Source organism: Vanellus vanellus, assembly GCF_965231255.1.
Source record: "Vanellus vanellus genome assembly, chromosome: 2".
NCBI lineage: Eukaryota > Metazoa > Chordata > Aves > Charadriiformes > Charadriidae > Vanellus > Vanellus vanellus.
Window position 1 is genome coordinate 78,957,662 of NC_138906.1, and position 144,179 is coordinate 79,101,840.

General features: G+C 44.9%; 3 protein-coding genes across 3 annotated transcripts in view; all 3 read left to right on the forward strand.

Annotated features, from left to right (window-relative positions):
- Nucleotides 1-581, forward strand: part of KDSR (3-ketodihydrosphingosine reductase) — a gene marked incomplete at its 5' end in the record, with an annotated part of 22,161 nt that extends 21,580 nt beyond the window's left edge. The window contains one exon of the mRNA XM_082499370.1: nt 1-581. This exon is cut by the window's left edge and continues 838 nt beyond it.
- Nucleotides 582-11,249: 10,668 nt separating this feature from the next.
- On the forward strand, nt 11,250-111,400 carry BCL2 (BCL2 apoptosis regulator). The gene is made up of 2 exons (XM_082499572.1): nt 11,250-11,939; nt 111,215-111,400. The coding sequence occupies exons 1-2, from the start codon at nt 11,337-11,339 to the stop codon at nt 111,347-111,349; spliced, it is 738 nt and encodes a 245-aa protein (XP_082355698.1). The 5' UTR covers nt 11,250-11,336; the 3' UTR covers nt 111,350-111,400.
- A 28,103-nt stretch (nt 111,401-139,503) lies between these two features.
- LOC309668864 (MARVEL domain-containing protein 3-like) overlaps nt 139,504-144,179 on the forward strand; it is a 19,726-nt gene continuing 15,050 nt past the window's right edge. Inside the window, 2 exon segments of the mRNA XM_082479393.1 lie at nt 139,504-139,628; nt 140,892-141,047. Coding sequence (XP_082335519.1) covers nt 140,932-141,047 — 116 coding nt within the window. The 5' untranslated portion in view covers nt 139,504-139,628; nt 140,892-140,931.

Sequence of the window (144,179 nt, forward strand, 5' to 3'; positions counted from 1 at the left end):
ACTTTCAGCATTTTAAGCCATTGAAATAATGTACAATTTCTACAGATACCTACTTTTCCTACTTATCTGCCAGTTTTTGCTCTGGAGAGGAAAGTAGTTTAATGCTACTATTATGCACATTATTTTTCAAAGCTGCAAATGATGAGCCAAACCAGTAGTTGATGAGAGAATCAATTGTAATTAAAATGCCAGGCTCTTCCAGTAGCAGGAATGTAGCTTTTTGGGGCAGGAGGGGTGGCAGGGAGAGGAGCGTGTGTCAGAATGGCATTCCACCCTGAATTTTGTCACTACACAGAAAAACTTTCACATCACAAGAAATGATTTAAAATACCCTCCTTCTGTGTGCTCCACTTCTAGTTTGTTTCATTTACATTGTATGAAACAAGGCTGCTCAATAACTGCTTCAGAATAAACAGAACCCAGTGGTTGTTTCTAATGAATCTTAAGTTTAACACTGAAAAACCTTGATGACGTAACAATGATGTTTTAAGGGTGCACTATATATACTGTTTATTTGATGGACCACTATAGCAAGTGCCTTGTGAGCTGCTTTTCTTTCCAAAAGCTGCATATTTTGTATTTGTTAGCATTGTTGTGTTTTCAATGTCATATTTTCCATTTTCAGTCAGTACTCTGAATCTAAAATTACCCATAAAACTGGGCACTTTCACTTCCTTTGAAGTAGTATTTAACAACAAAATAGGCAAAATTGATTGCTTTTGTTAAGATACTCTCTACATCTATTTAAGAAGAGGTATTCAGTTAAAACTGAGAGGAAAAGTAATAGGTGGTTAACTGGAAAACCTTTAAAATATAATTTATTCTTTGTTTTCCCTCTCTGAATTTGGTTATCACTCTTCAGATTTTCTTCATGTAGACTAAACTTGCTTTAATACCTGGTTTACAAACATATTTTGGGGGGAGGGTCACACTGGCCCTCTCATTTTAAGTGGTTAGACTTTCATTAGATTGCAAATGTTAAGGCATTGTTGAATTCTTCACAAAGCCTATGTTTTAGGTCCTGCCTCCTAATTTTGTTTAGATACATGAAGTTGTGCATGCCTATAATATAATACTAATTTTGAGAATAGTGTATTCCTGCATTTTTAAACAGCTGGGCTTCAGTGCAAAGAAATCTAGTGTGCATATGTTTCCTGTGCTGCTTAATGTGAATGACATAACGGAGCATTTATCGTACCTCCATTGTCAACGTTGCTATGTTTCTTGAAGCAACATAACAATGCTATTTGGATCCTATTATCTATGTTAATTCTTATTTTGATGCAAATCAAATACTTCTTTGACCACCTGCAAAAGATACCAAAATGGGTGGATCAGTTGTGCTGTAGTTTGAAATAAATGCTTATGTAAATGACTTGACATCAATACAAGCTTGAAGATCAGGACTTAAAAACCAGTAAGACTTTAGATACTTGAATTTTTGGGTCTTCAGCTTGGAATGGTGAAGGGCTTGCATTTAAGAAACATAATCCAGAAGGTCAGAGCACACACAAGACATTACGGCAGCTGGGCCTTTTTAAAGTATTTCAGGTTGAACATCTTAGTTCACTAATCACTCTTTCTTGACTGAGGAGTCCTCCAAATAATGACTGATGGAATTCAGTGCAAGCGTCTGAAGGAGAAATAAGAATACTGGGTCAAAGTTATGGCCCTAATTTTGCATAGTGTAAGTGGTTGTATTGACAGTAACGCTGTAGGTTGAATCCCTCAGCAATTGTGGAAATGGGAGCAAAGCAAGTCTTTTGACAGAACAAGTAAAGAATAATCTTTTAAAATGTTCTTGTTTCTGCTGGTGCAAGTTAATGCAGTTAATTTTAACTGATAAACTTTTCAACTGTTTTATTGTCAAAACATAGTAAATTGTCAACTACAGCAACCTTTGGTGTAAATTTTGTTTTCCTATGCACATTCTCTATCAACCAATGTACTCGTTTTAAGGTCCAATATTAAGTGAAGGAGATGCCTTGTAATCTTGTGGAAAAATGTTTAGCAGCCAAAAAACTATTTTGCCAGTTTAAATGTTATGAAACCTCTACGTTGAAATGTTTTAGCAGTGTATTAGATCTGTGAAGAACTTCAAATAGGCTTTATTACTTTTTGTCAAATTGTCAATAATTTAATCACTTGTGCCATATCAGTTGGTGTTTTGTCTCTTGTTTTCTTGGTCAATCTTTAAGATATAGTTTAGGCTTTGATAGTCTTTTCCATTCCATGTAGTTTCTAATGATTGTCTACTTTAAGTACAGATTTATTGTAACTTTACATATAGTTTACTTCACCAAGGTGTTTATGTGCAATTTAAATAGATTTAATATTTTACTAAGAAAAAAGATATAGGTAAATAAACTTTATTTGCTGTGAAAAACTCTAGGCACTTTTAAATGGTAAAAATATATAGCATTATTTGTAAAAAGAAAGTTTGTGCTTATCGCTTCATCATTTTTGTGCCAGAACTGTAAACCTGTAAACTAGTTTTCATATTTTATATTTCTCAAAATAAATTGAGAATCAACAAAGCCTGTAACTTCTAAGTTCTTTGAGGAGATGAAGAGCAATGGATAAATTCATTTGCAGGGCTTGGTGTTTTTCTTTTTTTTTTTTTTTTTTTTTTTAAATCTGGGATTAGTTTAGCATGATCCTCTTAATTTTGTAGGACAGCAGAGAGGGCAAGATATCCCTCCGTTTTAGCAGCTTAGGGCTGAGGTGTACAGCAGATGAAGGATGTAAGGAATTTGACTGAATACTGTCAGCAGACCCAGTGTCAGCAAACCATAATGAAAGTGGGATTAAATTGACAAAATCTGCCTTTATTGCAGGAGGTGCTGCCAGTGTATAACTAGTGCTTGTGAATCCTGATGAGCTCATTCTTCCTAGTGGAAAACAATTGAAATAATATTTACATGTTAGCTGTCTTTCCGTACCACCACTGAGCATGCAGCTGTATAGAAAATGACTGTATTATGGTTCAGCTCTGTGGTAGGATGGCTTGATTGGATAGCTAGCTCCAAGGTAATAGCAGGGGAGAAGTAGCCCGAAGATAGTTATTCTCAAACTAAATACAAAATTGCAAAAGTTCAATCTTTTAGAAAGCCATTCTTACTAAATTAGCAGAGAACCAAAATCAAAGATGGACTGAGGAAAGTATATGCTATCTAAAATGTGTTTTTAAAGCTGAGGGGCTGATGTTAATCTTAGAGTGTTGGGAGAATTTAAAGTTTTTAAATGGAGAATTAAAAATTTTTAAATGCCACATTGCAACTGGAGCTGCTGATTTTTCCTTTTCAGTAAAAGTAGCAGGCCAAAGGAAATTGTTCTTCATTCCTTTTCATAATCAATTTCAGCTACGAGGCTAAATTATCTGGTAGCTCCATTTTTATTTTATTTTTTTTGGCCCAGTCAGTACCAAGCACACTGAAGAATAGGTGCATGTTTGATTGTCTGTCAAAGCTGGTAGTAAACTCATGAAGTCATTTCCTTACCTCTGTCACTGGGGGGAGACTCAAGAAAGCCGGAGACCTTTAAATGAGGTGTCTGTCTTGCCACATCTCTCATCCTCTTTTTCTTATTTCCTTTCTTTCAACCTAGATGCACTAAACTGGTGAAAAAGACGACCGTGCTAGTCGTCTGTTGGTGGTGGTCTGTGATGGTTGGGAAATAATACCGTTAAGCTTTTGGACAGAAACTTACAGAAACTTGCACTGAAGGAAGTGGAAAGTGCAATTTTTTTTTTTTTTTTTTTTTTTTTTTTTAACCCTGAAGATGCATGTCTAATTTGATGGAGGGGGTGGAGGTGAAGCATTTAATGAAGCTGATTGGGAAGGTGTGCTGTTTGGGGAAACCTTTATGAAGGGGTATAATACCAAACCTCTGTGGTAGAGCAGCACCGAGCCAGTCTGAAATTTTCTTTTTCCTAAATTGAAAACAAGTTTGTTTTCAGCTTGGAGGGGAATCCCCATGTTAATTTTAAACCTTTCGAGTTCTAACTATGAAGTTCATTCTGTAGTAGTGCTGCTAGAGCAATGTAAATAAACACAAGGGGTAAAAGCAAAACATATGCGACTAACACCAAATCATGCTACTGAGCTCTGAGAATCAACTCCCTTGGCCAAAATAAGATGTTAAATCTGTAAAGATACCAGCTGTAAATTATGTATATAAAAACTAAGTGTAAAACCAAATTTTAAATGTTCTAGGTAACTTGCGACTGAGGGGAATATGCTTTACAAAGCTAACAGGTGCTTCAAAGAATGTAGTTAAAATGAGGTGTCTTGGTGTTCATTTCAAAGCATCTACTCAAAAAATGCCTTCCCCCTTTTTACTTTGAGAAATTTTAGCAGATGTAATAAAAGTTTATGGCTCAGAGATGGATGTTCCTATTTGTCCAGCAGATTCTTCCAATTTCCTGTTCCCCCATGCTGAAGCCGTCTCCTTCACTCTTCTGCTCTTTCAACTGGGAAGTTGGTCTCCGGTTCCTTTTTCCATAGAGAGAAGAAAGAAGGGACCTAGGTGGCATTGCCCAAATCACGAGAATAGGTTGGTAGCTTGCGAAAGGCAGTGAGAGAGCTCAGGCACCATAAAGACAAGACCCTATTGCCACATAGCAGAGATGTCAAAGAGAAGGATGTCCAGAGCCTGGATGCAGTCGTTTTGCCTCCTTCCGATCCAAACCATGAGGCCTCTACCTTGACAAGAAGTAAAGGTAGTTGAGGGATGAGTACAGTAAAAGGGGTCTGAAAGTCAGGAGCCGTTTGCTGTGTTGGACCCTAAGGATATTATCTGAGAATCTCATCCAGCTGCCTTTCCTGAAAAGCACCATTAAGCCCCATGAAAGAAACCATAATTGCAGGTTGAGAATGCTTTAAACCTTTTACAGTAGCATTATTGGATCTGCAAGTGCTTCCAGCCAGAAAGGATCCACTCCATACCTGTAGCATTCGCAACACCGGCAGGATGAAAGGCAATCTCCCACTTGAGGAAGGTGCTCTGAAGAAGCACTCGTTTGTTCAGGTTAACCTGCCACCATCCTGGTTAAAAATGAGGCTTCATGGGTGCTACTTTTCCCTATACTTTCTACGTGCAAAAAAAGGTTTCTTAAAGCATTTTATACAGTAGACCCTAGCTGCTGCCTAGATAGCAGTGTTGGGCAACATGTTGAGCCAAACAGATCATAGAATCATAGAATGGTTTAGGTTGGAAGGGACCTTGAAGATCATCGAGTTCCAACCCCCCTGCCATGGGCAGGGACACCTCCCACTAGACCAGGTTGCTCAAAGCCCCATCCAGCCTGGCCTTCAACACTTCCAGGGATGGGGCCTCAATGTCAGATGAGACAGTCATGCAATAAACTGGTGTGTAGTTGATAGTGGAGAATTATAAGCAGGCATGCAAGTCTCGAGAAGAGCACCATTTTCAAGGCATTTCATGCAGCTTGGCAGAGATACCGTAGGTCCGTGGGTAGCGTGGTCTCGTGGACAGAAACCAACATGAAAGATCATGCGGTCAGTGGTTAGTTTTAGGCAGGGCAAGTTAGAAAGCTCTTGCAGGCACAAAGGCATGCAGAGCAAATACGTGCTGGCGTGGATAGGAGAAGCATTGAATGCCTTGAACAGAGGAACCCAGATGAACCACAGCTGTGGGTGGCATAGACAAATGCCTCACTGGACATCACAGCAACAAGCATTTACAGTGCCGCTGGCTGCTAATTTTTATGTGCAAATTCCCCACCTGTGGGCACAATCTTGGCAGACTCTCAATAAACCCAGTATTTAAACTGTGCTAGAATCATGGTAAGGCAAAGGACTTCTTTGGTAGTCATAACTGTATTTACCTATACCACTCTGAATACTACTTTTGGGTTACTCAAATTTAGTTTGGGGGGTGTGTGTGTTTTATTTTGATTTGTTCTAGAACAGAAAACATCTGCAGATTTACAGCAAAAAACGTGGCAACGTCCTCAGTCACTTGGAGCGCTGTGCCACACGGTGCTGTACACCCGGCTGGTTTCACGCCTGCTTGGGCAGGGCTTTAAACAATCGCCTGCTTCTCTCCACCTTGCCTGCTTGCAAGCCAAGGAAATAAAGAGGGTGGGCAGGTCACCAGGAGCCAAGGTTGCTGTTGAAATCCCGTTGATGTTAATACAAAGGTGCCGGGGAAAGGTGTCCACTTGCAGATTGTAAGGAAGTTCGACGTTGCCAGGCGTAAAGAACTTTTCTGGAGCATTTACTCATAATGCATCCACTGTATGTCAGGAATCTGGGAAGCTATCACAGAAAGAGCAGGCTTTGCAGGATCCTGCCTGTGTGGTCAGTTGCTTGAGCACAGATAAGAAAGCCATCCCACAAAAATAATCTGTCCTTTATGCTACCAGACCTGATCGATACCTGGTGTCACTGCTGCTGCCTCTAATTGTCAAGGGAGCTCTTTTCACGTGAGCTGCTGTTTGCATTCCTGATTGAGTTCCAATCCTTGATACAGCTGATTCTTCTCATTAGCTTGATTAACTTCGGTGGGCTCACGTGAAGATAAACGTGTGTGCGGAAGGATTTGCAGGATCAGATCGTCAGTAGTCAGCATGTTATTCTGCTACCTAAAAGCACCGTGATGATTTCTTACACGCTCATTCCATGTTCCTTGATAAATCCTGAGCCTCTCTTGCCGGTTTATTCCATCTACCCCCAAAAACATATTGCCTTTATTTGGGATGTCTTTTTAACTGTTGTTTTGTCCCGCTGAGCTCAAACAAACAAGCAAGGTAAAAAGCAGTACTGTGATGCAAACTTGTGACACTTTAATAGGTGCTCATCACCCACTCAGGTAGTATTACAATTGGTTTTAAGATGCCGCGCCCTTCAATTACAGCCATAAATGCAGGTCAGATGCAATGCATTTAACACATTAATTTAAGAACAAGACAGACTGTTTAAATGCCCATCATTTTGTTTTGCGTTTTTACGGACTCCAAATTTATCATTCTTCAAGGCACAGTTTTTGTTTCCCGTGACTCACCCCTAATACCCTTGCTTTAAGCAAACAGATCCTAGGATTTTCTCGTGTGTTTTTAATTTTTTCTGGTACAGCCTCAGCTGTGTTTGGTATTAGCAAGCTTTCTAGTGAACCATGACCGCTATTTTCCTATTAAACTTTTCAAAAGGCTGGGATCTATCATTCCTATAGCAAAGTGCTGAATGTAGAGCTGGTGGGGGAAAAGCGTCATTACTAAATCTATCCCAAACAGAGTACCTCAACTTTTGCAGTACCTGTTTCTACCAGAAATCAACTGAATTCTAAAACTATTAGATATACTGGTTATATGCTTTCAGTACACGCTGTTCGTTTAGTTGGTCTTACTTCCATTTCTGCATGCAAAATACATTTAAATAGCCTAACCAAATCCAGTGATATTTTCAATTTCTCCTTACAAAAGCCCATCGATTTTATCTGCATCTTTGTTTTCTGCCTCAGTCCCACGCTGATTTGTCTTGTGGGCTTTAAAACCAATCCTGCTATGACATTGTAGTGCAGCTTACCCAGACAGTTTTTCTGTGTTACTTAACATCTGTGTCCGATGTATTTTCAGTTGCGGGACCAACTGTATTAGATTCAGTCACTAGCAAAGTGACAGACTGAATCAGCAGCCCGGTTGGTTACGGCTGTTCTGATTTTCTGTATCCCTTGTTCCATTTAAACCATAGCATGTTACATGGAAATGTGAGGTTACTCTGTGTATTCAGAGGATATATATTTTTTTTTTCTGTCTCTTTTGGTGGAAGAATATAAAGGCGGTGATTTTACTTGGTTGACAGATCCCTTGGCTACGTTTCTGCCCTCAGAAGCAATCCCTCAGCTCATCGCAAATGCCTTGCTTTCGGAAGGCTTTTATACGGACAGAGACGAGGTGCCTTCGCGCTCCAGCATTTAACCGTGCCGTGAGTTGCCCGCATGCACTGGTGGGCTACAGCCCTTCGCCCGCGGTCTGCGTGGAGCACCGTCTGTCTCCTTTTGACAAACATCATTTCTCCGGCTGTCCTGCAACCTCTGTCCCTCTTAACCCCTGAGGACACAACCGACCGCAACCCGCCCCGTTTTAAAAACCATCGGGCGGGGGGGGTGTATCAAGGACGGGACCGGGGCGAGCAGCGGCCGCTGGGTGGCAACAGCCGCCCGCCGGGGAGGCGATGCCGGCGGGAAGCGGCGCTGGCGACCCCCCAATCCCCGCGCAGGGCATCATCCCCGTTGGGATGTGGGATGCCACCACCTCCCCTTCTTCTGGACGGAGCAAGAGCCGGTGGCCCTCCCCACGCCGGTGCGCTATCCTCAAAGCAGGGGAGCTGGCAGCCGGCGAGCCACGCGTGACGGGGTCGGTGCGTGATGGAAACGCGACCCTGCAAATGGAGACTCGGGGGGCGGCACTCGTTCCCTGCGTCCCTTGGCAAAACTAACTCACGTTCACAGCTTAATTCACGCCTTGTCTTCCTTTTAGGTTCGGGGCAGTTTATAGATGGGATTACCATCCCAGTCACCATCATATCGACAAAAATTGGTAGAATTTATCAAACTTCTCCCCCCCCCCTATATTAAGCAGAGAAGGGTGCAGAGTATCTCCCGCTCCCGCCTCACCGGGCTTCACCCCGGGGGTGTCTCCCCACCTCAGCCAGGGCGGTCCCAGCATCACCCACCCGTGTCCCGCCGGCGGTCGGCGGGGCAGCCGCGGGGCTCAGCCGGCCCTGTGGGTTTAACCTACTTTGAAGGTTAAACTCGGCTTCTTTGGTCGAACTCCAGATTAATTTAATCTCCAAACGGTTCAGTTCTAACAGTTTGAGATCCCAAACAGATCTAAAAAAAACCCCCATCAGGGCGGGTGGAGGGACAAATCTGAGTCCGGTTTCTGCAAAACGTCCCCAAATCCAGCACACACAGACACACCCCCAGCCTCTCCCACGGGCACTCCTGACAGCCCACTGGGCGGCGTGTGCGGGGCAGGTGTGCGGGACGCGGAACCGCCGGTGGGGCCACCCCGCAGCGTGCGGCCGGCGAGGCCCCCCCGTCTCCTGTGCCCTGTCCCTGTCCCTGTCCCTGTCCCTGTCCCCGGCCCCGCAGCCGCGCAAGGGCTGCAGCCGCCCGGACCCACCTCGCCTGCAGCCTCTGCCCGCCTACATCGGGCCACTTTTTCTTTTTAAAAAGGCGATTTTTATTTTTTTTTTCTCATTTCTCTCCCCCCTCCCCCCCCTTTTATTTTCTTTTTCTTCTTTTTTTTTTTTTTCCTTAATTTTTTTTTTTTAATAAATCCGCGCCGCGGCAGCAGCCTCATCCATCCCTCCCTCCCTCCCGCACAGCGCGGAGCGGAGCGCGCTCCCCCGCCGGGGGCCACCCGCCGCCCTGCCTGCGCTGCCCGCTTCCTCCGGGCGGGCGGAGGCGGTGGTGGCGGCGGCGGAGGCGGCGGCGGCGGCCCGGCCCGGCAGCACCACCCGAGTGCCGCCCCTCCGCGCCCCGCCGCTCCGCTCCGCTCCGCCCCGCCGCCGCCGCCGCCGCCCCACCGCCGGCCCCAGGCCCGCGCCGCGATGGAGGGCGGGCCCGGGCTGCGCGGGGGCTGCTCACCCTCCCCCCCACCCCGCCTTCTGTTTTTTTTTTTAATTTTCTTTTTTAATTTTTTTTTTTTAACACATTCCCCCTTCTCCCCCCGCACTCCCCCCTTTTCTTGAATGAAGCGTGAGGCGGAGCTCTAAGGAACCACCGCGCCCGGCTGCGCCGCGCCGGGCCGGGGCCGGAGCCTCCCCCTCGGGCTCCGCTCCTCCCCGCCTCTCCCCGCCCCCGCCGCGCCGCTCCGCTCCGCTCCGCTCCCCCCCGCCGCCGCCGGGAGAGCTCCCCGCCCGCGCCCGCTGCCGCCGCCGCCGCCGCTCGGAGCCGCCGCCCGGAGCCGCCGCCGCCGCCGCCACCGCCGGCAGCAGCAGCAGCGCCCGGAGGAGCCGCCCGGGAGCCGGCGGGGTGCGCGGGGCTGCGCGGGCGGGAGGGAGGGCGGGCGGGGGGGAGGGGGGGGCGGTGCGGTGCGGTGCGGTGGAGACAGCGGCGCCGCGGCGGCCGCGGTCCCCCGTGGGCACCGGTCACAGCTCACACACGCCCCGTCCGCGCCCCTCCGGGGGCTCTTCCTCCCCCGATATACAAAGCTGCTCGGGAAATGGCATTTCTCCCCGGAGCCAGAGTCAAAAGCAATTTTCCTTCTTTATTTTTTTTAATTTTTTTTTATTGTTTCCTTGTGAAAAAGAATTAATTATCCAAATACATTTTTTTATTATTATTTTTTTAATTTTTTTTTTTTTTGGTGTGTGCGTGCGTGTGTGTGGAAGCACCGGGCTCCCTGCGATCGGTGTCTGAATGAAACTACGTAAATGCATATGTCTGTACGTTGCACTGGAGGGAAAAACGGAGCACTTCTGCGAGAGCTTGGATTCAAATGTGGTTCATCTGGTCTCCAGGATTTTCCGTCTCTTTGGGGTTGTTCGCCTTCCCGGGCTGCGAGGCGGGATTTTCTGAGCTTTGACACATCTTTGGAGATGCCTGTTAAACAGGAGTCTGGGAAAAAACATTTGCAATCGTAGAGAGATTTTTTTTTTTGTCCCTTTCCCGTCCCCTTGGTGACTTGAAGCATCGAAGCGGCCAGAACTTAACATTTCTGAAGACTTGTGATGTTTGGGTTTTGTTGTTGCTATTTTTTTTTTAGAGGAAACTTGACAGAGGAACATATTTATAGTCCAAGTAAGTACTTTACAGAGGAAATTTAGTTTGTGTAACTTAACAAAAAAAAAAAAAAAGCAGTGTTGAGGTTTCTAGCTTAAAGTGCGTTGGATTAACGTTCATCCAAGGCTGTTTAGCAAATCGTGTTGCATTGCAGTTTTTACGGTGTGTGTTCGTCCGCTGCTTCATGTCCGTGGTAGTTCAGCACCTAGGGGAAAATGCACCTGATTTTGAATCGGTAGAATATTTTTTTTAAGATGTGTTTCAACACCGAGGAGGAAATGGTCCTAAAGTAAATTTATAATGAGTAATAAATGTGCTCCTGGAAGTAAAGTATTTACAGCATTTTAATCCCTATTTATACCGTGCATCTCAAACCGAGGAGGAAACACTGAGAAGACAAAAGTACCTCCGAGACCCTGAGAACTCCCCCACACCACCATGAATGAAACCGTGCCCGATACAGTAACTGGATTATAATTTTTGGTGTTATTAATTTTATTATCATTGGCTGCTTTACTTTTTTGGGTTCATCCTGCTCCTCTTCTTCCTCTCTCCCTTCCTCTTGCTGCTTCCTCTTGGGAATTATGGCTCACCCGGGGAGAAGAGGCTACGATAACCGGGAGATAGTGCTGAAGTACATCCACTATAAACTCTCGCAGAGGGGATACGACTGGGCTGCCGCCGAGGACGGGGCACCCCTGCCTCCGGCTCTCTCTCCTCCTGCTGCTGGTGCTGCTGCTGCTGCGGTCGCCACTGCCGCTGCTGCTGGGACTTCCTCTGATCACACTGGGCTGGTGTCTCCGCACCCCGAGCCCCCCGGCTCGGCTGCTGCTAGCCACGCGCCCCCGGCCGAGGGGCTGCGCCCCGCGCCCCAGGTCGTCCACCTCACCCTGCGCCAGGCGGGGGACGAGTTCTCCCGCCGCTACCAGAGGGACTTTGCCCAAATGTCCGGCCAGCTGCACCTGACCCCCTTCACGGCCAGGGGCCGCTTCGTGGCGGTGGTGGAGGAGCTCTTCCGAGATGGGGTTAACTGGGGCAGGATTGTGGCCTTCTTCGAGTTCGGTGGTGTGATGTGCGTGGAGAGCGTCAACCGGGAGATGTCTCCCCTCGTGGACAGCATCGCCGCCTGGATGACCGAATACCTGAACCGGCACTTGCACAACTGGATCCAGGACAACGGAGGCTGGGTACGTCCCCCGATTGCTCGTTCCCTCTCCCGGCTCTGGCCGGCGGACGGTGGGGCTCCAGGGTGGGCAGCGCCCGGGGGGGGGGGTTGCACTCGCGCTGGGGGGGAGCAGAAGGTTTGCCTGGGGGGCTTCTGCACTGGTGTGTGCTGGGACAGCGTGGGCCTCTTGCCGGCTGGTGGGTTTCACCTCGTTGCGGCGTTACAGGGAAGCGGTTTGGGATGGGGGCAGCGGCTACAACTTGGGAACGAAAAAAGGATGAGCGAGGCACCTTCTTCATCGGGGGTCTCTGCTTTCCTACTCCCATCCACTCTCTCCGGCTGGTGGCACCAGCCCTGACCAAGGCAGGGTCCTGCAGCGGGGTGGGACGGGGCAGCAGAGGCGCCCATCCAGCTGCCGGGAACAGGCAGGTGGTGGCAGGTCCCAGGCGCAGCGGGGAGGACAGCAGGGACTGCGAGTGTCTGCGTGCGTGCAGGCGTCCCTGCCCGTTAGGGGTGACGTGCCGGGCAGGCGCGCGACGAAGACGGCATCCCGGTGCTGCGGGCGGGCAGGTGGCCCTTGGTGTCGGCGTCTACAGCTGCGGTGGCAACGGGGTGTTTACGGTGTAGGATAACGTCTCGTGTGGAAAATCTGTCTTTGTCTCGAGATGAAACAAAGGTGCCGGGAGCCGCGTCGGTGGGATTGTTCTGGAAAACGAGTATTGGTTGTGATCCGATGGGGGACTGTGTTTCTGGGGTAGAGATCACCTCCGGCCGGGGCTGGCTTCAGCATCATCCCGAAAGGGACGATTTCCACTTGTGGAAAATGGACAGCTTTGCCACTGGTAGTCAGTCAAAAGCCTTTCCCTTTTCTCCCTCTCTCTTTCCAAAGGAAATAACCGCATTGAAATTGGAAAGGTATTTCTTTCCTTTTTTCCCGTATGAATTGATAGACTGTAACAAAATGTGTTCCCAGCCGCTGTCCCGCACACCAAACCTGTTATATGTGTAACGCTTATGATATTAACGCGTTGGAGGAAGAAACGGCAAAAGTTATACCCAAGAATAAACTTTACATATGGGCTGAGGGCTGGCGTAAGTCGCCTAGGGATGGAGGTCTGCGAGGTAGGAGACTGGCAATTTCAGGTCCAGCCCCCCCGTGAAATGCCATCAGAGAGCTGACTCAGTTACCCAGCATACCTTTAAGAGGCGTGTGTAAAGCAAATGTATATGTTTCCCATTTAATACGGTTTGTGAAGCATTACCGTGTTAAATTCTCAGCATTGGGTCTCTTGCTAAGTCACTGTTGGGGTCAGTAATGTGCTACCCGCATTAACCATCTCTGTTAAAAACCCGAAGATGCTGCCTTCCCGCTGCCGAACCCGCCTGACTAAAGTGTATACATGTCCAGGGATGCAGAGGACATCTACACGCTGCTGTCACGGAGGGAGTAAGGCTTTGGGACCCTTTTCTCAGCCGGAATCATGTTGCGCACCTCCCAGAGGAGCGCTTCGGGTCCCTGGCGACAAGTCATGTTGGAGGCAGGATCCTTCTCCTGCTCTCTCCCCTGCCTCCACCAAGAAGAAAAAGAATTCAAGATTCATGGGGCCAGAAGGGGGAGCAAAAAATGCGTGTGCGTGTGTGTGTGTGTGTGTGTCTGTGTATTTATATACACATATATACAAATGTATATACAAATATGCATACATATACAGACACACACATACATATATATACACACACACACAAAATGACTCCGGCGCTTAGTGGTTGGGACCACACTTGGGAGAGATAGACTTTTTCCCTCATTCTCTATTTCATGGATCACTACAGAGGGTTTGTTGGTGGGTTTTTTTTTCCCCACGAAACAGATAACCGGGGGAAAAAAACAAAAATCTGCAAACAGTTCAGGCTTTTGGAGACCTTGGGTGGTTAAAAGACGAGCAGCTAAAGGGTTAGGGATTTTGCGACTGCACTTCTGGGCTGGGATGCCTAACTTCTGCGTAAGTCCCTCCTCAGGCTGGAAGCCCGTTTGCGGAGCTGGGGCCCTCGGTGCGCTCCAGAGCCAGTGAAGTCATTCTGTTGACTCCAGTGAGCTTTGGATCAAATCCGTCAGCATGCTGGAGATGTATTGTCCTGCGGGTGTATTGTGTAAAGAGAAACGTAAATAATGAATAAAACCCAGAATGTGAAAAGACAGGTGTTACCGGGCGTGATTGGCCAGATGGGGCGAGCGCTGGAGCTGCTTCTCAACAGCTAGAAATACAAGAAACTCGGACTAGAAACACTGACTGCCTTTAAAAGGAAAAGATGCTTCTCATCGATAGCCGTTTAGTTCTTCATTGAGGTTTCCTATAAACAAAAGCTCCGGAGTTTGGATGCATGCGATGCCGTTTACTACCGCTTGTTATTTGTAACATACGCATGGATGAAGATGTGCAGAATATTACCCCAGGGTGGCTTTGGGCTGTCTGTCTGGTGAATGGCTGATACCTTTGAGCCATGGGATCATTAAGCACAGGCAAAACCTTCTAGCCAGTTACAAAGAGCAAAAGACTACCATGAAGTTGCAGACACAGCTTTTAGGATCCTCTCCTCAGACAGAAGAAATCAAGGATGGGAGGGGGCAGTGGATTTTTATCTTCCCCCCCCCCCCCCCCCCCCCTTTCCCTCTCCCCCCTTTTCTAGCTTTTGGGATCTGTCAGTGGAAAAGCATACATTAATATACGCACTCGGTCTTCAGCTTGGCACTTGCACCGTACCCCATGTACGAACCTTATTAAAGTGGCATAAATGGCTCTTCCGAAGTAGTGGGTCACCTCGTAGGTGGTGTGGCTTTGCAGGACCTCAGCAGGGCAGCGTGCAAGATCTCCCCTGTCACGCAGGTTCCTGCAACAAGTGGGAGCGCCGGCTGTTGCAGCCGTCTCCTCCTTTACGTGGTGGCTCCCCGGTGTGCTGCGGAGTGGTGAGTTTATTAGGGGCTGCGCAGTAGTAGAGAAGAGGGCATCGGAGTTAGTCACAGGCATACATTACGCGGTGCGTGAGTTGGACAGCGGGTGCTTTGAATCTATTGTATGGGCCCATGTCTTACGCTCCGGTCTGAAGTTTGGTTGCAACATCTGTCTTATTTATCTCTTTCTTTTGAATCGGTTCCGTCAGTTGACCATGTATTTTCAGGACGAGGATTCTTTATATTGCAAGGAAAACGAGGAAGGAAAGCAGCGTATCGAAGGGCGGGCTGGAAGGGGGTATAGCTGGTGGACTATAAATTTTAAGCACTAGACATCGCTGTTAATGGTGTCTGGGGATTGTTAATAACCTTACAATACACAGCGTCATGGGTTTGTTCGAAACTTAGAAAAAGCGACAGATGGGGACTGCCTGCACGGAGGCTGTGTTATTAGCTTGTGGTTCTGGTGGCAAATAAATGCAGCTTTCAAAGATTTTCACGTAGGCCAGGATACCACAATATTGTACTTTTGGCCTGATAACATCTTAATTGTGTTAGAAAAGAAATAAGAGGAGAACCAGCTCATCTCTGCAGTTTCGTGGTACTTGGTATAATGTATGCTTTCTGATGGACAGCTTAATGGCTTCATTTCGTTTTCTAGAGCCCAGTGTTTGAGCTGCAGAAGGGCCGGCTCGGAGTGGGCTGTCACACTTGGTGACTTTTGACTTTGACGTAGGGAACATTGAAGTGATGCAGCTGGTGCGGGGGGAGTAACTGTGTTTGTCTGGCAGCGATGGGTTCCCTCTTTGGGCACACCACCTAATGTAGGCGGGAGCCGTGCTCATCTCTGGGCGCTTCTAGTATCCCACATACGGCTTCTTCCCCGAGCTGTTCAAGAAAAAAGCAAGAGCGTGAGAACTATAGAAGGGAAACACAAGCACGATCATATATGTATAGGCAAGTATGTATTTGATGTAAAGAAGCCCAGGTGAGAGAAGCAGCATCATGTTGAAAATTTAGCCAAGAAAACATCATTTTAAATGACAATATTTCCATTTGAACCAGGAATGTGATGGTCGTGTGTTTGCCTCCGATTCTGTTCTTTTATTGCAGTTCTTTATTTTGTTTGAGAGTTAAGGCCAGGTATGGGGGCGGATTTAGATGTCTGAAGTGGACCTGATGTGGAACATAAATGCTTGCATCCCCTGAGAGCCTGCCTGGCCAGAAGGGTGGCAAAAGTCCCCGGCTTCTCGCTGTTCCTCACCCAAGCCAGCCAGGAGCTGCTTCTGCCTTGAGAGAAGGGAGCTGCTCTGCATGCTGTGGGAGACACCATTCCCAAAACTTGTGTGTCCTGAAGCTGGCAGGCTGCTGTCACTCATGTGCCATCCTCACGTGCAAACTGAGCCCAGGAGAAGTCCCCACTTTTCCTGGCGGATCCTTGGTTAAGGCCTCTCCCAAGGTAATGGGAGGTTTGCCTGGGAGACCTTCTCCAGCATAGCAGGGGGGTAGACACCTGTCTCTCTGACATCTCAGGAGATGCCAGACGGCTGCTGGTTTTGCCAAGGTGTCCTCCCCTTTGGCAGCAGGGCTCGTCCTCATTCTGCAGGGGTGAGATTTCATTTGGTGGAGGAGGAAGACCCGGGGTGTCTAATTCCTGCTGTCTGATGTGTTTTCTCAGGTGGGTGTCTGCAGCCAAATGCTCAGATGCTTCTTGGACCAGCAACTAGACACCAGGTTTCCCTTTTCCTGGGTTGACTGCCCTAATCACTGAGCTTCCTCTTTTTTTTTTTCTTTTCTTTTTGCATAGTAAATAATTCATTTTCTTTGCTTGGTGGCACGCCTTGGAAAGGAAGTGTGGAGAGTCACTGTGCCCTGCGGCGGTCCGTAGCCCCCTCGTGAAGGTGAGGGGTGGCAGATGCATCAGCCCGTGGGCTGGTGCTGGAGGGCGTGCATATCGGTGTGATGCAGGGGCCTTCCCATGCTCGTGTGTGGGGCACCGAACGAAATCTCATCCCTTTCGGGCTCCAGAGCTGCTCTGCCAACAGCTGGGCCGGGCACCCGCCTCCGCAGCACGCTGCTTCTCCTGCGAGTCCCTGAGCAACATCCTCTTGCTCGTCCGGCACAGGACAGTGCCTTGCTCGGAGCCGGATGCCCCACGCTGGAGCAGAGGCGCGTCGAGTTTTGGGTTGGGATTTTTTTTTTTTTTTTTTTTTTGCCAGCGACATGCGGCCTTGTAACGACTCAATCCCCAGCGGGGCTAACCCCAAGTCACTGTTTGACTGGTAAAAGGAAACTATCTGAAATCCACTCAGTTAAATAAATGAATTGGCAGTTTCAAGTGTTACACCTTCTAGGTCCTTTGCCAGTTTTTGTGGCTTTGTGGGTTTATAATCGAATTCTCAAAATATTATCAAAATATTTTTCTTTTTGCTGTTGCTGAAGAGCGAGAAATTCATTCTGTGGAGGACCTGTGCTGAAGCAAGGCGTGTAAGAGCTAAGGCAGAAAGAGAAAATGGTTGTGGTTCTCTAGTCCCTTTCATTTATAATAGCTTTCTCCGTAACGTGCAACAATGTCAGGTTGCATATTTTCTCAGAAGTCTCGTCTTGTCTTTTTTTTTTTTTTTTTTTTTTAAATTAAAAATACATATATTGACTGTGACCTTTAAAATTTCAGAACCAGGGGTCTCGGTGATGGAGATGATGTCATTTGCCTTGATCTTGCAAAGAACCATAAAGTTCAAACAGCAATCCTATTAAAAAGTTTTACTTTACTTTCAATATTGAGAAAGAAGTTAGTTGTGTGCCTGCATTAACACAGGCCTCTCTCGAGCTGCAGCGTTAGCTCTGCTGGGCAGTAAGTAGCTTAGTTTTTTGAGTATGTAGCTTGAAATTCAGGGTCGGTAATCCATGGAGAAAATCCAGTTGAATTTTTCTGCCGAGGCACAAGCATTTCTCTGATGGCGAAGCATGGCTCTAGCGGGAGAATCACAAGACCCATGCAATGATGTGTGAAATTGCATGTGGAGCAGAAGCATTTTCTCAGCGGCCGGATCCCAGGCCCCGGGCTTCCTAAGGCAGCACGGGAACTTTGTACCGCATCGCCAGCAAACATTAAGCCCTTGTGCCCGATGCAGGCATCCTTGACGGGACGGTCATCTTTGGGTGGGTTGGACCTGGGCGAGTGGATGGGAGGGAGGTGGATGTAGAAACGGGAGCAGAGCTGGGCTGCTGCTCCGAAACCTCTGCTGTGAGTTTGGTCTCGCCTGAGCATCTTTCTTATGAGGAAGGGCTTAGGCACTTGGGTCTTTTTGGTCTAGAGAAAAGAAGTCTGAGGGGGGATCTTATCAATACTTATAAATACTTAAAGGGTTAGTGCCAGGTAGATGGGAACAGTCTTTTTTCAATGGTGCCCAGTGATAGGACAAGAGGTAATGGACACAAACTTGAACGTAGGAAGTTCCATCTTAACATGAGGAGGGACTTTTTTGCTTGGAGGGTGGCAGAGCACTGGAACAGGCTGCCCAGAGAGGTGGTGGAGTCTCCCACTCTGGAGACATTCAAAACCCACCTGGACGCTGTCCTGTGCAACCTGCCCCCATGGCAGGGGGGTTGGACTAGATGATCTCCGGAGGTCCCTTCCAACCCTGACCGTTCTGTTGATTTTGTTTGTGCCTGGCGTGCCAATAGCAAGCTGGCCTTGAGCTCTGCCATCACCACCAAGGGATGCTGGGCTTACGGCTTGATTGGGGCAGGACTGGTTGAAGTGGCGGCTCTCCCTACGCCGCTCGGCTTGTTAACGCTAGCCGCCAGCCATCCTGCTGCATCCTTGTGTTCTCTCTCACTCCGCAGCCACCTCGCCAGGCTAACCCCCACTGCTGTAGCACCGCCGTCCTAGCCCGGGGCTCGCTGCCGGCCGGGGGTCTGGGCAGCCGCAAACTGGGTCAGCAGCCTTGGCAATCGAGCCGCCGAGGCTAGAAAACAAGGGCGATAGGTCTCATTAAATAACAACTCTCCTGTGGCAAACTGAATTTTTATTTTTGGGGGCTATTGCATTTCCATCCCTTTCAGGGATGGGGGTTACGGTGGAGCGTGCAGCCGGGCACCCTGCAGCGTGCTGGCCCGGCACGCTCCCAGCTCCCACGGTGCACACCCTTTGCCTTGGGTTCGGTGGGTGTCTGTTCGTGGAGGACTGGCAGTCCTCGACTTTCTGCAGGCCTTTCTGACCGTCCCTCTCCGTCACTGCTGCTGGTGCCGGGCATTGGGCATCAGATACCGTCCCGAGTGCTGCTGCCCAGCCGATGGCTGCGTCCGGCCCTTCCCGTCTCCCTCTCTGCCCTCTTTTATTTTCCTTCACGCCCTTGGGAGGGTGGAGCCCAGCCCTGTTTGGTTTGTTGGTTTTTGTAATTTTTTAAAAATAATTTATTTATGAGCACCTCGTGGCTGCTCCCGTACCTACTGACCTAGTAATAATAACAACAACACTTGTTACTCAGTGGCAGCAAAATACTGATTATTTCTGAGGGCAGTACCGGCCTGTTTTATTTTCCATTTCATATATAATAATAGGATGGATGAAGGTGTGCGGTGCCATAAATCTTCTCTTCCCCAGCAGGATAACGTCCAGGCCTTCTTGGCAAACATCTGCCGATGACAGATTTGAGGGATTTTTATTTTACTCTGGCTTTCGGTCTCATTAACAATCTGATAGCTTTTTTTTTTTTTTTTTGCCTTTTTTTTTTTTTGGCTCCTGAAAGAGTAGGAAACCGGATAACTTTTCCAAATGCATCTAAAAGTCTGGAATTTATTTTCTGTTATTTTATCCTAATGTTAGTTTGCTGTCATATCTATTGTATATCGATGCACTTTGCTAAATATCCCTCGCTGGAAACTTTCTTGTGGGTTTCTGGATCTACAGTTAATGAGTAAGAAAACAAATCTGATTTTAGAAAGTGTTGCCATTGACTTCAGTAGGAACAGGAAGAGGCACTTAATTGGACAATTGTAGTTATGTTTACTTTGTATATGTGGCAAGAAAAATAAGATCAAATGGAAAGCCACAGGTTTTCAACTAATAGAGAAAAACAGCCTTTTCTGCAACGCATGATTAACCTTTGGGAGCTGTTTTCATGGCAGAGCTGTGAGTGGAAGTACTAAGTTGCATTCAGGAAAGGTTTAGGTATTTATAAGGGTAAAGAAAACGTCTGTACTTATGTTCAAATGAAATTGCTTGGAAGGGCATTCAGTCACACACCTTGATGAAGCAGGGGGTAAATTTAACGTCAGCTGCTGAAATGAGATCACCAGGTGCTGAGGGTAGACCTTTCTCTGGGGAATGCTATTTCAAAATTGTCTATTACATTGCTTCTCCCCCAGAGCACCTGGTGCTGGTCGGTGACTGGGGATACTGGGATAGGTGCACTGCTGGTCCCCTGCACAGCCAGGGAAAACTTCTTACTTCTGCATGTGTTTTGTAAAAGTAAATATAATTGTAAATGTGCTTATTGTGTTGCTAAGAGCACCCACTCACTGAATTTACTCCTGTGCTGACTGAAGATCTGTTACGAATTGCCACACTTAGAGTTAGTTAAAAGAAATAGCATCCTTCAAGGTATGTATAATTTTGTTGCTATTTTATTTTATTGGACCATGAAAAGGATGATGCCATTTTGTTGATTGAAAAGTGGGTTTTGGGGTACTTTCATGAGTAATTTATGTACATGGGCCAGGTACAATCAAAAAGAAAAGGCCCCATTTTTCTCACATAGTGATTGAAAGAGGCTGTTGCGCAGTTGTTTGAGAAAGCAACTGAGAGTCAAAACTTAACTTCCTCTTCTTGGCTCTAGTACTCAGTACACGATAGGATATGGGGCAAATCATTAATCTCTCTCTTTTTTGGTTAACCCAGCTGTGAAATGGGTATTTCTGCTAGCTCTACAGCACACCAGGTCTGGGAAATGTATTGTTGCCCACCACGCTATCATGAGTTGGGCTGATGTTTTTTTAATTAGAAAAAAAGTCCTACAAGGTACAATATTGAACAAGATGTCTGTCGGGGTAATTTGGAGCTTACGGTAAAATTCAAATCTGTAGCATTACATCTTGTCATTGCTGGAGCTCATTAGTCTGGGAAAGAGCAAAGTGAGTCAGATTGTGAAACTACCTGGGGGTGAGATTTGAGTGGAGAGGGGAGGTAGAAGAAAGAAAGAAAGAAAAGTTAAATGGAAATTCAGCTTAAACTTTTTCAGCTCTAGTGTTTGGATGCGTTTAGCAATGCTTGTGATGGAAACAGATTAAAAAGATCACTTTCAGGTGTCGATTTCTAGTTTTTATTTAGGAAAAGGGTGAGCAGTGTGAGAAATGGCAACTGACAATGTTAGTGTTTTCCTTTATGTATCAGCACAGTTCAGCAGGTGTTTCATGAAGGAATTGTCCTTCTATTTCCATTCCCACCATATGTGAAAGCTGTCTGTGGCACTTCAGGGGAAGGAGCAATAAGCTGTATTACATGGACCTGTAAGAAGTCTCTTCGTGCACACAAATTGTTTTGCTTCCATCCACAAGCTTCATTAGGTGTTCAGGTACAGGCAGAAAAAGCAATTTTAAAACATTTTTTTTTTTAAAAAGTGAGTAGTAATCAAGCTTTTGGGCTTGACCACGAGGTTGAAGTTAGTGCTAACTATCTTGTTGAACTGAGGCTTAGGAGTCAAAATTCCTGTTGCATGCTTTGGAGAGACTTGCATGAGTCACTGGAAAGTCAGGATGGGTCCTTGGATGGGAAGCCAGTGAAATGCCTCTCTGCGGTATGGGACAGTCCTGCAGCATGTCTTTGTGATGGAGTAGCTATTGCCAGCTTTGTGTCTAAAGGAAAGAACTCCTTGCTTAAGAAAACTCATCACATGCTCAGGCTATGTATTATAAAATGTAGTGGAGGACCCTATTTCTAATCTTTCTTCTGAAGAAAAAAAGAATTAAAAATATTTCAAAGACAAATTCAAATACAGTAGTAAATGAATTGGCATTTCCATTAGCAGAATAAGATGGTCAGTGTAGATTAGTAAAATCTGTTGAACTTCTTAAGAATGTACGCACAGCTCAAGGAAAAAATGACATTAAAAAAACTGAAGTAAAGACTCTCTTGTTCATAATAGAAGCAAACCCTGCATCGTGCTCCAAGTGTCTGCACATTTTAGTTCAAGTTAGACATATCCAAAGCCCCTCTCCTGAAGTCGTCTGGCAAATCACAGTAAATCACGCTGTCTAAATCCCCAGTCTGCTGCTGGATGCGAAAGGTCCCGAATATAACCAAGGAGGAGGCCTAATGCCCCTATTCTTTTCAGGTTCCAGCTTGACCTGTTCCTTTCTCTGTTGTCCAGATCAGTGCTGCCGTTCAGCCTGGGCGAGGGAAAGGCCGTCCTCCTCGTGGGGCTGGAGTGTGATGGTGGGGTGCACCTGGGCTGCTCAAAAATCTTTACCCTCATACTGAAAGAAGTCCAGCATTGAGGGTTTAAAATGATTTCTTTAATTTTGTTGGAGGTGATTAACTTGGAGCGAAACACTGAGCAGTAGAGAGGCAAGGGAGGAAATAAAACCAGTGGCTTGAAATGTCAGGTGGCAATCAAGGCTGCAAGTAAATGAGCCGGCCTGGAGTCTGTTCAGGCTTCTGCAGTAGCTCACGGCTGTCTGCAAAAAATTCCTGCAGTAGAAAATTCGCATATTTGGCTCTGGACTGAATGTGTGAAATCCTTGCCCGGTTGGAGTCAATAGCTATTTTTTTCCAATACGGATGCTAAAACCAGCAGTGTCCAGCCTCATACAGCAGTGAGCATGGGGCCGCCCCAAAAAGGATCTATAAAGCGTTGTAAAAAGCCTTGGTTGTAGTGGATGGTTGGGCATGTCTGTGCAGCAGTGGAAAACTGGAGCAAGGCTGCCTCGGGTTTTGCCTGGAGAGTGCTCCTCAGCTTCCCTAGGCGTCCTCGCTGAGAGGGGAACCTGGCCCAGGATGCTGCAGATGTCCCTCTGACAGTGCCTGGGTGGGCCAGGTGTGGTGGAGTCCCACCAGGACCACAGCGGCTTTCTGGAAATGGGTTCTGCTCAGCTTCGGCCAGTGAAGCCATGTCTCAGCCCCAGGGGCGAGCGGATGAGCCTCCCCGGTGCTTTCGGACCGCAAGAGGGGGAGCTCCCCTGTCTGCTCTCCAGCCTGGGCGGCACAAGTGGTGGGGAAACCTGTCAAGGCATCTCTTCGTACCTCTTTTTTTTGTATCTGTTGAAGCTGATTGTTTCACAAGGGAACAGCGTATTTATTTTGCAAGCAATTGGCTTTTTTTGCCTTTGTTTTTTTATTATTTCATTATATTTTTCCCCAACCCATCAAGAAGGACATGTAGGGGCATGGTAGCCTGCCCTGCAGGCTGGGACTTCTGTGGCAGTTTAATGGGCTGAAGGAAAAGGCAGCAGTGGCACACCATTAGGCTATGTAAACGGGTTTGTTTTAGAAAATTTTCTCTTTTTTTTCCTCTCCTCTCTGTTCCCTTCTCTCACCCCTACAGACATAAATATATCATTCTCACGAACAAAACTGTTTAATTTTAATAACTGGCCTAGAGCTAAAACTGACAGTGGGAGAGGAGCTGTTTGGTTTGCAGTCGCTGACAGCTGGAATAAACTACCTGTTCCCTTGGAAAGGATGGACAGCCAGCTTGTTTGGTTCTGAGGACACTTTGATCCCTGAAGAAAACGCCTTTCTCCAAAAAAAGAAAAGAAAAAAAAAGACTGGAACTGCGGCAGCTTGGTGTTACTGACCGCTCTTTATTCGTAAGGCTCTAAGTATGGTGGAGAAACACTGTGTGCGGACGTCCCTCATCTCTGTAGTTCAGATCCTTCTGTTGAGAGCAATTCCTCATCGTGAAAGGTCACTGTCACCAGCACCTTGGGAGGAACTCGGGATCCCGCTAAAATAAGCTTCCTGTGATCAAGGTCCCTACCAGGCTGGTTTGACAAGAGCTATTCGGCATAGCTAAATGGCTGGGGTTCTTAAAACCCTGCCTTGAAGCGACGAAGGCTGGGAGATTAGTTAGATATTAAATAATTTTGCAATGCCTAGTTTTACCTCTTGCTCTGTAAGAAAGTCAGCCTTCTTACGTTCCCAGTTCTCAGAAGAAAATGGCAGCACTCCCATTTCCTCTTCTCCCTCAGGGCCTGCCACCCTTTTTATTTTCATTTTTTTCCTCCCAGGGCCATTAGACAACATGCAAATTACTGTTAATAGGGCCAGAACAATACGGCATTCCCAGTGGGATCGTTAGGGTCAAAGCCATCGTGTGCCAGCCCACAGTGCAATACTAATTTTGGCTGTGCCTGCCCCAAGGTTTGGAGGTCAGGCGGAAGGGGGCCATGAAGCATGGACCCAAGCAGGACCTGTCCCTGCAGCCCCCCACAGTGGGCTCTGGCCGGGCTGTGCCTGGGGTCTCTCCTGACCCTCCTAGCAAGGCTGGTGTGCTGCAAGGCCCTGGCTCCTTGCCCTACCTCTCCTGCAACCTCATCAGATGTACCTCAGAGGAGACAAGTCCTCCCCTGGGCAGAGACCCTGCATACCACTTCCCTCCCTCCCTTGCCCTGCTGCTCCAGAGAGGCATCTTTGCGCTTTGAGAAAGAAGAAAGCACCACGTGGCTCATTTTGACATGAGCTCCCACTTGAAATACAGGGATGCCAGGTAGCAAAAGGGTGGTGGTGGGTCTGGGCTTGCCAAAGGGCAGCTGATAGCCCTCATCCACCCTGAGCTTTGGTGTGGCGTCTCCAGAGGGGCAGGGACAGGTTGGGGGAGCTGTGGAGAGGATGGTCTACCCCCACATCTCCCTTCTCTGCCCCAGACCCTTCCTTCTGGAAACCCTGAGAGGCCTCCCACGGAGAGACATGAGGGCAATCAATATTTTAGCATTAGCTCTGTAAACTACATGGACTGTCTGACACAGCTCAAGGAAGGAGGGGGCTTGCCTTCAGACCTTGGCCTTGGCCTAGTTTCTGTCTCTGCCTTTGCTTCAAAATCATGGGATTTTGTTGATGGGGTTGTTTTCAAGGCTCCTTTTGTAACACCTTTGACAGGGAGGTGGCTGTAACTATATTTAAAAGTGGATATAGGTGAGGAAAGAGAAATGTACCTCTGACATCCCTGACTGAGGTAAAAGTAGAGTACATCGGCTGACTCTGCCAAGACTGGCATTGTGAGTTCCCTGTTTTTCCTACAAAACTGGCTGAGGGGCAGTTACCCCCGCCACAGGGCAGGGGCTGAAATCCCTGCCTTGGTTGCACTTTTAGCAATGGCAAGTCCCTGCCGTCATATCTTCACCCCAGGTTTTGGTGGATGAACAAAAGGAATGCTTTGGATTTTATAAAGTGTTTCAAGTAGTGGTTCAGGTCTTTTTCTTTTTCCTTTTCTTTCCCCCCTCCTCTTTTTGACCTTGCCAGGGATTCTGCTAGCTCCCTGGTGCTGCAAGCCCGGATGTGCTTACCCTTAAGAGGTAGCGGTAGCCTCGCCGAAGTCCCTGACTTCCAGGGAAGCAGGATGAGAGGACTGAAGCAGAAAGTGAAACTCTAAAACCAAAAATGCAACAGAGCAGCCTTCTTTCATTTTCCCAACTGAGCATAATGCAAAAAGTAAACAGTTGGCACAAATGACTAATGCAGGTTTGCCAGGAGGTTGATCAAAAACATGCCGAATTCAGCAGTATGTTTTGCACAAAGTTCAATGGGGTTTTGCATCAGACTCGTAGCAAGGTAGGCAAGAATTTTTTTTTTGAAAGAAAAATGTCATTTAAAAAAATGTGGAAAATTCTCCTGTTCTACCTCCTACATGTTTCTATTGTCAAACAGTCACTGATCTTATTTTAGACTTGACCTTCGTGTTCTTTCCACAGCACGCAGGCTGAATGACATGTTATTCAAGTTCTCAGACAATATTATGATATATCTGCTTTTATATTTAGCTGTAACTTTTATTCTCCTTATAAACAAACCCACCTAATGCAACCACCACCTATCCAGGGAAAGTATTTCCATTCCCCTCAGTTTAATTTGGACAAATTTGGCATGAAAACATTCAATAGTTCCATAATAACCTTTGCAACAGGATGCCTGCTGTGCTGACATGCAGGTCTAGAGCGACTTGTACCATGTGCCAGGAAATTGCATTCTTCAGAAAAATCTAGACATAAATTCTGAACAATCAACACTTAAATTTTGAAAAGTCTGGCAGCAAGCTGTTATCTGCCTCATGGGTTTTCGCTTTAATAGCTTTTTGCTTTCTGAGCTCTACCTCTCCGTCCTTTATGCAGGCTGTACGCCTCTGGCCCAAGTCGGCTGAGCTCTATAAAGCAGAGAGAGGGGGCAATTAGTTGTTTCTCTCTTGTTGTTGTTGTGTGCCTGTGTGTTCCAGCACTGCACCTTGGCACAGCAGGGAGGTGATTTCTTACCAGAAGAAAGTGGCGCTTAGCTGGACGTTACACAAACAGGCGTTCAGCGCTCAGTGAACGTGCACGCAACAGGAGCGTGCTGGGTTGCAGTGCGGTTCAACCTTGCCTCCCAGCCTGGAGAGCTGGAAAGGGGATGGGAAGAGATGAAGTACCACCAGACCCAACTGTCCTAGATCAGCCAGGGCTGTCCTTCACCCTGGGACAAGCCAGTTTGCCGAGATATGAGGGGACCAAAGAGCAGACTGACTCCAAGGTGAGAAAAAGTTTTCCCCGCCTTGAGGTCTCTGAGCACTTGGATCTTGCTGCTAATCTCACTGGAAGTGGAACAAACAAACAGCATCTCTGGGATGCCCATCTTCCAGAACTGCTGCTGGCTTGGCTGGAAGGTCTCCGTGACTCTCAAACGTTCCCGAAACCTGCATTGCTCCTACTTATGGGAGCAACGGTATGGCTGAAAGACCTTTATGCGACTGTCTGCTGAGACCTTCTAGTTGTGTGTCAAATGTTACATTAGCAAAAAAGGGTGGTTCTAGACAGACACAACTGCATCCATGAGCTTTGCCGCTAGGATTTTGCAAGAAAAACTGACAAAACACACGTGGCTCCCTGGGAAAGAAAAAACCCACGGGCTTTTGTGATGAATTCAGTAAAGCAACCAGCCAATTTAATCGGCAAAACATTAAATGGGATTCTAGGTGGAGGCAGGGATGGGGAGGGGATGTTCCATGGATATGAACTTGAAGCAAAATGAAGGGCTGCGAAACCGTGTGAACTGAACCCCATCCGGGAAGGCTTACTAAAACTTGAGCCAGGAAAAATTATAGAGCTCTATAAATAGCTAAATTGAAAATTGAATGCATTTGTGTGTGTGTGTGGATGCACACATCTATCTATGAGGTCATGTGTGTAAAAGAAATACAGTAGTACTTCATGTGTTGGGTTTTTTTTAAGTAGTGGAAAATGTTTTAATGATTTTTTTTTTTTTTTTTTTTTCCTAGAGACAGTACGTTATGTTCTGTCCTTAGGGCCAAAAACACAAAGTGCCTATTTTCATGAGGAATCCTACAGAAGGAGGAAGGGAAAGTATTATGCAGTGTAGCAAGGGTATAGTAGCCATTCCACAGTGATTACACATCCAAGCAAAGCCTGTGCTAGAAAACTCAAAAATATATTAGAAGCGGAAAACAAGATGTGTGAAGTGTTTCCTATTCCCTCCCCACGCTTAATGACAACCAAGCAAGCTGGGAGGCAGTCATGGAGTTTAAATTTAACCCCTTGTGTTTGATGATAAGACTGTATTTCAGTGGCAGGCAGCAAGCACATTATGTACACACTAGATTGAGGACTGATTGAGGACTTCCTCTGCTTATTAATTTTGCTCCCTCAAAACTTTCAGTTATTTTCAGTATCTTAAAATAGTCCAGACACAAACCAGAAGTGACTGGAAGCACTAAATAATGCAGTAGACGTTCAGGAATTAAGGTAGATTAAATGAATCCCAGCCTGAATGGATCCTTAATTAAAGTACAAAACTGGTTTTAGTTTTATACCAATAATTTGTTATTCAAAGTCTGACCCTCCCCATTACCTTTTAATACCTTTCATTCATCCTGCAATGGTCAAATGATGAATGAAATCAGTCTTCTGGAAAAAAAAAAAAAAAGAAAGAAAAAAAGGCTCTTTTTTTTTATACGTAATTCAAATGAATTAAAGAATCTGTATAGTTGTCCAATTTTATTCAGGAGCAAGATGTAGTCTGGAGTGTAATGCCCTCATACCACGAGGGAATCAATTTTGTATTCGAGTCTCCTTTGCCGGCTTGTTTAATCGTTTATGATAACATCAGTAGCTTGGTAAATGATGTAATGGGAGTTAAATCAGGATGACCAACATAAACATCTGTCAGTGCATGTGAACATTTGATGTATGACCCCAGGGCCCAGTGCAGCAGTCAGTATCTTGGCAAGGAGTCCTTGGACGTCAGCGTCACTCGAGGTTGCAGGATTGAACGCTGGAGAGGATACACGCCGTCTTCTCTGGGCCGTTAGCCACGAACTGGGTATGTGATCGGGCTGGTTGGTGTTGGGTGTATCACTCGGCAGTGTGTCCCCTCCGGTTACTCACTGTGGGCAGAGCTCACCCCAGTGCTGAGGGTCAGGGCAAGGCACCGGCATCGCGGTGCTTCTCCCAGTGAGCCCCAGCTGGCATTAGGTGGTGAGTCGGCTTGCGCTGGTCCTCCGAAGAGCAGGAGAGTTTTACAGAGGTAACTGATATCATTCTGGGCATCCAAGTAGACGGAGATTCACAGTCTGATTTGTACCCAAAAAATCAGCCTTGGGGTTTCGTGACCTTAACATCAGAAGGATTATTTCTTAGGCTTGGATCATAATGGTGTTATTTTCATTCAAAATCATCTTGTCATCATGTTCTTGCATGGATTTGTAATTTTCTGAAAGCAAGCTGGCTAGTATGTTCATGTTCCTCATTAATCTTTTTTTTTTGTTTTTAAATGAGATTCATATGGGAAGCTAATAATATCTAATATGGACAAATGTGTAAGTTACTGAACATGTATGCCCTCTGCAGAAATGGACGGAAAGGGTCTGAAAAAAATGTGTTGCAGGGGAAGCACAGAGCTAAGGGATCTCTGCCTGCTATGTTTTGGATTAAATTGTTCTTTGAAGGCGAAGTCTTTGGTGCACAGGTAACACAGGTGGGAAACGCCTCAGTGAGGGGTACAGGGGGGCGGATGGCTCTGGCTCCCGTGTTATCGACAGAAGCCTCAGCCTGTGCAGTGGCTGGACACGAAAACTGTGGTTGGTCCCATGTGCCCGCCGCCCCCAAGAGCAGCTTTGCTTTAATGAGGGGAGTTACGGGAAAACTGTTCCCGTTCATGCTACATCCTTGCTGTTATAAACATGATTGTTTTCACAAAAAAAAAAAAAAGCATATTTAGGTATTTTACTCCTTTTTAATATCTTCAAGGTACTACGCGGTTATAATTTACTTGAAAAGAGGTCTTTTATCGGTCTTCAATAAGTACCTGAAGTTGCAAAATGTAGACATCTTATTGCCATGACTTTTCAAAAGAGAGCTGGCAGCATCCCCCGGTTTTTATTATGAATATAATTTAGACTCTGTTTGCAACAAGAAGGAATAAGTTATATATTCCAGAGTTATTAGGATTTTTTGGAGATGAAATGCAAGCCATTTAAGAATGCAACTTAAGCTCCATTACTTCAAAAAAATGCAAGCTAAAATATTTTATCTCTTTAAAGAGGCACTGCCAACTTAAAAAAAAATCATAATTAGCTGAATATGTTAAAATTTAAAGTGCCAGAACAGCACAAAGTATTCTAAATGAGAAGGAAGACTGAAGAAATAAACCACTCCTCCTTGCCCGCAGATGTGCGCACATGCAGCACATGTGCCCAATTTGGTTTTTACAAAGTATGCTGTCAAATGAATACTGTCATGTTCCCTGTTTAATCAGTTTCCTCTTTTATTTGTGTGCTGTTGTATATAAAAGGAAATCTGCTTGTAAAGTCAGGCTTTTTAATAATTCATTCAAAAATGATTAGAGTTCAAGGGGAAAGTTGTTCCTTTAAATGACTGAGCCAAATAGGAAAAAAACATGGGTATCAGAGGGTGAAATTCACTTCTGCCTACATTATGTATTGCATATTTAAATTCCATGTTCAGACCTAAAAATTAGGCTTAAAATGGAATGTCAGCAGTTATCATCTCTATTTGGGTCCTCCTTTACCCTCTGCTTGGGTAAATTTTGTTTGTTGTGAATTGTCAAAGGTGCTTTCTTATGCAATAAGATAAGAAAGATGATTCTTTTTTCTTTTTTTTTTTTGGTTTTTACATAATCTGTGTCTTCTCAAAACAGGCTGAAAAATCCCAGTGGGAATATATTTTTTTGCTAGTGGTGATTTTCATCTTCTCTTCAGGCTATGCTCTACTAAGTAGCATCCCTGAGAAATGGTCGTTATTTCCAGCTGGGTGCTGGGCTGGTGGGAAGGGGGATGGACCAGGTGCGGCAAGGCCTTTGCTCCAGGAGAGCGGAGATGCCGATCAGCTCCCGTGCAATTGCTATTTAAACAAATGAAAGGCTGCTGACCGATTCGGTATCATGACATTTGGAGGCTGACGGAGGGACGGGGCGAATGAGTCGATGGGTGGGCCAGGCGCGGGACTGGCTGGGCTTCAGCCCTTTGGGTGATTGCGCCTGTGCCCTGGGAAAGTGCTTGCAGTGGGTTTTTTATTTCATGTTTTCCTTCCTTTCTCTTGTGCAACAATACGACTACCAAGGGCCTGGATTCAACAACGTGCTTTGACTCGAAACTTCCCTTTGAAATCCCTGTCAACACTTTCCCAACATTCAGCTAAAGCAGTGAAACAACGGGGCACGAGGGCACTGAAGCAGAGATGAGAGCCTGCGCGTTGTACTGGCTCCAGTCTCCAGAACTGTCCATGTAGCCCCAGAAAGCCTCTTTCTATTAATGGGAACATTTCCTTCAACTGCTTCGCTTTCCAGAAGCAGCCTAACCAGCTGTGACCTGCGTTTCCAGTAGTTGCTGGGGGCTGGTTTTACAAGCGCTGCTCAGAGCTTGCATGGTGAACCCCAAACATCTTTCCATTTCAGGGAGGCTCAGGTGGGGTGGTCTGCACTTCCGCCATGCAAAGCTAGTATGTTTGCATGTGGTTAGGGTGTGTACCATCCTTGGGGATGCTGCCCTGCCTTGCCTTGCGCTTTGTCTCTGGTCCTCCTGAAGCCACTCTTGAATGAGTGGAACATTGTTGTCCAAGTCACTCGAGTGTGGTGATGCCACTTAGATGTGACTGAAACCCAAGAGGTGATAGAGGCGTGAAGAGGAAGGAAGATAGCGCTTGTCAGATAGCACTCTGTGGTCAGCAGATCCAAGGATATTCGTAGGTCAATATTGCAGGTCAGGAACACCTTGGTCATGGGAATACATAATCACATTTCTTGAGCTGGAACAGCCTTAATCCAGGCCCCTGGTTCAAGTCTAAGGTCTATGCGTCTTGGCATGGGAAAGTGTTTGGTAAGTTCCAGAAGTGTCATTGGGGTATATCCGCGATGTGGGAAAGACTGCTGTTAGTGACAGAACGACTCTGGACCCGGTGGGGTCCATGGTTTTCTTGGAGGAATCAGCAAGTGACAGCTGACACGTGGCATGCAGACAAATAGATGGTTTGATGCTAGGTACGGTACCAGTAGATGGTGCTGAAGAATGGATAGCACAGTTTCCAGGTTTTGCACGGACCTTGTTTGGGGGCATTTTGCTAGCTCCTTGCATGCCGATCTTTGTGTGGAGGTCTTATCATCAGCTGGGCGAAGCCTGGGCCCTGAGGTCTGAGACGAACAGGTTATTGAGTATATCACAACTTCAGTTTCTCCTGCTAAATTGAAGATCTTTCATGTTTCAAAATTGTGCGTGTTGCTAGTACGACATTCCCTCTACTAAGCATGCTCTGAAACTGCTTACTCGCTGGCAGTAAACAGCATTATTTTAGCAGCTTATCATAACACCCAACAGCTGCTCATTTTCAGCGAAAGGCCAATGTTTATTGGCCTCCTGCTATTGCCTCTGTGCTCTTCTGTCATGTACTGCTTTTGTCTCAGAAGGTCTGCAGTCCTTGCGGGTGTGATCCCAGTCCCAGCAGACTCTCACTTGACCTCCGTACACTTTGAGTCAGATCTGAAGCCGTCATTTTTTCACCTCGGGTTGTGTCCTACTTGCTACAGGTCAGCAGTGCTGGAGTTCCTAACCGAGTAGGTCACTGCTGTAGTGTTTTCCATTTGAGGTAGGAAACCATCTGTATGAGAAAAAAAAGAAAGAATTTGATATTGTTTCATGAAAAAAAGATTCTATATTTTACCAGTTCATTTATGAGTGATTTTCCATTTTTAGCTTTATATGCTTTTAATGTTGAGTCTAAATTAGGCCACAGGAAAAGGATGGTCTATCTTCAAAGAAACAATTAGGCTGATTGCGTTCTTCAGATTCGTGGAAAACAGCTGTGGGTGTAGCAGTAGCGCTCAAGTGTTCTTCCATGCTAGCACACAAGGTGCGGGTGGCAAGCTGGATACTTCTGCTGTGTGGGAGTTTGGAGGAGGGGCTCGGTAAAACTGGTTGGTGAAAATTACCAACAGAGCCGTAAAGCTGGGATGGTAGGACCTTCTAGAGGTGCATGAGCCAGGGGAAGTGGACAGGAGGAAAGGCATCTCACATCTTCTTCATGCAACTATTAAGCCTCACTGGATTTTCATGGTCAGAGCCCACATTGCACAGATGCGTGAATACGTTCTTTTTCACTGCTGCCTGCCCATTAGGAAAAGTTTCCTTAAGTGTGTAATTATCATTCCTTTGATTGAAACGCAACCTTACCCTTACTGATGCAACCTATGGGAAGCACATCTTGTGCATTTATTACACATTCACAAACCTTTGTGGGATGTTTTGAAGGCAAGTGGATGTGTGGCTAACTGCTGAATTAAGAAAGATCCTCAGAGAGGCAAGAGTAGGAAAAGAAGTATTACCTTAAAATGTATGAATTGTACTTAGCTGTTCAGTATGTCTTCCTGCTATTCCTTGTGCAGTGCACTTTCAGAATTAAATTTAGAAAGCATGACACTCATTTTCATGTATTTGTTTGCACGTTAACTTTTACACATGAAAGCTGAACTTATATGTCAAATAAATTGCTTATTTTCCATGTGAGAATACCATTTTGTGTGTGAAAAGGCATGTTCATGAGGGATCACGTATATGCAGAGTGATAGGCCATCAAAATCGCCAGTGATGAGGTTGTATCCCAGCTGGAAGGTGATACTAGGAGGAGAGCTCCACACAAACCCTTTGGGAAACCCACAATGGTTCTGCCAGCAGATACTCCACTCTTTGCTCTGTAAGGCTTTGTAGTGGCCATTCTTCTGATTTCCTAACAGCTTTTGATACAGCTCATCCAGGACAGTTAGTTAACCTCCACTGTTCATATTTGGTACCCAATGACGTACATGTAGGTGACTAACATACCTCACTGGACCATAGCGTGACATTTTGATGAGAAGCTCAATATGAGCCAGCAATGTGCGATCGCAGCCCAGAAGGCCAACCGTATCCTGGGCTTCCTCAGAAGTGTGGCCAGCAGGTCAAAGGAGGTGATTCTGCCCCTCTACTCCACTCTCATGAGACACCACCTGGAGTACTGCATCCAGCTCTGGAGTCCCCAAAATAAGAAGAACATGGACCTGCTGGAGCGTGTCCAGAGGAGAGCCACAAGGATAATATCCGAGGGCTGGAGCACCTCTCCTATGAGGAGAGGCTGAAAGAGTTGGGGTTGTTCAGCCTGGAGAAGAGAAGGCTCCGGGGAGATCTTCTTGCGGCCTTTCAGTACCTAAAGGGGGCCTACAGGAGAGCTGGGGAAGGACTTTTTACTAGGGCATGTAGCGATAGGGCGAGGGGGAATGGCTTTAAACTAGAACAGGGCAGATTCATATTGAACATTAGGAAGAAGTTTTTCACTTTGAGGGTGGTATGGCACTGGAACAGGTTGCTCAAACGGGTTGTTGAGGCCCCACCCCTGGAGGTGTTCAAGGCCAGGCTGGACGTGGCCTTGGGCAACCTGGTCTAGTGGGAGGTGTCCCTGCCTATGGCAGGGGGGTTGGAACTCGATGATCTTCAAAGTCCTTTCCAACCTAAACCATTCTATGATTCTATGATTCTATGTTTTTTGATGACACAGATTTCCCAGGATTTCTCTACTCAAGTTATTCAGAAACAGGTGTGGAGGAGCAGTTGTTCCTTAACGAGTCCATGAACCAGTAGTCTTTTTTTTTTGTTGTTGCTCCTGAGCAGCCTTTAGTGTATTGCAGCTTTGGTTTTGGCTAAAAAGGAACAAAGCACTCTTATTGCGGAGCAGGAGTGGCAACTCACGGAAAAATTCAGAAATAGCTGCTCTTCAGTAATCCCACATAAAGGTGAACTCTATTCTTTCAGTGGGCTCTGTGGATGTGCTGCCGGGCTTGGTTTGGGGCTTCTGAAGACCTCTCTTCACAGTTTATGTTACTTAGTGGTTGTCTGAATGGTGACTCCAGAAACATTTAGCTTGGCAGGCAAACTGAACAAGCTTTGTTTAAATAACCAAACAGGTACAGGAGGCTATTTGATGTTTGGAATTGTCAACAAATGATGTTGAATGTATATTTTAAGCAAAATCTTTGTAAGTTTCCTACCGCTTCAAAATACAAATTCAGACGTCAGGGTTGGTTTGAGAATATTAAGTGTACAAGGGTACAAGTGCTTGTATGTGAGGTGCTGCAGTTTGGTTTGGGCAGGCAGCTCTTTGCTGTCTTGCCAATGGTAACAGAGCAATAGCTGGGACTTGCAAAAACAAGTGTTGCTCTTCTTCTGAGAAGCTCCAGCCCATTCAGCAAATATAAAAAAAAAATTAGGAAAAGATCTTCATTGTTTTGGTGTTACGGATTTCGTTGGCACCTGGAAGAGGAACACAGTTCATAATTTAAAACCTCTCCAGTCTCCCTTCCAGCACTGGCCAGTTGGTGTTTCTGAAAGAGACACATGTGCATGTCCTGACCAGTCCTGTAGCCCATCTTCTGTTTTACAGCTGAAGAGTACAAGGAGTCCTTTTGAGTGGTATTCATTCTACCTAATTTTCATTATACCTTTCTGCTGGCCAGGCTGCGATGCCTTTGCAGACACCGAGGGCTGCTGGGGCTGTCGGAGAGCTGCTGCTGAGCCTCCCCAAAACCGCTCGCTCCAGCCCCGGGCGGCAGCAATGGTCAGAGCCTGCAGGCTGCGTGTGTGCCCGAAAAGCCAGAAGTATTTATGTGGCTTTTTTTGCAGCAAATGCCGATATTTCAGTGAAGTACTTTGCATTTCTCTTTGTCTCTTTGGGTTTGCAAGTTACCGAGACTTAGGAAGCCTTCTTGTTTATTGTTCCCTCTCTCACTTTCACATGACTTTTTATTGAAGGCCTGAGCACTTCTTAGGCAGAGTGTTAGATTCAACATTCTTTTTAAATTAAATGTACTGGGGTGACCTAATCAGACGCTAGCTGGTTGACCACAGGAATGGGAACCACGATACTCTGTAATCTAGTTTAACGTTAATTCACTCTTTGACCTTAGGCAAACAGCTTAGTTGCTGCAAAATGGGGATGATAATTCCTTTGAAATGTTGACAGAAAATTGAATAAATAAGCACATTTTACTCTCCGTGGGTCGGGCGGTCTTATTTTCAAAGGGACTTCAGAGCTTCCATTCTTTCAGATTACTTCAGAGTGAAGGGATGTAGCACAGGCTTCTGAATCACCGAGGACTTGGTGTGTTTTCCCAATACTGACCCCCATACCTCAGCTTTCTGTTATGTGTGGGGGCTTTTTTTCGGGATGGAGTGAGGGATTCATGCCTTGCCTCCACTGGCCATGCCATTCACCATCTTACACCTTGTGGCGTGTAGACACTAAACGGATGGACATCTTACTTCCCCTTCAGGCAGAAATGTGACACGCAATTCCATGATGTTTTTAGTTCTGAAATAGTGTACCTTTATACTAAATAATGACGCTAATGAATTCGGCTCTGTAGGGTTGAGTGCAGCAGTGGCTTCATTGGCTGCCAGTGAGTTTGCCTCTCTGGCTTTGCCTGAAATTTCCCGTGAAGCCCAAAGCGGTCCGCTTGCTGTTTAACATCCCGGTGACAAAACACCTTGTGACAGCAGAGCAACCTTTCCAGTATTTCATTTCTCAATTGTGTTTTTTAAACTTTGAAGTGCCATTTATTTTGACACCTGGTATTTTTCAGGCCAGGCTTTTATTTGGTGGGAATAGCATTAATGTGTATTAAAGGCAGAAAAGCCTGAGGAAATGGTTAGGAGTTATTCCCAGAATGTAAATAATTTCCTAAATTTTGAGCTCTACAAGTCTGATGTGTTTTAAATGGCCTTCCAGAGTGCAAAATGAAACTCAGCGTGGCATTTAACCAACAGTTTACAGAGGTGCTAGTTATTCCACTTGGCTATATTTAGGAGTCCAGGAAACAACAATGACAAAAAAAATAACGAAACATTCTTGCAAAAAAAAAAAAATTAAAGGAACAGTTTCAGCTGTAAAACTGATGTCTACAGCAAAAAACCACAGCTGCTAAATGTTACCAAATCATAATAATTGTGACAGAGTTACATCCCGATCTTTCTTTAAGACATCTTCACCCATATGAAGGCCTCTTGATTTAAACAGGACTCTGCAGCAGCAGGGGGGTTTATGTTAGAGGGTCCTGGTAAAACTGGACTGCTCATGTAAATCAAGGCTTATTTTTGCATTCCAAAGGGTGAAAAAGTCATATGAGGGGAGTGAGACGCAAGACGTGTGAGGAAACCTTTATACAGAAACTCCGTGCTGGTGAAGTCTCAGCTGGACACTGTGTCTCACTTCGAAGAGGAAAGCAGTCGATCAGGCAGGGGGGAAGGCCAGAGGACACCCCTGTGGGCTGGGGAGCATCGCCCGCAAGGAAAACCAGAGCAAACGCTGCCTGTTGCATCTGTGAAAGAGCGCAGAAGGCTAAGGGATGGCAGGATAAGTTGAGCGAGGAGCAGCCACAGAGCCCAAAGCGGGTAGGACAAGAGCAGAAGGCTCAAAAATTTCATAGGTGTAGTTGAGGGACCACCTCTAGCTTAATGAAACCCTACTTAGTAAAGTCAAGACAGTACAATTGACATAGGTAAGTGGACATAAATAGTCCCTTTCCAGCAAATAAAGCAGGTAAAGTAACTTGGGCTGATAGTTTGCACTCTGCCATATGAAGTGATGTAACTTTTACCAACCTTTAAAATACTGATCGTGAATGAGTCAGTGTTTCTCAAGGGCTTTGGTCAGCTGTTCCCGTTTACTGGTCTGGAATCTCACTTTTATCATCCAGTCTCCTTGAGCTTCTCCTCATCTGTTTAGAACCGGAGTTACCATCATTATAGTGAGATACTGTCATAGTACGGAGGTTGGAAATTCACTGTGATAGATGCTACTTAAATATATGGGGAGGCAGAGCTACCTGCTTTTTCAGGTCTGTGGTTGAATTGTTTTCCTGCTTCAGCACGGTTCATTAGGGCTCTGATTTCTCGTCACGGCACTTTTATAACCCTCGCATAAATGCAGTTTTATCATCAAAAGGGTGTTTTTTGCTGCAAGAAAGTGCTAGAGAGCGTATTGATGCAAGCTTCCTTCCTTAATCCCCACCCTCCCCCAGGATAAACGGCGTTTGCGCTGCCTGTGCCCTTAAGCTGCCGCAGTTACAGTGGTCAGCTATTCCTAGTGCCGACCTGGCCTCAGCCCGGGCTGCCGTAAACACGAGATGCGATGCAGATTAGAGGGCACCCGCTTGAATAGGAGCATCAGCGGGCGCGGGCCGGGCACAGACGCCGCATTGTTAGGAAGGGGAGGGAGCTGGTCTCGCAGGGCTAGTCTCAACATCCTCCGGCCGTGCCAAAGGGAGAGCCTGGGAACGACTGTGTTAAAGGGTGGGTTGCCATTTAGCCCTCGTGTTCCTCCTCTGAGAGTTTTGCCGCTATCCAAGGGTGATTACTGGACGGGCGAAACTCCCCCTTCGCCCTCCTTTCGGGCAGGTAGAAAGTCATTTTATAACCAAGCGCCCTCTTTTGCCCGTCTGCCCGCCCGCCCCTGGCCCCTTGTCATGAGCAGGTCGATGGCGGTGGCCAGCAGCATCCCTAATGAGGTCCCTAGCTGCTCGCTGGGCTGATTTGGTTGTAGTTTTTAATAATGCGAGGTTATTTTGTTAGCGGCTTTACTTTCCAAGTCTTTTCCCCCTTCCAGCACCCCTAGGTACAGCTCTACTGGATCAGTTACCATCTGCTCCAGTGTTTGCATTTAGCCTGCAGGGCCTGTGATCTCAGAAATATTTCCTGTAAATGGGATCTCTCATGCCAGGCCTGTCACACAATAGATATATAATTGGATAAAACCTAAACTGAAAACAACAAACAAAAAGAAGAAAACTACATGTTGTGCCATACACGGCGCGTGAGGCTGTCCAAAATGAGATACGCTCCTTGTTTATGTCTGAAGCTGCTCTCGTATATCTTTTTTATTCCCCTTTGCCGTTTAACAAAATCAAATTAATGTAATAACTAGATTCCACGGTGCATTTTTTCCCCACTTAATATCCGACTCGAGCAGCTTGCGGTGCACATGCAAGAACAGCGTTAGTGCCACAACAAATGCATTTGCTGCGTTTTAAGTCTCGATCCTGGTCTTGGGTACCAGGTGGAGCCGGCGTGTGGGTCCCAAATCTTTCTTCTTCTCCATGGGTTGGCTGCGCGCAGCGTTGCTTGTTTGATGGCAGGCAGGACGATGCACAGAGCAGGAGCAAGGCTGGGCCATGGGAAAAGAACAGGCAAAGCACAGGCAGCCAGTCCCCTGGTCAACGAGAGCGAGGGTGAACATGGCAAAAGATGCATCCCTGATCCTTGCGAAGGAAAAAGAAATGCAACATGTCTTTAAGTCCTTTAAACACAGTTTGAAGGCCTCCTGAGCGGGGTACGGGTTTGCCTAAGACGTGTACAGCCCTCTGGGACAACTTGCCTCTGGGACCCGCCAGCCTTTCTGCCAGAAGGTGGAGGTGATGAAAAACACCTGATGTGGTGAATCTACACCTAAACGTAAAAAAAACAAACAAACAAACAAAAAAACCCCCAACTGATTAAATAAATCAGAAATTGATCGCTGTGATTTTCCCCTTGCTCATACTGGGAATTTTCTTCATCATCGCTGCAAGAACAAAGTGTGTGAGCCATGTCTGGGCCGTTATTCTAGTAGTAATAAGCTTACAAATATGTTTTCTGTTTTGTTGGAGGGACTGCAAATGCTGTACACTAGTCATAGCTTGCAAAAGCTGCTCAGAAGTACACTGCAGAACATCAAAAAAGGAATTGAATTCAGCTTCAGTCAAGACCAGTAATTGGTTTTTATACTTTAAAAAAAAATCCCCAACCAAAAGCTGTTCATCTGTCTCTAGAAGATAAAAAAAAAAAGCCCGGAGTTTGGATTTGAGTGCCCTCCCTTAAGGTAATAACTGTAATCCTAATAAAGGGGCTGATTTGTAAATTTTTCCCAACAGACTGTGCCACGACATTATACTAACTTAGGCTTATTTGTGATAAATGTAGTCTAAAGCACCAGAAATATAAACCTTGAATCCTTTTTAATTCCAACATAAAAGGATTACATTTTATCAATATAGCTTATCTCCTAGCACTCTGCCTTTTTCCTTGCATCCTTTTTTATGAACCTGCAAAACATGTTTTTTCTCTTTTTTTCTTTATTTTGCCATAGCCGGAAATTTCTAAATCAAGAATAAAATCTTAGTGCCATTTTTGCCAATGTGCCGTTTTATTGATTTCCACAATGCCAGCATTTAATCAATAATGGTTAAGTATAGGCCCATAAATTTACCCTTCCTAAAAGAAAGCGTCCTGATGTTTTGTAGCAGATTCCGTTTGCCTTTGACTTGAACTGTAGGTTTAGCGGTTCAGAAAAAAAATTGGTTTTGATGAGCCTTAAAGAAACAAATAAACCAAGCCAGAAGCAATCAAAAATACATGCAAGTTCATAAAAAGTGAGCCTTGGTTTCTTTGTCTAGAAGATTAACACTTCCTCAGGAGGGCTGTAATAGGATTGAGCCTTCCCTGTGGTACTTCAAAGACATGTGCTCCTAAAGACTTTTACTGAGTAACTTACGGTATCGTTGGAAGCTTTGCCTTTGCTTTCGTTCCCGGTTTCTTTCAAAACTTCAAGGAGGATCTGAACTGAGGATCGTGTTGCTCCTCCTCCTTATTTTTATGCCCCAAACATTTTCTCTCTTTTGTATGCAAATTTTTATCCTTAAAGAAAAAAAGATGTAAGTTGCGTAACAGTTGGAGATTTCTAAACTTAAATATCCATCTCTTTCATGTTACTACTCCAGTACTTTCACGTGCTGTATTCATGCATTTAGGGCTGCATAATAAAATACATAAATTTTTTTTTAATTCAGGGAGACCCACAGCACATATTTTTGTTACCTCCACAGTGCTGTCGTTCTTTCTGCAGGAGGACACACTGTAAGCTGTGATTTCCCAGGTGCTTTGTATGGGGTAATGAATTTTAGCTCTCGGTGTTCATGTGAGGTTTGTAACGTGCCGTCTCCTTTTTTTCCATGCTTGGGCTCTTTTCCCTGCTGAGGAGGACAGCCCCCCTTCAGATGGTTAGGCTGCTTTCCTTGGTGGTGGAAACCTTGAAAGCCTTCCGACTGAGAAAGCCGCTCCCTAGATAAGTGTTAACTGCTGGCCTGGAGATGGCTACTGCTGCGTGTTCAGAGGAAAGAAAGCAGCTGTGTTAGGTGGAGAAGCTGGTCCTGTGCATGGGTTAAGCATGCTCTACTGGTTTGGCTCCATAGGTAATAGGTCCTACCTGCTTGGGTTGGGCAGCTTCGAAAAGTAAAGTTGTGGTGACCCAGCAAGTTCCTCCGGCTCCAGGGCTACGTGGTGCCGAGCTGGGCTCTCTGGTTCTCGCTGTGGGTCTTACAGAGACCCGTGCAGCCTGTCTCCTGCTTAAATGCCCACGATTGTCTTTTCTGGGTATGCCTGTGAGTTGATGTGCCCAGAGTCAGGCAGGGAGCAGAGAATCAGACCCAGATACGTGCAACCTTTGGCCAGTTGGCTGAATCACAGGATGAAACTCCCTCTGTATGCCCCTAGGAGACATCAAGGAAAGAACCAGAAAGTCCACAAGCATCCTGTTCGTTCAGTTCTTGTTCCCTCTATGACAAATTTTGCTCTCGTACTGACTGAAATGAATGGGATTACACGGGGCACACCAGTTATGATTTAATTTTTTACTTCAAAAGTGCTGTCAACCTCTGTAATTCTATTGCCAGGATTTCTCATAAAGCATCTTGGTATGTTAGTTAATACACTTAAATCTGCTTAAAAAGCCACTCTCTCTTGAGCAAATGGAGCCCTGCTTAACATTCCTCATTAGCTTGCTTAGGGGAAAAAAAAAACAAACGGTTGTCCTTGCCATATTGGCTCACAAAGGGAGTTGCATTCTTACTCTTGTGTACTTTGCTAATTTGTAATCTTTCGCTCTAACTAGCTTGTTTCCATCTTCTAGCGATTTGATCATTTTAGTATCTGCCCTGACTAATAATGCGGTGTAGCAGTGCAATTTCGATGACCACAAATAAGCAAGCAAAAGTTGCACACTAATTCTGGTAGTCGGATGTACCCAAACAGAAATTTCCCACCCGCCACGCGCCGTTCACCTAAGCCCCAGCAAAGCAGCCCCCTCTGCCCAGCCTCTGGGCCCGCTTGTCACCGAAGCGATTACCAGGAAGCATCAAACAAGCTATGGAAAGTACCCTTCGCTGGCACTTCTCACGTTATGAAGCAGTGCACAGGGGCTCCAGCTGCAGGGTGAATAATCCCAGAGCTTCCCAGCACAGCTGCAGGGTGGTGGGACTTGGTGTGCTGGGAGGGCATCGAGGGCTTTTTGGAGCAGCTGGGTGGGATGGGACCTTCTACTGGTTCTCACCCGAGGGGAAGGGGGTGGTGGGTACCTGGGGTGGCCCTGCTGCAGTCAGTACCCAGGGCTGCGGCTGGTGACATTGTCCAGGTGTGACCCAGCGTGCAGCTATGGCCCGTGTGATGGAGGGGGAGCGGGTGGTGTGTCATTGACTTCTTTCGTATCGGGATTGGGACCCTGGCTTATTGCAATCTTGTAAATTATGCCTTTAGTTGCTATAAATTAACCACCGTATTAAGTGCAAAGTCCAGAAACAAAAGGACATAAATACTTGCGTTTGAAAGCTGTCTCATCGTCTGTAGATGTTTAAGTGGGGATTTTATCCTTTAGATTAGAAATACCACTTATCTCATCCTTCTGGTTATTTTCACTACCCTTCTAACTTGGAGATAAATATCCCTTAATGGTTTTTTTATGTGTTTTATTTCTTTTTCCATGATGATCAGATCAGTTCTGACTGAAAATGAAGCCAATTATCAAGAACAATAAATAAAAAAGAAGTGCGCGTTGCTCCTTCTGCACTGGAAGAAAGAACAGTAAGTTGAGACAAAACAAATTTGGTTGCCAAGTCCAAGTACCAAAGGCAGCAAGGAGAACTCGGGCCCCATCCTAATTAAAGAGATCTAAACACAATGAAAACATATTGTACTGATGTCATATGTTAAAATATTTATAATTGCACAAAAAGGAATTGCAGCCTATTGAAAACATTTACAGAGCTCGCCATTTCTGTGAGCTAAAGAGAGGAGTGACTAAAAAGGACTGGTTTTGCTCAACCGTGAGAGTTCTGCTCTTCAGGTTTCTCCTGTGAGGTCCAACATTACCTAGCCACTTCGTCTTATCACTCGCTAAGATAAACGAAGAGCACTGCTGACATCCTATCTGAAGACAGGAGATGGTATCTGTCAGGAATTGCCGTTTCCCCCAGGCATTGTCTTGCCATCGGCTCTGCTGGAATAATTTCAGCTGCTGGGAAGCCGTTTGCAACACGGGGGCCCTTTGTATTGATCCGGCGTGCGGAGCTCCCAAAAGGAGAGGGGGTGGCCGAGGAGAGCAAGGCAGGCACTTTCCTCAGATACGTTTGCCAGGCGCGAGATTCGGTTTGGCAAAGACAGTTACTTTTGCTTGCGTGCCGCAGGGAGATAGCAGGGGGGAAAATGATGTGCCCGAAATCACAGTCCCTTTCAGCAAAACCAGAGAGGCAATAGGAAGATCCGCAGCCGTATGTATAGAGATCTTGCAAATGCTGGCAAGTCAGGCTGAACCGATTTTCCAAAGCTGTGTGTATCAGGGAAGGTGGGCAGAAGGCACGGGTGGCTCGTGATGCTCCAGAGACCGCTGTCTAAACGTGAACACACCTGTGTACATTCTGTGAACAAGATCCCCGGTATACGTTCCCACAGAAGCTTATTGCAGATGTGCTCACTTACATACTTTCTGTAGTATAAAAATAGGTTTTTGGCTGCACATCATGTACTCATTGGAGTAGGAACTTTTCAAATGTGGCTTAATTTAATATCTTCCTTGTTTGTGTTTATGTTTCTTGGTATTGATTTTCATGTTTTTCTTCCTCAAATGCTGGCGAGATCCCTTTGTAAGGAAGTAAAACTAATACAGGCACCTTTCTAAGTTTCTCTAATATTACAGAGCTCTATGGCAATGTGCAGGCATACTGAAGTTTCTTATTAACATATTGAAGAAGAGCATTTCGTAGTTACTTTTTTAATTAGGAGTTTATGTGGCACCAGAAAGGTCATTAGAACTTGAAATATCTGAGGCATTGTTTTAGGGAAATCAGAGTATCTCTGTTTAGCTAGTTGATGTCTACCTATGATATTTAATATGAGGCAACAGCCGAACTCGTAAATCAGAAAAACAGAGGAAAAATGGGGTTACCTCTCTGCAATAATTAACGAGCCAAGAAATGCTACTGCATTTCTGTACAGCTTTGCTATAATTGGAAAAATTGACGCTTTTTGTCAGAAAGAGATTGATAGCTCTGCAGGCGTTCAGGAAAGCACAAAAGCAGGTTAGTGGAGGAGCGCTAAAAAGACATGTATGAGGAAAGATGACTATGGTTTTTCTAAGTGGCTGTGGGTCACAGTGGGGGCGATAAAGGCAGTCCCACGCTCACCCCACTCACCCACCAAGGGCAGCTTGAAGGTTAAGCCAGTTCCAGTCCAAAATCTGTATACATGGGTGAGCGTGAGGCTGTCCCCAAGGTAATGCACTTGCTGGGAAGCTGGAGACAGTGGCTGGAGTGAGGTGCCACGTTGGCTTTCCATGGCATGGTGCATGGCTTTCCAGCGGCGTGGAGGCGGTACAGCTCACGGGTGGCCGGAGCCACTGACTCTTGGTAAGCAGGATTGGTGTAATGACGACTGGTGGCAAGAGCTCAGCAGGGGCAGAATGCCACTGAAAAAGCAAAAATTTAGCTTAAGTGCCAAGGAAATCTTTCTCCTGTGGGTTAAGAGCTTTTAGGGTTTGCAGTTGTCTCCTGAGGGAAGTGAACGTTTGCAGAACATGAGCCGGGATGGCTCTCCTAAAGCCGGACGGAAGTGATACCTGGGTGAAAAAGCTTCAGAGGCAGAGCAGGGATGGATGACCACTTTAGCCTCCAAAGCATACCATCTCCGCCTGTAGCACAGACATGGCAGTGTTACCTGAGTCTGCACCAAGTAATGGGCGACCCTCTCATGGTCAGAAGCAGCCAGCAGATTTGGGGATACCTGCTAGCTTTTGTCTTTCTCTCTTGATACCTCTAGCAGCAGCGGTGCCCGGCCAGAGCCCTGCACTATCTTGTTTCTCAGTGCTTCCCCATCCAGGTTTTCTAGCCGTGCTCCCAGCAGGATGGTGCTGGCGTTTGCTTTCCAAGAGGCCAGCCCACCGCCCCTGCGCGGCTCTTTGCTAGAGCAAGGCGGCCGCTTGCTTTACCCATTGAAGCAGACGTTAGCTTGCCCTTCTGCTGCAAAGCTCTGTTCTCTATTTACTCCTACAACAACTCAATTAGTTTGATGGAAATGAGATGTCAAAGTGCCGCAGGCTTCAGTGACTTACCCAATGTCACTCAGAAAGCTTTGACGGAGCGCTGCCTCCTGAAATCTGCGTGCCCTCTAGCAATGGGCTGTTTCTCCTCCGTACCTTCAGGATAGACAGGGCGAGTGAAAGTCTGAGGCGTTCAAAGGACAGTTTTAAAAAAAAAAATCACGTGTTTATTTAACTTTCTAACAATTTAATCAACATCCTATTATTCTTAGGAAGTTTAGATACGGCTCTACGTTTTTTTTTTTTTGCTTTTCCTTAATTCAGCTTGACATATGCACTCCTGGGCTGAGTCCTTTTACACAAAGCTTCAGCCTTGGCAAGATCAATCTAGACTCACAGAGATGAAACATATTTATATGATTTGTTTAATAGAGTATGGACATATTCCTACAATTCAGTGTTTAGCATTTGAAGCTTACTATGAACGTAATTTGACTATGGGGAAAAAAACCCCTCACTTATCTTCAAATACTGCGTATGAGACCTGCCTAGCTGACAGATTACAGAGCAGGTTTTAAAGTGGACATGAAAAGAATGCCAAATTCAGCTTTCCTGGCAATAATTGCCGTAGAAAGAAGCTGGATTAGAGCAGCTGGAATAAAAAGTCAAGCACTAAAAGAAAAATGCTAATTACCGGTTTCTCTAATCATGCAAAATGAATGTTTTATGACATTTTAATATGATGCTTTTAGCCTTTCCTGCTTTGTCAGTGCCAGCATCCTCTGAGCAGCTCAGGGATGCTATAATTATGTGCTCTAAGCGATCAGCTGCATTGTGCCTTACCTGACTGATTCAAGCTGAGCTGGAGACATGATATTCTGACTCAAGTACTGTGCAAACCACCACTCATTGGGAGGCAGAAATAAGGATGCCAAAACAGAAACCCTTAGCACTTACTGCAAGCTTTTGGAAGCAGATTTCTTATGGAAGCCGAAGCTCAGGATCTAGAGAAGAGCCTTGCATCTGAGCTGTCTCAGTATGGTAAGGTGTCTGAATGCAGGCTCTTGATACAGCTTATTAAAAATATATGGACTAGCCACAATCTCTGCATATAAATTTAGACCTCCACAAAGTTTAGGAGCATTTGAATCTCAGCTTTGGGGCCAACCCTGCCCCTTCAGTGAGATTAAAACTCTTTACGTATTAAATTAAATTTGCCTGCCATCAGCCCCGAACCATCGTTGGTTTTGAGAGGGTTGATTATAGATTTGTATTTGAAAGGGGAACGCTCATCTACCCTTTCCTTTTCTTAAGGCTTAAAATTTTCCTAAGGCCGACACTAATTCTCTATTGATGCCTAATTTAGATGGTGAGATTGGCTTATTTATGAGCTGACTTGGGTGCACTTCTACTGAAATTAAATCTGCAGTTTAATTTCCCTTTTAATCTGTTTCTTCATCAGAGAGAATCATTGTTTCTTGGTAATGCTCTGTAGGAGGAGAAGGCTGCTGTTTCTATTTCAGCATTGCACCTGAGACGTATACTGCAGGATTTGGACTTAATGCATCTCTGTGAAGTTGCTGATTTCCTGTATTTATTCACGTATATGATTTTTAAATAGTATGGAAAAGTAAGGGGAAAATATTCTCATTTCAAGTAGATGGTGCAGACCGTATGCAACTGTTTTCCACCCTACCCCCCATCAGGACATGAAACAGCTGGTATGTCTCTCCGGAGACTTCTGTGCTGTCTCTAGCTCCATTTTGCCTTCGTAAGCCTCAGGCATTACTCTGTAAGTGCACTCCAGGAATTAAATTAATTTGCAAGCTGAGGAATACGCTGTTTCTCCTTACTTACCAGACTCAGATAGGACTGCTACTGTATGGTTGGGAGGATAACGCGCACGTTGCCGTCGAGACTAGCTAGCATCTTCCCTGGGCAGTCTGCGCGTTGGCTGGGGCAAAGGCAGCCTTGCAGCCTGCACCCCTGTCTGCCCACGCCATTTCAGGCCCCAGTAATGTTAGGTCACTAGTGGGGTTATTAGGGGATAGTTGAGACAAGCTATGCCTCCCCTTGTCTTCGCCTTTATCCCTCCCTGCCAAGCACATCTTGCTTGATGTGCCAGTTTGGTTCTTCTAAACCATGTCCGTACTTAAACATTTTAAACTGTCTCCCTGGAAAATGACCAATTCTGGGACCTAGCTTGTGCTTTCCTACATAGAAAATGCAGCCAGTGTCTGACTTTGAATCAGTTCAAGCTCCAACCCCAAGTACTCACTAGCTGGCCTTAACCAGCTAATGAGAGCAATCCAAAATGGACTGTGGTTTGGTTTTTTTTGTTCACATCAGCAATAGCCCTGTCGGTTGTAGCTGCTGCAGGAGCTCAGTGGTTCCTCCTTTCTCCCCCAAGTGTCTGTCCCCCCGTCCCCCTCTACCAGGGTGTGTGTTTGGGTGTGCTGCTGCAGTGCTTCATCCCTGACAGCCCTGGCATCCTCATCTGCCTTCCCGCATTGAGGTTCATCAACATATGCATTTAGTGCCCACCCTCGTTAGCGCTGAAATAAACCAGAACTTTGCTCCTGCCTTCAGCCAGAGGGGAATTCATCTTTGCAGTGAGACCACGATAAGATCTGGTCTTGACAGCCTCACGGAGGCTCTGCACATAAGCCTAATTGGGAAGTAGGGAAATATCTCACCTCACACTGTATTATTCTATTAAAATAAGATTTTTGACACGATTGGGACCTTATGTTTCAATGTTCTGGGTACTTTTAATCCCACTGACACCCTTCATCGGCGGACTCGGCCCCCTTTGGGGCTGTCCTCCTACTGCTTTCCATCATGCAGCCAGCCCAGCAGCTTGTGTAATCAATTGAACCCGGCACATCCGAAGTTTATTTTTCTGTTTCTACGTTTGTTGCTAGGGAGCTCCGCTATACCTTGCCTTACGTCCCTTCCAGTGAAACGCCACTCGCAGACGGGTTGTTGTGCCTTACAAACACAAGCTGTACACTGACACGGAGAGGAAGGGCACTGGCCCTGCTGCACGCCGCTGTTGGAAACCAAGCCGTCAAATGGCAGCGTTCAAATTAGAAAAGCAATTTTTAAACAGCTTCAAAGCATAATTCATGTCACGGTACAGGAATGCTAAAGGCTTTTTGATCTTCGTCGTCATGGACCTAAAGGTGAAGGGCCTTTTTTTTTTTTTTGGGTAGTTTCTTAAATCCCCCAAGAAAAGGTAACTATAACAATAAGGGAGCAGATGTGTGGGAGTAAATGCAGCTGTAACTGAATCCAGACGCTCTTCTGTATGTAGGGACATGAAGGGAATGTTTCAATAAAATTCACGTAATAAAAATCTGAGCCCCCCTTTTTTTTTTTTCTTGCTTAAACTTGGATTCACATGTGTAGAATTCCTGTGGACTTTGATGTGGATTGACATTAGCACCATACAAAACCGGGCTGGGAGAAAGATTTTTAACAGGCATGGGGTACTGTCGTGGTTTGGCCTCAGCCAGCAACAGAGAACCACGCAGCCGCTCGCACGACTCCCACAGCCGTGGGAAAAATCAGCAAAAAAAGGGCAAAACTCGTGGGTTGAAATATTATAATTTAGCAGAACAGACAAAGGGAAAAAGAAAGAAAGAAAAACAATAACACCGGTAAAGGAATACAAGAACGCGATTACAGTACCGCCGCGAAGCGCACCGACCGGACCCCCACCGCCGCGACCCGCCCCCGAGTGGCGACTGACTCCCCCGCCCCGGCTAGCTCCTTTTATAGCGGGCATGGGTCACGTGGTATGGAATACGTGCCTCCCCTGCCGACTCCTTGGAAATTAACCCCATCCTTGCCGGAACCAGGACATTATCCACCCCTTATTCCATACCATCTATGTCATGCCCAGATCTTTCAGTTCCCATAGTCTATGAGCCATCCCTTAAAAATGTCCATTAAGCTCACGTAGTCCATGACGGTAGGCTCCAGCAGTGAGAACAGTCTCTCAGGGCACATAAGATGATGTGTAGTGCTGAACTGGTGGGTGCTGTATTTGAAGCTCGTGACTGGGGAATGCAATACAGTCCATGCCCATGGTCCACAGGTTGAAGATGTCGATCTCAAGGAAAATTGCTGGGCGCCAGATACTAAGATCAGTTCTTATTACATCATAAAATTATTCACTGGCTATTCTCACCCAAAATCAAATCCCCATAAGGTACACATCGGACCTCCCCATCCTCTCGCATCACCCACCAAGTGCACCCGGGTCCTTGTGCAAAAGCAATCCCACGGATGGGTTTGCCTTTGCCTGAGGCAGGGCTAACCCAGACTGTCTTTCCTAACATATTCTTCATATGCACTACAGGGACTTTATCCCCTTCTACTGTACGTGGAAGTTTTGATTGGGCAGGGCCAGCTCGATTGGCAGATCCCCTAGTGTTAACTAACCAGGTGGCTTTTGCTAAATGAGTATCCCAATGTTTGAAGGTCCCACCCCCCATGGCTCTCAGGGTAGTCTTTAGCAGTCCATTATATCGTTCTATCTTACCCGAGGCTGGTGCGTGATAAGGAATATGATATACCCACTCAATGCCATGCTCTTTGGCCCAGGTGTCTATGAGACTGTTTCGGAAGTGAGTCCCGTTGTCCGACTCAATTCTTTCTGGGGTGCCATGTCGCCATAGGATTTGCTTTTCAAGGCCCAGGATAGTGTTACGGGCGGTGGCATGGGGCACAGGGTATGTTTCCAGCCATCCAGTGGTTGCTTCCACCATTGTGAGCACGTGGCGCTTGCCTTGGCGAGTTTGTGGGAGTGTGATATAATCAATCTGCCAGGCCTCCCCATATTTATATTTTAGCCATCGTCCTCCGTACCAAAGAGGCTTTAACCGCTTGGCTTGCTTAATGGCAGCACACGTTTCACATTCGTGGATAACCTGTGCAATGGTGTCCATGGTCAAGTCCACCCCTCGGTCACGAGCCCATCTATATGTTGCATCTCTTCCTTGATGGCCTGAGGCATCGTGGGCCCACCGAGCTATGAATAGTTCACCCTTACGTTGCCAGTCCAGATCCACCTCAGCCACTTCAATTTTAGCAGCCTGATCTACCTGCTGGTTGTTTTGATGTTCCTCAGTGGCCCGATTCTTGGGGATGTGGGCATCTACATGACGTACTTTCACAACCAGATTCTCAATCCGGGCAGCTATATCTTGCCACAGTTCAGCAGCCCAGATGGGCTTACCTCTGCGCTGCCAGTTGTTCTGCTTCCACTGCTGTAACCACCCCCACAGAGCATTTGCCACCATCCATGAATCAGTATAGAGGTAAAGTACCGGCCATTTCTCTCGCTCAGCAATGTCCAAAGCCAGCTGGATGGCTTTTACCTCTGCAAACTGACTCGACTCACCTTGTCCTTCGGTGGCTTCTGCAACTCGTCGTGTCGGACTCCACACAGCAGCCTTCCACTTTCGATGCTTTCCCACAATTCGGCAGGACCCATCAGTGAACAGGGCATGTTTCTTCTCATTTTCTGGCAGTTCATTATACGGTGGGGCCTCTTCTGCACGCGTCACCTCTTCCTCTGGTGATATTCCGAAATCTTTGCCTTCTGGCCAGTCCATGATCACTTCCAGTATGCCTGGACGACTGGGGTTTCCCATTCGAGTTCGCTGGGTGATCAGTGCAATCCACTTACTCCACGTAGCATCAGTTGCATGATGTGTGGCAGGGACCCTTTCTTTGAACATCCAGCCCAGCACTGGCAGTCGAGGTGCTAAGAGGAGCTGTGCTTCAGTGCCAACCACCTCCGAAGCAGCTCGAACCCCCTCGTATGCTGCCAATATCTCCTTTTCTGTTGGGGTATAGCGGGCTTCGGATCCTCTGTATCCCCGACTCCAGAACCCCAGGGGTCGACCTCGAGTCTCCCCTGGTGCTTTTTGCCAGAGGCTCCAGGTAGGGCCATTCTCCCCGGCTGCAGTGTAGAGCACATTTTTAACGTCTTGTCCTGCCCTGACTGGCCCCAGCGCTACTGCATGAACTATTTCCTGCTTAATTTGTTCGAAAGCTTGTCGTTGCTCAGGACCCCACTTAAAATCATTCTTTTTCCGCGTCACTTGATATAGAGGGCTCACAATCAGACTGTAATTTGGAATATGCATCCTCCAAAAACCCACAACACCTAAGAAAGCTTGTGTTTCCTTTTTACTAGTCGGTGGGGACATAGCTGCTATTTTGTTGATCACATCCATTGGGATCTGACGGCGTCCATCTTGCCACTTTATTCCTAAAAATTGGATCTCCTGTGCAGGTCCCTTAACCTTACTTCGTTTTATGGCAAAGCCAGCTTTCAGAAGGATTTGAACTATTTTATTCCCTTTCTCAAAAACTTCTTCTGCTGTGTCGCCCCATACAATGATGTCATCAATGTACTGCAAATGTTCTGGAGCTTCACCCTGTTCCAGTGTGGTCTGGATCAGTCCATGACAAATGGTGGGGCTGTGTTTCCACCCCTGGGGCAGTCGATTCCAGGTGTACTGGATGCCCTTCCAAGTGAAAGCAAACTGTGGCCTGCACTCTGCCGCCAAAGGGATTGAGAAGAATGCATTGGCGATATCAATCGTTGCATACCACTTGGCTGCCTTCGACTCCAGTTCGTATTGAAGCTCTAGCATGTCTGGCACAGCAGCGCTCAGCGGTGGTGTGACTTCATTCAGGCCACGATAATCCACTGTTAGCCTCCACTCTCCATTAGATTTTCGCACTGGCCATATGGGACTATTAAAGGGTGAGCGAGTCTTGCTAATCACTCCTTGAGTCTCTAGTTGACGAATCAACTTATGGATGGGAATCACAGAGTCTCGGTTAGTACGATATTGCCGTCGATGCACCGTTGTGGTAGCAATCGGCACCTGTTGTTCTTTGACCCTCAACAACCCTACCACAGAGGGGTCCTCTGAGAGACCAGGCAAGGTGGATAACTGTTCAATTTCTTCCGTCTCCAAGGCAGCTATGCCAAAAGCCCACCGGTATCCTTTTGGGTCCTTAAAGTATCCTCTCCTGAGATAGTCTATGCCAAGGATGCATGGAGCCTCTGGGCCAGTCACAATGGGATGCTTTTGCCACTCATTTCCAGTTAGGCTTACTTCAGCTTCCAGTACAGTCAACTCTTGTGATCCCCCTGTTACTCCAGAAATACAAATGGGTTCTGCTCCTCTGTAATTTGATGGTATTAAGGTGCATTGTGCACCAGTGTCCACCAGAGCCTTATACTCCTGTGGCTCAGATGTGCCAGGCCATCGAATCCACACAGTCCAATAAACCCGGTTGTCCCTTTCCCCCACCTGGCTGGAGGCAGGGCCCCTCTAATCCTGATCATAGTATACATTACTCACCTGTTGCAAAAATGATTTGGAAGTCCCTTCAAGAGGATCGGAGGTTAGATCAGGCCTTCCATTCTGTCTCTTCCTCCTGTTCCTTTGATGGCCCTGGTTCATCATCATCCTTTACTATGCGAACTGATTTCTTGGTGTATTTCTTCTTCTGTATAGGAGCAACTGATACTGGCACAGGTTGGTTGTCCAATTCAGCTGCAGTGCCTGCCACTGGGGTTTGAGTGGCTGCATTGCCTGTCACCAGGGTTTGAGTAGCCACAGTGCCTGCCACTGGAGTTAGAGTAGCCTCATTGTCTGCCACCGGAGTTGGAGTAGGCATAGTGCCTATCACTGGAGTTGGAGTAGGCTCCTTGTCTGCCACCGGGGTTGGAGTAGCCTCCTTGTCTGCTGGTCTGGCTTTCCCCTCTTTCCCCTGAGGGTCCTGCATAGTACTGAGCAGTGTTTGGTAGATACTGGCCAGGGCCCAACACAGTGCCATAAGTTGTGCCTCTCTGGAATAGCCACAGCATTTTCCTTTGAAATATTCTATTACTTTATCAGGGTCCTGTAGTTGTTCAAGGGTGAAGTCCCAAACCATTGGAGGTGAGAAGTTCTCTAGATATCTGCCCATGTTCTCCCACATCCCATGCCACCCCTGACTATCTGGCCTTGGGACAGATTTCTGAGTGGTAGTCTTAAACAGCTTTTTTACCCTAAAAAAGACTTGAAAAACATTCAGGAGACATAGCAATAGGAACACGCTGGTTTGAGCATCCCAAGGATATTCAAAATTCTCAAGAGGTGTTACACCTGGCCCAAAGGAGAAAAAGGAGGCAAAAGAGCTGGGGAAAGTATCTCCTCCTGTTTCTCCCATAGATTGGGTGTGATTATTGATAACTTCTGAGAGACGGTAACCAAGGTATGGACAGGACAGCAATACTACATAGAAACCCCAACAAAGCCACTTGAATAGTGATGTTACCATATCATAAGCTGATATTGCACAGGACAGCAAAATTATAGTCCTGATCCTTCTCCCTGAGATAACAAACAGCATCACAGGGAGTACATACAGCATATAAGAATTTACATAACACAGCCATGTAAACAAACGAAGCAACATTGTAACCGGCTACTATTTAACTAATAGGAGAAATACATATAAGAAATCCGTTTTAACAAGCTCTGGTCAGATCTGTTGTTATTACAACCCTTCGAGCCCCACGTTGGGCGCCAGAAAGGACTGTCGTGGTTTGGCCTCAGCCAGCAACAGAGAACCACGCAGCCGCTCGCACGACTCCCACAGCCGTGGGAAAAATCAGCAAAAAAAGGGCAAAACTCGTGGGTTGAAATATTATAATTTAGCAGAACAGACAAAGGGAAAAAGAAAGAAAGAAAAACAATAACACCGGTAAAGGAATACAAGAACGCGATTACAGTACCGCCGCGAAGCGCACCGACCGGACCCCCACCGCCGCGACCCGCCCCCGAGTGGCGACTGACTCCCCCGCCCCGGCTAGCTCCTTTTATAGCGGGCATGGGTCACGTGGTATGGAATACGTGCCTCCCCTGCCGACTCCTTGGAAATTAACCCCATCCTTGCCGGAACCAGGACAGGTACTGGAAGGTAAATGATCTACGGAGACCTGCAAATTTCAATAGAAAAACACTTGTCCAATTAAAGAGTTTAGCAAACCAGATATTTAAGTGATGCAATCACCCTAGTAGGATGAACTAGCTGGTCTAGTAAAGAGCTTCTCAAACTTTCTGAAAGTGGGACTCCCTTTTGGCTCACCTGTCACTGTGCCATCCTGGAAGCCACGCAGAAGCACCTCACCTCCTGTTGGAGAGGGGAGCAGAGGGAGGGTGGGCTGTAAAGACCGGCTGGAGGTGCTCACGCCTCTCCCCAGCCCAGAGAATGGAGCTGCTGCCACCGGCGACTAAAGGAGGTGAGCAATGGCCTGCCCAAGGCAAAGGCTGCCTGTTTGTAGGTGTCAGAGGGCAGCAACAACCTGTTCACTCTGCTCTGAAATAGACGTTTCTCATGGTTGTTGCTGCCCTCTGACACTTGCTGTCCCCTCACCTTCCTTTGAGCTGCCCGGGTTCATGACCAACAGTGTGAGCAGCTCTCTTTCTTCTGGGAGAAAGGAAAGAGGAGAGCGGCAGGGTAAGCCATCCAATCCTCCTTGTTTTCCCGTAGTTCAGAGAGCTCTGTGCTGAATTAATTTTTTACCAGACAACTTACATCGCACAGTAGTGTATTTTGTTCTTGCCCCACGCATGCTTCCGAACGCAGGCAGTACCAGACATTTCAGCGCAGCCAAAAGCGCCTTCCATCTGCCTCACAGCAGCTGAAATCCTCTTTGTATACAAAAACAATTTCATTGAATGCACACAAACCCCGTTTGCGCTCGCCCTTGTGTTCCTCTTTGCCGGGATGTAGCGGGAACACTGGGGTGTTGTCCCAGCGGGACATCTGTAGCGCTTCGCTTCTTCCTTCACATGGTACCCTTCCCCGTGCCCTCCGCACCCGGCTCCCTCTCGCACCGGGGAGGACAGCCGCCTTTCACCACAAAACATGGAAACATTGCTGGCTGTTTCTAATCAGCCCGGTTGGTCGTTACTTGCGAAGCGTGGGCTCGTTAAGGCACTAGCGATCGCAAACTGTCTGCAGGGCCCAGCATCAGTGGAGCAGGCAGGATTCGGTGCATTTGCCGAGATGCCGGGTACCCGTATAAGGCTCTTCTAGGAGTCTGTCTCTGACATAAGACTATGTAATTAGTCCAAAACTCCATCAAGCCCGTTTGCAATAACAATTTATCAGAGAACTGTTTGGTGACTGGTACGTTAAAAAGTGGTGAGCTCTCTAAAGCACTGGTCCTGTCTTTTTGGAGATTTTCCAGGGGAGGTATATGTATTTCCACTCCATATAGCTCTTTATTAATTATTATGTTCAGTTTTAAGGTATAATTTTGGGCTTACTTGGGCCCTGTTTTACAGCTGTCCTTTGTGGGCGATACCAGGAACTGAGAGAAATATGGTTGTTACTGACTTGTTTGCAATTGTTTGGCCTTCCAACCATTTAAATATTTAGTTGTTATGCTACTTGCAGAGGAAAATTCCAGTTCTTGTCCAAATGTACTTTGGAAGTATATGTACATAGATTATCTCCCTGGTGTCTTAACTGTAAATATGCAGCTATATGTATCTCACTGTAGCTGGAAAAACTTTGCTGAAAGACCTTTTGACGTGGCAGACTGCAAGTTATTTTCTTCCTTTCTTTGGAAGATGTGTACTGGAATTACTGCTGCATTGGAAGGCTCCTCTGCTTCAGTTTTGCCGTGTCGTGTATGCTCACTACTCTGTGACAGGGAGATAGGTATGCCCAGTGGAAACAAGACACAGAAAAGACTATTTTGCATAGAGCTGCCATGTTCAAAACCCTACGCCTGCCCTGCACATTCCCCGTGAGCATCCCTGGGTGATGCCCTGCAGCACTGAGCATCCTTCGCACCCACTGTGGTGCCTTTCCTTAGGCACTGTCTGCTGCAGCTGAGGATGCTCTAAAAGTCGGCATTCAAGGATGCTCTGGAAGTTTTACCCTCTCTGCTATTTGCCCAGGCTGGGAATCACAGAATGGTCAGGGTTAGAAGGGACCTCTGGTGATCATCTAGTCCAACCCCCCTGGCAGAGCAGGGTCACCTACAGCAGGTTGCACAGGACGGCGTCCAGGTGGGTTTTGAATGTCTCCAGAGTGGGAGATTCCACCACCTCTCTTGGCAGCCTGTTCCAGTGCTCTGCCACCCTCCAAGTAAAGAAGTCCCTCCTCATGTGTAGATGGAACTTCCTATGTTCAAGTTTGTGCCCATTACCTCTTGTCCTGTCACTGGGCACCACTGAAAAAAGACTGTTGCCATCCCCCTGGCACTCTCCCTTTAAGTATTTATAAGTATTGATAAGATCCCCCCTCAGTCGTCTTTTCTCTAGACACCCAAATCCCTCAGCCATTCCTCGTAAGAGAGATGCTCCAATCCCCTAATCATCTTTGTAGCCCTTTGCTGTACCCAGGTCATTCTGTTGTGTGTTTTTATCGTAGACTTTCCCACTTTTAAGAAATTTGGACTCGTTTATTTTACTACGTACAGCCTGATTGCGCCATTGAAAATTTACGGGCTGTGCTTGGTAGAAATGTCGACGCTTCGTTAGGCAGACAATGCCAGCTCTTACCTGGTGGGGGCTGGCACATGCCCACAGCCGGGCTCCGTTTCCCCTGTGCCCGGCACACAATGGCTGCGATTCAGTCGCCTCCTGAAGCGCGGCCACGGCTTTTATGTACGTAAGGAGGCCCAGGAACCGAGAACAATTCAAATCCCGGGGTTTAGTGTCCAGCTGGCAAGGGGTTAAGTTGTTTTACATGCACTTTGCACAGATGGAAATGAGTATGGAAGCGATAGGAGAGTGCCAAGGGGGAAGCAGTAGACGCAGTATGTACGTCTCTCTTCTTTTATCTCGCCGACCTTAGTGTGGCTACAGCTTTACACAGGGGGCAAATGGAGAGGAGATGTTAGGATCTGCATTTTCTAGCCCAGGACTGAGTTTGAAAATCCTCTCCACCCACAGCTCCCCCTGAGGTCTGGATTATTTAGGTCTGGGTTATTTGCCAAATACCCCAGGGAAACGTGGTAACCCCATCTCTGACAACGTCCTGGGGTGGGGACATGACCGCCCTCCTGTCGAGTGCAGCAGCGTGTTGCTGGCAGCAAAAGCTGTGGTTCCCACTCCCCTCGTGGGTACAGGGAGGCAGGGGGATGCACTCCATCATCTCAAGGAGCTTCAGAAAGCAGCCACTCACGTCAATGGCCAGTGTCCCACCAGAGGGGACAGAGTCGATGGGGCATGGGAGGGTGAACCACCCCACTGGTGTACCCCACAAGCACCTTACGCCACCAAGGTGGCCTCACGGGGTGCCACTGCTGCAGCCTGAGCAGTGCAGGAAAAAAAAAAGAGGATGTCCAGAGATCAGCTGTAGATGTTCTTGTGCTGTACTGAAAAAAGGAAGTGGTTTTATTTTTAAAAAAAATGAAACAAAAGGGGAAGATCAGGCTATTGAAATCTAATCTGTGCAGAAATTATTTAGTAGTAATGATATCGTACATTATGGTTTTATAGCTTTAGTGAGTAACGAAGGGTGACAGGAAAGCATCACGATTGCATCAGGATTTCCTTGCTAAGCGACCTTGCTCTACCTGAGACAGGAAGACACTGAACGCTGAGGGGGAGAGAAGGACGGGGAGAAAAGGAAAAAGGGGAAAAAGTAGAAAGTAAAGGGAAGATAAAGCATGAGATAAAGAAACAGAAAGAGACAAGATTAGTACCATGGTCTGTACCAACAAAACTTTAGCAGTGTTTCTGCAAGTCTGTGTTTGAGCAATATAAAGCCAGACAGTTTAGTTTTTTGGTTTAGTGTTTGTAGCCACAAAAATGTGTATTATTTCCTTCTTACCCACAGTGTACTCAGAGTCATCCATCCAATACAGAAGTTAATCCCAAATAATCTTGTCACCCAGAATAGGGAAAGTGCCTTCAGTTTTACCACCCTTTATTCACTTTTTACTTACATACATATCTTAGGAGAACTTGTGTTATAATATTTTGGAGTTTATAACCCTCTCCTTGCTATTTTTTTAGATAAATAACTTCCTTACCAGTAAGTTATGCTTACTAACAGTTTTTCTAACTGTTGTGGCGTAGTTGACAAACCTGGTGTTGGAATGGACATGCTGAGAAGGAATTAGTTTATCATAAGGTAAAATGTAATATAATCTCTTTCCTAGATTTCAGTGCTTAAGTAGAGGAAGGTTCAAGAGCCTCTGGTTTTTTTTGTCAGCCATTTATATAGAGAAGATACTACAAGGTTAGAGGTTGGTGGGAAGAAGTACAGCTATATTCATAGAATCATAGAATCATAGAATCAGTGAGGTTGGAAGGGACCTTTAAGATCATCAAGTCCAACCATTAACCTACCCTGATAAAAACACCACCACTCCTAAACCATGTCCCTAAGCACCTCATCTACCCTTTTCTTAAACACCTCCAGGGATGGTGAATCCACCACCTCTCTGGGCAGCTTATTCCAATGTTTGATAACCCTTTCAGTGAAAAAATGCTTCCTAACATCTAATCTAAACCTGCCCTGACATAACTTGAACCCATTTCCTCTTGTCCTATCACTTGTCGCCAGGGAGAAGAGGTCAGCTCCCATCTCTCTAAAACTTCCTTTCAGGTAGTTGTAGAGGGTGATAAGGTCTCCCCTCAGCCTCCTCTTCTCCAGGCTAAACAACCCCAGATCCCTCAGTCGTTCCTCATAAGGTTTGTCCTCCAGACCCTTCACCAGCTTTGTAGCCCTTCTCTGGACACGCTCCAACACCTCAATGTCCTTCTTGTAGTGAGGGGCCCAAAACTGAACACAGTACTCGAGGTGAGGCCTCACCAGTGCCGAGTACAGGGGGATGATTACTTCCCTAGTCCGGCTCACCACACTATTCCTGATGCAGGCCAGGATGGTGTTGGCCTTCTTGGCTGCCTGGGCACACTGCTGGCTCATGCTCAGCCGGTTGTCCACCAACACCCCCAGGTCCTTTTCTGCCAGGCAGCTTTTGAGCCACTCCGCCCCCAGTCTGTAGCGCTGCATGGGGTTGTTGTGACCCAAGTGCAGGACCCGACACTTGGCCTTGTTGAACCTCATACCATTGGCCTCAGCCCATCTGTCCAGCCTGTCCAGATCCCTCTGCAGAGCCAATCTACCCTCAAGCAGATCAACACGCCCCCCCAGTTTAGTGTCGTCTGCGAACTTACTGAGGGAGCACTCGATCCCCTCATCCAGATCGTTGATAAAGATATTAAAGAGAATGGGCCCCAGCACCGATCCCTGGGGGACACCACTCGTCACTGGACACCAACTGGATTTAACTCCATTTACCACCACTCTCTGGACACGGCCATCCAGCCAGTTTTTTACCCAACGAAGAGTATACCTGTCCAGGCCATGAGCAGCCAGTTTCTCCAGGAGAATGCTATGGGAAACGGTGTCAAAAGCCTTGCAAAAATCCAGGTAGACAACATCCACAGCTTTTCCCTTGTCCAGCAAGTGGGTCACTTTGTCATAGAAGGAGATCAGGTTTGACAGGCACGACCTGCCTTTCACAAAGCCATGCTGACTGGGCCTGATCACCCTGTTCTCTTGCATGTGCCGTGTGATGGCACTGAGGATGATCTGCTCCATGACCTTCCCAGGCACCGATGTCAGACTGACTGGCCTGTAGTTCCCTGGATCCTCCTTCCGGCCCTTCTTATGGATGGGCGTCACATTTGCCAACCTCCAGTCAGCTGGGACCTCCCCAGTTATCCAGGACTGTTCATAAATGATGCACAGTGGGCCGGTGAGCACTTCCGCCAGCTCTCTCAGCACCCTTGGATGGATCCCATCCGGCCCCATAGATTTGTGCACCTCCAGGTGCTGAAGCATATTCAGGCTGACCCATAACCGCTGGCTCTGCCCTGACACCTGGGGAGGGAGTTGTTCCATTAATATAATCAGCAATGCAATAATTTGATGCTGTTATCATTTAAATTGCTCTTATAGCTCAACGAGAACGGTTCCCAGAGCTTTGATCTTTTCCTGCCAGTATGCTGGTTGGCTTGAGAACATTAGCATCACATCGGGTCACATTCAGAAGCTTTGCTTTACAACTGAACAGTGTGACAGCTGACTGCTTAAAGTAGGGAAACTGCACTTTGGAACTATGGGAGAAGTTCTTCTGTGATCTCTGCGCATCTACTAAGTCCATTTCTCCTGGGAGGTTTTAAAAGGTATTTTGTAGAGAAACAGTTTTAAGAAAAAAACCCACCTCTGTTCCTCCTACCTGTGAAGTCAAAGAACTAATGGTGCAGTAGTGGGAGAGTGCTAAATACCTGCAACTTCGTGAGCAGGAGACCATCATTTCCCAGTTGCTGACCCTGAAACCCTGAAGTTTTCTATGGCAAAGCAGTAACAAATGGCACAGAATGCCCAGGCTTTCCATTTAAGTCACCATATTTTCCATCGTGTAGGCTTTAAAACACTTGAAGAAAAATCCCCAAGCTATGCAGAACCTCCCTAAAACCTGTTGGTAGCAGTTTGGCATGAAACAGGGAGAAATTTTTACCCTGGGGATTACCCATGAGAGTGAAATCAGTCATGAAATAGAGACTCATCAGTTTGAATTTGAGGCAGTTGACGTGCTGTTGTGAGTGCCTTTTGGTATCTCTAAGGCACTTGTCACTTTGAGAGTGGGGATGGTATTTGTCTGACTGTAGTTCTGCTCAGTAGGGCCTCTTGGGTTTCGGAGGCCTTTTGGGCTGCCACGTACATTGGCGGCACTGCCAAGTCTTACCAGGCTGAATCTCACCCTGACTGATGTTCTTAAGGCCTCCACTTCTGGAGCTGGTTGCACAGAAGTTTCTCGGTTGTGGAGAAGTCCTCTGAAAACTCACCACCAGTGCAACCTTAAAGGGTCAAAAACAGAGGCTACACAAACCCCCCAGAACTACATTTTTTCCAAAACCCAACGTGTTATTTTTAAGCTGATGGCTTGGAAGGCGTTTGGTTCTCACGTAGGAATTCACTAGGGAGTTTTCCCAAGAGGGGAAACTCTCTGTCATCCCAAAGCAATTAATTCCTACAGCTAGATCTGTACTGAGCTCCACCATCTTCTTTGGGACTGGACACCAAAAGTAGAGTGAGTAGCAGGCACAGGGTTCTACAGGCAGCAGAGATTTGTGTCCAGCTGTAGCATCAAAGTGGGGTTGGCCTAGAAGCTCTCTGTTGTTTCAGGCAAAATTGGGTCTCATGGCAGCACATATTCAAGAAGGAGCCCATCTAGCAGATGACTGGAGAGGAAATACAGATGTAAATTCAGCCCCTCCTGAAACATACATAAAGAGCTAGAGCTACAGAAAAAGGCATGTTTGATGCAAAGTGTGATTATGTGTTTGTATTCTCTTCCTCACCATCTCCACTGAGAGATTTTATTTCAATTGTGTAGTGTGCTTGACAGAATAATAGTTTCTTTGAGCATTTTCTGTTGAAACGTAGTGGCTCTTTCGTTTGTTTTCTGTCAGGAGAAATTGTTGTAATTACGAAAATTAAGAATTTGGTATTCTTATAATTACCATCAAAGAACACTAGATAAAACACTTATGTTACTAGCCTTAGATAGATTAATTATAGAATTTATTAACTATTTAGTAGTTAGAGATGATTGTGCTTTTCTGCACAGGATGGATTTGAGATATCTAAACATTAAGCATCCAGCAGACAGACGCTTTCAGAAGGTGATTCATCTTGTCCTAAAATAGGTAGGGCGATGCGAGATGATTCATCCAGGGAAAAAAATCTACGTGATTAGCTTAGTCTAGACTTGCAGTTTTAAGACAACTGGAGCTAGGTAAGATGCATCCCACCCTACGTTTCTTGACTCCTCTGAGTGGCCTGAGAGCGCGAGCAGGGAACTGGCAGCGAGGGCTCAGCCGGCGGTTGTGCTTTGTCACCGACGCAGCGGTGTTTATCCCCGCCTGCAAAATGGGCCCAGCGCTATTTCCATACCCAGCAGATGACGGATGAGTGACAGAATTCACAAGCACTTAAAAAAAAAATTCTTTAGATCCTCGGGCTAAATAGATGATATAAAAAGCCAAGAAGGATTACCGTGACCCGGAAAACTACCCATCTATCTAAAGGCAATAAAAATTATAATGATGGCATTTTTCATCTCTTTCTCCATTGTGGGAGAAAAGGGCTGTAAGATTTTCCTATTTCTCATTCCACTGCTATATTTAAGAATAATTAAAGCCGTTCTGGCTAAGGGTGATATAATGCATATATTCAGAAGCAGGCTTTCAGTTTAATTTTTCCAGCTGGTGGGCCTGTTAGCCCATTTATTTGACTAATCTTCACACGTTGACTGAAATAGGTAATTGCTCTGTTCCCCCTGAGATTTCGCTTCCATTTTTTTTCAGGCATGAAGGATATTAGGCTGTGTATATTTTAAATTCAAATACACTGTAGGATAGATTTATGTCCTTAAACGCTATGCAGATCTAGCCATAATTCATTTCATATAGAACTGGAAAATGGATTAAAACAAGAGTGCTAGACAAGAAAATCCAGAGTCTTCTTATCTGATGAGGCTGGAGTCCTTTAATCCACACCCCTTGAAGTAACAGCAGTATCTCTCTTCATTTTATGTTCATTTCACATTTTTATCTTAAGGGGGATGTGGGGTCGATTTGTTTGTTTGTTTTTAAACTTTTGGTGTTTCTTTAACATACGGATCTGGGATCTAGGATAAGATACTGAAGGGGTGTAAATCAGGATGGCGCTGCTGAACCTGGTGGGGTTGTATCAGACCTCGCCGGTCCAGCAATGGGCTTTGCGGAGTGGGTGGTGCGGACCCTCACCTCAAAATGAACAGGCACATAATATTTTTAATAGTCAAAGGCTGTGGACTGGCTATATTCAGAGCTGGACCCGTGCCAGCAAAACGTTGCTGGAGGAAAGAAGCAGCAAGAGTTTTAAGGTCCAATAGCTCATAAATCACCAGGGATAGAAACACATGCCGTATCCCACGGGAACGCCGGGATTATACTGTTGCAACAGTATCCAAACCGTGTTCTAGCACTATACTATCTGAGGATACTAACCTTATATAAATAAAAGTCTTTATTCATGTATATATAGATAGTACTTGTCATCTTAATTCAAATTTCAACATGCTTTTGCTGTCCATTGTGTCAGGAACTATCAGACGTAACAACCCCCTTCTTCAGACAGTCCAGAAACGCAGCATTCAGGTGGTACAAAGCAGGGGTTGCTAGTCCGAGGAAATTTTAGCTGGTGGGCTGCTAAAATCATTTTGGATTTAAACAGCAGGCAGGAGGTGGGAACATAGGATTCAAGGTCCTATTTAGTATCAAACGTGACTGAAGTACACGATTTTTTCAGATAAAACTTCTGCTTCCAGGTTGCGTTAGGTTTCCTGAAATAAAACTGAAGAAAGGGAGTGATGTGGCAAAAATTGCTGAACTGATATGCAGATGGTTTCCTAGGTTTATTTGGTTTTCACCAGCTGTTCTTGGATTACGAGTGCTGTATTTTTCAGGTCCTAACAAAAGAGAATGGCATTTTCAGGTAAGAGGAAACCTTAGTGCCCGGTATTGCGTAGTGTATAATATATATATGTGTATTTCCCCTTAGGAACATTTAATGTCTTCTCCGTTCTGACAAGCTGCAAACCCCATGAATTCTCTCTCAGGTTATTCCGATGGAGCACAGTTTTCTGGGTAATAAAATAGGGTTGCACTTACATGAAGTCCTATGTTACAGATTATTTATCTTGAACTTTGGAAATGATTGAACTAAACCCAAGTTTTCGTGGTACCTTTAAATGTGTGGGTGTTGCTCAGAAGCCTATTTCTTATTATTGCTGCTTAGATATTTTGCTCTATTATTAGCAAAAATAGAATCCAGAAGGATGTGTTTCATGTATTACAGTTTTCTTTCAAAAGTACCTTAAAATTGCTTGACATTTGGTAGCTTTTTGAGGAACTGGGTTCGAGTTTTCTTACCTACTTGCAGCTGCAGAAACCCCATTTTGGCTTCTTGCTGTTTGGGAAAACATTCCAATATGTCACCATCTGTGAAAAGCATGAAATGCTGGCTGAGGCCTGGAACCCATTGATTTCATAGATATCTTGTCCTCCCAGTATTTTTCCCATAAACATGAAGTTGCATCACACTTTCTGTTTTTTTCCTCCTCCTCCACCCCCCTCCCACCCAAATACTTGCAACTGGGCAATGGAAAGCAAAAATTAATTAAACCCCCTTCTCCTGCATACACTTCGTTTTGGTTAGAGTTGGATCGGAGTATTTTCTTAAAAGATTAAGGCCACTATTATCAGTGATAATGAGTAGATAAAATAGATATGAGAAATTATGAACTACATCTTTTCCAGTGCATTTAATAGTGTAGGTTGTCTTAATCCCATACCCTTCTGGGGCAAGACTTTAGAACTTAATACGAAGAGAAATCATAATCCACAATTTAATATGGCTATTATCTGGTTTTATCTGTCTGTGAAGAAGATTAAATTCCAGATGGTAGAAGTTATAATCCAAGCCGGTTATGGTCACCAAAATGAACCAAATAACCACATGGAAAATGGTCTCACCAGAATTATTTGTTCAGGAGCTTATCTGCTGCAGCCGTCATAAGAAATGCAAAATAATAGAAGTATATTGGAAAGGATTTGGATAACGGTGCCTCCCAGCAAACTGAGAGCTGCTGTCAGGCAACATACTGGATGCGATGAAAGCCCATTTCCTATGTCATCACTTCAGACCAGCTTTTCAATCACCTTGTAACTGTCTACTAGCCAAGCTGTATGTTCCCTCCTCATGTACATCAGCCTTTGGAGAGGAGGGAAGGAGCGGCGGGAGCAGTTCGGGAGAGGATGGGAAATAAGTGCCTATGAAGAAGTGCCCTGTGGTGATGCTTGCCTGGTCACAATTCGTGGACATGGTCAGGCTCTGCCGGAGGCACCCATGAAAATACCAGAAGTGGGGTGAGCTCTATGGCACTGCTTCCAGCCCCAGTGAGATATGGGACTCATCTGACTGCATCGCCCTGAGGCCAGAGTGGGGATGATCACAATGCCATCCATGCCCATAGGTCGCTGTCCCAAAGGCCTCGCAGTCTGAGAGAGTTTTGGCAGATGTGCTTCCAACTTGTGCTAAGATTTAAGGCTTAATGGAAGCTGCCATCTAATCAGGTCAATTGTGAAAAGTACGTAAGAGGAGCGGTTCATATTTTAATGGGCACCACCAGCAGAATTCATGCTGATTTTATTCATTTGGTAACAGCGTATGAAATGGCAACGCAACACACTTCTTTGGGACCATTCAGGGAAAGATTTCCCATAACACAGCTCAGAAGCTGCATTTTAGAGAGATGTTAAAAATGATGCAGCACGAGTACTCACGTATATGTCAAATATGTGATAATTCGTCCCGTTAACAGTGGCTTCCCTGCCTAGAAAAAAGCATTGCGTGTCTGCGTGTAGATAAGCAGTCCTATTTCCATTTTTATTGAGGAAGAAATTCAGATGTGTGGTGGCAAAGCAACTTAACTTTGGTCGCCCTTAATGGGAACTGGACAGGGCACAAAAACAGGTTCCCCTCTTCCCAGCTTATCTCCTACGTGTCCCAGTTTCTCCAGTCATTCCAAAACATTGACTCCCAGTCAGCTGCAGAGATTTCCCAGTAAACAAAGTTACTTCATGTAGTCACATGCAGGATCCCTAAAGGATTTATTTTTTTAAAGGCTATGATTTATAATAGCCCCTTTTCAAGGACTAGCCGTGCTTAGGTGAGGTTAAACCAGCGATTATTCCGAAGTCCTGTTTTCAGTGCAGGCTCTCCGGATGGTTGCTGATTTTGTTCCATTTAAAGCATTTTGTGGCATGAACTCACTTTGTTTCTGCCCACATCACTGCATTCCTGGGATGTTTTTCACAGGCCTTAGCAAGATCATCTGACAGCAACTAGTGAGGTCAATGAACTTTATACACAATTAAACACTTGAAGTTAGGAGAATTAATTGTTATTTTTTTCCCCTGCAAAGTTAGGGAAGGATACACGGTACGTTATAGTCTGTAACAGAGTCAATGTTATGTGTGGTAATCAAGCTAGTTTCACATGATTTAATGCTGAACAGAGTCAGAAAATGATTGCATCCTTTACATGGGCCTCACAGAGCAGTCACCACCCACACTGTTTATTCAGACTCGGAGCTCTGCCATTCACTGTTTAAGCCAGAGGAGGAAAAAAATCCCTTCGTGAACACTCTTGAAGCCATGTATTCTCAGTGCAAAGTGGAACTGGGGGGAGGAATCCAAATAAGGTCCTTTCGATTGCCGCAGTTGCAAGGAGATGTGATTTTCTTTGAACCTCCAGTGGCATGGGAAAGGAAGGATTATTTGGAGCCATTATTATGGGGGGAATCAAACCAGACTTTTGTTGATGCCACTAACATTTCCGGATTCGGCTGGGTAGCTTTTCTCCTCCCAGCCTTCCCATCTATTAGTACCTGAACAAAGAGGTAAAATTACCTCCTCCACTCTGTGCAAAACGGTACGATTTGCCGAAAAAGCATATGGTGTTGCAGATTTTGTTAAATTCACCTCTTTCAAGAGTGACAAGTTCTTCTGCTGTCTTAATGCCTTAACTTTTTTGGTAGGAGAAGCATTTGGGAACCAGTTCTTTGGTCCCTCATGCCTACCCATCTGTTACAAAGGAAGCTCCAACCAGAAAAGGTTGCGAGCAAGGATGCAAGACATCTATGAGAGCCTAGTAAAATTTTATGTGCATCCAGTGATTGTGTTTTTACTCCTTCTATAGCTATACTAATCTCATCAGGAAGGCTTTTGCTACACTTCCATTGATATTTTCCCTTTTACAGTTCTTCACATTTCTTCTGCCTAATCCCTTTCCTTTTAAAAAGGGATTCCTCACTTCCCCAGGCACTTACATTTTAAAGTTTCTGCAGATCTAAGCCACTCTTTTAAATTTATATCTGCAAGTTTCTGAGGTTATAGAAATGCCAAGAGTATATCATCAGCTAGTCTGGAGACATAAACTGAAACCCCCTCCTTAATTTTATGCAGCAATTAAACTTTTCGTCTTAGGTGCCGGGTAATCTGAGTGGCAAGCATGAACTGGTTGATCCCTCATCTAAGACTGCTTCCATGCCGTACTCTATCCAATACACATTTTTGGGGCTGTGAGTGGGAGATTTTGTTCATCCTCTCCCCACCTCCTAATTGCTGGTCTGTTTGGTGGGTTTTTTCCCTTCTAATTTGTTTTGAATAAATGAAACAAGGATTCCCTTGTTCAGTAAATCACACACGCAAAAAAAAAAAGAGCATTTCTTTCTTACAATAATAATTGTGTAATATATAGTGACGTAGTCTTAGAGTGGTACCTTTGCGTTATCTTATTGCCTTGAAACATTTCAAGACCCACTCAGTTTGTGTATTCTCTTGACTGGAACACTTTTATTCCAAGCTCAGATATCTCATCCATTTTTCCATTTAAGAACTGATCATGAGGTGTGCAATAGCTGCGTCCACGTGCTTTTGTTCTTCTCGCCAGACTCTTGCTTCATAAATTAGAGCTAAGCCACAGTAAATCCAGAAATCTGGAGTGTCCTACAGGTTGCTGTCTAAAAATACTTAGGACATTTTTCCAGTCACCCAGTATCTAATTTGGATTTGTTCCATGCTCATTGGAGTTAAACATTATGGGTGAAATTCTTCTTGGAGAAGCGTAAATGGGGCTCTCACTGACTTCAGTGGGAGCTGCATGTGCACATCAGGGAATAAAACTTGTCCAAAGTGTTTCCCATTAAGAGGTTGTGGGGCACGTGAGCTTACAGAGCACGGTGACTATTTCAGTCATTGTTTTCCTTGTTATTCAAAGCACTTACATAAGGCAGTGCCTGGAGGGAAAATAAGTTAATTATCCCCAAACAGAAACCCCTTTAGATATAGTAAGGGTTACTGAAAGGGTTACTGAAGCTGTATTCCTATTTCCAGCATAATGCTGCTTTCCCGCTTGCCTTCAAGAGGTGACAGAAATGTTCCTCTCCTCCCGCCAGTGAATACGTTGTTAATACAGAATTCATTGATACCAGAATTGTATTTGTATTTCCACACTGGGTCATTTGAGTACTTTTAACCCACAGTTGCCTCTTTCCTCAGCAGCCTGGAAGCTGCAGTACATTGTGTTTTGGCTTGGTCAGCCTTGGTCAAACAACCATTTGTACCTTCAGCCTGGCCCCATGTGTTTCGACTCCCTTGATACCAGGTGCCCCACCGAATCAGCAGGCTTAAGAGGAGGGAAATTGCTATTTGCTTTGTGAAGTGAGTGAACTTGTTGTAGGAGTCTCTGTGGGTTTAAATATCTTTACAGATACAAAATAATCATACTTGATATGCAAAAGTGAGTCACCCAATGGTTTTGGTTTTTTTCCTAGGCATCGCTGGAGTCCTTTCACTTTCCTCCCAGAGCTGTCAGCCTTACAGGGTCAGAGGGGGGTGCGTGAAATCTTTGCCCAGCTCAAGCCAACAAGGGTAGTAATTAGTAACTACTCACTTCAGTGGTGCTCAGAGGCTATTTAGATTATGGCCTAAACTATTGCAGAGCTCCTCAGGGCTGTGCCTTGAGCCAGGTCTGCCCGTGGGCCGTGGGCAGGTGCTGCCTGGCTAAGCTGGCACGTCCCGCTTTTACATGGCCCCTGTCCTGCCTGTAACCACATTTTTATTTCTGTCCTCTGTGATCACGGCTCTGTTAGCTCTCTAGAGGGCTCAGGGAGTTGGGAAACTGATTTTTCAATTACTCGCTGCTTTTCACAGGCCCTGCTCCACTGGTATTTGGATGTTCTGCATTACTCTGTGCCAATATGGGGCAGGCAGTTGTCATTTTACAGCAAATAACTGCCCAAAATTGCAAATGTATTCAGGGAAAATGTCAGCAATTGCTCTGAGGCTTTGGTGCAACCAGTGGGGCCACCTTACCCTGTGAAGAGCATCTTGGTTTTTACTGTTGAAGTATCGAGATGGCTTTCAATTCTGCTGGATTTATTGCTGAATCCTGACACTCACCTAACAGTGAAGGCCAGAAATTGTCTGACTGGGGTCACCTGGAGCCTATTCTGCCAGATGGGGCTTGTTAGACTTCCCTTTGTCAGCTGGAGAACAAAGTTCTTGCAAGCTTGGATTGAGAGTGGGGCTTGTTCATGGCAACACGCAGCCCCTTAACTCCTGAGAAGCCTTGCCAATAAATGCTTTGTTGAAGGGTGCTCTTTGCCTTCAGTTACCTTTCCTACATGACCTGGACTGAACAGAAGGCTTTTAAGTCACCTAGAAAGCTCTGCAATACTCTTAAAGTGCTATAATATGCTAACAGAGCCTCAGGTGAGGTGAGTTAGACCTTCTAACTCCCACTGTCAAGCGGACACATCAGTGATGGCTGAAGGCTGTGCTGGGACAACATCCGTGTGCCCTTTTCCTCCTCCCCCTGGTTTCCTTGGGAAGAAGACAGACATGCATGAGCCTGGAGGAGTGCTGGATGTGTCCCACAAGCCTCTTTCTCCTGAGGACGGTCTGTGTCTCTGGAGCTCAGATCTGGGTTGCTCTGTGCAGGTGCAGCGCTGTTAATTCCTATTTTTTCTTGCCTATTTGAAATAGCGAAAAAAAGCCCGCAAAGGTAATGTTACTGGCATTTTGTTGCATTAGGCGTAGGAAAACATCTCCATGGGTTGTTTTGCTGTCCCGTCCCATGAGCCTTGCCCTCCTCTGCCCCCAGGACAGAAGCTGCTTTGCCAAATACTTTTTGTAACCGCACAGCTCACGTGGACCCAAATTCAGATACCAACACACTGCAAAGGCTGTTCATGCTTCTCCGCTGGAAAAATCAAGTGAGCCTGAGGTGGCCCTGCCAACCCGGCTGGGCTGGTGGCAGCACCGGCTGAGGCTGGGCCATAGCACGTAGCCCAGGCGAGCAGAAGCTGGTGGAGTCTGCTAGTCCCACAGGTCTCCACAAAGGGTTAAGCATGGGCATTTTTAAAGTGTGTTTCTGAATCGGGATGCTTTCTTGTTTTGGAGACTGATTTATTTCCTCCTGTACGTGTTTGGGATCAGAGCACTTGCTTCCTCTGACTCCTAGTGTCTCTGTGGTCTCTTTGGACTACAGCTCTGCAAGGGGGAGACTTCTACTTTGCTATGAAGCTGGCACGGTAGGGCCTCTTGGCACCACTGTAACCCAGAAGATCAATAATAATAAGTGGTGGAGATGTTTCAGATGCCTTAAATTAAACAGTCATATGGAAAAAGAGTTCGTATTCCCCATGGCTGTAACGTGGACGCCTAATAGGGTAGGTCAGGAGGTTGTGTTGGGAGTCAAAGTGCTAGATATGCATCTGAAAATCCTTTCTTTTGGATGGCAGAAGCTTGGGGGGTGGGGGTGGAGGTGGGATTTAAGACCCTTAATTCTATATAAATATAGCTTTGTGGTTTAATGTGCACAGCAGTAGCTCTGTGGTTTATCATTTACTGAGAACTATGCTTTTCTAAGAAAATGCTCTCTTCCTGGTGCATATCTAAGCCAAGGCCTCCGCTGTCATTTCGTTAACTGTAAGGATTACTCTTTAAAATAACTGTTTGGTAGCAATAAGGCCAAACAATTGCCCGATTCACGCTGCAGGTGAGTTTAACAGAAATCGTGTTGACTAAAGCTACCCTGAGCAAGACATCGCTGTTGCAGTTGAATATTTGCCAAGAAAAACCTGAAAGTTCCTAAAACTGGCTACAAGGACAAGGGATTAGCCTGTCCTTCTAAGTCTGTAAATAAGGTCCTCAGGCACTTTTTCCACTTGGGAACACTAACACTGACTGTTTATGTTTTTTAAAGAAAAAACAAAAAAAATCCTGTGATTTTGTAGATTGCAAAGAGTCAGCTTTGCAGTTGCTCAGCTACCAGCATGTGGGTCATTTGATGTTCTTTTCTAATCAGCAATGCATTGTGAAACTGCTGTTCCTTGCAGTGAAAGGTCACAGGATTTTTAATTTCTATTCGCCATTTGTATTTTTCTAATAAATCACACCTTCTGATAAACCAAATGGCTGAAACCATGGAGCAAATGAAACTTCGAAACAAAACCTTTCCTTTGGCACACGTGTGGATCCTAAAGTTTGCCCGAATTTCCAAACTATGTACCTTTTTCATGAAGTGGTTGGTTATCGAGAGGCAGGCTAGATCAAGAAAATAAAGGGTGTGCACTCCGTATAGCTGTGTGAGTTTGGGCTGCCAGAATATTTTGGTTTGTTTGTAAGCACGGATATTTAGTTTCAGAATTAGTATAGGGGACGAGTAGTTGACAACCCAAGCTGTTATGACTACATTCACAATGCAGAAATATATCCGAGTGCAAGTTCCAAAAAAGTATAGCTTGATATTTGTGATGCTGATAAAAAGCATCTTCTGCTGTATCTGTTCAGGAAAGACCAAAACCATTGCTTTGCTGCTGGGTTTTATGCAATGTGACTCCCGTGAAACGCCTCCATATAGTGAATTATCAGTAGAGAGTCTTCTCTATCCTCTTTCCCTTCCATAAAAAGAAAAAAATCTGACTTTTAGAGCCAAGGGCTTGCTTGTTTTCAAATAATGGGTGTTGAACTGGTGTAAAACCGGAACAAGGCAATACTGAATCAGACTCGGAGCTTCATTTTCTCTCCACTGGGACCTGCGCTGGGACAGAGTTTGGGTGCGGGAGGGACTTGCGGCCAGGCTAGAGCTCCCTGGCTCGGAGCTGCTTGGCTTCGCCTCTCCCTGTCACTCCCCTGCCGCTGAAGAAAATATTTCCATTTGTTCTCTCCAGGTACTTTATGGCAGTGCGACGTGGCCAGAGAATGCAGTCCTCCCTCCGTGAGAGGGGCAGGACATGTGTCCTTTGTTTCAATTGCCTGCTGCTTCTGGTGTTGAGCAGGCAGTCTCAGTTCTGGCATCCCTGACCTTTTGAGTACTTGTCTTTGCAAATTTAGGGTTCTTTTGATTTGAGAGGTTGTTTTTTTTTTTGGAAGTTCTGTCGCTGTAGCTTACAGATACTTTTTTCCCTTAATGAAAAGAAGAGGAAAAGAGTAGACATAGGCTTTGTTTTGCAGATTCAACAGAGACACAAAGGGTGCGTTGTTCTGGCCCTCCTGGGCATGCCGGTAAATATTTTATGTTGGGAAAAAGGACCTGGACCTCAGAAGTCTTGAATGCTTCTGGTTTCCCGTGCAGGAGCTGAGGCCTGCAGCGTGAGCCGGCACAAAGTTTTGGGATCTGCGTCCGGCAAAGCAAGTGGGAACTGGCAGCTGGTGGGACAGGGTATTTCCCAGGGTGGCAGCGGAGTTTCCCAGCATCGCTTCCCCGCTCAGCTGAATGCTGCTGCCCGTTAGGCATTGGGCAGAGCTCTATAGGAAATATTTGAGGCTCTGCAAGTGCCCTTCGCAGGCTTCTGACGTTCCCCCCTGTGGTACCCTGTGTAACCCGCAGCAAGCCCCCCGATTCGCCTCAACGTGCCGCAGCGTTAGGCATAGCGCTGCTGAGGACTGGCCATAAAGCTGCTGGGAAGATGCCTGACACCGATTTAGTGTCCAGAACTCCACGCGCATTTCACAAACAAATTTGGAGCAGCAGGGAGACCTCTCTGTGAGCCTGTGGGAAACCTGCCTCGGGGCTGGGGGTCCCAGCAGCTGTCGGGGAGTCTCAGCAGCTCCGGGTGGTCTCAGCAGCTCCGGGTGGTCCCAGCAGCTAGGTGCAGCTGGTCTCAGGGTGGCGGGGGTTGAGCTCCGACCCTCAGCTGATAAGGCCTAAGGCAGGAGGATTGGACAAAGGCGGCCCAAATACCGTGTTCGTTTTTCTCCTTGCAGTTGTTTTCTGGCAGCCAGAACGATTCCCTGAAGCAAGAGGCGTCCTTTAAAACAGGGCAGTGGCGAGCGCCACGGATGCATCACTTGAGTTCAGAGGCAGCCTCCCACATCTGATGGGCAGAAGAGATTGTAGCTCCGATTCACTTGTGCAGAGAAAGCGTCCCTTCCTCACTCAGAGGGTTTGCTTCCTCGCTGGGGAAGCGTCAGTTTAAGCTGCTGCCTTGCTCTTTGCCTGTTCTTCAAGGTTTTGGAGGGAAGAAAACCTTTCCATGGAAGACGTGTGGCAGAACTTGCTAGCGTTTAGCCCTGTGTGTCAGCCAGGATTTGCGAGAGAAGAGCAAAGGACACACTTCCTCCGGTGGGGTGTTTTGATATGCTGCATGCTCGCTTGTTCAGAGGAACGAACTTGCTTTTTAGTTTTCTGTGGAACCGGCCCTCTTACCATGAAGCGCATTGCCTGCATCCTCCCCTCCCTCCCGCGAACAGCCCTGCACGCACGGGATTAGGGCTTTGGCTGCGGTGGCAGGGATGCCACAGGCTTGCCCAGGAACCAGTCCTCTCCCTGATTTCGGCAGGTGACTCTGTCAGGACAGCACCGCTTTTGCCTCCTGTGGGAAATACCAGTGGGGGCACTGGCAGCTAGCAAGGCTGGGGCACCCAGGGGAGGGGGGTCCCTGCACCCTGGGGCAACCATGATTCCTGGTCCCTACCAAGCCCCCCAGGAGGGATGGAGCAGGCTGGGGCGCTCCTGGTCCCTGTCTCAGTGGCAGGCAAAGCGTAAGCCCAATTGTAGGTATCTCCATCAAGGCTGAGAGCCTGGTAAGGGCCGGGGCGGAGGTAACCATAGATGCCTCTGATTCATTTGGCTTCCTGTCTCTCTCTAAGAAAAGGATGTAAATAGCCAAAAGCCGGGGATTCCAGTGAAAAGAGCAGGCGGGTGCCGTGCCGTGCCGGCTGCGGTGCCTGGCCTCGCAGAAGGCCGGTAGTGGTGAGAGCCGGGGTTCTCAGAAGCGGGGGAGGCGCAGGCTGGCGCTGCGCTGCATCGCCCCGTCACATCGGAGAGGCTTCCTGCGGATGGAGGAGAGCGTGTAAGGAAAAACCTCAGCAGCAATGATGGTGACCTTGCCCCTGGCTGCAGAAGGGGTGCGCCCTTGTCTCTGTGCCCCGAGCGGCGGTGGTACTGCTGATGCCCCGGGAGCCAGGTGGGCACCCTTGTGCCATGGCCTCCCCGCAGAGCAGGGGAGGTCCCAAGGGGCTGACAGCTGGAGCTGCGGTGACATTTTTTTATGGGAGCTTCGTGGCTTGAGGCCACTGGCAGGGTAATGTGGGCAAGGTTAGTGTCCGTGCTGGATGCTCATACTCATGCCCATGGGTGTTGAATGACTCCCTCCCTATAGAAGTACAGCCTCTCATCGCTAGTGTTTTCTGTGTTCCCAACGCAATAGCAAATGACAAGGGTCATGTTGGGGCTCAGACACCAGTGTCCTGCTACCGTAAGAAGGCCAATGTCAACGCTGGCCTCCCCCTCTCGAGGGCATTGGCTGGGCAGTCTCCTGAAACCAGCTGTGCTGGAGACACTTGGCAACGAGATGGTGAGCTCCATCCCCCAGCTCACCTCACACATCCCCTTCGCAGTCGTCAGCCGGCTAAAGACAGGCCACCAGTAGTGCCTTCACCTAGCTGGCTCCAAGGCCCTTCTGCCTATTGCTGTTCCCTTACACTCAAAAGGAGAGTGCTGAGGAGGCAATCCAAGTAAAGATGGCACAAAGGGGTGTCATGTTTTGTAGCATGGGCAGGTGTGTACCTGTAACTGGGATAACATTGTCAAGGGACTTGGGGAGCGTTAGGCATGCACTGCCCACTGAGAGCCAACAGACGTGGGTGTTCACCTGCCGTGCTTACCTGTGATGGTAATCTCTGCATAAATCCAACACCCCAGTACCTTTTAGATGAGGCAGCAGGGAGGATGGCTCACAATGCAGTGCTGGGATCGCCCATTTGGTGTCCAGGTCTACGCTCCGGCAGCAGGAAAGCATCGCGTCTTTAATCAATTGTCTTTAAGGCTGTTACATACCTAAAAAATGCAAGAGCTGGGGGCAGAACTGAGGGACTAGTTAATAATCTGGAGGAGAGTTTGAGATCATTTTTTGAGCACTGGTTTCTGAGACAAGATCGCAGTGACAGAGTTTGTGGCATGTTTGGAACCAGAGTGTGAAACTGTTCACTTGGGACAGACTTGTTAAGACAGCTCTCCCCTTATTTAGAAGTAGCTGCATATTTAAGTGGAACTCAAAGAACTTGATTTTGTATCATCTATACTATAAGCCTAAAAATTTACTGCATCAACGGTGAAGTTGCAGGCAGAAGAAGGTGGGAAATGTAATGCTTTTTTCAGGGAGCAGTAACCTAATACAAAATACATTCAAGGTTCAGAAAAAACAGGTGTGGGTAAGGATTAGCTAGCTAGATCTTCTAAGTGAGGGCTGTAGGGATGCTTCCAGGTTACAGATAAAGCCGTTCACCCATAAAGAAATCCTCAATGCAACAGATAAAGATCGGTTTAATATTTAGGAATATATTTGCTAATAGAAGACAAAGTAGATCTACCAGGTATCACTCTAGAAGAGGCTAGAACCAATGTTACTGATTTTAATGGAAAGGTGATCTGCTTTCCCCACCATCTTATCTTCGCTTCCCTGCCAACGCATTTTTTTCCCTTTCGGAGTGCTCAAAATGGTTTCTGCTGTCTTCCCGTAGAAATTCAAGCTCCACCTGTGTTTAATTAGATATTGGATAACCTGGGTTGTTGTATTACAAACATCTAGGGCAAGAGTCTAGAAAAACTAATCAGTCCTAGGTCAAAGAGCAATAGTTCCAGTTTTAAGCCAAGTGAAGCAATAGGAGGTATAGAGCTCAAGACGTAACAAATCCGGAACAATTGTTTACAAAAAAATAAGTAAATCCTGTTGCTTTTATCTACTGGCTTGCAACACATCTGTGATTGCATAAAAATACTAACAGAAAAAATGATCTTTCTCAAAGACACATGAAAATTATTAATTTTTACAAGAGGTTTTCATACCCTTTAGTTCCTTTACATTCCTCTCTGGCTTCACAGCTTTAGGACTCAGGACTTATATTTGTTCTACAGGAAATTTTAGATACACAAGGTAAATCCTACTTGCAAAGGCAAAGGATAAAGGAATTATTTTCCTTTAAAATGCTCCTGCTGGCTTTCGAAGAAAGGAAGGAAAGCACAGTGTGCACGCCTCTAAAGGAACTGCTCCAGTGATGATACAGCCTTTCTATGGCCTAAGGTACCACATGGGGAGTACAGGGATTTGCAGTTTGCTGCCTACCCCAGTGAACCCCCAGTGAACCCTAATGCTAGAGGGAGGCAGGGTTTGTAAGCAGAGGTGGTGTCTTTATAACATTCCTGCTTTAGTTGGTGGTGGTAGGGAACAGATGCACTTTTGGGCACGCAGCCCTCCTTTGGTGCCATACATGGTGGATCTCATGGTTGTTCCTGGGTAAGGGCATCTGCTGCTCCACGATAGAGCTTTTTTCTCCCTCTGTCTCAATAAATCAGCTGTGAGCTGTGGAAACTCTACAGCAGGAGGGGCTTGCTGCATTTTCACTTCGGGATAACCCACAAATGTTGCGTTTGAAATGAAGTGAAATAGTGGGCTGTAATCCCTTCGGGCTGGGAGAGGAATGATCCCAGGTCTTCCCATATCCCTGCAGAGTGGGGTGAGCCCAGACCCCCTGGGTTAGATCAGAGAAGTAATTTTGGAAAGAAGAGGAATGTACAGGCCTCTGGGTTATTTTTTTCTTTGAAGGAAAGTAAGTGCTTCCAAATGTAAGCGACTAAACTCCCCGAGGATGGAGGCATCGCTCTGCAATCCCGAGTTAACCCCACATTTTGGCCTTGGGGTGAGGGCATGGTTTGTCTCCCACATTTTCTCTGGACTAGCTCTTTGCTCAGCTAGCTTATTTCCACTAAGTCCTTTCTTAAGTGTTTAAAATTCCCTCTGCTCCGAGCAGGGAAGCCCTGGTGCCACGTGTGGGGTTGGCTGTACCCTAATGGCAAAGCGCCTGCAAGGCTTGGGGCTATCATGGGCAAGCCTCTCCCAGGGCAAGGTGGGTAGGCATGTGTGGTGCCAGGGGCTGATTAGAAAGCCTGTGGCTTTGGCACCCACTGCTTGGATATGTGAAGATGTCCTTAGTTGTAAGAAAACTTTCTCAGGATCTCCATGCCACAGGATTTTGTTTTTCTAGCTGTGGGCCTCATGCAGCCTGTGCCATCTCTACAGGCATTGAACCTTCAAGTTCATTGCAAAACCTTTCAGCCTTCAGATGCTAAAATATAGGCTTATTTCCCCCTCCCCACCCCAGAAATTTCAGCAGTCCAGTGGCAGTAACCTTCCTCCTACAGCATCCACCAGGCTGTGCCTGCTGACTCCTGCTGGTCAGTGGCCAAACTCTCTTGCCCTTAATTCGTTTCCCTGTGGGTGAAAAGGGGCTCAGCTCTAATGACAGAATCTCTGATGATTATAAACAACCTCATCTGCTCTCCCAAGAGCTCCCCTGCCACGCATATGCTTCTTAAGAGCTTGTGGTCTCCTTTCACTGCTGTGAGTCAGCAAAGCTCGTTGGAGTGCTCACGTACCTTCACACAGAGCTTTGTGAATACTGGACTTTGTTTTTGCGAAACAGCCAAGTAAAGCTTAACTGTTTATGATATGATACCTGCAGATGTATCTAAATACCTTTGAGCCTTCATTCTTTCGGTGCAGTTCCTCTGCCACCAGACTAACCCCAGTCCGGCTTTGCATGCCTTCTGCCTTGAGACAAAGAGCAGGTCTTGTATTGCCACCTCAAACTGTCTGGGATGGGGCCGGCTGGAGGGTAGTTAAATGTGTTTCTGATCTGTGGTAAAGACTAAGAATCTCCTTAGGTTTGCAGAGGTTACGGCATAGTGGCTATTAACTCATCTAGCCTACTTGCCCATGCGTCATACATAAGTTTCACCCATGTGTTCATTTGCCAAGCCTGAAACAGTTTGTATTGCAGTGTTTTCGGCCACAAGGAGAAGGGAAAATAAAGTGTCACCAAGTGGTCCCAGAAATATAGATCAGATAGTCACAGCAGGTAGACTGATCACAGTGGTAGGCTTGTCTCCCAGCCTCACATAATTTTTGTGATTCTCTCCTGAGTTTTCCTACGTCTCTCTGAGTTGTGGGACCTTTCCAAACCATGCTGTGCCGCTACTGTGTTGGGCAGCGATGTGCATGCTCCAGGCTAGCTATGGGTCCAGAAACATGAGAGCAAATCAGGACAGAGACAAACTAACTGAGCCAGAGTTTCACTGCTCTTGGTTCTGGAGAGCGACATCATCACCAGCATGGCGTTGCATCATGCTGTGTTGCACCTCAACAGTCTCACGCGTGGCTCCCAAATTAGGTGCTTCCCCCTGGATAAGCCTCATCCTCCTTTCACTGGGTTGGAACCATGGAAACAGACAGTAGGCTTTTCACACCAGGCTCCTATTCTGATTTTGAAATCCTTTACTAACTGAACTTATGTCTTTTTGGTCTTCCCACCATCTTTTGTACTTGTATGTTTTATCACTGCTTCTGTATCTCCTTTAGTAGAAATATCTTTCTATGTAGACTAATAGTTTTAGGCTTGTTTTGGTTTGAATTTGCCTGTGGAATTGCGGATATCTTTTTATAAAACCCATGTTTTTGTCAATTCTTTCTGTTGCTAATTTTTGTTGCCAGTCAGTTATGCTAATACGTCAAGTTTGGGGATACTGACGCATTTCAATTTCTGTCATTCATTTCCTTGGTTGATGCTTTATTCTGCTTGATCCTAATATGGTCATCGTTATGCACAGCCACCTGCTAATTCTTCAGCCTGTAAACTCCTTTTTTTTTTTTTTTTTTTTTTTGTCTATCTGAATGAGGTCAGTACTCCTCTCAAGTATGCTGGGTGCATGACCGTCTAAGGTATTTTTTGAATGACCACATGAGATCTCCAGCAAATATCTCCGAGGCTGAAGTCACCAGTGATGGTAATTCCTCTTTCTACACATTACAAACAGATGGTTGAGGAGATGTTCCATTCACTGGTAAAATTTGTTCTGTAACAGATGCCTGCCAGCTGCCATTCCCTGCCCTACTGCATGATTTTATAGAGCTAATGAGATTAAGAAACTGTTGAAATTGATTTTTGTTTCTAAATACAGCAGATCTGATTCTGAAAATGCAGGGAGGGCTCTGTCTCAGGTGGTACAAGCTGGCACAAATCCAGTGAAAAGTCAGCAGAGCCGAACCACTACACGTCGGCCACGGTGCTGCCGTGAAGAGCAGCTCTCTTAAACGAAAGCGTCGGCATTAACAAATCAATAACCAAAAGAAGTTTCCAGAGTAGAACAGCAATGCAAAAGTGAGAAGAGGGGAGAGTTCGGGACAGTTTAAAAAACTACCCTTCACTCATACCAGCAGTTCAAAACTGCTGATACTTCTTGAAAAACGCCTTTCATTGGAAAGTCCGGTACATCAGATAACTTATTTTTCAGCCTTTGGTGCCATGGCAGAAGGTTGTTTTGCAGCCTCCGAACTTGCTCGCTAATGAATCAACACTTCCCACCTGTAGCCACTGGGGCTGAAGCCACGAAACCTCCCAGGCTGAAATCCTTCTGCTGATAGAAATCTAGAATGAACTCGACATGAAGCTGTGGAAAAATGCAGATGTATATTTTGAAAGTCCATGGTCGGGCTTTGAACAATCAGATGAGTATTAAGAGAAAAAAAAAATGCAGTAGTTTAAAAATAACAGATCTACTGCATGGCAGCCATAAAAGGAGATTTTAAGGAAAGGAACAGAAAACCATGCCAGATGAACGCATTAGGAACAGCAGTTGATACGGCATGTACAAATGACAACATATATATGCCCTTTCTCTCCAAAATACATGTGAGAACCTTACAGGAGCAGCCAGAGCCCACTGTTGAAATTCTACTAGTACAAATAACAGAGTTCACCATATCTTTTTATCACCGTAGACTTTTACTGAATGCTGCTGCTGTTGCTTATGTCTCTGGCCAAAATTTAAACTCGGGTTAAAGCTTTAGCAATGCTTAATTGAACAAACCAACTTAAAGCATTACGAGCAGTTTGAAAGCATCTGTGACCCGACAGATTTGAATAGTGAAAAACGTGACATTCTGCATGACCTTTCCTTCCCCACTGCTCTCACAGCTCCTTTCTTCTCAGTAGATGTTTGAATCTCTACCATCTTCTTAGTCTTGGTGCCTGCTACGCTTAGTTCGCTGCATCCACCCTACCGGGACCATTTATTCCCCCTCTCTGTTTTGTAAAGGGACGACAAAGCAGCAGTGGGTGTCAGCAGCATCCCCTGGCTAGCCAGCCACTGTCACAGGCTTCCCAGACACCCTTGTCCCCAGTGAGCAGGACTCTGAGGTCTGTCGTGGTTTGAGCTAATTGGCAGAAGAGTTCAGGCCTGCCGCAAATGTCCCCTGCCATCACCACCCCGCAAGCCCAGCCCATCTTAAATCACTGTTTGCCTGCTGCCTACATCAAAAGTCCTTTGTGAAGAGCACAGTTGCTCCTCTGTAACTGATCTACATGGAGCAGGTCATCAGCTGCTTATGAGTTTTCCTTTTTTGGTTTTTTTTTTTTTTTCAGTTGTTTTCTTTTAAAAAACGCCCGTATGAAGTCATGTTAGAAATAAATAGTCTCATACTTCTCCCTAATTATAGAAAGAGAAGCTTTGTTAGGCTACGTGTGATTTTCAGTGTCAGCTTCTCACCTGGGAGGATTAGTGGCTTTCCGTACTGCAAAATAGGTGTCTCTACAAGTTACAGCAATCGGATTTGGCAGAACCCGAAACAAAGTGCTTTGTTTTCTGCAAATCCAAAGGATAGCCTTTGAATTACCGAGCCTTTCCTCAAGGTGACTTTGAAAGCCATCTCACTCACCCCAGCAACGAGATCGCTGTGCGTGGCGTACAGCTGCGATGGTCCCTGGTGAGTTTTGTCCGAGCCAAGAAACGAAGAGCCCCGTCTAATGGGGTCACTGGCTGCTAATGAAGTTGCACGTTCATAAACTACAGCTACAGCCCTCAAGGGAAACTCCCCGTCATCCCTGCTTTGGGAGGTGCAGTTTGTCTGTGTCATAGCGGCTCATAGGACCTGTGAGAGCTGCCGGAGGCAATCTGCTTTGCGGACTTTATTTTTGCCCCCCGTCCCTCCTCACCCCAATCAGGTTCTTCTTTCATTCCAAAATTGAATTAAGCAGAGTTTTAATTTCGGTGCCTATGTCAATTTGTTGGTGGTAGCCAAACAAGACGGGAGTTACTCAGCTTTTTTTCCTCCTGTGGAGGATCAAACAACAAATCTGTGTAAGGAATTCCTGATGGAGAAGCCGAAAAGGAAGATTATGAATTTTCAAAGCCATGGCCTTGTAAACCAAGCGTCTCTGCAGAATTCAGGGAACAAGAGCTCATTAGGAATAATCATTTAAAACTTGACTGAAATCTCTGTAGCTTTTCTGCCTTACCCCAGATGAAGATCTGATCCATTCACCTAGTTTTAAGTCCAGACACACACTCTTGCGGTGTAGACATAATTTCCTCTGCATGCTGTAACCATTGCTTAGCACTGTGACAAGCAAATGTTTATTGGGCTTTGTATGGCTCAGTATGAGCTTATAACACATTTCTTTATGGCATTTATTTTGCCGTAAATGATGTATATTTTGGTGGTTTTGCCAGTACTTTATTTGATGCTCGAGATCACTCATTTCTGAAGCGCAAATGTGACATCTTGGGAAAAATAGCTTCCACTCACTCAGTACTAATCTATCATGTTGACTTTATTTCCGTCGTAGCATACCGAGAGCAAACAATTTCCTACGACTCCGTGCTTTTCAGCTAAATGCCTTTTCCAAAAGGCTGGGGAAATGCTTGTGTCATGGAAAAAACAGAATCCAGCTACGCAGAAAATAAAGAGGTGCAGTGTATCGGGCTTAATTGAGCACTTAGCAGGTTCAAACTAGTCTAAGCTTACGTTAACTGAACCACTGAACCCATCCAAGCTGAACAGATGTAGAGCATTTTGGATATGCAGTTAAAATACGCTTTAACATTGTGTTCTTTATCTGCAAGTAGTAACACATACCCACCTGGGCAGCTGAGCTGAAAAGTACTCCGCAGCATGGGCAGGAGAGAGGGGCATTTTGCATCTGTTCTTGGGGTCCCTGAGTAGGATATGCCCCTCTGCCTCTGAAGATGCAGCTAAGGGTGCTCCCAGGCTCTTGTTCTATTCTTTTCTCGAGTATTTGTCCTGGGAAGCAGGTGTTGGGGAATATTCTCAGGATTTCAGGTGGCTTGAAGGCAGAGGGGCTAGTGGATGACTTTGTCCTCTCTGCAAGAGCTTTGCTCTCGCATGCCTCTCAGGTCTCGCCAGTGTGATGCTGCTTTTTCCTTTCTAAGGAGCCAGTATCTCAAAGTCAGTGTGGGGATTGCCCCAGAAATCTCCACCTCGCTGGAAATAATGCTTCTAAAGCTGAGCTTTAGTCTTTGCTAACTAGACAGTGTCGCTACCACCCCTCTCACAGCTGTTAGTCATTCTACAGTACTTTCTTCTAGAGAATGCTTTTCTTTTTCACCTGGGGAAAAAAGCATTCTGTGCACACTGTTACGCTCAGACAGGTGATAATGTGCCTGTCCTAGGTGATCACAAGACAGTTTGTATCATTATTGTCTGCAGTTAATTTAGGATGCTTTAAAGCAAATGTTCAGGGGAAAAAAGTGCGTGATTGCAGTTTATGTTTGGGGTTATTACAGCATCCCTGGCTCTAGCAGGCAAATCAGGAACATTGTAGCTCAGCATTTTCTGGATTGTCGGGATCTATCTGTTGGCTTAGGCATTGCTGAAATGTAAGTGGTATTTACAATTGCACTTGGCCATGAGCTGCTTCTTTTTGATATGAGTCCAAATGCTAGGGTTATAATTACTGTGAATATAGCATCCTGCAGTCTGGAAGCATAATCTCAACATACGTTGTGTTGATCTTCACAAAGAGCTCGCTGGGAGCTGCAGTGGCCATCCCTGAGGAATCTTCCCATGTCCCCGAGCTACGTAGCAAGCCCTCATCTGTGTCATCTCTTCTCAATGCAGTTTCATTTTGCCTGCGATAACTGTGTTAGACACCATTGCAGACTGACTCTGCAGCCTGATGCTGGCCCAGGCCTAAGATGTGGAATTCATCCTCTTCCGGTGACTAATTTTAAATACTTAAAACAAAATGGAAAAGCTTCAACAGGGGAGAGACCCACTTAAAAAGGGATACTGTCTTGTACATGAGTACTCTTGTACATCATCTTGTAGTCCTTGTAGTGAGCAAAGGAGGGAACAAACCTTGATTCTCCCAAAAAGGGGAGTAGTAGCATGAGGATAGTACAAGTCCTCTTTTTGTAAGGCCTCATCCTGACAGTGATCTGTGTGGGTGCATACCAGATCAAGCCAGAGCAAAGCCAGATTTGCAGCCAACGTCTAGAGACCTAGGAAAATATTACTGGTGCAAAATTAGGACATCGATACTTGCAGCGACTGAGAGGGGTTGCCTAAATTTGGGACTGGCATGCCTAAAATGGCAGCCAAAGGTATGAATCATTTTATGGGCCTGCCTGTATGGTGTTGGTGTCGAAGGGTTCAGCACTGCCAGCTGCCAAGCGGAAAGCCTTCCTAAGGGGTGGACGATCAACACCTCTCAGGCCAAAACAACACTTGAAATCTACTGGACTCAGTGGATGAAAACTCAAGCTGCAAGTTTGGGCCAGGCTATAAATAAAGTAACTAAGTAAACTGAGGGGAAATTGTTTTCAAAGGAACCGAGTTGAGGGAGGCACCTGTCCACACGCTTTGCACTTCGGTGTTGGGATGCAGCTTGGTTGAGTTTTTTTCTCAGTGCATGCTTACAACAAATACATTTGGACAAACACAGATGCTACATGATGTGGTTGTGGGGTTGGTTTTTTTTCCCCCCATAAGCAATTTGATAAGTTTTTCTGTAAAATTTGATTACCAACAGCCTTTTTATAAAAGGTAATTGGTGGCTTTCCTATGCTAAACACTTTGTCTTACAAACATGTAGTCAAAGAAGGGTAAGAGTTTCTTACACAAGACACAGGTAAGCTCATAGTCTTAATTTTATCTATAAGGAAAAAATCCCCTGAAAACTAAGCAGGTCTCAAAATACTCTAGATTTTAGGTTTGCACTGTATTCTGAATTTGACACAGCAGAAAACTTTTCAGCTAAAGATAGAGGGGATTTTATACAGACAGAGTCGCTCTTTTTATCCTGTGTGTGTCTACGTATATATATATTTTTATATATATATATGTATAGTTTAGAGAAGAAAAAGATGAACCATCCCTTCTTTAGCTTTGTAATAAACTCAAAGTTAAGTGAAGCCAGAGGAAGACTTTGGCTGTGTACTCAGCCTCTGCAGGTAGAGTCTCATTTCCAGTTTGTTCTATAAACAGACTCTTTTCTTCCATTATTTAAAACCGCTCAGCTGCTTCTCTGCAAGAAAACAGCAAAGGCAATTGAATAAAGCCTTGGTCATGTAAGTGGCTCTTGTCTTAAAAGCTAGTTCATATTCAATGCTGTCCTAGTTTTTCTTTTCTCGATCCCATAGAGGTCCTTTTCAGAGTTGAAGAAATTCCAATTAGTGAGCGCTGGAATCGTGTGAGCAAGAAAAGTACAGTATATAGCGTAATGCTATAAAATTACATATAAATATTTACATACCCTTTAATGTCACCTCATGTTCAGTTAAGCTGTTGGGGGTTTTTTTGCAGCTTTTCTCTCATCTTCATTTGGCCATTTCAAGCGTGACTAACATATTTTGAATTATTTTTAAACTTCCAACATCTTCTCTGTAAAACCAGTGTACATGAAGGTGCAGGTGGCTGAGCTTAGTTCAAAGGATTAATTTGCCGAGGAGACCTAGGACTTTCCGACTGTATTTCTGTGCTTGAGTTTCTTAATAAAGCCACTGCGTTATCCTGAACTTAGTCTAACTCCATGGTTACGGTGGTGTCGATTAACCGTAGTGTCAAAGAGAAGAATTCAGCCTAAAGCAGCCAATACAGGGATTTTTATTTTCCTCTCCTCTCCTCTTTACCAAGCACAGACAAAAAGGCAGGTTGCTACGTATTCTTGTTACACCTTATCTAAATGTATTGATCAGTTCCTCCAGACTCTTATCTGTTTGCTCGGCAATGGCTGTAGTTCATTCACACCGGGATTGCAAGGGAGCTGAATGGATACGGCAGCACGGAAGGTACTGGTGGGCTGGTTCAAGCTGGGTGACACCGTGCCTGGCTTCTCTTTTGTTTCTCCTGGCTGGTTGTTTGACATCCGCCAGCCTCTCTGTTCATTAAGTCAGCGTGATGAATAGAAGGCAGCGAGTGTAATTTGGGCAGCTAGGGCCACCTGGTCGATAAATATAATAAACATCCACTACTGCATCTCTTTCAGGACCACGTGCGTCAGTGAAGTGCAAACTGGAAAATGTATGATAGTGAGTGGAAATCTTAAATCGATGTGAAGATACTAGCAGTTTCCAGAGTCACACTGGCTTCTCTTGCCCCCAGCCTATTTAAGCCCAATAAAAGAACATTTTCAAAGCTGAGGTTCCTACAATAACAGAGAGATAACATTCATGTAGTATTATTTTTCATGCAGAAGACATCTGGTTCTGCTAGTTTTTACACTGGAATAACTTTATTGGAGCGGCTCCTGCGCTGCCCCAAGGGTAGGTGTACCCAGCCATGCCGGATCAGGTTGGTGCCTACAGTCGGCACAGTGGTTTCTGTGCCACCCATGCACCGCGTGTGTGGCACAGGCGATGTGCTGGGGAAGGCAGGAGAAGGGGTCTCTTGCACCGCTGGTAGTCCTTGTGCAGCGGGGGGAGGAAGCTCAGCCCACAAGAGCCCCAACACCAGCTGATTTTAAACACCAGCTTTGCACTTAACACTCCCAGCCTGTGCCTTTGCCTGAGCTGAGCTCTGCCAGTCCCGGCTTCAGCGGCCTGACCTTGGGCGGGGACGTGGCGTGGGCTCACGTCAGAACCCGGGATGCCCCATTTGCACACATGACCTGATAATATTGACTGGTGGATGCAACCCAGGAGTCAGTGCTGACCGGCGAAGGCAACGCTTACGGCGCATGGGAACAGCCTCGTGCTGGCCAGTGAGTGTAATGTCTTTAGCAGACTTTACATCATGAAGCGGTTAACGAATTCTTTTGTACTGAAGGGCTGGATTCAATAAAAAGTTTCTGGGGCAAGTTACCACAGCCTGCCATACTGCAGTGCATCAGGCAGACCCCCCCCCCCCCCCCCCTTTTTTTTTTTCTTTTCATTTATTTCTTCTTCTCCTTTTAATTTTAAATTGAGTGCAGCTGACTGCTTCCAATGCTGTTAACAATGGCACTTCTTTCCCTGGGACAATGTAACATTTAAAACAGATAAAAGCCCATGTGGGGCTAATAAAAGTTTGCCCCCATCCTCATTCCTGTAGGGCAAGTTTCCCCATCGTTAACATTTTAAGTAGCAGGCAACTATGAATATGAATGTAATTGACTTTTACACACTATTACTCATCAGCGGGTAACTCCGAACAGGCGTCACTGGAGGCATGTGCTAAATCTCAAAGAAACTTTGCCTGGCCCAGCAGCGGGGGAGCGATGCAGAGCTGTGTGAGCTTCAGCCTCAGTGAGGCCTGGGGAGTCAGTGGGCAAACAACTGTGGGGACCAGAAAGCTGGGCACGGCAGCCCAGCTGCCCCAGTCCAACAAAACTGGGAAAATGGGAAGGATCCACAGATGACACTCAGCATTTTGCCCCAGCAGGGCTCCTGTGTGCTCCTTCTGGTGGACAATGGAGGGGGGTGCTATTCAGCAGCTTCCCGTTCGAAGTTTTCCTTCTGAAGTGCTGGTGCAGCGTGGGTTAGGGGTCTACATGGAATCCTCTGAGCATTGGTCTTTCTGTCCATATCAAGGAGAAGGCATATGACGTGCCTGCCTTCTTGGATGGAGAGTATTCATTGAATACTTACAAAAATCCTTACAAACAACATTATGATTTCCAGGGTACTATAAAAGTGTTAGGTTTTATAAATGCCCTTTGAGATGACTTCTCTCCTGAGCAATTCCTGCAAGGTATATATGTGCTTTTACATGATTCAGTCTAAATTCTCCTTCAGGCAGCAAACCGACTAGTTTTAAAATAGCATGTGTGTGGCAGGGGTGTGTTTTCTGACTATCCTCCATGCAGAGCTCAACCCAGAACGTCCGTGACTGGAGTCTTCCTTTACCTTTGGTGGTCTTTGGATTAGGTTCCATGTTGCTTTGCATATCTGTGCATCTCTGTGAGCACTGTGCATCTCTGCATCTGCCAGCCGCCGGTGGCTGAAGGTATCAGACCTGCCCGGCTGCGCCCTTCCCATCGAAAACTCACATTAGTAACAGGACCAAAGAGTTGGCACAGTATGGACTGTTTTTATTTACAAACCTAGAAATACCATTGCTCCCCGCTGGTGTTTACCAACTATATATTCCAGCTGAAGCACGAATGAGTCATTTTTACATTGCTCATAGAAAATAAAAAAAGTTTTAAACACCCACAAAATTTGCTTACTCTTCAGGTGTAGCCCCCGGAAGGGTGAGGACAGCTTCCGCCGTATTCTGGTTGGAAATGTCGCTCACATGACTATTGGAAAATCGAACAGTCCCTACCAGTGATAGGTGATGTGCAAAAAATAAGGAAAAGGCCATGAGGTCAAATCCTGAGGACAGTTTTTTAAAAAAGGCTGGAATGCACAATGTGTACTTGACTTCAGTGAGGCCTGTTCGTGACACGTAGCCTGATGATGCTACATGGTGTTTGTGGAATTAAGCTGCTCTTTATCCACAGAAATATGAAGTTAGATCTTGTGATGCACCAGTGGCTGTCTGCAAACTGATACAGATGTTCGTTTGGTTCAGAACAGCACACACAAAAGAATCCCAGAGGTGAATCTCAAAATACCCGCATTGCTCTAGTGTGCCGCTCCCTCTCTTTCCATTAATGCAAAATGACTCACAGGCTTGAAAAGACAAACATTGATCAAAAGACCGAAGAGTGATTTACTGGTGCGGGATGGGATGAGATGTTGTTTTAGCGCAACAAACAGTAACTGCGTTTAGAGGTGAGTATTGCCAAGGGAGCCCAAGGCGGTGCTTGCTTACTAAATTGGGTAAAATGCAGGGATTTCACCAAATGCAAATGACAATGAACAATATGTATGACTCAATATATCCGCTATGCTTTCAATGTGCAGTCAGAGGGTGGTATAGCTGACCTTTTAAAGTGATGCTTTTCAAACCACATTGTTATGATTATCAAAGAGTTCATTTTAGAATACAATATTTGGACCCACTCCCGTTAATATTCTTGTCTATCATTTGAAGGCTGTTTTCTCCGCTGTTTATAACCAGGCAGCCCCTAGAGTGTCGTACTTTTATTTCTATGCCTAACCAGGGAATGAAATTTGTCATCAGTTCTCCAAGGCTTGACGCACACTTCTGGAATACTTGGAGTCACGTATGGAATTAGCTACAATAAGTTTGATGGTGATTTTGCGAGTCCTTCCTGTGTGCCAGAAATAGTCTCCGAGAACAATGTGGGGCAAGAAATATTCTCTGCTCTTTAGCCTCAGCTTCCTTCTATCTAAAAGCCATCGGTGGCATCACTGGCAGTGCAGAGCAGACCCCAGCACGACTGTGGGGTGACTCCGGTTTCACAGTACTGTAAGAGAAAGAAAAAAAAATCTGGCATCAAATTTGTAAATTTAAGTGTAGAAAAGGAAAAGAAAAAAAAAAAGTAATCACAGCACGGTATCTCTAACATGGTGAGCCCAAGGCCAGCAAGCAGACTGGAAGGAGGCCCCTGCAAGTCCAAAGAGAGGCAGTTTTGCTGGGATGCATTTCCTCCCCATCCTCCATCAGCCAAGCCAAAAACTTAACAGGAAGAAAAATAAAAAGGAAGCCGTACAGAGCAATTTGGCTGCGCAATGGTGCTCATTACAAATAAATAGCCTGGGCCCCGCTCCTCCGTGGTGCGGGGACTCAGCGCGGTGCTCAGGGGCCAGGTGAGATGCTGCTGCTGTGACCAGCGGTGGCCACCACCCTGGTCCCCAAGCAGTCACCCTTCTGGCACGGTCTGGGCTGACCACAGTTAAAGCGCAGTTTTCCTGAGGCATGAACTCCGCTGGTCAGATACCCGATCGGGTGAAGAGTTAAGTACTGAAAAAATAGGAGAATCTTTTATTGCGTTGAGGATGCCTTATTTTGATCGTGGAGGTCAGACACAGACGTGGGAATTCCCCCAAGTTGGTTTATTTGCAGATTTGTTCAGACAGTTTCTTTTTTTTTTTTCTTTTTTTTTTTTTTTTTTTTACAGATTAGCCTTTTTTTATAATAATCTCATCTTGAAACTTGAGAGGAAGGGAATGTATGGGTGAGCAGCTAATATCAGTGAGTTCTGGAAACTCCCTTTTTATGATCTCTCTCGTTTAGCAGCTGTACTGTTTTGATGCTTTCATTGCATTAAAAAGTTATTTGATAATACTGCCAATAAAGGAACTTCATCTCTTCCAGTAAAATTAGCTGCAGCTCACAGTAAGTTTGAGAAAAGCACTACCAGGTAATATTAATATACAGACAACACGGCTTTGATCTGACATATAAAGAAGAAAAACATTAGAGGTGTTAGGATCGGAGAAGGCAGAGCTATTTTCCTTTTTCTTTACTGATTATACTCCTGGTTCAAATATTACTTTAAGAGTATATATCTAGCATCGAGTGACTGGTAGATGTAAACAAAGCAATATATTTATTGATTTAAGTCACACCCATCTGGACATGTTTATCAAAATCAATCCTTGTCTACTAGAAGCCATTTGCTGCCATTGCCACCCACTGGCCAGGGACAAATAACCATCCCGTTACTGACCCAGATCAACAAATACCCTGATTAACAGACACATCTTGCTATGCATCCAATTGCTTCCTATACAGCATCTTGCCTTTAATACAAAATCTTGCCAGCTTTGTACAAAATATATTTACTGATTTTATCTTCAAAACAAAAGTCATAGTCCAGGAGAGGGGCAGAGGGGAGGGAGCATGTTTTTCAGACCGTGAACTCTGCTCTGGTTGGTTCATCCTTCTGTCGTCTCGTTATATGTACTATCTAAACCCTAAGGATCTCATCCTTTTATGTGTCTGTAATACAAGACACAGTTTTGGCAATATATAGTAAAATAACGAAACTGAATCACGGACTGCAGGGAGCCATTTTTCTCACATAAGGGTCAGCATACGTGGTAATACTTTGGATTAAGGATGAAATTACTACAGGACTGTAATAACTAACCTTATTAAATTAATCTCTTCTCATTTTCTTAAGAGTATCACAAAAAGGAATATTGCAGCAATCGCAGCTTAACATTGGAATCCTTCTCTACTTTAATCACAGTCCTTTATGTGCTGTGATTTTGTGTGTTATTTTGTACTAAGCATACTAACAATTAATTTTATTAATCGTACCTGTTGTTGTTGCTGGTTACCTCTTTCCTTCACAAATGATTTTAGGGCTCGATATTTGGGCCTTTGAAACAAATTTGAAAAACCGATATAAAAATGATTCTTTGTAGGGGAGCTGTTCTTCACTTGGGTTTTCACAAATAACCATAAACAAAAGGCAAACGAGGCCCTTACGCTTCTCTTTCCTGTGCCTTTCAGTACCATACCAGGTGCATACCACAAATGCTGAGATAGCCTTCACTACAAATGGTTAATCAGAGGCAAAGAAAGGCAATAATGTTTTGTTCTCTGCATCATTAGTAAGGGGGAAGGAGGAGAAGGACTTAGCAGAACAACTGTGTCTTTTGTTTTTAAGTTCTTTGGAACAATTCTGCCAGGCAGAGCATTTTCCCTCTGTTTCATTTGTCTTTGTTATTTTCCTATCTAATTAATATTCTGCAATGCTGTCATGAAATTGTTGTCCGTTTAAGGTCACAAACAGCTTCTGTCCTAATGAAATATGAATTGCATTAGTTAATTGAATTGTGCACTTATTGTGTGTTGTGAATGAACTGAGCACACTTACATTCTTAATATATACTGAGCATTTTATCTGTCTAGGGAACGTGTGGACATAGAAAATGCTGCTGTCATTCTTTGCTTCACAATAGGGAGATTTAATTGGCAATAGTCAGAGCTAAGAAGTATTTGTGAAGAACAAGACCTGCAAGATCTCACACAGGCATCTGCTAGCTGGGATGAGATCGGCTCTTCAGTGGTCTGGGGTCACGTCACAGTCCCGAGCGGAAAGCTCGAATAGACCCGTATTATGCACAGAGTCTCTGTGATGTCTGTAAAGATAGGAAGAACCAAGCAAGAGTAACAAAACATCTGTGGTCTTCTGCAGCAGCAGGCTTTTTGGGTTAAGTGAACCTCATAAATGAAACTCTCAGTGCGCGGTCCGGACCATTATCTTCCAGGGTCTGCCTGGTCTCTGTGCAGATACCACCCTCATACCCCTGGTATCACTGCAAGCTTAGCTCTGGGGTCCTTTTTGCAGATGAGACATTCTTCTCTGAACTGTGGGAAAGTACAGTTTAGCACGTCGAAGACCTGACCAAAGTCAAATGAAAACAGGGGAACTGTTTCTGCTGACCTCAAGGCTGTGGATGAAACAGGTGCTTAAGGGAAGTGCAGGCTCTAGCGCTGAGCCTTTACAGAGTCTAAGATGGATGTATTGCATCTGTAACCACTCAGTGGTGGACTCTGCTAATGAACCAGACTATTTTAGAGGGCAGTCATTAGCTGGGAAAACAGTAACGGAATACTAAATTTAATTACTTTGCATGGGTCTTGATTTTTCTCTTAGTTGTTCAAACCATTCAGCTTTATACATACATACACACACATGTATTGATGCACATTGATGTATTGATGTACACATACATATAATATACATATGTCTATGATATCCATATGCATATACATAGAATCATAGAATGGTTTAGGTTGGAAGGGACCTTAAAGATCATCTAGTTCCAACCCCCCTGACATGGGCAGGGACACCTCCCACTAGACCACGTTGCTCAAAGCCCCATCCAGCCTGGCCTTCAACACTTCCAGGGATGCGGCATCCACAGCTTCCCTGAGCAACCTGTTCCAGTGCTTTACCACCCTCAGAGTAAAGTATTTCTTCCTAATGTCTAATCTAAATCTACCCTCACTCAGTTTATAACTGTTGCCCCTTGTCCTATCACTACACTCCCTGATAAAGAGTCCCTGTTCACCTTTTATGTAGGCCTGGAAGGCCTCTATAAGGTCTCCCTTCTCTTCTCCAGGCTGAACAACCCCAACTCTCTCAGCCTGTCCTCATAGGAGAGGTGCTCCATCCCTCTGATCATCCTTGTGGCCCTCCTCTGGACTTGTTCCAACAGGTCCATGTCCTTCTTATGTTGGGGGCCCCAGAGCTGGATGCAGTACTCCAGGTGGGGTCTCACGAGAGTGGGATCTCACAATCTCCAGTGTTTAGCCTTTAGATTTATTTACAGAGAAAAGTATGTTTGGATTTTGCATAATACTTATGTAAGAGAATAGATCTGAATATATACCTTCCAGTTACTCTTTAACTTGACAGGTGTGGAGAGATATCTATTGTTCTCTCAAACAGTGCCTCCCTTAGCTTGAAACAATATTTCATTCAACAGTCGGCTGAAATTAAAGATAAGCAATGTTCAGGTTGAAGAGTCGTTGAGAAATTTCTTCTTGTTATCATTTTCCACTCAAAAACTGAGGTGATATTCAAATGCAAATGGCAGTCATTATTTTACTACAGCAAACTAATGCAGGAATATAAAACCACTTAAGATAAACACCACTAAAATTGACTTGCCGTGATACAGAACTCCCGAAGGGAAATACCATGACCCTTTCTACAAGACTAACAGAGAGAAGAGTATCTATCCTTGATCTGAGCAGGCATGGACAACCTCTCTGTGGGGAATTTCCCAGCTTTATGAACACGCAGAGCCACTCGTAATTTCCCACTCAGGCGATCCTCCACAGCTGCTGTACCACTCAAGTTCCAGGAACACTCCTCCACATGCCCCAGTCAAGCACTTCATTGCCACCATCCACAGATGATGCACTGAAATACAGAGATTAAATGAGGTGTTCTCACTCGGCTGTGTAGGCAAGGACTTTCCCTATACACTCGACAGAGGGGGAGAGGGGTTTCTCCAGGGGGCAACTTGGGGATAGCCACGTTAGGCTGCTTCTTCTCTGAATCAACTTCTGGAAGAGTTTTTCTCTCTCTCGATCGTTGTAGTTGTTGAACCTAGGGGGACCCACCTCTGGGTGTAGTTGTTGCATTGCAGAAGTGCTTCAAGCAGATGAGTCTCCTGCACTCTCCAGTCCCTCCGACACAGTCATACCTGCTAAATCTTCTGACTAAGGAATTTCCCACCTAGTGCCCGTCTCACGCAGTTATCTCCTCTCTCTCTCGCTTTGAATTTTCTGCATTTACCACAGTACAGAAAACTGTAGCTGAGCTACTGTTGAATATCCCTGCCCGCATGAAAGGGTTCGGGACGTGAGTAAGAAGGGGTGGGCGTCTGCAATGGTTTGGTGAGGTGCATCCTGAGAGAGTCACAGCAGTGGGCAAATGACTGAGAGCGAAAGTAGTGGGACGGGGCGTGAAGGGTGATTGACAGTGGTTGCTTAGTGGTCTGAAAAGAGGTGAGTGAAAGTACTTGGTTGGGGGGGAGGGGAGTTTGGGAAGCACGGCTGACCGTGAGAAAGCCACCACTACGTTACCTGTGGCACACTACAGGCATATACGCTGTATTCTCTTCTGTGAATGCAATTCTAAAAGACTCGATGTCATTAAAAATATTCGCATACTTCTATCTAAAAATATATAATATAGTGATGTATAATTAAGGAGGGGAGGAAATGAAAGAGGTTCAAGGAAGGCTGAAAAATAAAAATAAACCAAGGAGTCCTCTAGGGAGAGTAGAGAAGAAGCAAAGACCGATACAGCCTCGCAGACTTTAACGTGGCTTTGTTGTCTTCTGCAGCACCATCACATGCGGGGAGACAGTCTGGGGCTCTGCTCCTACAGGTGGCCCTCCATGAGGACATTCAGGCTGCCTCTCTGCCCCTGGGTCCAGCCACAGGATCCAGTTGCCCATCTGAGGTTTGGTGGAGCCTTAACTGCCCCAGTGCCATCAGTTGTAACTCTGTGGCCTCTTCCAGCATTCACCCCAGCCCCACATGGTGCAGGGATGCCTCTCTAGGTGGCAAGGGATGGTACTCAAAGCAGCCTGAGAGAGCCTGCTCCCCCGGTGTGATTAATTCAATTAACAAACCACAACTAACCATCACAGTTGCCTATAGCTGGGCAAAGGAGTGAAGGCAACTGTATGTGAACAGTAGCATTTTATACCCTGGCACAGGTTAAAATTCTATATTGTTAGCTTTATTCTCCATTAAATAAGGAACACAGCTGTCTTTTTTTTAATACAGTCTCTTCCATTTATGTAGCTGTCATTATATGTTTAATTACTATTCCTTCCATTTGGACACATGGACAAAACCGCATTTTTATTCCTTTTACTTTTTAGTTTCCATTTTGAAAATGTTCCTTTTAAGATTAAAGAACTCGACCATTTTAAAAATCTGTCTTCTTTTCTTAACCTTTTACTATGACTCACATTTAACTTCCAGCAATTTTTTTTTAACACTAAATAGTCACGTTAGTTTTCCAGATAAAAAGACATACTATAGTCTTTTCTTAAGTTAAAGGTACTATGTTGCTCATTTTTTTAAATTTCTATACAAATCTTATTTTAGGCATCCATGGGGTTTGCTCAATCAAAGTTTTTTAGTTAGATGAACACTAAAAAGTTTAGAAAAAATCACTGAAGGACACAAAACTCCCCTGCTCAGCTAATACACAGGTATTTAAAATTGCCCTTCTTCACCAACATCATGATCCATCCAGCACAGACTGTGCCTGTGCCTGTGCTCAGCACCACCTGCTTCAGATGAAGGCAAAGAAATGCCACAAGAGATGGATTCAGGATAATCTCTTCTGCCTCCCATCCTTCCCCATGTCCTGCATAGTCCCCTTGAAGACATCACACTAATCCTAAGAATTCAGAGATTGATTTAATCTTTCAAGCATAAGGCTTCCAATATTATTATTATTATTGCTACTACTACTACTACTAGTATTTTGGAATAACTGTTCACAGCTTTTGTTTACAATAGAAATATTTAATTATTCTTTGAAGCTTGCTAAACTCACTTCTCAGCATCTTGTACCAATCATCTAATTTAAATACTTTATACAATAAAATGGTCTAATTGTGGATCCCATGCAAAAGTACGTCCTCTTACCAGCTTTGAATTTCCTGTCTTTCCTTATGTAATATAAATCCCTCTAATTCTTGCATGATGAGGACTGGAAGTGCTGGATCCCCATCCCTACGTTCTCTCTCCCTGACACTCATTTGCTCCATGTTCAGTTAGTTGGTTACTTTACTAATACGGCTAGTTCCAGTGCTCTCTCTATTGAAAAGTTTTTTCTGTTCTTAGAGTCTCATCACTCCACTGTGATCCCTGTAAAATAAATAGCGCAGAAAATTCAAACACAATTTTCAGAAAAGATTTTTTTTAAATCCCAACAATTTGAATTAAATTATTATCAACGCAATGATTGTTAATGCATAATATTAAAATTTTGGACATTGGATCAGGAATTGAACTTCCCCATTCAAACTGCAGCTTTGTAATGTATCGCTCGGCCCACGACTTCCAATGCTTGGCACGTACCCAACCTCAGACAACCAAGGCAGGAGGGTCCCTCTGTGAAACTCAGTCTATTCATTTAGGTGTCTGCTCATGTGTTTAGGAATCTAACTTGAAAGCACATTTTTTGAAGATTCAGGGAAATGGGATACCCTACAGTGAGAATGAGAAAGAACACTCTTGGGCAATACAGTACTGACAGTTATTTGCCCAACCAAAAGCCCACCATTTTAGTAAAACTTAAGCAAGTAGATAAAAACATAGTAACTCTTATTTTGAGTAGGGAACTGGTTAAAATATCTTACTTTCTGGTAAGGACCCTTGATCTCACAAAGCTTCTGCTTCTTTACTTTCAAGTGTTCTGAAATCCCAATGTCTGTGAGAAATTGAGGAAGCTCAGAAGCTGAAAGGGCATCTGGGAGGGGAAGGGTGGCTCTTGGGCACAAGCTGGCCAATGCTTTGTTTTAAGAAGCCAGCCTCCTGATGGAAGAGAAGCTCAGCTACAGAGCGGAGGGTCGGATCACCCTTCTCTGGCAGAAAATGCAATTCCTTGCGACCGAAGATGGCTTTTGCCTCCGGTCAGAATGAGACTGGCGAGACAAACGCCCCCAGTTGTCCCCAGGAACGCAGTCGTGAGGAACATGAACTCAGAGAGCTTCCTAATTTCAGCCAAAACAATGGATATCATGAGACACTGGATGAGCTTTTCTTACCAGTAAGTAAGAGAGACTGTCTGGGAACTAACATCATTTGGCTAGATAGAAAACTCTGGGTCCAAGACAAGGTTAATGGCTTTGACTCAGTTGTTCCCAGTTTCATATGCAAGCCTGATGAGGCAATGAGATCTATGCCAGTTCTGAGTGTGGCCAGAAAAGACTGTGCAAGAAGGCGTTTTAGTTTGTTAGACAGAGAGTGAGGAAACCTTCTGGGGAAAGGAGAGCCCGGAAAATGGAGAGGACCAGAACAGAAGTAGATCCTGCAAATAAGCCAGAAGTTATGAGGATCTGGGGAACATATTAGTCAGATATGTCTATTAAAGACATCTGTATATATGGCAGCATCTTGTGAATTCAGAGAACACGATGCCAATTACAACCATCAGAGAGTCGTAATTTTGGTAAATGCATAAAAGGGAATTCAGTAAAACTGGGAAGGTATCAGAAAAAGGAGTTAAATAAGCGTAAATATTTAGACAAATGTAACAAGCTTAAAAGCAAAAGAACAATCGGAGTATTTTGCCATGGAGGATGATTTCAATAATAATGGGCAATAGGGAAATGTAGTGGAACAACATCGTTATCTACCTACAAACTGTTCAGGAAAGAAAGACTGGGTCACAGAAGCAGAGGAGATACTGCTGTATAGAAGGATAACATGAACGTTATTTAGCTGAATTTTAAGTGGGAAGGACTATGCAACTGAATCTCTGAAGACAAATAAATAAACGCTAAACTGGAAATTCCCAAGCATTTTAACAGCTTTTGGAAAGTAAAGACATTAGCAGGTCTTTGTTGCTAATATCCAGCTTAAGAAAAGGAAACGGAGTGAGCAATGTTGAACTCAAAAGAACGGTGAACAAAATTGTGGTAATAGGGACTTTGGCTACTCCCCTATGCTTGGCCAAATAGATCAGGAGGCACACAGACTAGAAGAGAGATTTCTTGACACTTAACACGACAGCATCTTGGAAAAGTGGCACACAAAAGGAAGAAACTAGTCTTAACTTGGGTATTAATCACAAACTGATTGTAGCTGACTCGCTAAGTCTTAACGTCTAGGTGGACCACAAGGCTAATTCAGTACAGCAGCTCCTATGTTCATGGATCATACCGTTCATCAATCTGAGTTGGTGCTATTTCGCTTTCTTTAAAAACTGTGATATAAATATGTATTTTGGTACCTAAGAAATTCAACAAAGAGCAACTTCATCTTTCTCCTCCTACATCCACCCTTAAAAATTGGCCAGAGGTGAAGTACTAAACACAGCTTTATGAGCTGCTCCTCCTCCCGGGAGTGTGAAAGCCTTCAGAGAGCTTCTCATATGGCTCCACGGCTAGCAGATTCTTGATAAAACACATAGACGCACTGTGCCTTCCGCATATTAGGATTCAGTGAGCAGGGCTGAACTACATCTATACAGTGCCCAGGGATCTGTGCTTTCCGAGCACGGTTTTGTGTTGGCTTCACAGCAAACCAGACACAACCGGTGTTTGTACTAAGCCTTGTTTCAAACGCTCCTATGCTACCCTGCTTGCTTCTAGAGGACCACCACCTCAGCTTAGGTTTATTGGAGACACAAACTGGGTATTGGAGTCTCACCCAGTGCTGGGCAGTGCTAGTCTCCACCGCAAGCTACCAGTGTGTCACAACACAACCTTGAAGAGTCCCCTTGGCACGATGCCCACGGTGTCTTGGCAATAGCATCCACCTGGGCTGCACTCAGCATTGTGGCAGCCAGCTGCTCTTTAAACCTGCTGGGACCACAGCTCAAGCACAATTAGCTGGCACGATGACTGGCAGTCACGCATTTGTCTCCGCTGGCTTCAACTCTGTAGACAGGAATAAGCAATATACCGGCAAGGAAAAGTGTAACTTGTGTACGCACAAATGCGTTGCGGAAACTGTGCAAGGTCGTACTGGATGTGTGAAAATGAACAGTGAAAACAGAGGTAATGACTGAAAGAAGGTTACACAGCTGTAGGAAGAAGGAATCACGCAAGGAATAGCTGAAGGAACACACACAAGAAGGAAGGTGAGTATGTGAACAAAGCATGCAAAAAAACCCCTATGAATGAAAGGGGGACGCAATTCAACAGGTACAATTTGGGAGTGGGCAAAGATGACAAAATAATGTAGATGGTCAGGCAGGCATGACAAGACACTCACTAACCCTCCCATGGTTGTCACATACATAGGAAGGCCATTTGGATGGGACAGAAACTGTTAGGCAAAAAGGATGCAAAGGAGCAGTGTATTTTTTCCAATCAAAAGCCGTCTGTAACCTATGCTGAAAATGTCTTTTTTCTTCACTTCAAGCATATTAACAGTTTAATATATGACAGTATCACTGGTAACACTGAAAACACTGGGCTTTAATGAATCAATAGATTTGTTTCGTCTTTAACTAATTTGAACCTTTAATCCTCTTGCTTGTGCAAAGTCTTCTTCCTTCAGGTCAAAGTATTAAATAGGCTCAAGAAGTAAATAAGGAAATAAATACCAGAAACCCCGTGGGGAACATTTAAATTAAAGTTTTCTAATAGTCAAATCAACTTAATGCCGTGATCACAGGCTCAGTTCAGTTTCTTCCCCTCCCCCCCACCCCCCAACTCTATGTCTAAAGCTGTGGGAATAAATAGCCAAAAAAGGAAGGGGCTCTGGTTTTCTTTTAGTTTCTTGATGCTTGTGTTGTTCTAGATTGTTGTTTGCTTTTTTTTTTATTTTATTTTATTTTAACTGCTCTTATTATAGACATACAGGAACTTTTAAAACACAAATTTGTAAAAATCAAACACATAACCCAAAACATTGGCCTGCAAATTTTCCCCCATGTTTCACGCCTGGTTTGCACTCTACGCCCATGTTGGTTATGCATCTGACATTTTTTTATGGATATAAATTATAGTGGTGCAAACCCTTAGGTAGACAAAATCTTGCTGATATAACTATCTTCCACCAGCACAACATATTTCAGTTAATGAGTCAGAATACACTTTGATATCAGTATAAATGGTTCCTCCTGGGGGGAGGATTGCTTCTTTACTGTTTAAGTGTAGATAAGTTCTGAACTTTTGTATTCCCTTACTTGGGCTTAAATCAATCAAACTCATATCTAGTATTTCTCATCCAGAAATAAGGCAGCTTCTCTTCATCACCTTTTTGACTGCTGGTCCCTGTCTGTGTTCTTGCTTCGATTGTACGATCATCAGAAAAGGGTATATCTAAAATCCTTTTGAAAGCAGAAGTTCTGTTTCAAGCGACAGCAACCGCAGGATCAAACGCCTCCAATCTTAAAAGAAAAAGAAAGAAAACTGACTCGAAAGTTTGAAGCTAACAAATGGTTTCTAGTTGATCGAGGCACTTGTATTTAATATTGAGGAAGCAATGACTTTCTGGCCTCCGGTGGAGCATCTCCAAGACAGACAGACAGGCACACAACAAAATGAAGTCTTAATGCCGTGAGCTTCTTGAGAACGCTACAATAACATTCTGGCAGACTGGGCTCCCTTGGCTCCTGTACTTGCTGCAATTTGAATGTCTCTTTCAGTTTAGCGTGATGCTTGGCAAGTTTCCCAACCTTACATTATCTGGGAAAGGAAGACAAGAGAAGCTGGTACGTTCAGGGAGCCTTTGAAGAAGCTTCTTCACAGTTTGCTCGTAGCAAAACAGTTGGCTGCGCGTAAGAGAAGTGTCAGGACTGCAGTTTAGACTGCTAGCTTGAAAAGGGTTTAACTGAATTGCATCCAGGCACCAAGATGCTCAGATACCACAGCAATGTGTGTGGTATAAGAGCCTAGATAGAAGAAGATTAGATAGCAAATCAGACAGAGTTTTGCATGTGATTTCCTGGGTTTGTCTAAACTTATAGCAGCAACAGTTAATTATAGGAGGTTCTGAAGGTGGCTCCTGGGTGGGTTATGTCACTTTATACATCAGATTCCAGCCATAAATTGCCAGTTGAGAGTTACCCCTGTGGCAGGAAGCCCCTGCTGATGCAAAGCTGATGGCAACCATCCTTGTGCCTTCCCACTCTGGGACAGAAGCAGCAGATAGTGGTGATGGAAGATCTGGGGCAGAAGTGGGTTGACAGCAATGGCAGAACTCCAATGAAAAGAGCATCACGATGGGCACGGGTCATCACCCGAAGAGACACAGACACAGGAGGTGGTTGCACACAGGAGTTATTTGTGGTCATCCTCTAGATGATTGCTGTACCTACTTCCAGATCTAGTCCCTTTCCCTCTGCCACATGTTAATCCCTCAGCTCTTTTAATCACTTCCTGTGGCTCTTAAGCAAGGGCAGCTCTTTAATTGCAGATTAATGCTTTAATGAAATTCTTGAGGCTACTTTGAAGTGACTGGGCAAGAAAAACTGGCCTTTCAGCAGCAGCTGCTGGCACAAGAGTTACTGCGCACGTTGCTGTACGGGGAAGGCGGTGCTGTATGACTCTCTGTGGGCAGCAGGATCCATCCTTTTTTCTCCAGTGGTGCTTCAGGGCACGTCTACACGACGCAGCACGGTGCTGCACAGGGATGCTTGAGATGCCTCTAAACAGTGGTTGCACTAGTTTCACAGCAGGAACGGTTAGCCCACCTGGAGTACTATTCTAATATACCTATAGCTCTTGCAGCCCTGTAGTTGGCTTGTTCAGTGCAAAGTCAGCGCTCTCTTCCTCTCCAAAGAGCTGCACTCTGCTGTGGGAACCCACCTACGCTTAGAGGTATTAGAAAAAACTAAATGGCTAGGTTTAAGACCTTCTATTAATTTTGATCTGCAATTTCCAATCTGTGGGGTCTTATTTATTTTAGCAAGTGGGAAGGCTTTCAAGCACTGATTTCATAGGTAATGTGTTTATATTTTCTTGGCTGATAGTCCCGATTTTGTTTTGTATTCTTTCCTTTGTGTATCTGAAATTTTGCATGAAATTTCGATGCACTTGGAAACACCAACACTTGAAGTAATTACCAGTCTTTCCTGCCTAAGTTAACAGCCTTCTCCTTCCTCGTGCTGTTAGTTCAAGGTCACAATGATAGATTTAAATCCTTCATGAATTTTCATCTGACTTGCTGTCCACACAAATTGTTCATTAAAAGATCCAATTTCCATTGGCATTCTCCCTTTCAAAGGATGTCAACAGGAAATATAAATGCTCAGTCCTTTGTGAATGATCTGCCAGGACATGCAGGCTTATGAAAAAAAAAAATAAATAAAAGCAGCAGTTAACCAAATCCTTTAGTTTCTGTTTTGAATGACTGGCCATAGGAATGCAGGCTAAGCTGTATTTCAGCTGTTCCCAAGGATGTGTATGTGTAACTTGTTGATAGTGGTAGGTCCTTCAGGCTCCAGTGACAGCTATGTGACCACTCTGATGATCATTGTCCTGTAGCAGAACCAGCCCCTGCCTCCTCTCAGGAACACTAGGCACAAAAGAAAACAAAGAGGGATTTGTTCTTTCGGAAGACTGGCACTCATACCTCCTGCCCTTTTACGAAAAAGAGAGATCCTAGGTCACCTCAGCTCTCACCCTACGTTCCCAGCAACCATTAGGTTGTAAGGAACTGCATGACTTGCTCCAGCAACTGATGTGAATGTCTGATAGATGGGAGTGCTGAGCCTTCTGCCTTACAGGACCTGTAGAGGATGGGATTGATAGGAGCAAAACTCAATACGCAGAACACCAGCTTATGTCATTGGGAACTACTACACATCACCGCCGAAAGGAAAGATAAACCCACCACAGCTTTAAAGTTTCAGCATTACATTTTTAAAAACTTACCGGTGTCCAAGGTGTATGTCTTTCACAGTAAAAATTACTTGGAGTGCACTGTGAACGCACAGACACAGATCAGTGCTGAACATCTGGTTAAAATAAATTGCAGTCTTATTTTGCAAATAAAAGTTCCTAGGGTCTACATGACAAAGTCTGGCCAGCATAACTATCTCATGGGGAAAAAATCACATCCCTACAAAGATAACTATTTTGGCATGATTCCCTTCCCCACTCTGTAGACTTATGTAGACTTACACCAAATAGAGGAGTCCGTTTGCCAGTATAGCTCACATGGTTTGGGAGGTACTTCAACCACGTTGGCAGACTCCTTCAACTGGTATAAGTCGTGTCTCCATGGAGGGATTTGGCCAGAACAGTGACACCAGCAAAGCTCCTGAAGTACAGAATAACCCCTTTTCTCCTGCTACTGGTCTCTTAACATTTTTTTCCATTTTAAAGCTTCTTGCTAAAAGGAAACACACAGATTTTGTGCCCTTTCTTGTATTAGCAAGACATTTTTTCTTTTTACAGAGTATATGGGTAGGAAGTGTGTCACTTTCAAACATCCCAGTGGTACTTCCTTTTGGATGGGAGGTGGATCCCACTTCTCCTGTAGAATGCCTGTTTTGGTGTTGATTCTGGAGGTGGAGGGGCAGAGGTGGTTTGTATTTTATTAAGTCTTCATATTTTGGGTTTGCATGGTGGCATTTGAATAAATCGAATGGTCATAGTTAATGGATTAGCAAATGTGTAAGCAAATGAATTTAAGAGCTGTTTTGAATAACAAAACAAAGTCTTTCAGTCTGTTTGTGAATTGTATTCTTACACTCTGACTCTTCCTTGTTTTTTCATGTGGTCTCTGTTAGCTCTTACCAGATAACACTTGCCAAAAGACTTTCTGGATGAACCAAAAAATTCAAGATTTACTAGCTAACCCTAACCTATGAGCAGCCCACCCCATAGGGCAAGGCAACTCATAACGCTATCTTGCCTTAAAAGTAGGATTCGGCTCATTGTGGCCACAGGCAGTTTTCACCTGTCCTATTTAGGCAGTTTGTTTTGTCTAAATTCCCACTTGCCTCAGTCTATGCAGAGTCTCGACTTTCCTTTCCTTGCGCCTTCACCTTCCATTTGTCTCCCAGATCTTGTGCTTTTGCACACATGGTGAACAGGACAGAAAGGACAAGAAGGAGGAGTGGAAGGCAGGCACCCAGACTAAAAGCAATCTCTTCTGAGCAGGTGCAGGCCAGGAACTTCCCCTTATTTTAATTTCCCGTGATCACATAGCTGTGAAACGATGAAAACATGGAACAAGCCACCAAGAGGCCTCCACTCTTGCATGCACCGTGTTGGAAGGGGGGGACTTGCAGCTTGTTCCATTGGGCTGCCTGACAGCCAGGACATGTCTGCCTCCCCTACAGCTAATGCCAACACACACTACCCGGTGGAGTACCGCACCCAAGGGCTGACTTAGGAAATGGCAAGAGAATGCAATAACCAAAAAATGCTGCCTCCTCTCTGCCTCAAATAAGGCTTTTACAGGTGAGCAGAAATGGTTTGGGCTGCTAATGAGGTGTTGGCTGCCAAAGAAAACACATGCGCAAATTCATATTTTCCAGGTGGCTGCTGGTAGAAGTGTAACTGTCCATTGAAGCCTACAGCGTAAGCTCTTTTTGTGCTTATTCATTAAATTGCAGATTTATTGTGAGGTTACTTTATCATAAGGTTAGCCGTGTTGTCTCATTCCCCCTGTGCATAAGTTGATTGTCACAGTATTTAGAAAAAAAAAAAAAAAAAGAGCCTGTGTCAGGTCACATGAGGGATGGGTGGCACTTCTGCAGAAGGTACCAGTGGCTCTGCACGACCTGTTGCCGTGGGAGCACTAAGGAGCACCGAGGCTGCCGCTCTAGCTCTACGTTACTCTTGCTCAACGCCGAGCACGAGTTAGTCAAGCCAAAGGGATTCGGGTCAGAACTGAGTGTTGAGACAACAAACATGGGATGGAGTGTTTCCCTGAGGGATGTTAAAACAAGAAGCATAAAAATGCATGACTGGTCCTTGTGGTTCAGCCGATAGCACAACCTGCTCGGACTGGTCCAGTTTCACCTTTCTCGTCCACACACGCGCTCTGTCTTTTCTGGCTGGGGCCACCCTGAGCCAGGCGCTCCTCACCAGCTTTGCTGTCTTGCTTTCCCCTCTCTACCTCCGCTAATACCTGCGCCTTGAGCCCAGCACAGCAGAACACGCCTGTTAAATAAAACCCTCCATGGCCTTGATGACAAACGCCGTGCCACAGCACTTTGAGTATTTCTACAAGCAGCTACTTTCGGTTCCCATTTCTCAGGCGGTTTACGTGATTTAACTCTTTTGCGGCGGCCCGAGAGCGGCCCGGGCAGCTGGAGCAGGCAGGGAAGACAATGGGGGATGTGTTCATGTTTCCCTCTACTGCCAAAGTACCTGCTGCAGCCAAATCTTCAGATTCAGGCTTTTAAATTAGGTGGGCTATCTCCAGTGTAAGGGCACTCATACTGAAAGCAAGTTACGAGCAAGAGGGAGAATTAAGACAAGATTTTGAGAGAAACAGGCCTGCATTGTCATTCACACTCGTTTTGTCATTATTTTCATTTTAAAGTCATTCTGAAGGTTTGACAGGGGTCAAATGCATCTAGCTTCTTTTCAGAGGATGCAGGTGTGAGAGCGATGTTACGGGATGAGATGAGTCCCCCCCAGCAACTCTGTGACACTTATTCTTTCCTCCAAAGTGATCCACAAATCCATAAATGAGTGTTCGCTAAGTTTACTGTTGTATGTGAACGCAAACTCTCTAGAACAGGTTTGATAAATTTGAGTAGACGGAAAAGAAGGTGGCCTAAAACGGAACGGTTCTCAGTGCACTGAGATTCATGAAAGTATGTGCAGGGACACATTTGTTTTCTAGGTATGAGTTATACACAGCTTCTAGCACTCTACCTAAGTAGAGAACCTTTGGAAAATAAAACTAAGAAAGACTGCTAAATATTGATGCAAACAAATAGCAAATTAGTTGAATAGGATTATCAACCCCCAAAAGAACTGAAAAGAAATTTGTGAAGGACCAAGTAGAGCAGATTTCACTGTGTTGTTTGAACATCGAGGATTTTGTCCAGAAGGCCTTCTCACCTTCTTTCTCTCATTAATGCTAATATTGCTCCCTCAGAAGTGGTACCCATTAAATTCCACCGGTTAGCTGCTGTAGTGACATTACAGCTGTTATGCTGACGCCAGAAATACCTCATTTTAGTGTGAACCTTTCCAGGAATAAGAAAACAAGGCAGCCTCCACTAGGTCTGGGCTTTTGCATATTGCAGAGCCACGTCTAACAGAATTAAGTAGAGACGCCAAGACTAAATTACTGAAACATTTTTCATGCTGACTTGGTGTAACAAGAATGCAGCCTAGTCTGAACACGGTGTGGGTTTCCATGCAAGCTGAATGATCAACACCTTACAAATCCCATGTTTAAAGAGATGGCTTCACCATTCCCCAAAGCCTGGGTTTGTCCTTCATCTCACAGAGGTCTGGAGGAAATCTGCCTGTGAGCAGGGTGTGTGGACAGGAGGAATAGTCAGTCATACCCGTTACTATAACCACTCACTTTTATATATTTCTAAACATATGCATCAGTTTTCATGTACAAATCTAGCCATGATTAGTCCCTGCTCCTTGGATGTCTCTGCCCGAGTGCCATGTTTAGTCAGCCTCATGCAAATAATATTTCCACTGATTTCAATTCACACGGACTTCAGTGAGAGCCTGGCAAGACTAGGACCTGCAAGATACGCCCCCAAGACCACAGGCTCACTGATGTAAGAATATATACAAATAGATAGCAAGGAGAAGGAACAAAGAAGTTAGGCAAGACCACTGCGATGAGAATCAGTTTTGTCCAAAGTCAGAAACCTCAGATATTGCTGGAGAAACAAAAGGGTTACCCAGCCAGCAACTAACACATCAGCTGCAGACCTGGAACTATATTGGGCATTGTGGAAACAGAGAATGCAGAATAGACCCAAAGGCTGGGGAAGGGGAGGAAATCTGGATGGGGATTCGATCAGGGGTGCACATGCCCAAGCCACTCCCCAGGCAGGTTCCCCACCTGTGGTTGGCAGAGCTTCTATGGTGACACCTTCTTTTCCTTCCCATTATAATTCGATAACATGCACCTGGCTGGACTGCCAGCATGTCGGCACTCCCAGGCATGGAAAGATATCGGCCTCTCTAAAGATACCGACCTCAAGAAACACCACACCTTGGCACAAGACGGTCAAGGTCTGAGGTGTCCTTATTTGCATGTACTTACGACTTAAGCTTGCATAAAAGACTCATAAACTCTTTGGGAAAAGAACAGCTACAGATTTGTCTATTTTTTGTGTTCCAAGAACTTTTCTCGTTAGCTTCAAGATGACATTTTAATGAGGTTGCACTGCATAGAAAACATGGGATGACTTAACCAGCTCTCTCTGCTCCCTCCCCAAACTCTTTCTGAAATGAGTTACCATTTGGGAATGAAAGCTTTTATGAGAATTTATGTCGCTCGTATGGAGGCAAGGGTGAGGGAGAAGTCATTCAGCTGCTAAACCTTGGCATCGGAGCTTACGCCATTCCCCCTCCTGCCCCATAGCGGGTGGCAAAGCCGCCCCGTTCAGACCTGTGCAGGTTTCTTCAAAAGCCGGGAGCTGGTGTGTGTTTGTTTGTTTGTTTTGGAGTCAGGGAGAGGGCAGCGTAAAATAGCCGCGAGGCAATTCCCGTTCAGTAAAATGGAAGTCTCACCGACTCTTCATTCAATACACTGTGGCTCAAGAGGATATCCTGTCAACCCAATGATAACGAGGGAAATAAAGTCACTTCCTCACCAGCTGTTTGATTCAGGTAGAAAAAGGAAGCCTTTACTTCCTCGTGTTTGCTCTCCCCACCGCCCCCTCAGTCAGAAATGCCAGGCTGAAACTGCCTTCTCCCTCCGTAAGGAGCCTCCAGCTCCGTAAGGCTCCTCTGGGCTCAGCCTATGGGAAGTACCTACTTCTCCGGGGCCGAGAGGCTGTGCCTTGTCTCTCAGGCAGGGGTGAAGGCTGAGTTGCAAAAGGACCAAGACTGAACAAACTCGGCTCGATGCGCAAGCAAAGAACGCCTGTGTAATTAAAGATGACATTTGTTTCTTGGATCAGAGCTGCCGAATTTGGGCCAGCGGAAGAGCGGGGTAGCGTGATCTGGTGCTTTGTTTTTGAGACTGCCCTGACTCAGTGCGCTATTACGCCTCCTAATCCTCCGAGGGTGACAAACTCCACTTTTGCCCTGGGCTCCCTGCAAATCCCAGGAACTCCAGCCAGGAACACACAATGTCCTCCCTGCATAGAGTTCAGCAGGCAGGAGGGCATCAAGGGGTGCCCTCGGGGCAATCTTCCTGGCCTGCCAATCAAGCCCAGGGAGGCGAGGCAGGCATCTCCAGTGCTTTGGTGCTAAGAGGAGCTTAGGCAGAGCATCTTTCCCATCCCCACTACCACCTTTCCTGCATCACAGAAACAGTCAACGTAAAGTTGCATAGTAAACCAGCAATGGACTGATTTGACTTAATAAAAACTTCTTAAGGAATTACTTTTTAAAAATTTACAGAGCTGAATGAAGAGGTTTTTTCCATATAATTTTTAACTGCCCTGATATAATTTTACATCCAGGATATAACTTTCCATTAAATTTTGAATAGGTAGGTCTTAAAAGCAAGGCCTGCAACCATTTTCTTTCCGATGTGTAAGACTTCCAGAAAGGTTGACCAAGCCAGAACTTGCCTCGATCTAGTTGCCAAGAGGATCCTTGCTTTCATTATAAAGAGTGCTTTTCAGAGGACATCAAGTGTCTCAAGCAATTTTCCTAGCCTTATTTGTTTTAGCAGAGATTCTTTTATTTTAAACAGACTGGTTTAGGTGACAAAAATCCAGTGACACATACATGGGTTTACAGAAGACGACAAACCTTATGAAACAGTTGAGATTCTGTTAAGGGTTCTCTTTGTGCTAAAATAGTTTTCGGCAACGGGTCATACTTCCCTCCCCCCCTCTCCTTGTTTTAGTACATAAAATGGACATGTGTTTATTTAAAACAGGTTTGAAACTTAAACAAATAGTGACAGGCTGTTCAAACAAGCTTCGGAAATAGGCCTAATCAGGATGTTTGAGAAGGGGAGGGGGAACAATCATAAAGAGCTACTTGTAATATATAGTGCAGACACCATTAGGTTGGGTTCATGTTATTGTTGCAATAATCTCGGACGAAAAAGTACTGCATGCTGCACATTTTTTGTTAACATTCCTCTTTTGAGCCATAGCTTATGCCATACTTTAGCCTTGTCTTCAAGTTTCACTGTAACCCTCCGTCCATCTTCATACCCAATAGCAGGAGCTCTACCAAATCATTGAAAATGGTCTCCCAGACAAACTGGGAGGAATGTTGCTAAACTGGGCTAGAAGGGAGGCACAAAATACGCTCATTTTGATATTGATACTGTGTATGCATTTGCTGTCATGAATATACAGAAGCGAGACCATCCCCACAGAAAGAAACCATGGAAATCTCAACGTTAAAATGTTTTCACATTACTTGCATTTCCATGGGTGGGTTTTTTTTTTTTCATTTCCTCTTTTTTCCACCCATAATAACATCACCAAGTGTTGAACTTTACCCGTGTTGTATTTTTATAAGGCCTGGTCTTGAACTCCCCATACAGACAAAGCTCCCGTGGAAGTCGGTGGGTCTGCACTGGCGACAACAGGATTTAGCCCAGTCTGTAACATTTTAGGATATTGTGTTACTTCATAGCCTTAAGGAGAAATAAAAGCAGCTTTCCGAAGAGCTGCACAGCAAACTGAGTGTGCTTTTTCAGCTCTGCAACAGCACAGCGGAATATTAAGGCCAGAGTTTGCAAACGTCTATTTCAAAAAGCAGGCAGCTAAGCCAAAGTTCCCAAATTTTCTCCGGAATGAAGAGTTTGCATTAAAACATTCCCCCCAAAGATTAAGCTGCTTTCACTTAAGAATATACCTTTGGAAACCTAAGTTTGAAAATGATTGCCTGGAGGAACAAGCATTGAGAAATCGCAGGAGGCAGCTGTATTTTCAGGTCAATCTGTTGGCCAAAGCCTATAGCTATTCTGTTACCAACTCTTACCTACAACATTCACCGATATTACTTAATGCTATAACATATTTTGGAAGTAAATACCTATTACTTATTTGAATCTCATTCAGTATCTAGTGAACAGGAGTCAAAATGGCAAAATATTAAGAAACCTTACACGCCCTCTTGTGGTAAAACCACAAACGCTTTTACTCTGACATGGAGGCTAATGATGGAGGCTAATTTGACTACATAATTGATGGAAAATTAACTTGGCTGGAAGGTTTATATTAATAATAGAGACTTTCTCCTTAATTCCTGCTGTAAACCATAACATATACGCATTTTTAGAAGGCAGGTTACCCCTTAGCATAGTAACATTACAAAACAGCTAAAGGCACTGTAACAGAGAATGCTAACTTCTACCAAAATTGGGAAGGCTAGAGCAATAAAGGTAGAGCCAGAAACCCCAACCTATTTCATGGGTTTATCTCAGTAGTTTGGGAGCAGACCTCAATTGGCTGCACAGTAACAGAGTTGCCCTAAATGATGCCATCAGTTTTGTCTCATTTTTAAAGTCATTCAGCTTTGCTATTCGCTGCTTTCGTGCCATACAGTATGATTTATCTGTCTCTCAGGAATGCTTTGAAGCTTCATGTTTGTCAGGAATTGTAGCCTGAAAGAAAGGCGTCACATGCAGAGTATCACCCATCTGATCGCTACCCCAGTCAAATCCCGTTCTATTTATGAGTCACAAAAACTTCATCTTTGCTTCTTAAGCAGCCTTTCCATTTGGTGTCTACATGCACCTCCAGACTTTCCTGGAGCAGCTTTACAAAGCAGCTCTCTATATGTGGAGGACTGCAGCTTGAAGGAGAAACCCAGCATGGTTTGGGCTGGGCTGAGGGAGAGGACTCCCCCTACATCTCACACCAGGTGACTTGGGGGTGGCCATGAGAAGTGGCATCACTATTCTTCCCCTCCTATTCCTCTAGCTGAATGTCTTGGCTGTAGACTGGAGGGCAAGTCAGACTGACAAGACAATCCCACTGCAAGACAGCTCTTTTTTAGGCAGGGCTGTCGGGATCAGCTGGTTGGCCCAATGGATCCTACCACCAGACCACTGCCACATCCAAGGCACAATTAGCAGGAGCACAGGATCAAGGTGTCACCCCTTTGAGTGACAGTTCTGAAAGACTGTCAGAGGTGTATCACAACCCTAACAGCTTTATTTCATATAGGAGAAACATCTGTGGCTACTACACGTAGTCTTCTGAACCCATCCCAAGGGAACCAAATAAACACTGCCTTATTTTCAGCGAAGCCGGCCAGCAATGTAGATGCCCCATGTCCAGTGGAAATTAAGGGTTTGGAGAATGAAGGTCCATTTACCTCCATTGTGTATGTTTGTATATACAACATTCAGGAGTCAAAATGGTGGTACTCGTATTTAAAAATTTATATTCCTGTATTTTCTGTTAGACTGGGCATGCCTAAAGCAGAAGTCATGACTGTAAGTAATTATAGCAATATTTGTAAAAAAATAGGCAGGAGAACTTTGTGCTCAGCGCTGCACAAAACACAGCTTCCAAATCACTGTTTTAATAGGTTTGTGGGGTTTTTTTTGTGCCGGTGTGATTGCTGGATGACCATTGAGCGTGAAGTTGTTGCCCTCCCTCTCTGAAAAAGTTACTGCAATTCTGATATTCCATTATTTCCCTTTCTAGGATGCCTTCGTGGAGTTGTATGGCAACAGTATGAGGCCTTTGTTCGATTTCTCCTGGATCTCTCTGAAGACTATCCTGAGTCTGGTTCTGGTGGGAGCTTGCATCACTCTTGGCGCTTATCTTGGACATAAGTAGAGTCACCCAGTTTATCGTGGATTACAAAAGTCTTTGAAAACAACAAAATAATATTTTTTTTTCTGTAGCACAATGATATTTTATGAGCAAAACAACTTCCCAGCTAAAGATTAAATCAGCTATTACTGCCAAAGGAAATACCATTTATTTTTACATTGCAGGAAAATTATTTATTAAAAGATATTTACATTTTAACCTGCTATTTTCAGAAACTCTGCAAGTTGTATCTGTCATCACATCATGTTGTTATTCTTAACTTTAATGACCCCCAAAGTATTTTAGGTTCCTTTTTTTTTTTTTTTTAATTAATGCAGCTAGCTGGATTATTTTATCTCTGAAGAGCAAATATACTGACAAAGACCTACCTGCTTACACTTAGGAGGGCAGTTACTTGAGCTGCTAAAGGCTGCGTAATTGTGTTGATTTTCCTTGCATTTTCCGGATGGCTGGGAGGGATCTGAAAGACAAGGTCAGCGTGAACAAAGTTCTCACCCTGTCCTGCCGGCAAGAACTGATGGAGTAAACGATTCAACATGGTACATACGTGGAGTCAAGATGGCCGCTTCTTGAAGGACACCTGGCTATCCCTTCAGCAGAACAGTTGGAAATGTGATTGCCTATGCCTTGTAAACATGCGTTTTCAAGTTACTAGTTGTGCCATCACTTCATATTCACAATACCCTAATACATGTCAACTCAAATACTTTTTTTTAATAGAAGTGTGAAGTTAAATCTTTGGAGCTTGCAGGAAATTGCCGTTGCAATGATCTTCTCAGCAGTAAAACGTTTTTTTGCGGCTACTGACACAGAAACATCAGGAGACCTTAAGTGCCTGCTTCGACAGAGCAGAGCTGGAGTCTGAAGACCTGACCTGTGTCCCACTTTAGTGGGCTCATATCTGCAACTAATCCTGTTTACTTACTGAGTTCCTCCAGGGGTTTGAAACCAATTAGATGCGGTCTCTAAATCCCTGAAAGTTGAAAAAGATCTTAATTTTATTTGGCAAGAAGCAGACCTCAGCTGAGTTACAGATTAGCTCTGACTATCCTTGTTTATCAAACTGGACACCAAAATCAAGTTCATTTTCATAACAGGAAAGGAAAGTGAGCTTTATCCTCCTGCCCCTCGCCCTCAAAATTATTTCATGCTAATAGTTTCCTAAGACTGTCTAGAGAAGAAAAGATGATGAAGAAACTCCAAATCCTCTCTCTGGACAGAGACTCTTTGACACCTCGGTCGCGCAGGTGCCTGGTGTCGTTTCAAGCGAAAATAGGGTGGAGGAAAAGTGGGGGTTGGGGGTGGTGGTGTGTGAAGTCATCTGCTCGTGTTACAAAATGCAACTCAAGTAAAATTAATGCAGAGTACTCAGTGTGCAGTTTTATAAACAGACCTGTGTTCTGAAACCAGATGTGTCAATGAGTTTTAAAGTGGGGCTTTCCGTGCGCTCAGAGGGGGCCAGGAGTCCTGATGAAGCCGAAGAGTCTCAAGCATGTCCCACGGGCTGCTCCGAGGCATGGATGTGTCCAGCGTCAAATGCTTAAGCCAAGCGCTCCTATTTTTTTCTATGAAACTTTTGAATTCTGGGATTGGTGGGTAAATGGACGTCCAGACCTAAAAGGAAGGCTGCAAAGCTCTGGATAAAATGTACCGTACAATACATAAGTGCTCTAAGGGTGAAAAAAATACAGTGAATAAACTGTAGATTCAACCTCAAGATTTCAGTTGAGTAACTTTGTGGCATTATATGCAAAATATCTCCATTAACTTGGGAATGTAATATGTTCAATGTTAAGGCTGTAGTTGATGTTGTGTCTTCAAAGCTGCTTTTTTGTTTGTTTGTTTGTTTTAAGAGTTGTACATCTCAGCATTTTTACTGCTATTTAGTCGTGGCACCTACACTTTGTATAAGCAAAGACAGAGCGAGCTTACATTTCAAATTTGAAATTACTTTTAATTTTATAGAAACATAGAAAGGCAATGTTTCTAAGAACACAAAAATGTGAACTATGCTTGATTAAAGAAAAATGTAAAATCCCACCATCAAAAAAAAGCACCTGCAATGTTTTCAGAGTGCTTCTGTCAGAAGTGGGCATGCTTGCGTAGGCTTCGTATGAAAAATATTTGAAATGGGAGCAACCGAATATTGTGGATTGAGTGTGGGCTTTGTTTTTTTTCAGCTTCCAAGCCGAATTTGTCTGCCGCCAATTTCACAACTGGAATTGGCTGGTATCGAGCTAATGTTTCATTTCACAATCAAGTCTTCGTTTCAATTTGTGCCCATACACCCATTAAAGTTCATGAACTATTAGACCTCAAATTGTTTCAATATTGTTTATTTTATTAAAGGTTTACATTGTCAAAAGTAGTAAAAGAGTATCTATCAATTCCAGTGCTGCTATACTACCAGGATAATTTGAATGGGGTTTATTTTTTAATACCTTCCAATGGCAAAAGTTTTTTTAAAGCTGCTTTAGAAATAATATGAAGAAGACACATGATACACATTTAAATAAATACTGAGGATTTTGTGTTCTGTTGTGTCTACTCACTGGACTTCCCAGTGTATTAGTTAATACCAGGCAGAAAGAAGAGTCATGATGACTGTTGATGATTTTATTTTATTAAAGAGCTAATGGAGTTTTCCCATCCTGACTGCAGAATAGTACAGTATTGTGGCTGCATTAGGTATAATGATAGTTGATAATACATTTATTAAGAAACATATTAGAAACATTGAATGTATATAAAAGCTTGAACTTCTTTAATAAAAGCCTCTCCTCTCACTCCTGCATTTCTTTTGCAGTAATTCCTGTCTTTCCTATTCTTCATTACACTTTCACATACGATTTTTTCCCCCCACAAAATGCCTTATAGACTTCCATGCTCCAAGACTATGCTTCAGTGAAAATCCATCCTCTGTCACTATGCATGCACACACAGCTGAGCACTCCCAGCATATCCACGTTGTAAAAGCAAAAAATAAAAAGAGGGACACTTCTGAAGTTGGTTAGGTGTTGAAGATCAGAGGACAACAAAGGAAGAGGTCAAGAAGTGGAGGGAAACAAAGAGAACACTGAAATATATCCTTGCTTAAATATGACTGTTACCTGGAATTTGTTTCTCTCTCATCCTTCCCCTTGAAAAAAGGATGATATAAGGGCAGAGTAAAAGATTACAGAGACACCACAATTATTCTTCACTATAAAACTTTGTTAAATTGTAAGGCAGTCTTTCGCAAAACAGGAAGTCCGTAGGAATTTAAGAGAAATGTTTAATTTTGCTGTATTCAATTTATTTGTTGTTAATTCTTTTTCACTCCATTTATTAAGAAAATATCAAAGGAAAATATTTTGCTTTTGAAAAAAAATAATCTGTAGGATCATCTAAGATCTGTTATAGATCAGTAACTTAGGAACAGATGGAAAAACAAGAAAAAAAATCTGCAAGTTAAGTGTTCTGAAATCAGAGCTGACACAGTGGACATTTCTTAATAGAATGAGCACTGGATCCACTAAACGAGTAATGGGGCTGTTGAGGTAACAGAATATACAGATAAGGAAGGGGGCTGGAAGATATGGTAAATGACATTGGTATGTAAGAAAATCTGGAGTTTCATATGATGCAGGCGTTCACCCAAGTGGTCTGAAAATAACTTTTAACTAAAACCAGCTACAAATGTGTGCACTACATGACTACAATTACTGAAAATTTTCAATTATAAAATTATTTGTGAATTATTATAAAACTATCCAATCACTATAAAAGTTCATCGATTTGCTGCTGTGATTGGGGATTACACAGCCTGAGTAGGGTGGCACTATATTAGGAACAACTATGAAAAAAAAAAAATGTTTCTCTGAAATCGATGTGCAAAGGAAGCACGCAGATGATGCAGTTCAGAGCATAGAGACCCGGTACCCCCTATCCTTTCGTGCACACAGTCTCCCCAGCTGAGGCACTGGGAGTCAGCTATGCGTAAGGACTGCATGCTTTGACCCTGAAGCATGACACTGTGCTTAGCTGTGCACCTGCACACTCCGCTCCACAAACCTAGAAGTCCTATTGATTAAAAGTATAGCGAAGTAGCATGTTTAAAGCCTATCTTGTTTTTTTTCCTCTATCTTTAAACAAGCTAGCAAAATGATTCATTTGTATTATGAGTTAACGGATCAGTACTATATGAAAAATTAAACAGCTTTTGATTTATGAGTATAAAAATTCTTTCTCACTGCAAAAGCCCAGCTTTGTTTTTCATTCCTATCTCTTCCAAACAAGGCTAAATACAAGGAAGACAAAAGAGACAATTTGATCTGTATTTGGTTTAAATCACACTCCTATACTAAGTTAATGCAGCTTCATCACACAATGAAATCTTTTTCAAAAATTCATACAGCATTAAGAAATTCCACACAAAACATGTATATTTTTATAATTTAAATAGCGTATTTTTTCTTTTTCTTCTGAATATTTGAATTTTAATTATCACCAGCATAAATGTACATAAGCAGATATCGTTTATCCAGTACCTTTGGATGATGTATGTATGGTAATGTAGTTTGTCAGTTTATCATCATTTAATATGATTATGTTGTTCTTTGTCTTTAAAATGTTATAAGAACATGCTGCCATTAAACTTTCCATGTTTGTCTAGTTAATATTGTGAAAAAAATAATAAAGCACACTGTGAGTTACTTCTTTTGCATTTGCATTGTTTAGGATTTGTTGATAAAAAACTACTAAAGATCTTGAGTGTAATCCCATCAATGAAACATAATGTTTCCTTCCTGATAGTTCTGCTGACGTGTTCTGCTCAATATTAACATCTGAAAGCCACAGTGATACTGTAGAAATATTACTTACCCTCATGACTGATTTTTTTACCTGAATCCAAAATATTTCATGAATTTTGTAAAGCTATAGACCCTGGAACGATGAGAATGCAGCTTTCCTTAAAAAAAAAGAAAAAAGAAAAAAACTTTTCTAAACTTCATGATAGCAGAGATGCTTTAAAAAACCCTCATGTTTGAGGTTTATTCAAAAGAGGCATGTAAAGTTTTAAATGTATGATTTTTTTTAATGCTATAATATTTTTCAAGCTAATATCAACATGCTTAGAAGACATGGGTGGTGACTTGCACTCATACCACATTTCTATTAAACCAAAGGGGCTCTGTGCAAGAACAGATTTATAAAATTCACCTTTGAGGGTCTAACCAACTAGTCTTCACAGGCTGCCCATCAGGTCAGTGGAGAGGTGATACTCAGCAGCTAAAGAGGGTACTTGCTCTGTCTGGACCATCGTGGCAGAAGATGGAGGAGCTTTCTCCTTGTTTTGACTGTTTGGAAGCTGGTTAATCGGGTGCTTAATGTTTCACAGTGTAACTACCTCTCACAACACCTCATCACGCTCACTCCAGCTCACTCAGAGCTGTAGGTCTGGAAGACAACACCTCAAGTGAGATTGCTTGAAGACCCTGGTTTAGTCTAAGAGTCTCTTCTATCACAGCTCCCACTGTGAGTGAGTTCATCAACTCACATGTCACTCTTTCCAGGTAGATTAATCGAGTACTGCGAGCTCCAAATGGGAAAAAATCAGGACTTAACTACATCCAGTACTTGGAAGAGGACCAATAGAAACTTCCTCTAAATACAACGTGAATTACTCACTAAAGCCATGTAAAAGAAGTACCTGTGCTGCCGCCAGCTGACAAAGGATGGCACATAGCTTACATTCAAACACTTACCTGCTGTTACTGCATCTCTTCTTTCTCTGGATCCCCCAAAAAAAGCAGCCAGAACCATGTCTACAGACACAACTCCAAAGAGCTGCACTCTGGACCTATTCTCTATAGTGGAAACCTCCAGAAAAGCCTGCAATCAAAGAGCCAGTATTCGCTAGCCCTCTTCAAAGGTCTCTGGGCATCGAGATGCAACAACCCAGGTTTGATAAGCTGCTGCTGTGTGAAATACAGTCCACAGGTCTACCGTGTGCTTCAGGACCTGTGCTTCATGGGAGAAGGCTCTAGAGGGTAAGGGGGCTCAAGAGAGCTGGCTGCTATTTAAGCATCACTTCCTCCAAGCTCAGGATCAGTGCATCCCAAAGAGCAAGAAATCAGGCAAAGGAAGAAGACGACCTGCATGGCTGAGTAGGGACCTTCTGAAAAAGCTCAGGTGGAAGAAAAGAATTTACAACAGGTGGAAGAAGGGGCTGACCGCTTGGGAAGAGTATAAGAATGCTGTCAGGGTATGCAGGGAGGAAACAAGGAAAGCCAAGGCAGCCTTGGAATTGAACCTGGCAAGGGATGTCAAGGCCAATAGGAAGGTTCTCTTTAAGTATATAGGAGACAAAAGGAAAACTAGGGAAAATGTGGGCCCACCGTTGAACGAGACAGGTGACAGATGATGCAGAGAAGGCGGAGTTGCTGAATGCCTTCTTTGCTTCTATCTTCACTGCTTGGGCCAGTCCTTGGGAGACCCAGAGTTTGCGGGTAACAGAGAAAGTCTGGAGGAAGCAAGACTTTCCCTTGGTTGATGAGGAACAAATTAGAGATCAGTTAGATAAACTGGATATCCACAAGTCCATGGGGCCCGATGGGATGCACCCTCGAGTGCTGAGGTAGCTGGGGGAAGTCATTGCTGGGCTGCTCTCCATCATCTTTGAAAGGTCCTGGAGAACAGGTGAGGTGCCTGAGGACTGGAGGAAAGCCAACGTCACTCCAGTCTTCAAAAAGGGCAAGAAGGATGACCTGGGAAACTACAGGCTGGTTACCTCCATCCCTGGAAAGATGATGGAACATCTTGTTCTAGGTGTCATCTCAAAGCACCTGGAAGAAAAGAAGGTTATCATAAGTAGTCAACACGGATTCACCAAGGGGAAGTCATGTCTGACTAATCTGATAGCCTTCTATGATGGTGACTGGATGGGTGGATGAGGGGAGGGCAGTGGATGTTGTCTACCTTGACTTCGGCAAAGCTTTCAACACTGTCTCCCACATCATCCTCATAGGCAAGCTTAGGAAGTGTGGGTTAGATGAATGGACAGTGGGGTGGATTGAGAACTGGCTGACAGATAGAGCTCAGAGGGTTGTGGTTAGTGGTGCAGAGTCTAGTTGGAGGTCAGTAACGAGTGGTGTCCCTTGGGGGTCAGTACTGGGTCCAATCCTGTTCAATATATTTATCAATGACATGGATGAAGTTATGGAGTGTACCATCAGCAAGTTTGCTGATGACACAAAACTGGGAGGAGTGGCTGACAGACCAGAAGGCTGTGCTGCCTTACAGCGTGACCTGGACAGGAGAGTTGGGCAGAGAGAAATCTTATGAAATTCAACAAGGGCAAGTGTAGGGTACTGCACCTGGGGAGGAATAACCCCATGCATCAGTATAGGTTGGGGGCTGACCTCCTGGAGAGCAGCTCTGTGGAAAGGGACCTGGGAGTCCTGGTGGACAACAGGATGACCATGAGCCAGCAATGTGCCCTGGTGGCCAAGAAGGCCAATGGCATCCTGGGTTGCATCAAGAAGAGTGTGGCCAGCAGGTGGAGGGAGGTCATCCTCCCCCTCTACTCTGCCCTGGCGAGGCCGCATCTGGAGTATTGTGTCCAGTTCTGGGCTCCCCAGTTCAAGAAAGACAGGGATCTGCTGGACAGTGTCCAGCAAAGGGCTATAAAGATGATTAGGGGATTAGAACATCTCTCCTATGAGGAAAGGCTGAGGGACTTGGGTCTTTTTAGTCTAGAGAAAAGAAGATTGAGGGGGGATCTTATTAATGCTTATAAATACTTAAAGGGAGAGTGCCAGGGGGATGGGAACAGTCTTCTTTCAGTGGTGCCCAGTGATAGGACAAGAGTTAACGGGCACAAACTTGAACATAGGAAGTTCCATCTAAACATGAGGAGGGACTTCTTTCCTTGGAGGGTGGCAGAGCACTGGCACAGGCTGCCCAGAGAGGTGGTGGAGTCTCCCACTCTGGAGACATTCAAAACCCGCCTGGATGCTGTCATGTGAAACCTGCTGTAGGTGACCCTGCTCTGACAGGGAGGTTGGACTAGATGATCACCAGAGGTCCCTTCCAACCCTGACCATTCTGTGATTCTGTGGTTCTGTGATCTGAGAACAGTGTCACCCATTCTGATGTCCCATACGTCTGATTTCTTGTGGGAAGAGCAGCAAAACTCTTCTATTTATTTGCTTAAACTACTTTTTGTCCTATTAGAAAGGAGCTGGAAAAGCATACTAGCAAGTTTCAACAGGAGAAGAAGAATTAAAGTATTGTTGTTACTGCTGAAGGTTTGTAACAGTTATGATTGGTTCCTGACAGGTATTTAGGTATTTTGCTTCTTAAAGGCTCATATAAACTGGCTCTGAAATTACAGTTGTTGCCACATACCTTCTATGGCTTTAGTTCATGTAGAACATAGCTAAATTAACTCAGGTTAACTGCCCTAAGAATTTACACAACTTCTTGAGTGGGTTTTGCAGACTAGTATGTGCAGTGTACTGTCAGGGATGGACTTGTGAGTGCCTGAAGTCAGTAGTTTAATGCCTTTCAAGGACAATTGAGACACATACAAACCTCTGTGTCCCTGAAGATGGAGAAGGTGGAGGAAGTCAGCCTGAAACTGAAAGAAGAAGCAACAGCAGCAGAACACTACTAATAGACTCTGTCCTGTGCTAGGATTGAACCGTCCAGCAGAGAACAAGGTTACTACATCCTTTGCAAGGCAGAAGGTAAGAAAATTTGCAGTTCTCCAAGTACTGCCATTTTTTCCCCCTCATTATTCTGTGAGACTGAAAGGAGAAAAAAAGGATTTGGAGGGAAGTAGTCTCAGGACTGTCTTTTTTTCTAGCTAAGACCTAACAAAAAAAGATGGGATTAAATTTCTCTAGGGAGGCAAACTGAGTTCACCAAAACCAGGTAAATTACTTCAGTGATTTCCCTCTTTCTGCTTGGTCAGATGACTCCAGTTTCTCTAAAAACGTAACAGATTAGCACCCATGATTACATGCCGACCTTACCACTGGGACCAAGCACAGTGAACAGATGGGGAGAAGAGAAGACGTCTGGATAAATACAAAATTAACATTAGTCCTGATAACTAAGGCGGGTTTGGGCTATTTGAAAATTAGGTAGGAGCACCTTTAAAACAAGTTTTGCTGGGCCAAAACCAGAAAACTCCCTTCTCAAAATATACTTGAATGGTTTCAAGCACTGTAAGTCTCCAGAGAAGCTGCATTGCTGGCAGTGTGCTGCAGTCCCTCTGCGGCAGTTAAACATTTAACAAGAGATTGCAAATGACACGAAGCGAAATTTATTCCTGTAAGAATGGCCAGATGACAACTGCATGCCATTTAAGTTTCACTTAACTCCTGACCCTAAGAAGAGTTAGCCTTCTGCTCGCAACTAACTTTTTGGTATCAAGAACTGCCTCTGAGGAGGTCTTACTCGGGGCAAAAGACCAAGTAGTCAAGATTTGTACACTGCAAGAAACTGACTTGCATGGGTGAACAAACAGCAAAACAGCTCTTGAAGCATCCCGTCATAGTTCTTAGTTTACTGCACCTCACTACAATTGAGCGTGAGTACTGAAAATGTTCAGAATGGCTCTCTAAAACCTCAAAAGGATAAAAGCACGAGTCGGTAAAAACCTTCAGGATCTAATTTTTTCAGGACTTCCCAAGGTGCAGGCACACTCCTGGCTATCCTGCCATATACTTAAAAGTGTTTCTGTCTCAGTTTGGCCAGAAGATGCCTCTTCCTCTCCGATGGGGATACCTGCTCTGGTACTGATGTGTGCAACATTTAAAAGGTATAAAGTTGCCTCTTGGGTATCCTAGATAAATTTGTTAATGTGCCCCCTTCTGTATGCATCCTCCAGAACTCCCATTACAAGCATGACCACAACAGTGGGAATGCAATGCCTTAATTATAGTGAGAAGCTCTGAAATCAGCCTTAACTCAAACAAGGTGCCAGCCATGCAGATAAAAATGTGTATCTGGAGCAGACAGTACTGACGCAAAGCTTTATAAAGCCAGGGGTGACAGAAATAAAAGCCAGCCAATCTATTTATTTGGAGGTTAAATGGAAAAGGAACCTCCTTCCCTTTCTTTGTCCACCTGATAAGCTACAGACACTTACCTGCCTACACGGTCAGAGATGTTGTCCAATGCCCTAGTGAGTAACTTTCTTAAGGTCACCTGGAATTTCACGCAGGTCCAAATCACTCCTCACCTGTACATTCCCACTCTGAAAAGATTACTGACCCTCAATATATCCAGTAAGTAAACTTCTCCCTTTCCCACCCACGCCTTCCAGAATATTACTGTTCTTACCTCTCTGGGAACACCCTTTAGCAGATAAGGTGTAATGGTGGGTGACAAATGTCCAATGTGCGTATCTCGGGCCATGCTACTATGATCATAAGCACTATGGGGGTCTCTGCATTGCTAGACCCCTGAGCTATGCTAGTTTCATCCAGATGATGAAGGGATACCTGACGCCAGTTCTTGTCCAAACATCCACAGCCCATGATAAGTTGTTTACTCTGGCTGTAGGGGGATGAATGACACCTTATCCAGCATCATCTAGTTAGAATGACACAAATAGTTTTTACTCCATTCACCATAAAGCCCTATGGCAGAAAGTTACCTTACAGGAGCGAAAAAAAGATAAATTTGGTCAATTTGACCCAGCAGGGGATACACTGGAGCAGCACTTTAATGGATTTATGTAAATACATGCCATACAACTAATTCATATTCCTCCAAAAACTGTTCTGTCAAGTAAGGAGGTCATTCTGCCCCTCTACTCCACTCTCATGAGACCCCATTTGGAGTACTGCATCCAGCTCTGGAGTCCCCAACATAAGAAGGACATGGACCTGCTGGAGTGCGTCCAGAGGAGAGCCACGAGGATGATCCGAGGGCTGGAGCACCTCTCCTATGAGAAGAGGCTGAAAGAGTTGGGGCTGTTCAGCCTGGAGAAGAGAAGCCTCCGGGGAGATCTTATTGCGGCCTTCCAGTACCTAAAGGGAGCCTACAGAAGAGCTGGGGAAGGACTTTTTACTAGGGCATGGAGTGATAGGACGAGGAGGAATGGCTTTAAACTGGAAGAGGGCAGCTTCAGATTAAACATTAGGAAGAAGTTTTTCACTTTGAGGGTGGTAAGGCACTGGAACAGGTTGTCCAGAGAGGTTGTTGAGGCCCCATCCCTGGAGGTGTTCAAGGCCAGGCTGGACGTGGCCTTGGGCAACCTGGTCTAGTGATGACCACATAGTCCCTGCCTACGGCAGGGGGGTTGGAACTTGATGATCTTCAAGATCCTTTCCAACCTAAACCATTCTATGATTCTATGATAAGTATCATGAACCCCAAAACGGGATTTATTGTACCACTGAAATAAAATAAGAAATCTCTCCATTCACAGAGCTTCATGTCTTATACACATGAATTGACAAGCGTATCTGATGCAAACACATAAAAGTTCAATGGCTACAGTCTATTATGGACCACTGACTGAGGCCACAAACACACTCCTTCACACTGGGATGGTAACAGCTTTGACAGACCCTTAATCTTTGTTTTTGTTGGGGCAACTACATCAGAAATTGTGAAAGGAGAAAATGCTGTGTTCAGCAGTAAAACAAACAAAAAACCTACATTGTACATTATTGCTGGAGTGGAAATAATCATCCACGATTTACTAAAAGATTACACACAAAAAAAAAAAACCAAACAAAAACAAACAAAAACAAACAAAAACAAACAAAAACAACTCACTTGTCAAAAAGCCCCTTGCTCTCTTCTGGGGTTCAGCCCTTCAAGACACTTGTATGACAGCATGTACCTCTAGTCGTCTGAGTGTGCTTAGCAACATTCAAACTGCGCAGTATTTCATAAAATCAGAGAATAATTTGGGCTGGAAGGGACCTTAAAGATCATTTAGTCCAACCCCCCTGCCATGGGCAGGGACACCTCCCACTAGACCAGGTTGCTCAAAGCCCCATCCAGCCTGGGCTTCAACACTTCCAGGGATGAGGCATCCACAGCTACTCTGGGCAGCCTGTTCGAGCGTCTCACCACCCTCATGGTAAAAAAATTCCTCCTTATGTCCAATCTAAACCTACCCTCTTCCAGTTTGAACCATCGCCCCCTGTGCTGTCACAACCTATACATTTCAAATCTTAACAGCACCTCAGAACTATTAAAAATAAATCACATTTTGATTCCTGGATAATTTGGAAAGAAAACAGTGGGAGATTGGAAAGTGAACCCAAGTGCCATGTGAGACATCCTAACAGGCACCAAGGTGGTTCAGAAATGCACTTTCTTCAAGACAGCATCACTGCAAAACACTAAGAGGCATCTTGCCTCCATACCTGTTACTACATGATCCCACAGCACTGCAAATGGCAAATCAGAGGGACTTTGGCTCAACAGCCCCTCTTGCTGACCTGCGCCACGTCCACTGCCCCCTCCCTCTGAACAGCAGAGGAACCCACCGGCAGGACCCCGCAATGCAAAACACGTCAACCAACCTCAGACGCAAGCTTTGGCAAGCCCACTTTCGTAGCGTAAAGATGCCAGCACCCTGTAACGCTCCTGGCAAGCGGAGGGGAGGCCACAGTGCCACAGTATAATTAATGTTGCTTTCCAAGGGGGGTTGGGGGGATAGCCAGGGCACAGACGTGTTGTGCGATGCTTTCAGCAGCACCCGGCCAGCAGCCCGTGCTGCCTGCCCGCTCCACCGCCCAGACGGCGTAGCCTGAAAGGCACCGCTGCCTGCACTGCTCTGCCCGCCCATAGTTGCGCTTGAAGCCAAAACTGGCAGCAAACCAAGGTGTTCTCTCACGAGACTGTAAATTAATGTTGCTGAAGGAAACTGGCTAGTGGTTCACGTGGCTCCGGGTTTGCTTTCCATCTGGCATCAAGCTTTGAATTCCCTCTACAGCCAGGAATAAAGCAGGTGAGGTGCCTGGGCCACTCAGCACCCTGTACACATTACTAATTTCCTTTCATCCCAGCCTTTAAAAAAAAATTAAAAAAAATCCCTGATTTTGCTACAGTTTTGAAATGTTATAGGGTTGGGGGTTTTTTGCACTTAAAAAGGCAGCTGTTATTTCTCTCCAGGCTTCACAAACATTCTTCCCATTAAGTAACTCATTTACTGCTAGCAGCAGGCACAGCTTCCTCCAACCCGCAGCTCTAAAAGAAGCTGATGGATTTTACACTTGAAAAACGTGGCCATGGAAAAGAAACAGATGCATTTTAAATAAAGGTGCTCGTTTTCAGCTCCTCCTCACTCCTCCGCCTCACAGGCAAGGTATCTAATAAGCCCTTCACTCTGGCTGCTGACCACCTAAATCAGCATGATGAATTGTCCCAGTGTTTTCATCAGGGACATAAAATCAATCTTTAACCAAGGACAAATAGCACTGCTTCCAGCTACATCCAAGTCACAGCTTCCAGTTCTGGAATTAGACGTCAATCCTGTTACTTTGCGGCTGCTTCCTTGTTTTCTGCCAAGATGGAAGGGGGAAAAGGAGGCCGGTCCAGAGGTCATAAAAGATATTCAAGAAATATAAAAGGAAAAAAACTATACAGCTACCTCCAACAAGATGAGACAGCTTCCGAGGTTCAGACAGGTCCAGGCTCCTCTTCACACCACACACTTTTCAAAGCACACTACCAACTTGGGAGTTACTCCCATCATCATCTGCTGTGAAACTCTCATTAATATCAGTTGGAGCCAGGGAAGGATATTTTAGTACTTGCACTGGAAGGGGAGCCATTGAGAGCTGCAGAACAGCTTTAAATGCTACATAAGGTTTTTCAACTACCTGAGAAACGCATGGGTCTTTCTTCAAATATCTTCACTTTTCTTAAGTTCAAGTTGATTGTGGTGAGAAGCTCTGTGCCTGGACAAAAAATCAGAGTGCCATCCCAAGCCCTGCCTCATCCCTTATGAGGACAAAACCCCAGCTGTCCCTTTACAATACTTGCAAGCCCCTTTGAAAGCAACACCAAAACCCCGATACAGTCAGAAAGGTATTAGGAAAATGGAACATGACACACAGCTGCAACATGTATCAAAAGTGAGCACAACATGTGCAAACACAGATGTACCCCGCTCTAAGCGGTATCGGTTTCTTTGCTTATTTTGCATGCTTGACAAGTGACATTTTACCTCATGCTTTCCCAAGGCTTTCTGGAAGTAATTTCTCTATCCATCTCCAGAATGCCACCAACAAGAACATGATCAAAAAGTCTTCATTTGCTTGCCCTAAAATGTTCAAATTCTCTCCTACAGGAGAAAATTATCAAAAAAACCCCCAAAGTCCCTGGTTCATTTTTTCGATTTAGTAGTTATTTGGAAAGAATTAGCTCGTCAAAAAATACGTCACTTTTGGCAAACAGAAGTATACACACCCACGTGAAAAAAAAAAAAAAAACCACAACTGTCCTTCATTTTCAACTGTAGGTCCACTGCCGAATCATCCTTTTCTTTAATTACAGCTGACAATTGCACAGATGTCTCTAGTGCAGTATGTTCATAAAGACACATTCATTGCAATGAGATACATGACAGACTTCACACTTAGCAGTTGTCAACATAACTTCATTAATGTGTCTTGAGTATCCATTTGCCTACCCCCACCCACTTCAAAACCAAAATTAAAACCCGCTTTTCTTCTGTCATCACATTCTCCAACAACTATCACCACTCACTCAAGTGTTAGGAAAATAAGTCACTGCTTTTTCCATAATCTCCATCAACTAATGCTACTTCCAACAAAAGCAGTGTACAAACAAGCTCAAAGTCACAAATGAAAGAAGCCATTTTCATTTCCCAAAGACCACATCTATTTATCTTGTTGACCCATCCAATTAAGTGGTATGATTCACCAATGACTAGTAGCACAAACATACATTCATGTCTTAAATTCTCTCAAAACATTACAAAATTAGACAGCACAGAGCAGCTACCATTGTCATTTTAATGATGTGCCCATGATGACTGTAGCTGGCAAAACAAATGTTCCAGCATTATATGAGCCCTTTTAATACATAAAGTATTTCCTATAAAAATAAGCTTGCGTACTTTAAAGACAACAGGGTGGTAGAGGTCAATTATAAAAATTTACTGGGTAGAGGAGACCTAAATGCTCTCGCTTATGAATGTCAGGCAGGCTTATCTTATGCATGTGTGAGGCAGCAGCCGCAAATGGAAACAACAAAAGCTATGGGACTCTAAACAAGAAGAATGCCCGAATTTCATAATTTGTCTAAACAGGAGCTGAACACATGATGGAACACGTCCACAGATGAAGCCAACTATCCGAAAACAAGAGATGTTAGCAGATTTCATTTTTTGAGTAAAGATATTTATCAGTCATAACTGATGCTGAGATTAAGTTTTATATTAGGACAATCAATTAAACCACCTGTTTGTGTCATCGCTGAGAAGACTGATAATCAACCTGCACACGTGAACTTTGCCGTAAAGGTCTATTGACAGCAATAATCAGGGACTTGGTTACAACACTGCTCATTTTTCACACTCTCACAGGAACAGAAGCAAAATGTTCAATGCCAGCACCTCTTTATGATTACTTGAACTGAGGGAGGACTATAAGGTAGAGCAAGTTCAAGTAGGATCCAGAAGGTCCTCCCTACTCATGAGTCCTCCCTACTCGTATCAGGCTTTGGATTTTGCAAGGCGTTTGCAACTTTAAGTCCTAGACAGAGCTAAGGGTGTCATGAACCTCATAAGGGGCAAGCCTTCGGTGACCTTCAGAGCCAGGAGAGCACTACGACCTGAAGGGGATATTGATGCTAGGAGGTGGGGCACCAGCAGAAGGAAATTTCCCTCCTTATTGGAATTTGGCTTAGGAGGGAGTCGCTTTGAATCCCTCCACTGGTGTCTCACTCCATTCCTTTGGTGTCTCCCCTGTTTTGCACTGCAGACGTGCACGTACAAAGCTGTAACTTAAGGCGCCAGTACCAATGAACGTCCTTCTCATTGTCAGACCAGTCTCCCCACCACCAGGCTATATAGAGAGCATTTACCATCACAGGTAGATGCCCTCATGAAACAATCAATGCTGCAAGACAACATTTTCCCTGAGTTTCCCTCTCTCCTCCAGCCTCCCCGAAGATGAAAGATGCTAAGGGAAGGAAAGAACATGCTAAGGGAAGGAAAGAACATGCTAAGGGAAGGAAATTGCACAGCTGGAAGTTCCCCAGGAAACCTTGGAATAGTTCTCCGGTGGAAGAAAAACATCCATGGAAGTTATAAAATCACTTCTAAAACTGATATATCTGTATTGCAGGAAGTATGTGGTAAATCTTTCTTCATAAATATGATTTGAATATATGTAGACAATACAGTAAAAGAAATTCAAGTTCTGACAAATGAAGACTTTCAATTACTATATGTATTCTACTAAGTAGAAATTCAAAATTACACACACGAACATGAGAAAAAAGCAGTCATACAGAAAAAAGTGTGGTTTTTTTTTTTAAAAAAAGTATTTTTTTTGCCAAAAATTCCATCTAAATGCAAAAGCTTAATATAATGTTAACTATGGTGCTGCTATTCTACCTGTATAATCAGCTTAATGCCTCTTAAGATTTAAAGAGTAGTGTAGCAATTATATGACTGCACCTTAATGCCAGCTTTAAAATTAAGGGAAAAATATTACTTCTGTATGCCTCACAGAAACAAGTAATTGCTTTAAATCCATCTTCCTTGAAAGCAAGCTGTAAACTCTCCAGTTTCAAAACAGACAGATGAATCTTATGCAATTTGTCTGGTTTCTAATTATTAAGATAATTCATAATAAAAAGCTGGAGGGGGGAGAATTAGGTGCTAGGGAAAGAGGTTTGGGCACACATCAACCACCAAAATGGACTGAGATTAGATGAAAAGGAGAGAACAGAACAGCTATTAAACTTCTGCCTAGTCTTCACTGGGGCTGTTGTTATAAACTTTGAGTACAGCTGCACTTAATGAGTTTGTGTAAAAGCAGACATCGTACAAATGGGAGAAAGTAGGAACTTCATCCAATTAGATAAGAGAATTGGCCAGCAGCCTCCAACGAACTGAAAAGCTCTTCCAACTTTAGGGATGAGAGCTAATTATAACTCTATTTTTGTGTGTGTGCGATGCTACTAAATTATTAAGAAATATTGTCCTGTCAAAAGACTATGCCATATGCACGGACTTGATTTTTACAGATAGAGTATTTGCCAGAGACAGGGCTGGAAAGTGATGAGCCTCGATAACAAAAGAACTCATTGTGCTGTCAACCTCTAAGGCGCAAATGGCTTCCCTTCATGATTTCCTCCCAAAACTCAGGCAACAGGGTGGAATTGCAAGAATTTCTATTTCTTCTTGGTATTAAGGCTGCAAGGAAGACATGTTGACATAGATAGTTGTGTGCCTGTTCAAGGAAGGTAGCTCAGGAGATGTTCACTACTGAAGCTAACACACAAACCGGGGTATTTTTTTCCCTTTTTTTTTAACACACAATAAGACAAAGAATCAGAACTGAGCTAGACATGAACAGGCCTAAAGGTTCTCACTGTTGCTTGCTAACAATAATTACCTTGTCCAGGGAGTGGACTAAGCTACGGAGGAAGCAAGGAAATGATTTTCCTTCTCCTCCTCCTTAGCCACCCCCAACCATGACCCCTTAGCACGCTACACTACAACTACTTACGGTGCGCAAATGCCAGCAGCCATGGCCCAAACAGCCTTCTTGGCTCCATGGCCAAGTAGGTCCCGCAGACACCTCCAGGCAACACTGTCCATCAACTCAGGCAATTTTCAAGAGACAAGTGAAACTTTTAGGTAAGGGGAAAAAAAGTGTGAGAGGGCGCATGCTCATTCTGTGAAAGTGCATGCTGCGGGCAGCAGGGAGGGGAAGGGAAATTAGAGAATGTATTAATTGAATATTAGAAAACAGGTTCAAACTCCGGACCCTGCTATTTCACCTTGCTCGTGTCTCCTTTGGAGTAAGTCCTTATGATCACTGCCAGCTAATGTCACGCCTGCCAGGCTAACACCCAGGTTCTGTGCTCGCTGACAACCTGTGCAGACCGTCATTGCGAGTATGAAGCATAGCTTGCCTTTCTTTTCGGGACAAGGTGGAACCACTGGGACTCCCTAAAAGAAGCCAGAAAAACAAGACAAAAAAAAAACCAAAAAAACCAGAGCAGACAGAGCACACCAGAAGGCTGAGGCTGCTAATCGGACAGCTGTAAACAAGAATGAAATACTCAAATATGGGATGAAAAAGGGTAGTGGGAAGGTTCCAGAAGAGCGTTGTGCTTGAATCTATCCAAGCCATACTTCCAAACTAATACATTTTAATTCAATTATCCTAGAAGCAAATAGACTAATTAACTTAGATTTATATCATCAGTAAGACAACAGAGCGGGCAACGTCTAAAGAGACTTACAGCAATCTTTTGAACTTTGAATGAAGGCTACCAGAGCTGCTCCTAAAACTAACATAGGCAAGAGAGAGGTTTAAGGCAGATTCAGCATGTCGATTTAGAAATGCTAAATAAAAGCAGCAGTGCCTTATTAAACAAAAAGCAAATCACCAAGAAATCAGCTTTCAGGGATCAGCTGAACTGCCGCATTGTACTCATACAGAAAATTACCCAGCAGCTTTTCTGACCCAAGAAACACAAATCAGTTTTGCTGAGCGAATGCAGGAGCCAAACTCTTCTATTGTGAGGGTTTCAATAGATGCTCAAATAACTTTGACAGTGTGGAGGGGGAAGGGTGTCTCTGACCCAGTTTCTATACTACAGTGTCGCTTGGGTGATGGTAGTAAGAGTGTTCACAGCAGAACCTCTTTTCTTTAATTTTCCTCTCCCGCTTGCCCACTATCGCTTTGTCACTTTGTTTAAATAACCCACAGATGTTATCATGGGCTCAAGAATAAGATTAATTGAGCTTAATGATCGCCGGCAACTTCTTATATGCATTCAGCTGGTGATGTCTTCAGCATAGAGGCCCTTTACACAGTGCAAGAGGAAAATTGGCTTTATTTTCTTTGGATTTCTTATTTCCTAGCCATTTTGAAAGTAGAGTTCTCATTTCTTCCTGACATCTTTGCCTAAAACCTCTTAACATGCCGTGAGAAATTTTGAAGGTCAGACCCTCTTCACCCAGTGGAACCCAAATGATTTTTTTCTAGGCTCTCCGCCAAGAAGTTTCTTGCTACTTCTCATGCCACTGATCCAGGAGAAGATGCAACCGCTCCTTTTTGTACAACAACAAAAGCAAACACAGGCAGACGACTGGACTACTGAGCAATGGGATAAAAGCCTGAAAGAAAGGCTCTGTGTGCACTGGTTGCGGGGAAAATGGGAGTCCATGTGTGCAGGCACGTAAGAGCAGTGTCCCCGCCAGGCACTCGGGCCAGGGATGTGACAGATGAACCGGGATGAAAACATTGAAAATCCAAGTAAGAGAGGCAAAATCCAAAGGATGCACGTGAAGCGAAAATGACAAGTTCTTCCCACAGCAAGGCTGAAATACACAATAATAATTTTCTCTTTAAAAAGCCCTCATTGCTAGCCATGTTTCAGTCTGGTTTTCAACAGATCTTGAATTATTATGAACCCTCGCTTGTCTGCTTTGATATGTCACAAGCCATCACTAACCTGACAGCTCTCTGGCAGACTTTCAAGCACCATCAAAAATAAAAAACTAACCTTGCTTCTGGTGCTTCCCCCACTTCCAGCTCCTAAAACAAAATCTAATTCAAGGGCTTGAAAAGAGCAGAATGGGAAATAGAGCTCACGAATGTCCTGATAAAGAAAGCTGAAACTAAAAAGTTACACTGTCAAAAGCAATGGAATAAAGGGGAAAAACAAAGCAGGAACAATTTTATGTCAGCCCGTAGGCTGCACAGCGGTGTATGCTACAGCAGGGGTAAACAGCCCTTGAGAAGCACACATAATTCTGCTATGCATTGACTGGGATGACACCAGGGGACTCCCAGCACGGGTGCACGCATTTGGGGGCTACTGCGCAATCCGAACCCAAGCAGTGGAAGGAGGTGAGCCAGCAAAAAATGCTTAGGAGATCCCTGTTCAATCCTATTGGAGAGTAAAGCAGCCAAAGACCTAAGGAGCTGCTGTTGTCAGCCACAAGACCTCTTCCCAACCCTAACTTTCCTTGGCTAAGGAGTGTTGTTCAAAGTGCTGGTGCATGTTTTTTAGGATTAAGGAGGCTGGTCACTCTTGCACTAGTCAGTTATACTCAGAAGACAAAAAGATCGGAGAGGGGAAAGCCTGAAGAAAAGATGCAATGTAGTTTTTACTTTTCCATCAACACCACATTTGCATTCTCGTTCCATTTGAGAAACCAGGTCCCTTTTTTGCTTTCCTCCTCAGGTCTTCTTTTTTTTCCACTGGGGGAAAAAGAGATTGATTGGAACATTTACATTATAAACCTAACTCATTTTGGTTTGAATCCAACAAATTTTACTTTGCTTTCTCACAATACACACATTTTCTGCAAACATTTCGTATGATTTGAAAACTCATGTTTGTTAAGAAAATAAGTGATGGTTAAAGCTTTTGACCATTTCTCGTGATTCCTTCTTCATGAAAATTGTGGCACTTCGCTGGAAAACATTAGCTTGTATGCCAACTTCAGAACTGTTACGTTCACTCAAGTGACAGAGGCATAATTCCCTCTGCTGCCAGAGACTTCCCTCTTGACTTTGGGTGATTCACTTTGCCTCTGTGCTCCTCAGATCCAGCTATAAAATGGGTATTATAACAACTTGTACCTTACAGAAGCACCCTGGGCATAAACCCACTCATTATTGTGAAGCTCTTCGTATTGTGGAGGAAGACAGTATAGAATATAAAATAATTCACATGAATTAGGCTTTAGAAAGATGCTGCAAAGGATGATGGACTGGACTTGACTGAACTACAACGTGCAACTGAGCAAAGCAGTACTATTTCCTGAATGACCAAAGCCTTAAGACACTCGTACTCTTGCAAATAGCACCACAAAATCACTAATGGATTACAGTTAGGCAGGACTTCTGTTTTATATCTCAGCCAGAAGGCAAGAATCATTCTGCTGCTCAACGAGCTAAAAACATGCAAGTGGGTCAAACAGACCAAAAGGGAAGGCAGCCACTGCCACGGAGTCAAGACCTATGGAATAAACACCATCATTCCTAAAGCACTTTAATTTTATCTCCAGTGGAAAAGCCAGGCTCGGCCTTGCTTTGTTAATGGCATATGAAGAATTTGCTGCCTGATGCAGTATGCCTGTGACTTTGCTTCAATGCTGGACGTTTGTAGCTCCCCTTGTGCAACTTAAAGCATGTTTTCTGAATGCAGCCTTAGCAAGAACCCTTTCCTGACAAGAACTGGTCTAATTTACTTGTTGGTTTTTGACATCCCTCGTCTAGATTCAGGGCACTCCATTTGCCTTTCTCTGAAGGCGCCCTCCCTTCACACACCAGAGCTGAGCTGGACATGGCGAGGCCAGTAGCAACCTGGTCCAGATGAGTACTAACAGTGGTCCTGTCCCCAAGGAACGGCCGAGAGCCCCAGTGCCCTCCTCCTCCGCGGCAGCAGAAGCAGCAGATTATGAGCAGTAGCTGGTATCAGAGCTGGTGGGGAAGGGGAAAAAGAGAGAAAAACGGAGAAAAGCGAACCAGATGATTAAGGAGTAAAGAATGGCAGATGAAACTAAAAATAGTCCCCTCGGCAGTTGTAAAGGAAATTCGTTTGACAGGAGGCTGCTTCTTTTGTCGAGAGTGGTTTGTTATGCAAGAGACGATACCAACACCGGCTCCTCTTATCTTGGTTGTCAGTTTAACTGACAAAAAGGAGCAGGGGTTAACATCACTGGAGCCACAGCCAGTCTTACCATTTGTTTGTTTTCATGCATGTGCATGTTTTAAGAGGCAGCTCAGGGATTAATACTGGCAAGAAACTGTGGTGCAAGCTCAGTTAAGCAATTTCACAAAAATCTTAAGAGTACTCACTCGTTATTAAAGGCAACAATTAAGCTCCTGCCTGCTGCTGCTTTTGTTCCCCTGCCTCCTGCTTCAGCCTTCCCAAGAAGGGGGTTGTGGTGACCTTCCCACACAACAGAAAACTTAATGCTCACGAGTTCTTCCATGCACAGGCAGCAGGGGACAACCTTGCCCATACTCTGCTTTTCCAATTCTCAAGGTAGATCACCCAAAACATACGGAGCTGGAGCCTTCTGGACACTGGAAAACAGCAAAATTAAAGTGATCAAAGTTGTTTCATTGCCCCCCCCCCCCGCTCCTTCTGATGCTGACAGTTCAATAGTATTTACACCTCTATGTACAAAGGTGAGAAGTAGGAAGGAAGAGGCTTTAAAAGACACCACCTTAACATCTCCTCTTTTACAGAAGACCAGGAGAAGGCGAGGGAAAAACGAGGCCATCAGCAGCTTCCCTGACAACTGCCCAGAGGAGTGCAGGTGAGCCTGTCTGTTCCTCGTTAACGTGCCTTCTGGCACGCCTGCAAGCTTTTAGCAAGCCTCTTGGTCACGGCTGCCAATAGCTGCTGGTGCAGAGGTAAGCAAAGCGCAGTGGGTCCAAGTTAAACAAGTAAAGGCCAGGAAGTCTGAAAAAACTCGAGACACACATGCACACACACGGCGTGTGGGAGTGAGCACTGGGGTATGATGTAGGTGCAAGGGAAAACAATTCTTACTAGTCTTCTCTTCGTCGGACTTTTCTGGAACATTCATTTTTAGACCAAGTATGCCACATGAAACCCTGGTTTAGCTGAAAACAGAACACGCTCAGTCTCTCCTCTATTCCTCTTTTCTGAGGAAATGTTCAGCTGCACAAAGACAGCACCACAGCAGTCCTGTCTCCTTGGTGGGTAACTGAAGTCATCCTCTCTGTGCCAAACACCACAGTGTTTAGTAGGAGAATAAGCGGCAGAATATGAGTGTAAAGCCCTTGTTGAAAAATAGATAGCAGCTTTGCACTTCAGGTTGAAAATGTACACCAGGTTGAAATACTGTGGACGTATTTTGTAAACTTTCTTAGAGATAACTCGATCCATTTCCCACTTAGTGTGGGAAGACCTCGGTGGTGGATTCTGCCCTACACCAGACCCACCTGCCATGAACTGCTCAGGCCACAGGATGCCACTGTTGCATTTCTTTTTCCGGAGGTCAAAAGAAACTGTGACAAATCATTTACGTGAACTGAACACCTAAATTTAATGCCTCTTTTCCCTTCTTAATGCATACAATTGCCAACATTACCGCCCCAGACAGACCGACCAGATGTAAATAGCTCAGACTTCCACAGGACTACGTGTTTTGATCAGGAACAAAATGTCTGGATACCTTTTAAGGCTAGATTACTGAACCCAGCATCTCTGTGCGTTCATAAATTTTCTATGCACAAGAAATCTTTCCAATGACTGCCAGGAGTGTTGACTCCAACCCTGATAGTTTTGACCGCAAAACAAATATCCCCTGTTATTGGATTTTATCTGCGTCCAGATGAGAGAAGAAAAACACTAGATGGGAGAGTAGATTAAATGAGAGAGAAGGCAGACTGCTCGTAATTCCTACCTCTTGTAAAAGAGGCAAGAGCTCCTACCATGTTAATAAAACTTCATAAATATTTTACTAATACAAAATGGAATGTAATGTATTCATGCCAGGAGACAGGGAAGTGGCATGAGCTCCCAGATAGCTCCTCTTTTTACAATTCCGTGCAATTTGCAAGCTGGCACCCAGAATCATAAGCCCAGGACTATTGAGACCTCCAGGCTGGTCAAGACAAAGGCACCTCACAAACGTCCACCAGTGTGAATTTTAGAGCAGGTCAGACTGCTATAATATCTGCGCAGGATCTAAATGTCCCCTGAAAGCAAAGTTCAGTCCTGAAAAGCTTTTACATTTCAGTGGTAAATTGTTATAGAAAACTAAGTATGGGACTGCACATAGTCTCCAAGATTTACTCAGACATGGGTTCCCCCAAGTTCAGCACAATGGAGACGAAATTTGTGAGAAAGGACTCTTAAGAAACGAGGGAGAAATTTTAATGGTAACAGTTTCTCAGATTTCAAAAGCCGTTTTGGTTTTGCTCATCATTTTTGAAGGGGAAAAATGGCTTCAGCCTACTACAACTCAGCTTAAGAACAGGGAAAAAGAAAACGAATGGTAAAGTTTCAGATAAGGTTTCCAGTACCTAAAGGGGGCCTACAAGAGAGCTGGGGAAGGACGTTTTACTAGAGCATGTAGCGATAGGACGAGGGGGAATGGCTTTAAAATGGAAGAGGGCAGGTTCAGATTGAACATTAGGAAGAAGTTTTTCACTTTGAGGGTGGTAAGGCACTGGAACAGGTTGTCCAGAGAGGTTGTTGAGGCCCCATCCCTGGAGGTGTTCAAGGCCAGGCTGGACGTGGCCTTGGGCAACCTGGTCTAGTGAGAGGTGTCCCTGCCTATGGCAGGGGGGTTGGAACTTGATGATCTTCAAGATCCTTTCCAACCTAAACCATTCTATGATTCTATGATACAGCTTGGGTGGCCAGCAGCAGCAGAACTTGAGGAAAATCAGCATGAAAATGACAGCTAAGCTGTGGTGATGCAGAGCATTACCAAGGCTGGTGTTACAGCTCCGTACTTCAAGCTGATATAAATACAAAGGGGCCCACAGATAACAGTCTTTCAGGATTCAAGGCTTCAATAGAAACATCATCACTGCCATCAGCCTGTTTTGGATGTGTCCCAGAGGCTGGCTATTCCCCAGTCAGAGTCTAGATCCAGTGTGACAAAATCCCACTTTTCAGAAAACCATGTTGTAAGATCGTTTAATCAGAACTAGGCAATTGGTCAGAAGATGCTGGGAAGGACTCAGCCCTGGAAAAGAAACAACCACCAACCAAACAAGTCACACGTTACCAAGGACAACAATAAAAGAAGCCTAAGGATGGCTTCCATGGCTTTTAAAAATACTTATTTGTAATAGCGCACACTAAGAATACAATATTAATATTAAATCTGTCATGATTGTTTACATTTCTTTTGCTGAAGCAGTAGTTGGTGTTGTGATGGATTTTTTCCCACTAGGATAGAAAAAATTGACCAACACATAACCAATTACTAAGTTCCCAAATTCAATTTACCTTCTGTCCCTAAAAACAGGGCTTTCAAAATGTCTCTAAGGAAAAAAAAAAAAAAAGAAATAAAAGGAAGCCTTCAACCCAAATTCTTTTATTGTTGTTTATAACAATAAACAACAGATTTCATGTAAAAGCAACACCACGAGGGTAGGAAAAAAAATGTTCTAAAGCTAATTTTAGTCCTGCTGATCTCAGGAGCTTAGTGTTCCTGTCAGACTGAACAGACTCCAGTGGTGCCCAGCCTGCCTGCCTGGCTGGAGAAATCTGTCCCTGGAGGTCTATTTACAGCACCTTGTACCCTATACCTAGATTGGGTTTTAGGGTTTTGTTTTATTTTGTTTTGTTACACTGGAGCAAGTATTCAGGACTGCGTTGATCCAAGACACAGATGTGACCTACTCAAGTAAATTACCAGAGAAAAAATAAAATAAAAATTGTTCACACTTCATTTTCTACAAATCAGTCCCTCGGGACTTCAGCAGCTAGCCAAAATCCAGTCCCAAAAGTTATTTCTATTTGAAGGAGAAATTGACGACAGAATCAGGCATACCTTTGATACAAACCTGTCTACTTACATACAACAGCATCCTTCTACCTTCAACAAGGTAAGAAAAAGCGATGAGATCTTTTTCCTTGATGGTTCTCATCCAAATTCAACCAGTACCATATCCAATCCCTCCGTGAGCTCCTTCTACATTTTTCTCCTTAGAGACACCTTCCTGCTGCTACCTTTGGCCATTTCTCCCTATTCATGTGGCTTGTTTCACTGATTCTTATGTCATATATAGGCAACTCAAGCAATCACTACCTCAATGCCTTGTGTTTGCTTTATGAGTTCCCAGGGAAAATCCCTTTGGTCACATAGTTAAGTTTTTAATGTAGATCTATGTAATTCTGGGTCAGTTGCGACCCTGTTATTTCAGCTACCTGGTTCCATAATGACTTTAACCACTTTTTAAACACTTACTTTGCCTGTCAGTTTCACTGAATTTGACTCAGTCCATAATCCTATCCCCTCACTTCCACCCAGTTTTCCATCAAACCAAAACAGCCACACCCCAATCCCTTTCAGCCCAGAAAGACAAATGTTTTAACAAAACTACTAGTTATGCTGTAGACAGTAGCTGTCAAGGTACTTTCATAGTTCAGCCCCCTCAAAAAAGTCTGTTTCCAGCCATGTCTCCTTGTGATTTTTCTACTGTTCATATGAAACCCGCCTATCTAAAGGGAGCTATGATTCTTCATGCTGCCCATCAAGAGCAGACATCCTCTGCTGGATGGAAGTGAAGAATGTATTTCCCAAATATTTATCACCTAGACAGAACAGAACTCATGCAGGCAACCTAATTTCCTTCAGGGTAAAATCCGCCAAACTAGCCCAAACTACCTTTAATTAGAAACAGTAAGAATTAGAAACAAACAGAACTATGCAGCAGTAAAACACTCCTGCTGTTAGACTGCCTTTGCTAGCAGGATGACAGCTGCAAACTGAGAAGGCGTAGCGACTAACTGATAGGTAGCCGTGTCTCAAACTGCAACTTCACGTTCAGGCTTCAGTTGCATTCACCCCTCGCTGCTGCCAAGAGAGGTAGCCCTCTCCCCCTGGTGCCTCCCCAGTTCCTTCCCTGTGGGACACATGCTTCTGCCAAGCTCTTGCTCCAGCACACGTTTGAGCGCAGCACAAAGCCAATTCAACTCACTAAAACTGGAGGAAGTAAATTGGTTTCGGCTGGAAAGCAAGCCGAATTGGCTTACTTTGTGATCAAGCGAGCATGAGAGTGCACAACAGAGGGAAGATGAATTGCACGGCTGAAACCAGGAACAGCAGAAGAGGTCTAGGCCAGGTGAGAATGGTACACAGCAAAAGAAGCTATTAACGCAGCTCAACTGGAGCAGGGAATCACAGTCCTACTGCACTCCAGCAAGTTATGAAACACACGTCTTAAGTGTTCAGTTTCTGTAGTTATCTCCTCATTTCGGGGACAGCAGTTCCTCTGGTACCCACGTGTTACTGCAAGGGGATTTCAGGTCTAGCCCTAGCATAGGACTGCTCTAACAGTTGTATATCTTAAGCCCAAATTTAGGAAGCACTGGTACCCCACGCATGCTGCTGGCTATGCTGTGGGAAGGAAAGGGATTTTCTGGTCCCAGCTCTTGTGCAGGGGACCGCCACGGCCTCGGGAAAGCTTCCCAAGGCCCAAGATTAGCCAGGCACGGCGTGTGTTGCCATTCCCAGGCACAGATTGCCTTGGTGTGCAGGGCTGTGCAATGAACAAGCCAGTCGCTGCAGTGAGGGTTCCCGGGTCTGCTCCGGGCTCTCTGCAAAAACAGATATATCTCCACCAGAAAGCACCCTGAGAGGATCGCCACGGTTCCTCCATAAGGGAAACAGCATGGGCTGGCAGCGAGGAGGCAAAGCCTCTGGAGATCCAGTGTGGGGATGGCTTAACCAGACTGCAGGCATCCAAACAGGCAGTTACCTAAAAGGCAGCTTCACACCAGAACAGAGTTTAGTTTTGCACCCTCCCTCATCAACCTATCTGGTGTATGCGACCCGTTCCCACCCACATCCTCCTTCAGACAAGTCTCCCCCATTTTCTTCTACCTTCCATCCTCCGTGCGTCTTCTACCTCCCACCCCGAGCACAGCTAGTCAATGAAGTTGGCTTTAAAAAATCAAAAACAAAAAAAAGCCAACCGTTGGGACCCTTGAATTTTAACTTTATTAACCTTCAAGTTTGACATCCTCTCAGGGCCTCCCCACCTACCAGATTCTTCCTCAGCACTGTGGGACACGGGACCCCATTTTATTAAATTAAACAACAGTCCGGGTTGCCCCATGCTCCCACACACCAGCTCTCCCCCACGGCCGGGCCGGGCCGGTCGGGAAGCAGCACCCCTCCTTCCCCCCGCCGCCATCGTCCCCGGGAAGGCCGCGGCGACCCGGCGGGGCAGGGCAGCAGCCGCCCCGGGGGCCGGCCCGCCGCAGGAGGCAGGCTCGGCCGGCGGAGGGAGGTGGGTGGCCGGGAAGGTGGAGAGGCGGGCCCCGGAGCTGCTGCTTGGGCGGGCCGGGCCGGGCCGGAGCTCGGCGCTGCCCTCAGGTGAGGGGCGGCGGGGGCCCCGCTGGCCTTAGCCCGCGGAGTACCGAGGGACGGGGGTGTCCTTAGAGGAGAAGGTGGAGGGCAGGCGGGGGCCGCCGCTGGCCCTCGGGTGGGAAGCCAAGGGGGCAGCTCTTTCCCCTCAGCTCCGCGGGGGAATGGCCGCTGGAGGCGGGTCTCGGGCCGGGCCCCCGCCGGCAAGGTCGCTCCCGGGGGCGGGGGTGGGGGGAGCGAAGAGGGGGCGAAGGGGCCTTCGGCTTGCAGTCGTGGCGCTGAGGCGGCGGGGCCGGCAGCAGGACCGCCCCTGGGGAAAGGTGCGGGGCTGCTGCCGGATTAATGGCTTCTGCCGGATTAGTGGCTTCTGCCCGGAGCAGAGCTCCCCCGGAGGAAGGCACTGGCTTTTTGTCAGCCGTAAACAAATAAAAATTAATTTATTTCTTCTAGTGACACCCTTGAGAGACGGAAGGCAAGTCCTTAAGCGAGTCCTCGGCTTGATCGGTCAAAACTGAGCGGGCTGCGGGCGCGGCTGCAGTAATGCCGAGGGGCTGCGGTGGGGGCAAACGATCGCTCCGCTGCTGAAACTGCGCCTTCCCGCATTTTGCAGGTCAGGGCCTCGGTGTGCTGCACTTGAAAGGGTACAGACGCTTTCAGGAAATAACACCCCTGTAGTATTTCATACCAGATTATCAAGGACGTATCTTCCTGCAAACGTGTTTTCCGCCCAGCACAGCTTTGCCCGTACCTGATGTTTGCCCAAATTGCGGGCGACGTTGGGTACAGCCTCTCTTTACCCCAAAGGGTGCACTCCTCTCAGAAACTTCCAGCGCAGAGCTCGCAGCCTGCCCTTTCAGCTTCGCCCTGCCACCCGTGGCAGCTGTACGCACGCTGCTGTACTGCACCGGGGGTTTAATGCTTCATCTAAGAGAGACAACATCAGCGAAGCCAAGGCTTGTGCTCTTAGAGTGGACACTGTGCCTTGTCCTCGCAGCAAAGGTAGGAGAGTCAGAGCAGACCTAGTAAATAAGCCGAGTGCGATAAATGTTGAAAGTAGAAACATTACAATTACTTGATGAATAGGAAAACGTAAAGAAAAACTTCCTTCTTTAATGAAGCTACTTTACCTGGAGTTTAAAGGGGTTTACTTCCTTCACTTCTCAAGGAAGTCTGTACTACGTCTTGAATCAGCATGAAATGGATGTGTGTGCTGGTCAATGAATAACTTCAAGTAGAGCTATAAAATTAACCAGTTTTGTTTCTCTGGCTCAGGAAGTTATTTTAGAAAGAAAGAATACATGTAAGAAACAAGATGTCTCATGCCGGGAGACGATACCAAGATAAGCAATACAGGCACCATGAGGATTATGGATCTGATAGATACGAGAAAGACAGAAGAGCGAGAAAACCATACCCGTACAATGGAAGGTATGTCTTTATCACCTTAAAGAAACATAGCACAGCAGGTCTATAACGTCTGTCATCTTGTTTGTTTGCTTTTAAATACCTTCAAATTACAGTAGGAGAGAAAGCATACAGTCGGAAAGAAAGAAATTGCCTGAGAAGGCAATTACTCAGCCTTGAAATCATGAAGTGTGAGCATGCCACATCTGGAACCAGGGAGCTTAGAAACACTTAGAAATTTTAAACGTTTTTTAACCTTCTTTGTACTGAGCTCGAGAGCGGGGAGACGGATAGGTTGTGTGGCACAGTCAGAGATGTGAATTTCATGGGGTTGTCTGGATCAAGTTGGGTCACAACTAGGTGAAGGGTGGCCATGTGTCTTAGTACAGTTGCTGAAGAGGCTGGTCAGCAAGTGACAACAAGCCAAAGCTTGCCAAATATGCATTGCTTAAATGAAAAATGTTAGGTGACTGAGACCAGCACAGGGACTTACTCAACTCTCAGGTTGCTCTAGTTCAGCTCTGAACAAGTTCATAGTAATCCAAAACAAAATTAATTTCAGTAATCACAGTCAATAAATGAGTAATTGTTTAACTGTCTAAGGCTGTTTGCAGCACTTGATAGGGGGTCAGCCCCTATCAGCACAATAACCAAATCAGCTAATAGAGGGTTTGGAGTGACAAAAAAACTCTTAGGATATTACACTTCTCCTTTCAGCCTGGCTAACCTATAGCACATTAGAAGTGAGCGTATGCTGTTTTCCTTTGAGTGCATGCCAGTGGCTGCATTGTAAGAGAGAGGTCTGTAGCTCTAAACATTGGCAAATTGGCCATGACAGTAAGGTGATCATCACTCCTATTTAGTCTCTGGGGGCATGACTGTAGGGCAATTTAAGAATAGAGGCAAAGAGGGAGAGGAAATAAATATAATTAAGATTACTGAAAAGCTGAAGTACTGAAGTACTCCATATTAATATGCATTTTAGCAAGAAAAACAGGATGAGAATAAAAGCAGTAGTGAAGAGCACTGTGTGGTCTAGAAGGACTAATTATGGCTAAGTATAACAGATTTTGGTGGCAGTAATCCTGTTTTATTATGAAAATAGCTAATGAATTTTCCTTCCGTCTCTCTTAAATCATGAAAAATTGGAGAGAAATAGGAACAAAGATCAACCTAAGAATCATCCTCAGAGGCTGAATGACTGTCCTTAGCAAAAGCAGAGATCAGCAGGGGATATAGTTAAATTATTTTGAACATAGTAGAAGTTGAGAGCAGCAAATACCAAGAATGTATTGCATTGTGGAGGGGAAAAAAAAGAAGGGTTGGGGTTTTGGATTTTTTGGTGGTTGGTTGGTTTTGTTTTTTTTTTTTTTTTTATATGTAGCATAATAAAAGGAGTGTGTGAAAGGACAGCTACAAATTAAACCACCACTTCTTAGTAAAGTGCTTCTCTGGACTTTTTGGTTTTGCTGTTAGTTTTAAATGACTGGACACACAGACTTAAAATTGGTGGAAGGACCATAAAGGCCAACAGACCATCCATGTATTCACTGTGGATTAGAGGAAGGAAAGCTGCAGCTATAGATTTGGAATAGCCATGGAGATAATTGTTAGACTCACGCCAAGAATCTGGGGGGTACCAGCCCTCACTCCAACTAATCAAAAAAACTTTATCATCAGTTATTTTGATGGAGTTTGGCTTAACCTAACAGCATTTCTTCTGCTTAGCTCTCATGACAAAACCAGCTGCTTGTGTAAGGAAATTTCAGTTATTTTAGTGAAGGCTTAGGCCAATGGACCAAAAGATCTTCAGATGTTATAATGAAATAGATGGGAAGAGTTTTGTGGAAACTGTAATTTGGGTACCTAATGCTTTCATTCCTTACGAGCATGACTTTCTAGCCAGAGTATTTCTCTTTCCAAATGCATTTCTGTCTGAAACTTCTATAGCAAGCTTCCTCTCATTGCTGAAGGAGAAAGAATTGCACTATCCTGGACTGGAAAGTCCAGGAACAAAAGTGGCCAGAATAGGCCATTGTGAGAAAAAAAGCATCTAAAAGAAAGAGATTTTTTTTTTTTTCCTAATTGTACTGTGTTGCTGAACATTAGGGGGGTTTTGTTTTGTTTTTTGTTTTGTTTTGTTTTCTGGCAAGTAGCAGGATACAATAGAGAGAAGCAGCTGCATCAGAAGTACCAAAGGGATTGCTTTCAAGTTAACTGGAAGTCTTATAAATCACGCAGCTTATTTAATTTATGTGACACAGCTGCACAGGATGCTTTGGTGGTTGCACAAGACACAGGACAAAGGTCAGAAAAATCAGAAATGTTTTGGCCAAATAGAGCTGTTGGCAACTACATGCAGAGATGTTAGCATTGGTCTTGTTATTGAATGTCTTAATTAAAATGTAAAAACTACAAAGAACATGATTTAATGTGGATGAATGAGATAATAAGTTGAATCTAGAATTGGATGAAGATAAACCTTAGTGAAGTGCAGTGATGCTAGGAAACAAGACTACAGTTGAAAATGCTGATCTGTGGATAAGAAATTCAAGATAAAAACTTAATAGGAAGACTTTTAAAAATAATAATGCTGAATGAGACTTAAAATGCCCTTCAATAACAAGATCATCCAGCTGTGCCTTGAAAAAGGCAAGCTCCAATTCTCCTTCAGATGAGGGAGAACAGTTAGATTAAACCAGACATTTATAAAACAATTTACAGCCAATGTTTCTTTTAATCTGAGTGTCAGCTCAGTTAAAAAAGGGCAAATTGCAGTTTTCCCATAGAATAATCTAAATTTCACCAACCTTAGAAATCATCAGGTTTCAGATGCGGAGCTGTATGTCATTGCAGCATAGTGGACAATTCCATTTTTAATTATACAAATGAAGAGTCTAATTGGAGACATAAGAGATTTTTCGGGGGTCAATTTTACATTCCTCTTCAAATATAATTAAAAAAGAGAAATATTTAAATTGGCATTTTTTCCCCACTTTAAAATCTTTGCTTCTTTTAATAGCTTTCATTCTTTTAAAAGGCATCTTTGTGAGATGTGGTAATTGGAAGCACAAACTTGACAAAACGCTTACCCATGAGATAGTTGTGCTACCTTACACATTTATTACATGAAAATATTTCTCATTTTTGTTCTCT

What these genes read in the sequence shown, in the direction of transcription:
- BCL2 (XM_082499572.1), top strand. Translation starts at nt 11,337, where the DNA reads ATGGCTCACCCGGGGAGAAGAGGCTACGATAACCGGGAGATAGTGCTG. An exon ending in TCCAGGACAACGGAGGCTGG is followed by an intron (nt 11,940 to 111,214) that starts GTACGTCCCCCG and finishes TTCCCTTTCTAG; the next exon opens with GATGCCTTCGTGGAGTTGTA.